At 42.1% G+C, this 123,513-nt stretch overlaps 5 protein-coding genes and 2 non-coding genes across 15 annotated transcripts; 5 read left to right on the top strand and 2 right to left on the bottom strand.

Moving 5' to 3' along the window:
* Positions 1–2,279: 2,279 nt before the first annotated feature.
* On the top strand, positions 2,280–12,279 carry PRDX3 (peroxiredoxin 3). Its single transcript, XM_030568355.1, has 7 exons — positions 2,280–2,377; positions 2,601–2,739; positions 3,879–4,020; positions 4,919–5,054; positions 7,355–7,458; positions 8,621–8,786; positions 11,284–12,279. The coding sequence occupies exons 1-7, from the start codon at positions 2,342–2,344 to the stop codon at positions 11,335–11,337; spliced, it is 777 nt and encodes a 258-aa protein (XP_030424215.1). The 5' UTR covers positions 2,280–2,341; the 3' UTR covers positions 11,338–12,279.
* A 2,402-nt stretch (positions 12,280–14,681) lies between these two features.
* Positions 14,682–32,581, top strand: SFXN4 (sideroflexin 4). Its single transcript, XM_030568353.1, has 14 exons — positions 14,682–14,971; positions 15,878–15,943; positions 19,430–19,504; positions 21,681–21,707; positions 21,800–21,854; positions 22,642–22,667; positions 23,977–24,030; positions 24,116–24,181; positions 24,288–24,368; positions 25,449–25,536; positions 27,087–27,202; positions 27,939–28,024; positions 29,924–30,041; positions 32,124–32,581. The coding sequence occupies exons 1-14, from the start codon at positions 14,933–14,935 to the stop codon at positions 32,199–32,201; spliced, it is 975 nt and encodes a 324-aa protein (XP_030424213.1). The 5' UTR covers positions 14,682–14,932; the 3' UTR covers positions 32,202–32,581.
* A 5,791-nt stretch (positions 32,582–38,372) lies between these two features.
* Positions 38,373–53,447, bottom strand: DENND10 (DENN domain containing 10). The gene is made up of 9 exons (XM_030569903.1): positions 53,308–53,447; positions 49,787–49,983; positions 47,540–47,619; positions 46,255–46,403; positions 45,891–46,002; positions 45,427–45,527; positions 42,486–42,593; positions 40,924–41,018; positions 38,373–40,172 (listed from the first exon to the last, which is right to left on the bottom strand). The coding sequence occupies exons 1-9, from the start codon at positions 53,351–53,353 to the stop codon at positions 39,996–39,998; spliced, it is 1,065 nt and encodes a 354-aa protein (XP_030425763.1). The 5' UTR covers positions 53,354–53,447; the 3' UTR covers positions 38,373–39,995.
* Positions 53,448–56,213: 2,766 nt separating this feature from the next.
* On the top strand, positions 56,214–113,354 carry EIF3A (eukaryotic translation initiation factor 3 subunit A). Of its 9 annotated transcripts, none has more exons than XM_030568193.1 (23): positions 56,214–56,372; positions 70,926–71,116; positions 71,510–71,646; positions 73,263–73,426; positions 74,862–75,061; positions 76,745–76,953; positions 78,126–78,297; positions 79,463–79,567; positions 80,385–80,483; positions 81,168–81,284; positions 83,055–83,240; positions 88,385–88,732; positions 89,256–89,360; positions 89,761–89,874; positions 90,217–90,339; positions 91,759–91,912; positions 92,996–93,180; positions 95,877–95,965; positions 100,937–101,304; positions 101,455–101,811; positions 102,584–102,758; positions 103,973–104,160; positions 112,060–113,354. In XM_030568193.1, exons 1-23 carry the CDS (start codon positions 56,324–56,326, stop codon positions 112,317–112,319), a joined length of 4,095 nt encoding a protein of 1,364 aa, XP_030424053.1. In that variant the 5' UTR covers positions 56,214–56,323; the 3' UTR covers positions 112,320–113,354. The 9 variants fall into 9 exon arrangements, with proteins under 9 accessions (XP_030424053.1, XP_030424045.1, XP_030424052.1 ...); XM_030568185.1 differs by having other exon boundaries at positions 100,937–101,464; positions 101,495–101,811; XM_030568192.1 differs by having other exon boundaries at positions 100,937–101,473; positions 101,564–101,811.
* On the top strand, positions 80,813–80,943 carry LOC115655684. Its single transcript, XR_004001470.1, has one exon. It is a non-coding gene; the product is annotated as a small nucleolar RNA SNORA19 (small nucleolar RNA).
* On the top strand, positions 83,359–83,490 carry LOC115655683. The gene has a single exon (XR_004001469.1). It is a non-coding gene; the product is annotated as a small nucleolar RNA SNORA19 (small nucleolar RNA).
* Positions 113,355–119,412: 6,058 nt separating the features above from the next.
* Positions 119,413–121,601, bottom strand: NANOS1 (nanos C2HC-type zinc finger 1). Its single transcript, XM_030570861.1, has one exon. The coding sequence runs from the start codon at positions 121,208–121,210 to the stop codon at positions 120,449–120,451; it is 762 nt and encodes a 253-aa protein (XP_030426721.1). The 5' UTR covers positions 121,211–121,601; the 3' UTR covers positions 119,413–120,448.
* Positions 121,602–123,513: the final 1,912 nt, after the last annotated feature.

The following is a 123,513-nucleotide window of genomic DNA, read 5'->3' as shown; positions in this document are numbered from 1 at the left end:
AGCAGCCAAGAGCCTGTGCCATTTAAATTGCTGCCAGGCTACAATGAAGGGTTGTCTGGGGGGGTCTGACTCCAGCCCCGCCCCCTTCTGCCCAAGGCCCCAACCCTTCTGTTTGAGCTGCTCCTCCTCACACCTTTCTCAGGACCTTGGCCGCCCTGTGTATCAGTAAGTCCCTTAAGTTACTTTCACCCCTGATTACAGGTGACTATATTGGCCACCTAACCCACCCATTATTTTATCATCTTCCTGCAGGTGCTATTTTCGCAGCTATAGCAGGTAGCAAATTGTGATGATTGTCGGCCCCTTACTAGAATTTCTTTCCCATACAACTTCCCCACATATGAAACGGAGGCTAATTAAAGAGGGTCTAATGAGCAGAACACTCACGTCACCATTTATTACTAAAAAGCCCAAGACCATATCCTTCCCCCTGAAGGTTTTTATACAGCCCTTAGTGTCAGAATGCCTCAAATATTTGTGAATACAGTGATAATAAATGTTACAAGGAACATATTTAGGAAGCCCAACTGTGACAGGCAGCCATCCCTTTGTGGCACAACCTGCCTCTGTACGTATTGTTCCTTTAGTTCCTCCTTGATTCTTACAAGAAATCATTTCAAGGCCAGAACCCTTCAACCATGATCTCCCCTTTTTGAGGTTTCTTTTATTAGATCTCTTACAACATATCAAGTTCATTTTTATTACTGTGAGTCCAAACTTTGTTCCCTCTCGATTCAGGGTTACCACAGCCCTCCTTCTTGACTTGTGCAATACTTCAGGTAGGCAGTTTTCCCTCTTTGAGCCAGGAGTCCCAGACCTTTTTCTGGAGTGTATCTGATGCTTCTCCTCAGCTCTTCCCCTTATGTGAGGTTTTCCTTCCTTGGGTCAGGAATCCCACAGTGCTCCTTCTAAGGTCTGTGTGGGATAATTCAGGCTGGCTAAAGCCCTCAATCAGCCTTTTCTGAGCTTTTCCTTCTCTTTGCCTTTGCCACCCAGCAGGCAGGCCACAAGCAAACTCCCCCTTTAGATCTCTGGAGGCATCTCTCTTATTACTAGGTCAGGCCTAATTTAGCCACATGTGGCTACAGTACTGTAATCCCTCCCCTCTCCCCAAGTAGGAGAGCTGAGTCACAGCAGCTAGTCACCACATTATATTTTTGCGTCCCTTTTGTACCCTCTTCCCACTCTCAGGTCTTTTTTCATCCCCCTTTCCTTATGATCTGAACTGCCTTCCCACCCAGGTTTGGCAAGTGTGGATTTTCCGAGGCAGGGAGCTGTGGCAGTCCAGGCTTTCCATACACCAAGGGTGGCCAACTTGAGGTGGGGTGTAGTGATTGGGTTTAGGTCTTGTCCAGGATGTGGTGTGGTTGAATCAATGCTTTCTTTGCAGCATGGGGGAGTTAGCGTGGAAGGGTCAAATTCAGGCTTTCCCCCCAGGATGGGGCATTAGATGTGGGGTAGGTTCAGGCCTTCCACAGCGTGAAGAGGAGCTGGATTCCCTGGGTGAGTTTGGGATGGGTGAAATCAGGATATAGTGGGGCTCCATCTTCCCCGGGGTGCAGTAAGGTGGCTCTCCCATGGTAGGGGTTGCATTTGGGCTTTCTCAGTGTACAGGGGAAAGGGAGATACCCTGGAGTCTGGTGCTGGTGGACCCCCCGTGAATGAGTGCTGGGCAGGTGCATCCCCCTACTAAGTTCAGACTTGGGGTGCAGGGTGGGTGGCTCCCAGCCAGGAGTGCTGCCAACTTTTTTTCTGCCCTAGGTGGCAGAAGGTCCCGCCCCAGAAATGCTGCCCCCGACAGAGGTGGCAGAAGGTCTGGCCGCCACGGTCACTGCCCCCCAAATGTTAGCGCCCTAGGCGACTGCCTCAGTTGCCTAATGGGTTGTGCTGGCCCTTCTTCCAGGTAGGGTGACCAGATGACAAGCACAAAATATGGGGACACACGGGCCAAGCCAAAAAACCCGGAGTGCAAAATATCGATCGGGATGTGGGACAAATAACTAAATACCGGGCAAGTCCCGATTTTATCGCCATGTCTGGTCACCCTACTCGCAGGCTCCGCGTATCTCAGGGTGCAGGGCGGGTGGGTGGCTCCCCAGGGGCACTGCGGGAAGCCAGGGGCCCGCCCGCTAAGCTCTGGCTCAGGGCTCCCTCTGGGATCTCCCCCGTCGCTCTCTGAGAAACCTGCCGCCCTGGGCGACCGGATTCGCACAGCCCCGCTGCGCCCGCCCGCCCCGCAGCCATAGCCGGGCCGGTTCCGCCCCCTGCCCGGCGGCCCCGCCCCGCTCCCGGCTTTGCAGCGCCGCGGGCCGGGCCAGCTTGTCACTCAGCCGCCCCGAAGATGGCTGCTGCCCTGCGAAGGTTGCTGAGGCCCTCGGTGAGTGTGTGGGCTCCGCTCCCGCGCTGCAGGGCGCTCGGGAGGCCAGTTTCTCGTGCACTGAGCCCCTTTCGTTGCAGGGCTCCGGGATGGGTAGGGCACCCCGCCCCCAATCCTGGGGGCACGGAGCTCCCCCCACCCCGTGCACGCTGCATGCTCCCGGCCGGCCCCCTGCGACCCGCCGCTCCTGCACGTGCCGAATCTCTGCCCTCTCTCCTTCCAGGTAGCGCGAGCAACTCCCTTGTCCTGGGGGGCCTGTGCGGCTGCCCTGCGGCCCCCTGTTCCTGCTGCTGCCGCCGGCGGCGGGAGGAAATGCACGGCTCAGGCAGAACTGGCCCTTCCCCGGCTCCATTTCAGCACCAGTAAGTCAGAGCCACCCCTCGCCGCCGCCCCGCCAAGAAGTGTCAGCTACCCTAGCGCGTGGCAGGCAAGCGGGTGCTTCTGCCGGGGCCCCCACGTGGGTGGGACTGAACAGCCGCAGGGGTTACAGTGTAGCTCGGAGCAGCTCCCAGGGGCTTGTGGGTCAATCAGTCACACGCCTGCAAAATCCATTCCTCTCCGGCTTCCGCCTGTCGCCAACTTCTTCACTGGTAAAGTAGCCCTTCATCCTAAACTGATGTGGGGATGCTGCTAAAAAGGTGACCTCTTGCTGGAGACTATGAGCAGGGCAGGGTTGGACTGTATATTCTTGGAATGGTAACGTCCCCTGCAGATTTGCAAAAAAAATCTGCAATTTCACAGTTGTGAAATGTTGATCTTTGTCTGGATAACATGCAGGCAAAGTGACTAAAGTTTTTCTCTTTACAGGATTGAGTTGGAAAGCATTCATGTCTAAAATGTCACATTTGTACACTGAGTATCTTTGCTTCTCAAACATGTAACCTGCCCCCTCCCATTGCTATAACATAAAAAGGCAAAAAAAATTCCTAACATAGTATGAGCACAAATAAATATATTCCTACTACAATATGGTGGATCTTGAGCTATTAAATGACAGTTGATTCAAAATTGTCAGGCATTCCTATATACTACTCTGGTTGATTAACTTATTTAATAGTTTAAAAGTATCTGTTTAATAGTTTAAAAGTACAGCAGTGGCTCTCAACCTTTCCAGACTGCTTTACCCCTTTCAAGAATCTGATTTGTCTTTTGTACTCCCAAGTTTCACCTCACTGAAAAACTTGCACAATCAGACATAAAAATACAAGTGTCACAGCACACTGTTGCTGAAAAATTGCTTACTTTCTCATTTTTACCATATAATTATAAAGTAAATCAATTGGCATATAAATATTGTATTTACATTTCAGTGTATAGTATACAAAGTAGTATAAACAAATCATTGTCTATAAAATTTTAGTTTGTACTGACTTTGCTGGTGCTTTTTATGTAGCCTGTTGTAAAACTAGGCAAATATCTAGATGAGTTGATATACCCCCAAGGAGACTCCTCTGGGTATGGTTGAGAACCACTGACATACAGTATGATTTATTCTTTCTAGGTTCTTCAAGGTTTGTTCCTGCTGTTACCCAGCATGCCCCATATTTTAAAGGAACAGCTGTTGTCAATGGAGAGTTCAAAGAATTGAGCCTAGATGACTTTAAGGGAAAATATCTGGTACTTTTCTTCTACCCCTTGGATTTGTGAGTGTAACTTTTTTTTTAAAAAAATATTATCTAGACTCCTGCTCAGTCAGACAGAAACAGCATGTTGTGGGTTTCTATCTCTACCAACATTTCATTTGACCTTGTCTTGGGTAGCCTTGTCAAGCAGAAAGCATGTCTGTTTCTAAAGTGTGAATGATAACAGTCGGGGAGGAGATGAGTTTCATACTGCAACAATAGTTCTGTTGGCTCATTTTAAGTGTAAAGCTGGGAACAAATCCTGTTGCCTCTGGAGGACCTTGAGTGCTTCAAAACAAAATTGGCTCCACTACATAGGGGGATCCTGGTTGCAGAGAACTCCTCTGCCTGTGCACCTTGGAGCTCTGAGTCACCATGAAGGGATTTACTTAGGGGTGGGCTATTGCAGAGCTGGCAGATCTGTGATTAAGCAGCTCCAGTAAACAAAAGCTGTTCAGAATGCGAGTTGTGGGTTGCCACTCACATAAAGTCCTGAGCCCACAATAGTAGCTGTGGAGTGGCTCTGCTGGTGGGGTAGCTGGGAGAGGATTCCATTTTCAATCCCTCCATCCACGTTCCTCGAATGTAGAACTTTTCTGCAAACTGTTCACCTAAGAGCTAGCAGAATGAGAACTCATGAAAATGTCTTGCTTGTTGAAAATGTAGACACACAAAATCAGTGTACTATTTAACTGCAATTGCTGTTTTTCTGAGACTTGTTGAAACTGATTCAGCTACTTGAAAACTTGAATCAGTGATGAAATAGAACTGTAAAACATGCTACATAAGTAATACAGCAGTGTGTTTTGTGCCTGGAAACCAATGTTTCCTCATTCTTTTAAAACTTTTTTGTGAAGCTTAGATCTGGAATAATTGCAACGTACTTTCTTTTATTTACTGCCCTTCTCTTCCCACCCAGCACTTTTGTATGCCCAACAGAAATTGTGGCTTTCAGTGACAAAGCTAATGAATTTCGTGATGTGAACTGTGAGGTCGTTGCTGTATCTGTGGATTCTCACTTTTGTCATCTGGCCTGGACAAAAACACCACGAAAGGTATGAGTCACATGGCTGTTTTCTCACTAACAGCACTTTAGAGAGTGCTGTTGAGAAGTTGTGTAAAATCCTGTATTTGCTCGTGCAAAGAGGCTGATTACCTTCAAAAGAGGATTCAACTCTGCAAACTCTTACTATCAAGCATAAATTTCCACTATACTTTTTGAATAATCTTTTTCTAATTGAACACAAGTGCATAGAGAGGCATTTCCTAAATATTCAACGTGCATACGTTTACAGTAGTTTATTTTAGGACAGGCCTAAAAAAAAAAAAAAAAGCAAACAAACCAAAAAAAAAAGCAAACAAGAAGAAAGAATTACCTGATTATAGCATTTGACAGCTTTTCTGTGTGTATATTTAATATGAGATCTAATTTTAAGTATTAAACTTCAAAGCACTGTCTTCCTCATCTGGTTCTTTTAAAATAAAAAATGTGGAGACAGATAATAGTTCAAAAGTATAAGGCTCAAAAACTTCTTTGCCATATTTAGCTAATAGCTAACTTCTGTGTTTGATGTAGTACCACAACCAGATACTTCGCTTTCCTGTCCAGTGTATGTCTGAGTACTCTTGAAGTTTACACAGTGTGATTAAATGTTAACTTCTGAGTAAAACCTATAATGCATATTCTATTTATGAGATCCCTTAAATAAAGGCAATTTATTACTTGTGATCTTGTACATAAAATTTAGTAGTTACTACATATCCCTGCTGTGTATGTGTAACTAGTAAGTAGTTAATCAGTAGCTAACTTTTTTCTGATCTAATTGAAACAAAGAATAATAGGCTTGTTAGATTTATAGCATCAGCTGAAAGCTACTGAAATTCCTAACAACCTCATTTAAGACACAAAAAAGCTTAAAACTTCTTGTGTAATAAAATGGTGCACCTAACTCCTTGAGAGAAGGAGGAAGTGGTAGGGAGCAGTTGTTCTTACTGTCAGGTCTCTTTACATTCAGTAATGTCAAAATGATGTTGGTCTTCTGCCAGTAACCAGACTAGAAAACCTAATGGAGCAGTTCAAAAAAGGCTCATATCTGATGTCTTCAGTTGTTGCTAATATGGTTATATGGAAATGCTTCATTGTGTTTATACTTCCTAGCAAAAATGTACCTAGGTCAGGACCAGTCTGAAGCTATGTATAATTGCAGATTCATGTGAAGGCCCACAAGCTGATGCTGCCTGCCTGCGTGTGTGTGTGTGTGTGTGTGTGTTGTTTTGTAATATGCAGACAGAAGAGAGAGCTAATTTTGTTAAAGTCTGTCATGCCTAATATACTTGGACAAAGCTTTGCCTTGGGCAAATCAGTTTGTATTCATATTAAACAAAGTTGGACCAAAACTCCAAAATGTGAATATTGGCTTTGATGTACTAATGCACATGTAAAGTTATATTTGGCACCTGTTTCATCCAGAGGTCTCAAAGCACTCTATAAAAGTGGGAAAGTATTCTTCCCATGGTGCCTTTGCAAGAAACGGAGGTTCAGAGAGACAAAGGCCTTAATTTCTTTAACGCTTATGTGAGTAAAGTTGTGCACATGTATGAGTAGTTCTGTCACGGATAGGTATGTGCAGAATCGGGGCTATGTGATTGCCTGAGGTTGCACACTGGTTCATTGACAGTGCCAGGAATAGAAAAGCTAACATTCATCAGTCTCATTTCAAGGATAGGTTATCCTTTGGCGGTCAAAATGTTGCACAATTCAGTACACTCTCTCACTCGACTGCCCAAATATAGGAAAATATGTGCTTGAAATGCTGAATGTATTTACATACAGAAAACAGAATATCTTTGACATAATATAACAGTTCAGATATAAACGTTACTAGCATGAACAAATGCAAACATTTGTACTTATATATGGATATTCAACTTGTATAATAAAGTGACATCTCTCTTAGTAGATCATGTGCAACAGATGCTCTTTTATTTAATTAAAGTGATCACCTAGTGTGTAAGGGGAAATAATTTTCCCTAAAATCTTTCCATTGCTGTTATGGGTGGTCTAGTACCAGCTGTGTCAGCAGTCTGAAAATCATCAGTGTAGAAGGGCATCGTGTTCAGGGAGGTGGTTTTTTTTAAAACCAGCAATTAAGTTTGCTGAAAGCATGTGAACTAATTATACCATGTTAAGAGCTTAGTTTAATAAAGGCTCAAGAATGAATGTTTTATCAGTGCTGTGACTCCTGAAGGGAACTCCTAGTAGGCAGTGATGCAATGAATATAAAAAGCTAAACAGACATTCAGTCTTCACTCTTATTACACTCAAACTTACCCTTTTGTTATTTATTTCTACTAGAGTGGTGGCTTGGGCCATATGAATATCCCGCTTCTGTCAGACCTGACAAAACAAATCTCCCGAGATTATGGTGTGCTATTAGAAGGACCTGGTCTAGCCCTAAGGTAGGAATTTGTTCTCTGTTAACCTCTACTGTTCCCTAGTTATGACAGTGCCAAGTTTAAAACTGCATGGGTCATATTGTATTCCCTTTCCCCTCAAAAATCTGTAAGAGTGAAACACAGCTTGTCAAACTGACTCGTTTTGCAGTTTCTGTAGAGTGTTATAGAAGGTGGGGGAAGGGTTTATAGCCTTGTGAAGAGGTCAGGGTGTGAAGCCTCTGGAACTTATCTATCCAGGAACACTTGTGAGGAAAGAATGTTCTGTTCTGTTCTTGAGACTCTCTTAACCCAATGCTTCCTCTCTTCCCTATCTCTCTGAGGGGGGAAGGGAAGGATAGGTTAGAGTAGTACTAATATTTATGCAGAGCTCCACGCAATTTTGAGGAGGTCAAGCATCACAGAGGCTCAAATCTGCCTCTTCTTGAGTGCCCATGGATTCCTAGCTGCACATATATGGCACAGCGAGATTTGCGACATGATGGCAAGGAAGAAATTATGCTTGGCTCTGCCTTGTACTTTCCCTGCTCTGCTTTCTGACCCTCTGTATTTGAGGACGCATGAGTTCTATTTCTCGTTGCTATATAGTAATAGAGAACAATAGTGATCCCAGAGCTCTCTTTAACTCTGCTTCATAACCCCTTTGTTTAGAAAAAAAAGCGCAACTTTTTGTCTAAATTATTGGCTAGGAAGAAACTTAAATATTTGTTGCCAAATCTAATTAATTCCATCACTTTAGTTTACGGGTGAAATTGAGACATTCTTTTAAATGCATAACCAGCTATCCTTGTAACTAGGAATTAGACTAAATCTTGTATTCTATATGCAGACAACGCTCAAAGTAGCACTTTAAATGGATTTGGAGGTGCCTTAAAATAACAGAAAGAAGTGCTTTCAGTACCTGGAAAGCATGGGTGGGATTAATGCTCTGATTACACTTTCGTAATCAGCATCTTTATTTCTGACTATTGTCATTACTTCTTCTTAGCTATCTTATTGTGCAAAAAGTACACCTTAGCAAGTATTGTACAAATGTTCCATACACTGTTGTATGAGTGATTTAGAATAACTTTACCTCTATGAAATAGATTTCAGCATGCACAAGATACAGAATTAATATTAAATTTTAAATATTAAAAAGGTTCAAAACATCTTTGTTCATATACAGAGGTCTCTTCATCATTGATCCTAATGGAATCATCAAGCATCTGAGTATCAATGATCTCCCTGTTGGCCGCAGTGTAGAAGAGACCCTTCGCTTGGTGAAGGCATTCCAATACGTGGACACTCATGGAGAGGTTTGCCCAGCTAACTGGACTCCAGAGTCCCCTACGGTATGTGTTGGTTAAGTATCACCATCCAAAATATGGACCCAATCCTGGAAAATGTCCTACCTTTTTGCATGGAAAGTCTGAAGACTGGGCACTATAATATGAAAGGACTCATTAACTTAAAAGTCTTTTAAGTTTTCATTGTATGAATTGAAGCCCTCAGTCTGAACCATTAAAGTACATTCACAATACACCTCTACCCCAATATAACGCAACCCAATAGAACACAGGTTCGCATACAACACGGTAAAGCTCTGACATGCTGCCGGGCCAGGCCAGGGCTGAGGGGATTGATAAGGGGCAGACGGTCTCTAGAGGGGTCAGGGGCTCCTACCCCAGGGTCTTGGGGGGCAGGAGCTGTGGGAGGGCACTTTTGGGGGCCCCGCAGTCCCAGAGTGGCCTGGGGGATTAGCGGGTGGCTGGGAGAAGCCCACTCTGCTTCCCTCGCCCCGGCTCCAGACATGTCGCTTGAGGGAGGGGTCTTGGGGGAAGGGATCCCCCCGCACTCACCAGCAGCAGTGGAAGTGGAGCAGCCCGGCCCTAGCCCACTGCACTCCACCAGCTCCCAGCCACAGCACTCCGCTTCCCACTGCAGGTGAGTATGGGGGGCGTCCTTTCCCCAAGCTCCCTGCACTCACCTATGTCGGGAAGTGGAGCGCTGCGGCTGGGAGGTGGCAGAGTGGAGCAGGCTGGGGCCACGTCACTCTCCTTCCTGCCACCGGTGAGTGTGGAGGGCTTCCTTTCCCCCACCTCCCCGTACTCACCGGCGGCGGGAAGCAGAGCAGCCCAGCCCCAGCAAGCTCCACTCCACCAGCTCTCAGCCGTGGCGCTCCACTTCCCGACGCAGGTGAGTGCAGGGCCTTTCCCCAGCTGCGCCCCAGCAACACGGCTGGGGCTAGGAAAGCGGAGCAGGCTGGGGCCACGTCACTCCACTTCCCTCTGCAGGTGAGTGCAAGGGGGCTTCCTTTCCCCAACCTCTCCGCACTCACAACAGGAAGCGGAGTGCCGTGGCTGGGAGTTGGCAGGGTGGAGTGGACTGGGGCTAGGCTGCTCTGCTTCCCACTGCTGCCGGTGAGTGCCTGTCAGGGTTGATAGGGTTCGGAGCAGTCGGGACAGGGGGGTTGGGTAGGGGGTGGGATCTTGGGGGTGATTAGGGGTGAGGGTCTCTGGAGGGGGCAGTCAGGGAACAAGGAACGGGGGGAGGGTGGGGCAAAGCAAGTTTGATATAATGCGGTCTCATCTATAACGTGGTGCGATTTTTTTTTTTTTTTTTTTGTCTTCTGAGGACCACGTTATATCAGGGTAGAGGTGTACTAGAAGTTACATGTGGAGAAAACATTCACATTTTGTATTCTTTTGAGAGTACAAAATCCCTCCCTCCACCCAACACGTCTGAGTACATGCAGTCTTCATTTGCTTCCTGTATTAACTGTCACGACAGTCTGTCTGGATTGTCTTGATTTGCCTTGTGTTTTGTATCAGTTTAAATTAGGGCTGTCAAACAATTTTTAAAAATCGCGATTAATCGTGAGATTAAAAAAGATAGCTGCGATTAATCACAGTTTTAATCGCACTGTCAAACAATAATAGAATACCAATTTACATTTATTATAAATATTTTGGATGTCTTTCTACATTTTCAAATATAGTGATTTCAATTACAACACAATAGGAAGTATACAGAGCTCACTTTATATTTTGTTACAAATATTTGCACTGTAAAAATGTGCAATCTACAAGTTGAAGAATGAAGGGCTATACAAATGTTTAGCATATCTGGCATGTAAATACCTTGCAATGCCTGCTACAACAGTGCCAATGCAAATGCTTGTTCTCATTTTCAAGTCACTTTGTAAATAAGAAGTGGGTGGCATTATCTCCTGTAAATGTAAAAAAAACTTGTTTGTCTTAGCGATTGACTGAACAAGAAGTAGGCTGAGTGGACTTTGTTTTGTTTTTGAGTGCAGTTATATGGGGAAAATACCTACATTTGTAAGTTGTACTTTCACAATAAAGAGACTGCACTACAATACTTGTATGTGGTGAATTGAAAAATACTATTTTTTGTTTCTCTTCTACGGGCAAGTATTTTAAATAAAAAATAAAAGAGTGAGCACTGTACACTTTGTTCTGTGTTGTAATTGAAATAAATATATTTGAAAATGTAAAAAAATATCAAATATTCATAATAAATTTAAACTGGTATTCTGTTGTTTAACAGTGTGATTTAAAACTGATTGATAGTCCTAGTTTATATTTTTTAAATGTCTTGCAGTTAAATATTTTTCAGTTTTCTTTTTGCAGCTGAGAAGCCTGCACTTCTCTTAAAATACCTCTGTACGTTGCTTCTCATGAGAGAGTGGATGTACAGAAGTAACTGTGTGGTTTATTAAAGCATAAACAGTATTCTTAAATGGAATCTTAAATATAAAGCCATATTTTTTATCTCGTACACTTTGTGTATATACCAACTTGTATAAAACTCTCTCTTTGTTTACAGATCAAGCCAAGTCCAGAAGCTTCTAAGGAGTACTTTGAGAAAGTGCATAAATAGATCATCAGATACAGCAAGGTGGCAATGAAAGAGTCCTTATTACTGTTACTTAGAAACCATATGCTGGATTTCCTAAGGAAGCAACCATGATTGCATATAAGTGCAAATTTTTTTAAATTTTTTTTTGGTGTTTAAGAAAAATTGTTAAATGCTGAAACATTTAAAACTTGTTGATTATGTAACTATTTAATCATATTCTTGGAGCTGTTTTTTCCCCAGAGAGAGTGCACTGCAGTCCCATATATCTCTGTATTCAGCCATTCTCTTCCTTATCTCTCCCTTGTATATGTGTCTGTGACTTTGCAGGGGAGGAGAAGTGTTGGCCTTTCCTCCTTCCTTTTAAGCAGTCTTGGAAGAGAAATGGTGCCAGGCTTTCTGTGCACACATGAAATTGGATGATAGACTCTTGTTTCTGAGAGCTGGAAATACTGAGCTGTAGAGTGGATGATACAGAGAAATATCTAGAACGTGGTTCCCTTTAATTTTCCAGTAGCTCTTTTAAGCAGGGATGGAAGAATTCCTTGTACAGATTATGCTCATGGTTTTTTTTCCAAACTTTTTCCACATGCAAACCTGATTTGGAGGTTGAAGTAACAAATATCTACAATTGTTCAGCTAAGATGTATTGGAATATAGAACATTAAATGAAGAATAACTGCATCCGGTTTAGGAACTGGTGGAGATGTGAACTTAACTCTAATTGTGGTACATTTACTGGCGCTTAATCATTACTGTTTTTGCCTTTTGAAATAGTTGGTCATACACTTAAATTTTCCGTTGCACTAAATGCAGATTTCCAAATATTGTAGTGCTTGATGTGTAATTATGTAGGAAGATTCACTAAGTCTGTTTAAGATTTAATATGGCTTCTTCCTGAGATGATTTTGAGCATATATTTTTTCTTAAACTATGAAATCATCAATAAATTAATCTTAAAGCAGACTGTCCACAGTGTTGTTCTAAATACCATCTAGGTTGGATGTTCTTTCTCCTCTGCTTACCAGAGACTGGGTGTGGTGTTGCATGAAGTTTTATTTCCCACAGCCCCACCTACTACCACTTATAAGCTGCTAGAGGCTGCAGATAACTGTGGAAGAAACTGGACCATATGTGTGGCAAAGGAATAGCTGCTGAAGAACTGGATTAGTGAAAACTCCTTAAAATCCTGTATAAACATAATGAATCTCTTCAGCAGGGGTACAGAAGAAATAATGTGGAAGAATGAAGGTGGAAGCCTGTAAGAGAGCCCAAGTTGGAGCAGTGGATAGCTGGACTAGCTAGTTCTTTGCTAAGAGAATATTGCTCTAAACTGTAATTGACTAATCTGTCAAAATGCTACAGTTAATAATGAAAAAGGCTTCTCTTGTATCATGCAAGAGCATGTGGAGTGTTCATTTAGGCACATTGACTGGAAGAGAGTGATAGTGAGTAACTGAGCTCTTAGCTCTATATACCTACCAAGAATCTTTTTGATCCTGTCAAATTTCATATTAGTTTAGGTTTTCATAAGTGTAGCATTAACCAGATATTTGTGAAAATTTAAGATCCTGCAAAGACTTGCGCATGCTTCCTCTATGCATTGTATGCAATCCCTTTGACTTCAAATCAGTGCTCCTTGTTTGATATTTAAACATTTCAAGATAGGAAAAATCTCTACTTCAGTGTATTTTCAGTTGCTAGAACTGAACAGGCATATGGTGAGTCACAGCTGGGTCTCACTGCTAGGTAAATTGGAAGTAATTATGTCTTATCTATTTCAACTGTAAACCCTTTGGTGCAAGGACTTTCTTACTATGTTTTCTACAAAACCTGCAATGGGCCCTGATAGTGTTAGGTCTTTTGGGCACTACTGTAATGCAAATACTAAATAATTCTTAGTTCTTCATTATATTTTACATATACTATATGTGTTCTCTCCCCTGCTTTTTTATGACCACCAATTTGGCTATCACTGCTTCAGGCTTATCTGCACCACAGCACGTGGTCAATTTAAGATATGCAACTTCAGCTACGTGAATAACATAGCTGAAGTCGACGTACTTAGATCTACTTACCCTGGTGTCTTCACTTTTGTAAGTTGACAGCTGACGCTCTCCTGTTGACTCCTCTTGTGCGTCTCGTTCTGGTGGAGTACCGGAGTCAACGAGAGAGCGCTCAGCTGTCGATTTATCGCGGCTATACTAGATGTGATAAATCAATCCCCTGGCTGGATCAATTGCTGTCTGCCAATCCGGCAGGTAGTGTAGACAATCCTGCAGGTTTTGTAGAAAACATAGTAAGAAAGTCCTTGCACCAAAGGGTTTACAGTTGAAATAGATAAGACATAATTACTTCCAATTTACCTAGCAGTGAGACCCAGCTGTGACTCACCATATGCCTGTTCAGTTCTAGGTATATATAGATTGATCCAGCCCCCCCAAAAATACTGTCTGCTCTAGGATAGTGGACACTTGTTTCCAGTGGTCTTGAGAGCTGTGTGAACAGATACCATAACAGGAGCAGTACCGTTGTTGTTGTTGTTTTGTTACAAACAAATGTCCTCTATGGAAGGGATTTTCTTTAAATTAGTCCATTATTCTCTCCACCACATTCTGCTGTCCCCCTAAAATCAATTAATATTAGACCACAAAATTAGTGAAGAAACTGAAAAGTAATTTCAGCAATTCCTGGGCCAATGTGGTGAACCTTTAATCCATAGCAGAAGCTAGAGGATTACAATTGCTGGCATTAAGAGTGCTGGCAGCCCCTCACATAACAGGGAGGTGCACAGCACAAAAGGACGCTTGTAATGTATTAGTTTAATCCAAAATTTAAACCTTAACTGACTAATTTAACTAAAAGGCAGCAGATGTGAACAATGCAAATAAGTTCAGTGTAAAAAACCAAGCAGACTTGAATCTGGTATTTCACTGTAAGTTTGTCAACTTTGTCTATTTAAAAATAAACTCTGGAAGGCATTTGTGTATAAATAAGATAGAGCCAGTTATCACTAGGTTCCCTAATCAGGAATCATTGTACCCAGGGGGTCAGTGCAAGGGTCATCTCCTAAGCAGTGAGGAGGGCAGTTGGTTATGTTTTGGGAGTGTTCTGTTATTTTTGTAAAAGGGGCGATGATCCTTTTTTTTTTAATTAAATGGTGCAAGAGTCAGGTTTTTTTTTCTTCTTCCCCAAATGAGTTTAGGAGACCTAAGCATCCAAATTCCTTTATAATTCAGAATAATGAGGTGCCCACCTCCCCATGTTTTTTTTAAAAAATCCCACGCTGTCTGTGTAGATTGCGGGTGGGGGGGTATCCCTAGGCACAGAGAATTAACCTAGGGCTGGGGGTGGAGGAAGGGGCTAGCTCTGGCCGCGCAGCTCCTTGAGAGGCGGCTTTCCCTCGTTTCAGCTGCTCTGGCCATTTCTGTCCGTGGTTCTGCGGTGAAAGGCAGCTCAGGAGCCGGAGCGGCGGCGACCACCCGCCAGCGGGACTAGATCTCAGCGGCCTGCGCTCGCCAGGAACGGGGAAAAGAAAGCGGCTGCCGGGAGTGTGCAGCAGCCGGAGCCTCCCCGCGGCAGGACCTTTTCCGGCGCGGCGCGGCTGCTGCTCAGCCTCATGGATGTGAACTTGCAGTTCTGGAGCACGGAGGGCAAAGTATGGAGCGGGGCCGCAGGGTTCCAGGGGGCAGCACAGCGAAGGGGCAGGAGATTGAGCGTGTCGGGTCATGCCAGAGCCTGTGGCTGGGCGCGGGGTGGGAGTGCGGGGTCAGCCATGCGCCCTGTGGCCCTGCGGGAAGGAGACTTTCCCCTGCGATTACCCCTGGTCTGCTCCCTCCTCCGCTGAAGGTCGCAGGCGCCCCAGACATACCCTCTCGCCCTAGGACAGGGGAAGGCTGGGTGCACATCCTTCCCTGCGCACCCTGATCTGCCTGTGCAACCAGCCGGTTTTACAGCTGTGCTTTAGAGTGACCAGCCCTCCCCATACATATTAGGGGCTTTGTCTTATGTATGTAACTGTTGTACCCCATTAAAAAGTGTCCCGGTTTTTCACACTTGCTATCTGGTCTCCCTAGCTTTAGATTATGAGGTTCGTGGGTGGCTTTTGTCTCCTTTTTGGTTTATACAGCTCCCCTAACCCGTGATGTCACTCCACGGCGCACAGCGGAACTGCTAGAGATGCCGTACCTACTGCTTCCCAGATGAAGTGGGAAGGAACCTAACCATTGCCAAGTTATGGTGCATTTACCCCCAGGGCCTTACCAAGCAGACTTGCTTTGTTGCAAGTTTTATGAGCTCAAAGGGAACCCCAGTTTGCTCACGATAAAAGTTTTACTCCCTATGGCTAAAAGGAAAGGTGGCGCTTAGCTTTTGAATGTCATTCTGGCTATCAGATTATAACAAAAAATAGGGGATTGCTATTGGTAGTGGAAATTAAACAGGAGTTAAGGAAACAAAGAAGTAGACAGAGATTCTTGTTTTCTTTCTGCCAGCTACAGAAAAGAGTTAATTAAGCTGAACTGCAAAATATTTGTACAGTTTTCTTAATGTATATTTTTATTAGTCTTTTTTCCAAAGATTTCTTCACTGGACAGATATTTTAGACCCTACAGTCTTACTGACATCTAAAGTAAGTACTTTACCTCTTTATAAAACTACAGCACATGATTGGAATGTGTGGGTGATGGGAAGTGACAAGTGTAAGCACAGGCTGTTCTGCACTAGACGCAAAGGATCCGCAGGAGCAAATCCCAACAGTGTTGACTCATCTCTTCCTTACTCTAACATAGATAAAATGCATTTCATAAGGTTTACTGTGATAAGCCCTTACACAGTAAGGTGTCTACGTTAGATCTTCAACGTCCCATAACAGTTATTGTAGGAAACTAGGAGTTTCTTTGCTGTCCAGCATACTTCTATCCCCTCCTTAGTGTTGCAGCTGAACTGACATTCAGGGTCTTGCATGGCAGCCATATAATCTGAAAAATTCCAATTAAAAATATACTATGTTGCTCCTTCCTATAAATTCTGCCTTTAGTATTATCTGTTAGAATCTACTTAGACTTTGGCAGTATAATATGGCAGTTCATGTTTCTGTGAAATTTACGAGGCCTGAATTTAGGGGCCACAAAAATGGAGGAATACTAGCCCTGCCCCATGCCAGGAACAGTACAAGAAGGTGCACTTTAAACTTTGGTGCATCTCTGCAATTCGTTTCCACTACAGGCCTGTTTAAGTTAGGGCAATCTCCCCTGCCTGCTCTTTGAGCTGTTTCACTGCCTGGAATCTCTGAAGTGCTGCCTGCTGCAGCCCTGCCCCTGATAGGCTTGTGAAGAGGTCTTCAGAGACCCCCCTATGGCTGTCCTACACAATGTCTGCAATGGGGGAATTCTCACCTAGTTGGTTTTTAGGGCCCAATCATTGGGGCTAGTGGATGGTCAAGGTGCTAAAGCAGCATTGGAGGAAGATAAGGCCAATGCAGAGAAACTAAGGGAATTCTTTGCATCGGTCTTCACTGCGGAGTGTGCAAGGAAAGTTCCCAAACCTGAGCCATTATTTTGAGGTGTCAAATCTCAGGAATTGTCCCAGGTTCAGGTGTTCATAAGAGGAGGTTTTGGGGGAAAAAAACCAAAACAATAATGATCTGCAGGACCAAATGGTATTCACTCAAGAATTCTGAAAGAACTCCAAATGTGAAATTGCAGAACTATTAACTGCAGTATGTAACCTATAATTTAAATCAGCTTCTGTAGTAGATGACTGGAGGATAGCTAACGTGATGCCAATTTTTAAAAAAGCCTCCAGAGGTGTAGGGCCGGCTCCAGGTTTTTTGCCACCCCAAGCAAAAAAATAAAATAAAATAAAAAATAAATTAAAAAGGGGAGCCGGAGTCCACTGCCAAAGCAAACAAACAAACAAACAAACAAACAAAAAGGCCGTAGTGCCACCCCTTGAAAAGTGCCACCCCAAGCACATGCTTGGAACACCGGTGCCTGGAGCCGGCCCAGCAGAGGTGATCCTGGCAAACACAGGCCAATAAGCCTAACTTCAGGACCAGGCAAATTGCTTGAAACTATAGTAAAGAACAGAATTATCAGATACATAGATGAACACGATTTGTTGGGGAAGAGTCAACATGGCTTTTCTAAAGGGAAATCATGCCTCTCCAATCTATTAGAATTCTTTGAGGAGATCAACAAACGTGGACAAGGGTGATTCATTGGATAGTGTACTTGGACTTTCAGAAAGCCTTTGACAAGGTCCCTCACTAACGGCTCTTTAGCAAAGTAAGCAGTCATGGGTTAAGAAGTAAAGGTTCTCACATGGATCAGTAATTGGTTAAAAGATAGGAAACAAAGGGGAGCAAAAATGGTCAGTTTTCAGAATGGAGAGAAGTAAATAGTGGTGTCCCTCAATGATCAGTACTTGAACTAATGCTGTTCAACATATTCATAAATGAGCTGGGAAAAGGGGTAAACAGTGAGGTGGCAAAATTTGCAGACAATACAAAAGTACTCAAGCTAGTTAACTCTTTGCAGTCTGCTTTCGACTTACAAAAGGATCTCACAAAACTGGGTGACTGGGCACCAAAATGGTAGATGAAATTAAATGTAGGTAAATGCAAAGTAATGCACATTAGAAAATATAATCACAACTATACATACAAAATGATGGGATCTAAATTAGCTATTACCATTCAAGAAAGAGATCTTGGAGTCATTGTGGATAGTTCTCTGAAAACATCCACTCAATGTGCAGTGGCGATCAAAAAAGCTAACAATGTTAGGAATCATTAGGAGAGCAATAGATAATAAGACAGAAATTATCATAACGCCTCTGTATAAAGCCACGATACACTCACATCTTGAATACTGCATGCAAATCTGGTTACCCCATCTCAAAAAAGATAGAATAGAATTGGAAAAGGTACAGCAAAGGACAGCCAAATTGATTAGGGGACTAGAATAGCTTCCGCATGAGGACAGATTAAAAAGACTGGGACTTTTCAGCTTAGAAAAGAGATGATTAAGAGGGAATATGATAGATGTCTATTAAATTCTTGACTGGTGTGCAGAAAATGAATAAGCAATTGTTATTTACTCCTTCACATAACAAAAGAACTAGGAGTCACCAAATGAAATTAATAGGCAAAAGGTTTAAAACAAACAAAAGGAAGTACTTCTTCACACAACGCATAGTCAACGTGTGGAATTCATTGCCAGGGGATGTGGTGATGGCCAAAACTATAACAGGGTTAAAAAAAAGAGCTAAATAAGTTCATGAAGAATAGATCCATTAATGATTTTTAGCCGTGATGGTCAGGGATGCAACCCCATGCTCTGAGTGTTCCTAGCCTGTGTTTGCTAGAAACTGGAAGTGGATGACAGGGGATAGATCGTGCGATGATTGCCTGTTCTGTTCATTCCCTTTGAAGCACTTGACATTGGCCACAGTTGGAACACAGGATACTGGGCTAGATGGACCATTGGTCTGACCTAGTATGGTCATTCTTATGTTGTTCTAATGTTAAGTTAAAAGTTCAGCTGTAAGGAAAAGCTGTAAGGTCCAATACTTCATTTTAAACTTATTAAAGTTAAGATGCTGGAGGATCTGATGATATAGTGACTTGTATTTCCTTGGCTAACTGATTTATGTTATGTTTTCATTTAAAATTAGACATTCAGCTGCTTGTGAGGGAAAACAAAACAATGTATCTGGTGTGCAAGTTACTCAAGCCAGCAAAAATGCACGTGCATAATTTTAACCAAGTAGTTCCATTGATTTCAGTGGGACTGTTCACACGCTTAAACTTAGGCACACGTGTAAGTATTTGCAGGTTTGCCACCTAAAATAACACACTGGACCTGATAACACTATAGATGGAGCGGTTGACATAAATATGTGTGTGCACGTAATCTTGAGGCCACTGGACTGGTGTAGTTCAGATCAGCGTGTATGTGTAAATGAGCGTGATGGTCTGTCTAATTTTGTATTTACCAGCACCAGGCCAGCACAGAAGGGCTGTTACAACAGAAGTTTTGAATGGAGGAGTGGGGATGGGAGGAATGTATTGGAAAAGAATGACTGATCTTTATTTCTGGTTTTGTTTTTTTAGGAAGAAATAGAAAAATCCAGATTACTCTTACAAACCAGTGCTCAATCTCTTCAAGAGCCTTTACTGGACAAAACGGTATCTAACACATATCCTCTAATAAACTGTTGTTATGTATATGTTTGTACATATCTCATTTGAAGTATTTGACTTTTCTTTTAGCAGCCTTATTTAGCTCTTGGAGCTTGAGGGTTTTGCCTGAGTGAGAGTCCTTCTTGCTGGACTTCTAAAATAACTTCTTAGGAGCAGTTTATATATAAGATTATTTTAGGAATGTTACTTTGTGTGTCACTCTGAAGCCTAAATTGCTTGAGTTGGTGTGAAGCGCTAGAAACAGCTACAAGCATGATTGAGAGCTCTTTTTGTTCGGAACAGCACCAGGTTCAATCATCGCCAGGAATTGCAAACTGTTGCACCCAATATTTAAGTTCTCAACAACTGTTGGCGTTCTTACATGCATGACTGTATGACTGATACCTGACCGCACAGATTTCAGCTACTAGTTGCTCTTACAGAAGAATCTTAGAGTTATGGATTGACTGGTCAACCACACACCTCATTTGGAACCAGAAGTACACAGTCAGGCAGCAGCAGCAGACACACCCTCCCTCCCCTCAAAAAAAGCAAATACAGTATTGTGTTAAATGTAAACTACTAAAAAAAAGGAAAGTTTAAAAAAAAAGATTTGACAAGGTAAAGAAACTGTTTCTGTGCTTGTTTCATTTAAATTAAGATGGTTAAAAGCAGCATTTTTCTTCTGCATAGTGAAGTTTCAAAGCTGTATTAAGTCAAGGTTCAGTTGTAAACTTTTGAAAGTAAAACTATAACGTTTTGTTAAGAGTCATGAATACTTCAGCGTTGCGAACAACCTCCATTCCCAAGGTGTTCATAACTCTGAGGTTCTACTGTAATTAATTTGCTGGACCCAAATGATTTGTTTAAGAGTTGTACCTGAGTGTGTGTCTGTTTGAGTACTTTATAGTATTGCTTATGGAAAATAGAGGCTACATACTTCATGAATGAAACAGCTGTCACGACTATTAGAAAAGGCAGGTGCTCAGAAAGTCTGAGATACATACGGGGCACAAAAAAAAGCTTCAAAAAATCTGTGTTACCACCAAGATTTTCAGTCTTTTATAAATTGCTAGAAGAATTCCTAGGGTGGCTGCTAACCTTAATTTTGGACTCCAGTTCCATCATCCAAGAAAGTATCATTCATTTGTGCATCTTATTGCATCAGTTCTCTTAAAAACTGCCGGAGAATCATAGGAATCAGTCCTCTTGATAACTTAACACTTTCTGCTCTCTCCCACAGCTCAGACATAGAGTCTGTAAATTCCTGTCTGATGTGAACTATGCAAAATCTTTTATTACATTTATTTTAAATCGTCAATGCTTCATCGTCACATGGGCAGCAGATGAACTGCCACTATTCCAGCTTGGTCTGTCCATCAGTTCTCATAAATTAAACAGTGGCAGGCTTGGTCAATACTTGGATGGAAAACCTCCACAGAGAATCTTTCTGCAGGAAGTACATCTCTACCTCAATATAACACGACCTGATATAACACGAATTCGGATATAGCGTGGTAAAGCAGCGCTCTGGGGGGCGGGGCTGTGCACTCTGGTGGATCAAAGCAAGTTTGATATAACGCGGTTTCACCTATAACACGGTAAAATTTTTTGGCTCCTGAGGACAGCGTTATATTGAGGTAGAGGTGTACTACTGAACTGGTGATTCATTAAGTGGGATTCTTTGGTTCATCACTGAATCACATGTCCCAGCCTGCTGTTAGATAGCGCTGTGTTGCTAGAGGTGCTGTCTTTGGGATGAGATGTAATTTGTAATTATTAAGACTTGTAATTATTAAGATTTTCCTGGCCTTTTTTTGGAAGAGCTGGTGTGTTTAGACTTCATGCCAAATTAAGAGCTGGTTGCATTCTATCCTAAAATTCTGTTGCTATTTCAGCTGTATTTTTACTCGCTTTCTGACCTGATGGTTTTGTATGTTCTAATGCTGTTAGACAACAATACGCAACAGGACAGAAAACAAATAAAATATTGTATTCAGTAGAAACTATGGGGGAATTTTAGGGAGAATATAATCAAACAGATGTGTGTGTGACATGCTATGTGTAAATGTCAGTTATCATTACAGAAAGATTATATAGAATAAACAAAGTTAAAATAAGATTTTAGCCATTAAACCTCTTCTGAAGTACCACTACTAATCTTACTTTCAAATCACGCTAGGTAAATGAAGCCTGGAAGCTAAGTCTGGTGAGTTTATAAAAGGTGTTGGAATTTGCTTCTCATATTTTTCATTTAGGTGGAGAGAGAGATGTGCTAACGTTCTTTTCTTTTTCTTTAAGTCCTCTGTGCACCCTGTCACTGGCGAGATAATTCCCCTTGTGTTTAGACCACCAGGTCAGTTGCTGTAATAGAAGCTTGCTGCACGTTTTTGACAGGTTTCCAATGACTGAAACTCTTGAGGGCCCTTCTAGTTACAGAAAAATGAGGCCACTGTTATTCATGTTGGTTATATTTACCTCAGTTGAAGACTATTCCCATAATCCTTTAAAGAAAATTCATTTGTATACACCTTTCACATAGTTCATCTGCTCTGAGCAGTGACTGCACTCTGACTCTGTAGTAGGAAATATACAGACCAGTCACTCGTGTTTGGCACCATATGAATAGTACCCGAATCTTTTAATGTATATTATAGTGCACTGGGTTTTCCCTTAATCCGCACAGCTGTGGCCTGACACAACCTGCTTTGCTCCAGACTGGTTGGAGTCCATCTTGTGGGTAGAATCTGGTTGAGGTCAGGAAATATTAAGCCAGGATTGCACAGAGTCTGAGTGAGACACAGATATACTTTCATGAAGGCCATTTATTTATTACCTAATGTAACCTCTCACTTTTCTTGTGCAAACCTTGTCACCACAGCTGGCTTTTGGGAGGGGTGAAATGAATTCCCTATGGAGCTCTGTTACGTAGCTTCCCATTAGCACTGTTGATGTGGACTGTTGCATTTTATGAGAGCAGTATCTTGGCGATGCTTCTTCCTCCTGGTTGGAGAATGAGAGACAAAGGTCAAACCCTAGTGCTTTCTTTTGGACTAGTCATACGTGTTTCCTCTCCCCTCATCCTCAAGCCAACTACCTAGACCACAAGTTGATTTACTAAAAAATGTTGTTTCTTCTTTTAGCTTTCCTGCTTTTAGCCACCCCACTGGTGAGTAATGATGGAAGATTGCAATGGGTCTATGTGTGTATTTATAATTATCTACATTTTCAGAAGTGGTGAGTCATTTTAAGCATCTCAGTTTTTGGGTGCCAGTTGTCGAGTTGGATACCCAAAAATCGAGACACACCAAACTACTGGCCGCTTTGCTTTCCAAACAATCAAGAACGTTGTTCACACGTGAAAGTCAATCATTCAAATGTCATCTGTCGAAATTCATGAGCCAGTTAGAACAAAGCCTGACTTTCCTATATTTACCCAGAATTGGATTTAGAGAGAGACAGACAGCCTCATACTCTGCTGCTTTGAACCAGAATATTATCTACTTGTAAATAAATTGCAGGGTGCCAGTGAAAATACACGAGTGGAAAATAATTCTTGTAATAATGCCCCAAAGTGTACGTACTTGGTATATATGTCACAATTTGGGGAGCTTTAGTAGATAGGGCTAGATTAAACCTGGGCATAAGCAAGTACCGCTCCTCATTGACAGAGTTGTGTATTAAATCAAGTGTGTGTTGCATATCTCTCTCCATGGATTTGGACTCCACTCATTTGATAACTGCTACATCTTGGTCAACATCATGGATTGAACTACGGATCTCCAGAATTAAAAACATGACTCCTGACTGCTTGAGCCAAAGAGTCAAGCTCTGTAGCTGAGAGCTGTGACAGTCACAGACCCGTAGCCTGTGGATCAGGGACAAGTAATGCACACTGATCCCTGTGGCTACAGTTGCGCCACTTATGCTACAGCTGAATTTGGTCCATAAATCTCAACGTGTAGCAGCTGGAAAGTAAATCCTTAAGGATCAGGCCTGGGACCAAACTAGGCTTAGCATCTGTACCCTCCAAAGAAGACTCAGTACCTGGCTCCTGTTCTTTCTTGTTTCTAATATTTCTATGATCTGACTTCATTTGTTTCTCTTTGTATCCCACAGCTGTGAAGGTGTCTGTTATTCCTGGTGTGAGAGTGTATCACCCAACTAGTCTCATACCCACTGTTTGAATGACTGTATTTCTCTTTTCTATTAAATGGGAAGTATATATGCATTGAGATATGGAAGGGATATATGGCTTGTTGGGCCACTAAGGGCAAATGAGGGGTCCACAGCAAGAAACTACTGGTGTCTTTGCACAGCAGCTCCCCTAATAAGCCCCTGTCTTTTGTGAGGCCTTTGCTGCTATTGTAAATAATAATTAATAATAAATCAGTCTCTTTCATACTTAAATCAGCCACTGCTGTCCATAGGTCCCTGGATTCATTGAGACTAACTTTCCCTTGGTGTTTTCCTTTTAGCTTTTTGCTAGTTTACTACCGCACAGAGGAGCAAAGCAAGCATTTATTTGGCAGGTAACAATCATTTTCATTCTACAGTTATAAGCCTGTTACTCAAGATCCAAAAATACACTGTTGTTTACATTCTCCTTTTCTGCAGTTCCTGTTTCATGCTTACACTGCTGGATTCACCATAGCTAATGGAAACGCTACAGCTAAAGCTGAAGTATGTGGGTTTTTTAAAATGATTATTATTTTTTAGTTGCATGATACCACTTTGAACATGAGCCAATGAAATTGAACTTACGTACTGTGTGTGTTCTAACTTTTAGGAAACTGCATTGCCACAAAAGCTACCACAAAAGGAACTCCTTGTGTGTACAGGTGCCGTCTCTTATGCAGCATTTATGGGAGTACGTATTAGCATTATCTCCATAATTACTTTCTGATACTCTGGCGTGGGGGACTGATAATGGGATTGTCATAAGGCCTAGTACCTCCAAGTCAGTTCTTCCAGTCCTGTTGGGTATAGAAGATTGCAACCTCTGTTGCTCTTGATCAGAAATGTGCTATTTACCCATCTTCCTCTGAGATTAAAATTTAGTGGCTTTTTTCCTGCCAATATTCTGTTTTTATCATTCTCTATCTCTGTTAGTCTAGAAAATAGAGAAGAAACCACAGAATGAACATTGGTTCTACAAAACACAAACTAATTTAGCAGGTCATGGTGAATTATTGCTAGTTAGGTTCTAGATCCAAGTTTTTAGCTCACACCTTCCTTTATAACTGACTAAATTTAAATGCCCCAAGCCATGATAAAGTTTTGGATTTGAAGCTATGAACTTTGAGAATGTTCAGTTTGGGAGTTTTGGCCTCAGTCTATCATCAGATTCAAGGTTTTAGATTTATGAGGATTTCAGACTCTAGTTCAATCACCACTAAATTCAAGAACACAAGAAGTATATCTAAGATTTATTGAATTACACTATAATGGGAAAAACTTCATGTTTGCATGATGATATGTATTGCTAAGAAAACTTAAATGGTTTTTAGTTCATTTTCTACACCTAGATACTCATAGTGCTTGGGTGCTTCATAAATATCTAGACAGATTGATCATGTATTTTTATTCCCACTCATAAGCTCTTTTAGTATCTGTTAATTTCACAGTTAACATTTTTATAGCACATGTGCTGATACTGAGTAGTACAGACTACTGTCCAGAATGTAATTATTAAATACCATTTTTCTTTGATAAAGGTTTCATTTTCCCTTTTTTTCTGTAAAACGTGTAATCACAAAAAAAGCCAGTTATTAGAGAAAATTTCTTCCCCTTTAAATTGTTAAACCAGATTTCTTTTTTTAACAGCCTAGTTTTATCAAAAACATTTGAAATACAAAGTCACAGGTTGTTTTCTTTTTCCAGTCTGTGGCCCAAATTTCATTATTGGTTTAATTATTAACAGAAGATGTGTTTCTTCCAAATTTTTTAGGCAGTTCCTCACTTTGTCGTGTCACAGAATAGACTGAGTGGTCCTTTGCATGTGTTCTTCAGAAAGATTTTACCCATTCCACTTCTTGGTGAGTAAAAGTAAATTGAAAACAAATAGCTGTGAATTTGTTCTTGTATCTGTTACAGCCCATGTGCTACCGTCAATCTGCCTTTAGAATGTCTATATCTTTACATAGAACCAAACCAGGATATAACCCTTAGTCTTCACCTGCTGCCTTCACTGGGTACTTTATTTTCTGCATGAAAGTTATATCTGGCTATTTTGCATTCTCTGTTTAAAGGTCAGTGCTATGAACTATCATAAAATCCTAGGGCATTCTCCTTACTTCCATATACAGGACATGCAACCATATCTCTTGAGGAAATAAATTCCTGTGCATGGATATGTCACCATTTTTCTCCAATATGCAACCTCTGTGTCAGTGAAGACATTATCTCTGTAGCCACTGTTGTGGAAAAAGTGAGACTCTTTACAGCAGGTTCTTGTCAACTTTGTAAGGCTATCAGGCTAAATTTGTCACTGGCGTAACTCCATTGAGGTCGGTGAAATTTCACCAGGGATGAACTTGGCCTGTAATTTAATGGCTGAAAGTTGCGTTCATTACTGGCATGTTGTTTCCCACCGCTATTAAAAGGAAGTGGCAACATTTTTAAACTGAAATTTATTAGGTACAATAAATGTCATCCTGTCTGTTACATGGAATGTAACAGGGCATGTGGCTTCCCGAACGTGTTCTTCGGATCTGCTTAGAAGCCCACTTTTGATGGAATAGAAATGAAAATACCGAGAGTCTGGATCTCCTGAGTTCTACGTCAAGTGCTGACATTGACTCTCCTCCCTTGGACTGGTCACTTAGACCTGTGTCTCCTCATCTGAAAACTTACTTAATGATAGGAATGTTGAAGGTAATTGGTGACTATTGATCTTAGTGTTTGAAACAAATTGTGCTGACAACTTTATTGAACAGCTCTTCAAAAAGTTAATGAAAAGATATACCTAACATTTCAAGAGGGGCTAACTCCCTAGCACTTCCCTGGTACGTTTGGCCCATGCTGCTGTTCACAGTTCTTCAGTCACCTTCAGAGTTGAGAGCTTATTTTTGGTAAGAGTTTTATTATGACAGCCGAGGCAGGAAACCCGTTGGACTCTCAACTCCTCATATTCTGTATCCCCTTGTGTCATTAGCCTAAGATCAGAAAACTTTTTTCGGTGATTGACACTACACTGGATATTTTAAGACAATGGACGGCTAAGTCCAGAAGGGAAATGAAATATTCTTGTTGTGTACCAGGTGAATGGGGTTGCTCTGAATTAAAGCATAGAGGAAGATTATTTGAGGTATGCGGCTGGGAAGCGAAGTACATAATTGAGTTCTGTGGATCTTATCACTGAGCAGTGTGCAGCTTAGTGCCAAGGGCAGCGGACTGAGACTTGGGATACCTAGGTTCAATTCCTATCAAGTATGACTTGCAGAGTTCATCCCAGAATATCACTGGAATTTTAAAATGTGCATTAATTATAAATGTCCTAATAATGAATTGGTAAAATCTAATTGGGGCAAAACAACTTTTAAAAAACAAACAAACAAACAAACCCAAAACCTTTTTACGTTTACAGTCTACCTGAGTGCATTTACTGTGATGATTGTCCGAGGAACTGAGCGTGAGAATGGAATCGAAGTTATGGACAAGAATGGCAAGGTCATAGGAGTGTCACAAAAAGCTGGGAATAAGGTAGGCCAATCAAGATATGTTCATGCTGGTTTGTTTTCCCTCCCAACAAAAAGCTGGATTTAATATTGAGAACAGAGTGAATTAACTGTACTGTAGCAGGAACTTCTGTGTTTTAATCTAAGCTTATCCACCAATTTGATCTATGGACTTGGACAAATTCCTTTAAACCAGGTTGGGCCATGGCTTTGTGCAGGTTTACAGGGGATAGAGGCCCCCCTTGATCCCAATGCATCTGGTGCAATGGCCAGCCTCAGTGGCACACAAGCACAGGCATTTCTTCCTTCCTTCTAACCCTAGTGGTGCAAACCACCACAAAAGAAGAGAGAAGGCTGCTTGTGGGTTGAGGATGCAGGGGGAAATGGGTCACTTTGAGTCGATGAGAGCAGGTGAAGCTCAATACCTTTAAAAGGCTACTTTTGTAAGGCTGAACTAGTTTAAAATAATTTCCATGTCAGATGAGCTATATAATGCATCAGTGAGACCCTCCTCTTTTTGAGATAACACAGAATCCACAACTGGTATTCTCACCACTTGAAAGAGTTTAGTTTCCGTTTTAGAAAGAAATCCTACCAAAAATTTTGAACCTTCACTTAACTGTTGCACAAAATCCTAGCGTGGTATAGCACCTAAGAAAATGGGGGGACTAGCTATGGTAATACAAATAATAAGTTACCAAGACTAAAAGCAAAGCTGTATGAGCATCAGGTAGCTCTAACTTGAATCACATTTTTCTTAGGCAGTACAAGACACAGCTTTATCAAGAGCAGCCTTGTTTGGGGCAGCAGTAATTATTCCGGATTCTCTTCTCAACTTCGTGCAACGGTAAGAGGTTCTACTACTGGGGTGTGTGGCTGTTAAGTTCTGGGGTGCAGCGCAGACCAGTGAGAGGTTGTGTCACCGCCTGCCCTGCAACCTGGGGTGCCTCACAATGCTTTGCTGCTGCAGCTCCCAACCTGGGGCACTCACATCCAGGCTACAGATCACAGAAGTCTGTCTATAGCCGTAGCGCTGGTCTAACAGTTCTGACCTCAGTAGCCTGTCAGCAACACACTATTCACGGTCTGGCTTCCACCAGCCTTGGTTACTATTTGCAGCGTGACCCCAGCAAACTCCCAGTCCCAGATTTTCCCCCAAACATGTGTTCTGTACTATCCAGCCCTTTCATGTATAGTTCAGATATTAAAGGTCAGTTGCCTCTGTAAAGGGTAAATATTCAACAGTTTGCTGCTTTAACTGGAGTCACCAAACAGATCAGTTTAAACACAACACTGGATTGGTTTAGTTTAATAATAAAATAGTTTTATTAACAAAAGGAAATAGAATTTTAAGTGATTTCAAGTATACGGTATTAAAGTCAGAAATGGTTACAAGAGAAATAAAGATAAAATGCTTTCTAGTAGCTAAAACTTGACAAGCTAGACTTGGCTCAAGGTAAAATCCTTACCACGTGTTTCCAGCAATATGGCTGACCAAATTATCAGGTCAGGCTCTCTTTTCCCCCTCCCCGTCACCAAAGTCCAAGGGATGGTTCCTTTGTCTTCTTAGGTGAAAAGAGTAGAGATCCCTTGGGGTTTTCTACCTCTTTCTTTTATAGTCCAGTTAACCTTTGAAGTGGATTCTTCTGAGGGTTGCCCTTCAAAGCAAAGTTTATTCAAAAAGTAAAGAAGCCAGCATAGAGTCTGGTGGTGAGAGAGGCTCTGTGCTCTTTCTTCTCACCTGTTGTTGCTGAAATGCAAATTTGGTTTGTCTGTTGCCATCTCCTCTCTCTCCTGTCTCAAGGACCCTGTTTACTACTTATATGTAAATTGAGGTAAACACACATTTCTTCGTCCAAGATACTTCTTCCTGAGCGGGGCTGTGTGGTTTTGACAATGTTCTAAAGACATTATACAGGGAGATCTCATAATTTTACATATAATGTTGCTACTTACATTTAACCATGATATTAATGACCAGTAAGTTGTTAGTTTTCAAATGATACCTCACAAGACACATTTTTGTACAAAGATTATTACAATAGGGTGTGAATACCTATGTGCTTTCAGTCACGGTGGAGAGGGCATTAGAATCCTTATTGACTATTCTGACTTCATTGCTTGCTTCTATTTTTCTGCTTAAGTTTTATTTGTATTGCTACAAGGTAGGCTTACAGTATAGACTATGCCAAGGAAAGAATTTAAGTGAACCGAGAAGCTATACCAGAAGGGTCCTTGGGTGGGGTTCCTACACGCTAATGTAACATAATTAATAAAAACATCCTGCTGTTTAATAACTGTGCACAATGTGAAAGTATCATGCTTCCAAGAACTGGCTAAACAGAACAGCAACAGACAAAATGATCCCCAAAAAAATTTGAATTAAAGAACTGAGGCATTTTAAATCCATAATGGTACCTTCTGTTTTCGCTTTAACTGTTGTTGCTTATGTCCCAATCCTGCATTGTCATCCATATGTGGACAATAATGCAGGATCTGGGCTCAAAATAATAGTAAAGAAGACCACGCACATGGGTAGGGAGCAAGGGAATAGCAAGAACCGAAGTTATAAAGAAAACAGCAGCAAGGAATGTAAAATTATTTCACTTATTACAGCACGATAGCTTTAATTTTCCCCTGTAAAATAGTATTTAATGTCCTTTGTTTCACTAGCAATTCCGGTTTGACAGTTAAGCATGTCAGGTCTACCTTGAACAATAACTTATCTTCCCAACTCTTTTGACAGCACAAACTTTTTACTCAGAAATCCACATGCTTTGACCCCACTGAGAGTGCTTATGACTGTTTCAACATTGGGTATGTTGCTACCGGTTTCATTCAGTGTATTCCCGCAGTTGGGAGAGGTATGTCATTTTATCCAAACTGTGTTCTTCCTGTTCTCTAGATAACTTTTTAGGATTGATTGCTATGTGGAACATCTGCCATGTGTCTACTGCCAACACTTTTAAGATGAGATAGCAATAATCAGCAGGATTAAAATTACTAAAAGTGAATCAGTGGTTTTAAATTGTGATGCTGCTTGTGAGATTCCGTGGGGCACAGACTCAGTGTACAATTAATTTGTGTTGAGAGTAGTTACCATATGTACCTCATTCAAATTAATCGTCTCAGTGCACCATGGTAAGCTAAAGCAAACAATGAAGCTGCACTCCTGGAGTTCTCTGTGATTGGGGGAAAAAAACCTAGGAGGGGAGTTTTGGTTTTTCCAGTCCTGGAGTTGGCAAGGGTCTTCTTGAGAGGTTTTACATATCATGACAGTCCTTTTTTCCTCAAACTGAACGCCGGTATATCAAACAAGCAAACCAAAGGGTGGGTTACATTCTCTTCCTTAGAACTCCCTGAGTTTCCCCTGTTCCAAACAAAGGGAGATTTTTAAATCAGTACCTCACTCTCCTCCCAGCATGCCTTCCCAGACTCTTAACTAGTCCCAGCAACCTTGGAAACTAGACGTCCAGCAGGGGGATTTCAGTCGAGTACCTTGGAACTCCAGTCTTAAGTCCTAAAGAAAGAGAGTAGTCTGGGATTCCTTCCAAGATCATTTTCTCTCCCTCCGCAACCCTATTTGAGGAACGCTTCCAGAAAACCCTAACATGGGATGATACAGATCTAGGAAGAGTCCCTTACTAACGTTAAAGGTCTAGTGTACCCTGTTACATCTTTTACAGTGACATAGATAGAGTTGATGGAATTTGTGAAGTCATGTGATGAAAGTACAAGTGGCTTGTTCCTTTTTCCTCTTTATGATTTGCTCACCACATAGAGGAAGTTTTCACTTACAGTAGTATAAAAGCCACCCAAAGTATATCAAATGGCAACTGCCTAATACTCAAAGTTGGAAATTATACTGTGGTCTAGATCAGGGGTGGGCAAACTTTTTGGCCCGAGGACCATATCTGGATGGGGAAATTGCTTGCAGGGCCATGAATGTAGGGCTGGAGCAGGGGGTTGGGGTGCAGGAGAGATTGTGGGGTGTGAGAGGGGGTGCGGTATGCAGGAAGGGGCTCAGGGCAAGGGGTTGGGGCAGAGGAGCGGGGTGCGCAAAGGGGCTCAGGGCAGGGGATTGGGGTGCATGAGGGGTGTGGGGTGTGTCAGGGAGTTGGGGTGCAGGCAGAGGGCTCAGGGCAGGGACATGGGGTTCAGGGTGTGTCGAAGTTGGGGTGCAGGCAGAGGGCTCAGGGCAGGGAGTTGGGGTGCAGGAGGAGTGCGGGGTGTGTTAGGGAGTTTGGGTGCACGCAGGGGACTCAGGGCAGGTAGCTGGGGTGCAGGAGGGGTTTGGGCTCCAGCCCGGCGCTGCTTACCTGGAGTGGCTCCAGGGTGGCAGCAGCGTGCATCAGGGCCAGGGCAAGCTCCCTGCCTGCCTGTCCTGACCCTGTCCCCATGCCGCTCCAGGAAGTGGCTGGCACTGCACCACATTCCTGCAGCCCCTAGGGGGTGGGGAGAGCAGAGAGCTTTGCGCACTGCCCTTGCCTGTGGGTACCTCCCCCGAAGCTCCCATTGGCTGCGCTTCCGTTTCCAGCCAATGGGAGCTTCGGGGGAGGTACCCACAGGCAAGGGCAGCACGCGATGCTCTCTGCCCCTGCTCCCCTACGGGTTGCAGGGTTGCTTCCTGGAGTGGCGTGGGGCACGTGGTGCCACAGGAGTGGCAATCTCGCAGGCTGGATCCAAAGCCCTGAGGGGCTGGATTCAGCCCACGGGCCATAGTTTGCCCGCCCATGGTCTAGATAATGCATTTCTTTAAATGTGGAGAAGATAACTAAAAAAAATAGCAGCCAAAAACTACACCTCATTCAGTCTTGTTTTTAATTACACTTTATTACATGTTTTAAGTTATGTAAAGTTTGGTGTAGATAAAGCTTTGACTTCTGTGTGTTAGGACCCAAAGTAACACTAGTGACATAAGTCTAATCCTTTTGTTTATATTTCAGATAAAACGAGATGACCTTGAAAAAGAGATTTTGTCATCCACAGAAGAAACTGAGCTTTTTTACAACAGGGGAGTTTAGGAAATGGCTTTAACTTTTAAGTATGCTTTTGATCAAACTGAATTTGTACGTCCATACAAGGCTTCAAACCTAAATCAGTGTGTCAATGTGTCTAGGGTATTTTTGAATAGTGAAGTCATGGGGTGGGGGGGAATGCTTTAGACTGGGCTTGGAACAGTACATTTTTAAATGGACAGACTAATCTAAACCATATGCAAGATCCCCCCATACAATCCTGTGTGTGAAAATAGCTTAATAATGCCTATACTTTACATGTGATTAACTCTAGAAAGAGAAAAATACTGTATAACTGTACCCATCAGAAACATCCAGCATTCTGTACTTTCTCCCAAGGCAATGTGGTTGATTTCCTACTTATTAAAACCTATAACTACATATTACTTAAAAGGCTTTATTTTCCCATTGTTCCCTCTTTTGAAATACAACACAGGGAAGAGACTTCAGTTGGGGGAAAGAAGGTATTTTCCCTGCTTACAAAGCCTTTAATACTGCTTCACACTTATTAGTGACTGAGGTAGTAATTATCAGAGGGATAGCCGTGTTAGTCTGGATCTGTAAAAGCAGCAAAGAGTCCTGTGGCACCTTATAGACTAACAGACGTTTTGGAGCATGAGCTTTCGTGGGTGAATACCCACTTCGTCAGATGCATGTATTCACCCACGAAAGCTCATGCTCCAAAACGTCTGTTAATCTATAAGGTGCCACAGGACTCTTTGCTGCTGAGGTAGCAATGATGTATTAATATTTTCATCTGGGGAGCTGACTTTGAGCCCAGGATATAAGGTGAGAACAAGATTATCCCCACAAAAAGTAGAAGTCAATAGACTTGATCAAGGGATAAAAAATAAGTGACGAATGGGAGTCAAGTTGCGTTTACTGGTTAATGAAATGATTTTAAAACAGCACAATACTGATGATAACACAACTTTGCTTAAACTTAATTGGGAAGATGTTCAGGTAGAGGGTGTCCAGAAACAAACTACAGAACCAACCTCAGGGACTTCCCCTGAAATTCACTCTTCAGATGAAAGTTTTGAGGCCTGATTCAAAAGCCACTGAAATCAAAGGGAGTCTTTTCCCTTGACTTCCGTGCGCTTTGGGTCAGACCTGAAGAAGACAGCAGCTGTAGTTTTCTGATCCTATGATCAGAGGGGTTAGAAATAAATCATTGTTGCTACAGAGTGACTGTATTCATCCAAATTAGCTTGCATGTGAAAACTGCTCCAGAGAAGAGAATGAAGGCACATTTCCTGCATTGTTATTGTTTCAAGCAACTTCAGCATGTGTATCTACAGTAGGGAGAAAAGGTGACAATACGAACAGCTCCTCTAAGTCTGTGGAGGAGTTTCTGTGGCCTGGTCTACACTGGGGGGTCGATGTAAGATACGCAACTTCAGCTACGTCGACTTAAGCTACATTATTCCTGTATCTTGTTTCGACTTACATCCTGTCCTCACGGCACAGGGTCGATGACTGAAGAGCGTGTTTCCCAGGCAGATATAACCTTTTTGTTAAGCTAATCTGTATAAGGCATGTTTTCTAATAATTCTCATGGCTCTTCCCTGAACCCTTTCCAGTTTATGAATATCTTTCCTAAATTGTGGGCACCAAAACTGGACACAGCATTTCAGCCACCAATGCCAAATGCAGAGGTAAAACAACCTCGCTACTCCTATTTGAGATTCCCGTTTATGCATCCCCAGGATTACACTAGCTCTTTTGGCTGCAGTGTCACACTGGAAGCTCATTTTCAGCTGATTATTCATCACATCCTCAAATCTTTTTCAGAGTCACTGAGTTCCCCACCCGGTAAGTATGATCTTCATTCTTTGTTCCTAGATGTATACATTTACATTTAGCTGTATTAAAGCATTGTTTGCTTGTGCCCAGTTTTCCCAGTGATCCAGATTGTTGTGAATCCGTGACCCGTCCTCTTCACCATTTACCACTTCCCCAATTTTTGTGTCATCTGCAAACTTTATCAGTGATGATTTTGTTTTCTTCCAGATCATTGATCAAAATGTTGAATAGCAAAGGGCCAAGAATCAATCCCTGCAGGAATCCACTGGAAACACACCCACACAAAGATGAAGACAACATATCAATTTAGTTACTCATGGCAATTCTAAAGACTAAAATCCTCTGGCATCACACATTAATATGTTACAGTCCCTAATAATTTAAGCTAAATGATACAATTGCAGCTCCATGTGTGGAAAGTTACTCTCATAATATTAGCAGAGCTGGAAGAACCATCTATTATTTAAGTTGCCCAATACATCGCAAACCCTGTTTTCAGTTGCCTATAACTGTGCCGAACTTTAATCATTTAGGCTAAAATCTTCCATGCCAGGTGTTGTATCAGACTATAGGAAAATTTTGGCCAAAACAACCAAGCCATTGCCAAGAATGAGGGAAAAATTGACTGACTTGCAATGTTAAAAAATTCTGGCAACCTTTTCTTTGAAAAGCTAACGCCCCCATGCAAGGACTAGAAATTTGGCAGGGAATGCCATTTGTGTCCAGAATGTGTCCTTTTGCCATCTCCATGACAATCTCCCTAAATTTGGCCAACTTATGTCTTTGAAAAATTGCATTTGTACACGCTCACTAGAGATTTACATTTTAGCAGCAAAAATTCCCTGAAGATTCTGTCCCTCCTGGGCATGCTTCAGGTTGGGGCTGAGCAGGACTTAGCCAACAAATGCAGCTCTGGTCTGCTATGACATGTTGGGTCTCAAGATCTCAACAACCAGGGATGCTGTCTCTACTGTGTTCTCAGTGGCCCGCTGGGGGACCCAGACAGCATGGGGGGAGAAAGGTTCCTGATTCATGTGCAGAGGGGTCAAGAGATGGACCTGCTTTTGTTGGGGGGGGGGGTTGGGAACTGGAGGTTGGTAGGGAAGAGGTAAATTGAGGCCAGGTCCACACTACAGCGTTAAATCGATTTAAACAGTGTTAAATCGATTTAACGCTGTAACCGTCCACACAAGGCACTTAAAATCGATTTTAAGGGGTCTTAAAATTGATTTCTGTACTCCAGCTAAACGAAAGGAGTAACCCTAAAATTGATATTACTATATTGATTTAGGGTTAGTGTGGACGGAAATCGAAGTTATTGGTCCCATTCTTTTACTGAGCTACCCAGAGTGCACCGCTCCGGAAATCGATGGTAGCTTGGGACCATGGACGCACACCACCGAAGTAATGTGCCCTAGTGTGGACGCATAAAATCGATTTTATAAACCGTTTTATAAAATCGATTTTACTAATATCGATTTTAAGCTGTAGTGTGGACGTACCCTGAGACCAAGAGTTGTGGTGGGAGACTGGGATTGGTAGGCAAAGTAACTGGGAGCAGGAGTGACTGTGACAAACTTGGCAAGAAGTCTAGGACTGGGAGGAGAGGGATTGTGACAAGCTGGCATTCAAAGCCAATTAATGTGTGAATAAACATGGTGGGAGAAACTGGGAGCCAGTTGGTGAGGGGAGGAGACTGAAATCAGATAATCAGTCAGGGAGACGAGACAGAGTGAGAACCACTGAGGTGATGGAAGAAGGTGATGAGGAGCTGAGGTGGAGGTGGAAAAACTGGGACTTGCTGGGTAGAGACTGGAACAAGACATGGGGCAAGGGAGAGACATATTGAGATTGGACAAAGAGCTGGGGAGGAGACTGGGAGTCAAGGGGAGCAGGCAACATGGGCAGGTCTGACTGGAGACCCCAGTGAGGGGGTGGGGGACAGGCTGGCCAATGAAACTAGTACAGGGGGGGAAGGGACTGAGAATCCAGAAGCTTGAGGCTAGAACTTACTGGGCAAGGAGACTGTGATGAGAAGCCTAAGCAGTGGAGATGGGCTGGATCGATGAGGAGAATGTGACAGGAAGGAGTTGCTGGGGTGGGGAAAAACACAGGACTGGTATGGGTGGGACAGAAGGCATTGTGCTTGAGAAGAAATGGGCAGAAGCATCTGGGTCCACTGGGACACACTTTCCTCCAGAGCCTGGATTGGAATCCAAGATTCCCGAGTCTCACGATTCATTTGCGATCAGCAAATATCTGTGAAATCCACTAGCAGAAGTGTCACATCCCCACTCTTATGCTGGTCTGAATGCATGATGACAACCTACTACTGCTATCCTTTACTTTGTTAGCTCAAAGGGCAGAGGTCTGTGTGATGAATCTAAAGGCTCTAACCCTGCTGATGAACTATATGAATGTTAATATGATGCCAGAGGATGGAAATTGTTTTTTTGGGTTGCTTTTTTTAAAAGCCTATGAAATTATACACACAAACATTTAAAGAACATTAACATTGCAAAGTCAAACACTCAAAAGTTAAACAATACCAGTATAAAGCCCCCTTGGGCATATGCATCATCAGATACTCATATTACATGATTCCAAACTATTTACCCCCTTCACACAGGATGAACCTGCTTTGGAGATGGAACACGGTTGTGTAGTGAAGGAGATTTTTGTCTGTAGGATACCAGGTTGGAAAGTATGTAGTGGATAAGGCAGAAGATGGCACGGGGTTACAGGAAGACAAAAGGATGGTTTCATGGTTAAGGCAGCTGAATGCTGCCCTGGAGAGCTAGAGTCTATCCCTGCTTCTTCCAGAGTTCCTAGGTGATGCTATTCAAGTCACTCACAAACTTTTCTCAGGTATTCACTAATTGTGCATTCTTCATTTTCTGTGTGTCCAATTTGATAGCCTAGATTCTGATTTACACTAGTGCTGAGTGTCACAGCTGCCGCTGAAGACAAAGGGAACTGTACTTTGAACCTATAAAGTGCTATTTAATATGAAGTACTCCGAAAAACCAGGCATCTCCCATTAGGCATCTAAAATTAGTGGATATTTTGACCTTACTCTTTCTGTTCCTCAGCTCCCCATCTTTAAAACGGGGAAAATTCCCCCTCTCCTGAGATGGGTGTGGTGAAAAGAAATTAATATTTGCAAAGCACTTAAATATTATATTGTTCGGCACCACAGAAAAGCCCATGAGGAAATTAATTCTTCAGAGCAGGGTTTGAATAGTGTGCAGTAAATAAGGCCTAGGGCCACAAATTGAACAATGAGGAGGAAATAAAATATTCAATAGCTGCTCCTTAAGTTCTGTGCATTGAATGAGGCAAGGGTCCTGTGGAAAAAATAGCACGTCTTGTAAAGACAGTATTATGCATACAAAGAAGGGGGCATTATGCACAGGCAACTTTAATAATGACATTTCCTAACTTTGGAGTGCTTGACTTGGCAACTTTAATAATGTTTTTAATACAGTTTTTTGTATAGGTAATTAACAAATTGGCAGGCCAAGACAATTTGTTTACCTGACGCGTCCGCAGGTTCGGCCAATCACGGCTCCCAGTGGCCGCGGTTCACTGCTCCAGGCCAATGGGAGCTGCTGGAAGTGGCGCAGGCCGAGGGACGTACTGGCCGCCACTTCCAGTAGCTCCCATTGGCCTGGAGCAGTGAACCGTGGCCACTGGGAGCCACAATCCGCCAAACCTGCGGACATGGCAGGTAAACAAACTGGCCCAGACTGCAGGCATTTTCCCTGCACAAGCAGCGGAACAAGTTTGGGAACCACTGCAGTATGGAAATCAGAACTAACCTGGAGTCTCATACTGTCACTTCTCAGCACAGAACCACACTTGGTTAACAAAGGGTTGTTGATTTTACCAGTCACACTCAAATTCTCCTTTTAACCCTTGTGAAATCTGTACATGTCAAAAAAACATTACGAAGAAAGATACTGCTCTAGCGGAACACAGTTCACTGACTTCTGGAGAGAGAAAGAATAAGTTAAATTTCAACGAGGACATTACCATCCGTCCCTTTGAAAGTAAGCAAAACAAACCGGTTATGATCTACATCGATTATGTATGGAATCAAGGTTGTGGTAATGTAGGTGATGCACTACTTCATACAAGTGCAAATGGCCCAATTTTCTCCTCACAGGATAAGTGTATCACCTGGGGGTAGGAGGGAATTTAAACCTAATTTTGCACGCCTTCCATTGAAATTCTGACAAGTTTCTGTCTCTATTACAAGAGTTTGCTTATACCACCTTGCTGTACAGTCAATATAAATAAAAAGGCAACACAATTCTTTTTAAATTAGACACTGTGGTTGAAATATTGTGTTTTAAGTTACCACGTTACTAAATATTTCTATTATTTTATTGTAATTAAAGAGCTGAAGCCTGTGACTTGATGACCATGACTATTCAAGCACAATTTACATGAAATACACAGGGCAAGGGGTTCAGGAAAAAAATATCATATTTTTTATAGGCATAACTTTGCTATGTGTATAATTCCTGAAGTGCAAAATTAAGTTTCTTTGTTTTCATACAAAAACATTAGAATGAAAGGTCTGAGACAAACAATAAGGAAATTTGCAACTAAAGAGTCTCCCAGACTGAACGTAAAAGAAAACAAATATCAAATATGTAGTTGGCAAATAAGAACTCAGTTTTTTTGTGAGTTATCCTAAACCATGCATGTTATTTCAACTACATGTTATTTTAATAAAGCTTACTTTTTTCTGAAGAATCCATGGAAAGAAATTTTCACTCTAACCCTGTAGTTATAGAGATGCTCAAGACCTGATCCAAAACATGTTGAACTCAATGGAAAGACTAACTTCAATGGACATAAGGCTCAGGTCCAAACTGTGTTTCTTTCTATATAATCTTTAAATTTATCTGGACTATTAAAAAACACTCCTTAAGTTATACAAACGGAAAAAAGTCAGAGAGTACTGATATTCAAAACACAGTCAATATGCCATTCATTTTAAAAATGTTTCTGTGTCTAAACTAATTGCAAACTTTCTGTCTCAAGTAAATATCTGAAGTAGGATTATATACCCCTGAAAATAGGGGATTGTAGCAGTTCTCTCAGACTAACTGCAATAAGTAGTTATTTTATATATAGATACCTAATTCCTTATCCATATTCTAAAATAGACTTCCTTATTTTACAATACATAAACAAAAATCTCAAATTAATATTGCTTGTACATAGTTAATTATGAGTTCTTACAGCTTCAAGATACCAAACATTCAATTTTTAATAGTATAAATATGGATTACTAAATTTTTTATCGTAAGTATAAAATCTCTATGTAAAACCACATGCTACACCCATCTGTGCAAAGGCCAGGAAAAAAAAGTTTGATTTTTCATATAACAAAAGTGCTACTGCAGAACCTTTTGACTGGTTTCATGGACATTTCTGCAGAAACATTGGATGCTTGGCTCAAAAAGTAGGTTTCCTTACAAAGAATTCAAGTTCTTCCCAGAAGATTACAAAGCAAAGTTAGTTTCAGACTGCTTACTGAAAACCTGTTACTTTATGGCTACACAACAAGACAAACAGGTATAGTTTTACTGCTCTAACCATCTTGCAGTTTTCAGTGTTACTTTCAGTGTATCTGATTTCAATTTGTTTATACCAGTATGTCCAGTTCTATAATGTTACAGAGTAAGGGGGAAGATTTCAAAGGCAAACACAAATCAGGTGCCCAACTCAGGCTGTGTTTTTGAGTATCTGCCCTTGTATGTATAAAGTCAAAGTCAAGGAAAAGTAAAAAGACTAGAAATATGTCCTAATGTGTAGCTGCATGTTCTGGGTCGTATGTCTATATTTTGCATTACATCATTAAAATGTAACATTTTCTTTGCTACCTTTAGTTTTTTATATAAGTAGCAGATAGTCATAGTTTTATGGCAAAGATAATAGTTTCATATTGGTCCACAACAGTGAAGTATATCAAGAAAGTCAGATCTTAAGCATTTGTTCAGCAGCTGCTAGATGATAAAGAAAGTTTTCTGTAGCTGGTGGATATCGCTTTTGTTTTAGGGCTTCAAAGTTAAGTGTCCGTTTCTCACCATCATCAGAAACTTCAGTAAATGATGCCAGATTAGTCAAAATTTCTTTTGTCTTCAGTGAAATATCCTTAAAATAAGAATAGATAAATAAGCAAACATGAATAGAGTACTAGGAACATTATTTAACATTATTAACACCTCTATAAGATACTAACACAAATAGTATACAGGGAAATAATTGGTCAGAACGCATCAATATACCACTTAACAAAAAAAGGAATTTTGGAATATTCCTTCTTCAGATCTGATCATGTGCGATGCTGAACATTTAATTCAGGGGTAGCTGGGAGTTCTCAGCATTTCACAGGGTGTAACACCTTTATTTCAAAATTATTACCGCAATGCAATTGTGTAATAGCTAACAGACTCTACTAGTGTGGGAATGGGAAAAAACAGCACTTTGAAGCCCAATCTTAAAATCTGAAGAAGCATATTTCAGGGTTTAAAATATTAGCTATGAATTTTTCCAAGAAGTTATAGTACAAGTGAAGCAAATAACTGATCATAAAATCTTATACCATTGTAAAATCATTTTATTTTCATATGAGTGAAATATATTCAGAGGAATGCCTGGAATTTTTTCAACAACATGAAGTGCCTACACACTGTTTTAGTTACTTTATTTACATACACTATTATAACCAGGTCATGATAGAACTATTTTAAAATTTTCAATGTATAGTGGTATGTATAAACTAGAGACTGCAACAGATCAATAGACTTTGGGGGAAGCAGGGCCTGAACTTTCATTATGGTATTTTTCTTTTTTAAAATAAAATGTTAACCAAAGGAGAAATTTAAACATAAAAGAGACTAACCTTAATTACTTGACTATCTGATTTATCTGGATCTTCTGCAGACTGAACAATGAGTTGGCCAATTTCTTTGTGCAATTTTCCCATTGTCATTGCCTCTGGGGAGTAGAAAAAAATATATCATGCATTCATACTGATCATCTAACCCAGTGTTTCTCAAAGCCAGTCTGGGCCAGTTTGTTTACCTGCTGCATCCTCAGGTTTGGCCGATCGCGGCTCCCAATGGCCACGGTTCGCTGTCCCAGGCCAGTGAGGGCTGCAGGAAGTGGCACAGGCCAAGGGATGTGCTAGTCGCACTTCCTGCGGCCCCCACTGGCCTGGAGTGGCAAACCACAGCCAGTGGGAGCCGCGATCGGCCAAACCTGCAGATGCGGCAGGAAAACAAACTGGCCCAGACCACCAGGGGCTTTCACTGAAAAAGTGGCAGCCTGACTTTGAGAAGCACTGATCTAACCCATCTAGAATATAATATTTTGCACATATAGCACCCTTCATTCAAAAACAGTAGTAGCAGGACACTAGCATTTGTAACAATGGCACCTCTCACCTTTACTCATATGCTCTTTTTAATGGAGCTTCCTGAAAATATTTATGTAGGAGGAAGAATAATAGGACTGCCTACAAGAACTTTTCACTAAAATGTACTTTGAACTTTTATCGTATTTTCATGTATTCCCATCACATCTTCTTTCTTGCTTTTGCTGGGATAAAATTAATATGCAGAGGTACAATTAGACAAAATATTGTAGATCCTACAATGGTGTTACAGATAAGTTGATTGCTAGTTTCCAGAAAGTATGCTGAAGTTTTTATATAAAGAACTAAAAAGTAAAGATAAATCAAGGTTAACCAAGATCAGGCTTTTTTCTTTATACTTTAAAAATAAGAGCTGATAAATGTTTTAAAGAATTGCTATGAATTTTTAGTAGTGAAATGTGCAAATGCATTTAAGTGACAAACTACCATGTGGTAAATTGATGGCAAGCCAAATTATGAGTTCTCCTCATGACCTTTATCTGTTGTTTGACATCCATGGACGAATTAATTTGTGCATTTTTAGTAAAACCAAGTTAAGATTTCCTTCTGCTCTAAAGGTTTTATCCTTCATGCATTGAGAGTTTTGCAAGCAGCATTTCCCCTTGATCATTGGTAGGAGATATAAAACCCGAAGTTCAGTGGGTAGGAAAACGGGAATTATCATTTATAAGGGCTTAGTTCTGGGCTGGATCCATAACCCACTCATGGTTTAGGATGTAACTTTATGAAAATATAAAATGTTTCAGTCACATGTTTTAAATTAAGACTTGTGTATTATACACCAGACCACCCTTCTCCAATTCCATTACTTAGGCATTTACACATAATGACATTATGGCCCAGATTCACCAAACATCTTCCAGGCTCCAGCTGAGAAGTACTATGAAAGCTCTAAAATAATTGCTCTCTCGTAACTAGCCTGGAAACAGGACCAATATTTTGTTGAATCTGGCTCTATGTTCAGAGTTACAAAGCAAATACCACCACCTCTTGCCAAAACAAAACAAAAACAAATGCTGCCAACCAACCTTTTGCTTGCTGGGAAATGGTAATTTCACTGTCTGCCAAATTCACACACACATCATATAGATCCAGTCTATTGCTCACTTTGGAGTCTATAAATCCAGCAATGTAACCTAGGTGGTAGAGATTTATCAAGACAAATTCTGATTAAAAACTGAAAACCAAAAGTTGTAGTGTAAACTAAAATCTGTTTTAAAATTAAGGACTTGCTCAAGCACCCACTGAAGTTAACTGACTTCTTTGGGCATTTGAATAGGCACCTAGTATATTTTTTGACTTCTGGAGTTTAAAATTAAGAACAAAACAGTATACGTAGTAAGGAAGATTATGTTTTCAGTTTCAAAGCTTTCTTGCTACTCAAAATATTCCAAAAAACAAAAAAACAAACAAAATGTGACTGTGTGTTCACTTTCCAAAGGTGAAATACATGAAGGTCTATAGCAGCAGTCACTATCCTGGAGACTCGTCAGTCAGTCATGATCTCTGGCCACTGTGGTGTAGAGGGGCTGCCACTAAGGCAGGCTCCTTGCCTGCTACAGCCCCACACTGCTCCCAGAAGCAGCCAGCATGCCACCACAGCTGGGGGAAGGGGTCTCCACATGCTGCTCGTGCCTGCAAACACTGCCCCTGTATCTCCCAATGGCTGGGAACGGGGAGCTATTGCCAATGGGAGCTGCGGGGGCAATGCCTGCAGAGAGGGGCAGTGCACGGAGTCACGTTCCCTTCCCACGGGGCCGCGGGGGCATGTTGGCCCCTTCCGGGAGTGGTGTGGCCACATGGTGCACTACTGGCTGGCAGGGTGCGGGGGGGTTGGCCCAGCTCGTGATGGGGAGGAGGTGCTGACGTGCTTGAGTGGGGCCGGGGCAGGCAGAGAGTCTGCCTTAGCCCTGCTGTGCCGCCAGCCGGGAGCAACCTGAGGTAATTGCTCCCTGGCGGGAGCCTGCAGCCCAACTCCCAGTCCTGAGCCCCCTCCCAGAGCCAGCACTCCATATCCCTTTCTTCACGTCAAGCCCCTGCCCCAGGCTCAGCCTGGAGCCCCCTCCCACACACTGAACCCCTCAGCCCAAGCCCAAAGCCCACACATCCTCCTGAACCCCAACCCCCTGCCCCAGCCCAGTGAGAGTGAGTGAGGGTGGGGGAGAGCAAGTGACGGCAGAGGAGGAGGGGAAGAGATGGAGTGAGAAGGGCAGGGCTTTGGAGAAGATCCTTGATTGAACTTAAATTATGAAAGTGATTTTGTGCCTAAAAAGGTTGGAGACCACTCGCTATACGTTAAGAGACTCCATTAAAGTGTACTTAGCGGCTATGAGAGTCAGAAATATAATGGTAATGGCAGCAGAACATGCCATCATGTTTTCTGATTTACAACATGCAGCTAGGTTTATCTCAGTATGCCTTCCCTTATAGCAGCTGTTTCCTATTGAAGTCTGGTTTGGTGATTTTGATGAGCTCAGGCATACACTAGTGGTAAAATAGTCAAACAAACATTAAAAATACTTGTTAACTATAAAACTGATTATCTGAAAGAGACAAGAGTGAGGAAATTCACGGTTAAGAATACTGCTAAATCCTTCGTTCACTCTGTTGTGTCCAGTTTGGGAGGGAAGGTAGAAGCTTATAGTCTTCTGATGTACTGTATAACATATACACTCAATAGAAATCACAAAATCAGACTCTTACAGCATGGGGAGGCCATTTGTGACTATAATAAACAGCCACCAACTGACACAGTGGAGCACATTCAGGATAGAATTCCAACCTTTAAAGTGAATTACTTCTTGTTAATTTAAGTGAAATACCTACTATTACTTTGAGTTACTTTTTTGTAGTTAAAAAATAAGAAAAATGAATCATTAACCACATACGTGCTTTGAAGATAATCTTATTTGGGTTGAAGGCATGTTATCAACCCCTCCTGTAAAACTGCATTAAGTCCTTCATTCCATCTGTCCCAAAACATCATCAAAAGGAAACAAGCTTACTTCCCTACCTCCTTCCCCCCTCCACCCCTATTTATTTAGGAAGTTAATAAGTTTACAAATCCCTGCCATGTAAATATCAGAAATAAAATAATCATTACAACAATTAGTTTTTATTTAAAGAGACATTATACGGGAATCTGGTCTATTTAGCAGGATGTTACCATATTACAGAATGAGCATCATTACAATACCTATGTCATTCCTAGCGATTTTATTTAATTGAGTGAAATCTCTATGAAGAGGTATGCTAAATGGGTGTATCAAATGCTACTATTCAGACAAAATTGAACAGGTGTGCTGAGTTTTCTGAAGAATTTAATTTGCGTACTGAATAGAAGGTAACTAACTATCTACATATCTATCTGTCCTCTGTGTATTTTGCTGGATACATAATCGGTGTATTAAAAAATTTTCTGCAACCACAACTTCCCATATTTTTTCAACCATTTCCCAATGGCTGGACTATTTTTCTTTTCCCAATAGGAGGCTACAAATAGCCGAGCAGCTTCTAGCAGATGAGAGATTAATTCTTCATTTCCTTTTGTGTGACCATTTCCACTAGGAGGCCCCAGAAAGATTACCAAAAGATTATTTGGTAATAACTATCCCACAATTTGTGATATTTGGTTCCGGATTACATTCCAATACTCTCTAATGACTGGCTCTATCTTCTTAGCAACTAAAGGAATTCATTTACAGTAGCTTGGGGGGATGGAGGAAGTACAATCCATCTTGATGGAACCACTAATAAAACTATTTATCTCATCTTTAATTTAATGTAAAACGCATGCTTTTTTTAAAAAAGAAAAAACATACAGTCTAACTTCTATGACAGATGTAAAGAATTAAAAATGAATTTATGATGGAAATAGCAACAGATTTTTCATGACATTATTGCTAGAGGATGTTGCTCCAATGCAGATGAAATTAACATTATTAACAAAGTTTGATAATTTATTACTACCTGTGCAGGTCTTTAATGCTTCCAGTTCATCATCATTTAGGTGAACATACGAGTGAAGAATTGACCAGTCCTGTCGATGCCACACTAAAGCAGGTAGAGTTCTAAGGAAGTGAAGTTAGCATTTGAAACTAAGTATATTTTTCTTGTACTAATAGGTGACTTAGCACTTCATACTGTAAAGCTTTAGAGAGAAATATAGCTTTTGTGACATTAAGAATGTCTTGTACGTGAGAGCACGCATACAGACATACACAGAGAATGGAAGGCCCTTATATTATTGGTAGTCATTCTATTTTTAAGGTCCCCGTTCAGGAAAGAACTTAAACACATACTTCGGTTCCACTGAAATCAATGGAACCGAAGAACATGTTTAACTGTAGGCATTTACTTTAGTGCTTTCCTGAACATAGATACTTTCCAGAATCAGGGCCTACTGCCTTTTTATTTACAGGTATGTGCGGTACCTGGTAAACTCCTGGACGACTTCTATTCTTGGGTGATATACAACAATTCTTTTCTTTAACATCAGTGCAGTGAATAGGATAACCGTTTCCATACCAAACTGAGATACTATATCTACGAGACAGGAAAGAAAGACATTATGGTATCACAAGCGTATGTTCTGGCAATGTTTCTTTAAAAATTATTGACAAGTCACCAGACATCACTGAACTCAGAATATATATAAACAGTTCACATTAGTTACTTATCTGAACAGAATTTGGAACTTGATATATAAATCTATTTTATATGGCTGCAGAATGGCATTGTGGATTTCATATTTAAATATGATAGAAGTAATCAGTTGACTATAGATTTATTTTTAACCTTTGATTGAACCTGCAAGGTAAGCCTTTCGGGCATCAAAATCTTTGCTGAGGAAAGATCCATTTTCTTCACTCTGGCAGATCCCCTTTGTAAAGACTGCAATGTAACTCTCCATCATTTTAACTGGACTCCCATGCTTCAGGTAGATTCTGCATTAAAAAAGTGAAAATATTTAGTTTTTGTCTATGATGGTGTGAACAGTACAGATAGGCATATGAAAAGGTTATGGTATTATCAAAACACTGATTTGGAAGAATTCTGATTTTAAGACACATGACTGGGTCAGATGAGCACAAAAACTTGTCTGGTTTTTGGATCTGTGGTCAACTCATGTGCTTATTAGGATTTCCTGTTTCACAAATGAATGGGAGCAATAGTTTCAGTATAAAAAGTAAAAAAACCAAAAAACAAAATATTTGTGGATTCATAAAAGATTTGTTTTGTGAAGGGCAAAACGCCTCATATTCTTCATCTGATTTTTAAATACCGATCATATGATCAGTTACCTCATGATTATCAAAGAAACATTAGCAAAAAAGGTACAGCTGACAGGCGACCTGCATACATGAGACAAATGCAAAGACTCAGTCTGTCACTTGTACATACAAAAAAGAAACTCTCCCCCCTCTTAATATCCATTTGTTAATCATCTCTCTTCCTCTGAGCTACTGGTAAGCTTCCTCTGGGAAAGGCAAAAGGAATTCAGATGTAGGAACACCGTACCTAAAGCTTCAAAAAAGATTATTTAAAAAATAGTGTTGTGGATGTTTCTAAGCTGCCATCTTCCATTTTAGTTTCCCTACAAAGCTACTGTCACATTTACTTTTAAATTCAACTATAATTTTCAGATCATTTAGAAAGACTATCAGTTTATAAGTAAATCTTAATAACCTCCACCTTATAAGATACACACACAAAGAAAACAAGTCACAACCAACCTAAATAGTTTATGCAACAGTGAAACAGAAAGATCAGAGGCTCTTTCAGAATTTATTACATTTTTAAAACATGTTCTTGGGGGAAAAAAGCTGTGAAAAATTAAGAATTTTATTTTTATATTAACATATGTTGAACATTTGACTATGTTCTTAATTTTAACACATGGACACAAAATAGCCAGTTGTACTTAATCACAGACCTAGATTTTACAGAGTTGGAATAACGAATTATAATACAGAATCCCAGCAAGCATTCATATTGTTAGACAACATGTATCGTTCAGCCTCCCAGTTTGGCAAGACCTAAGTATTTAAACATTTGCACTAAATACAGCTTTTATACAGACCTACACAATATCCTAGTGAAGGCAGCATATTTCTCCGGGTTAAAATCTTTGGCAGTCAGAACAATAGAAAAGTGAGTCACCTGTCCAAAACACACAAAAAAACATGCAAGTTGTTTTATATACTTCCATTTTAATTCAGGTAATGCTTACATTACTGAATTTAATGCAACACTCATACAAGACATTACGGTACCAGGAGAGTATGAGACAGCTGTAAATCTCATTTATATACAGGAAAAAGACACAGCTAATGGTTTCTGACTTGATCCACTTTCACTGATTTGGAGTTATCAATATTTGTTGGATTAAACAACAAAAAACCCCACCCCTAAACATGAGACAGTTACCTGCCCCCACCCCATTAACTTCCTACTGCAGATATGATAGATTACAATAGTGTGAGGAGGAGGACAGAACCATGGCGGGGGGTTCTATGGTGGAGGTGAGAGGGTGGGAGAAGGACAGGAGAAATCACCACATTGGAATGCTTTTTGCTTAATAAGGAATGCTACTACTCTTACAACAACTTATTAAGGGACCTTAATGTCAGAGTACAGAAGAAATGAAAGTGCATCTGCAATATTTCAATTATCAATAATAAAGATGAATACACATACAATTCAATCCTTCAGAAAAGCACAATAAATCATGTACCAAAACAGAGACTTTGGTACATTTTAAAATAGACATATATTTTAGCAGAAATGTAGAGAATGCAACAATGAAAAACCTATTTTAGCTATAAATAATGAGTGAGCTATAACAATGCTGTTCAAAGACTAATTTTACAGCCTGGGTCCCAAGCATTATGTCTGCATTTTTGTAATATCTAACAAACTGTCCAAAACCCTTTCCATTGGACATATTAGAGATAGCATAAGATGGTCAGAAAACTGGGTGTAAGTGGCATTCTGTAAATGTGCAAAATTAATCTCTTAACTTTGAGGGGAAAAGAAGGGGGTGGGGGGGGGATGTAACAGGAAAGGTGGTATTTACAGCCAAAAAACTAGACAAGTCAAGGGAAGTTCTACAAAGTCTATCCTATAGTGATGAAAACTGCTTAAAAACAAACAGAATGTAAGATAAAGCAAGGATATGTACACTGTTCCTTTCTGCCTATATCTTTTACTAATATCAGCCTATTATCCTTTCAGTCAATTCCTTTCCAAAGCTTCCTATGTAACTTCTTTCCTCTACATTGCCTGGAGCTCCATGATGCACCCAACTTTCTCCTTTTCATCATTACATGGAAATTCTCCCTCTCACCTTTTATCCTCCTCCATTTCTTTACTACTTTTCTCCCCACAATGACCCATGTCCGTTATTCTTTTGTTATTTCTTGGTTCTAACTTCAAATTGTAAGAGCAGGGAAGCTATTACTAAACATATCTAGGATTAACAATAACAATAACAATAATAATAATAATAATAATAAAGTTCTCCTTACCATTACTTTAACTTATAACCATGCCACAGAAGATATCCTTAATGCCTTAGGAGCCAAATTCACCCTTAAGTGGAAACTGATGCAATCCCATTGATTTCAAAAGGAGTTGCATTTGCTAACTCAAGGGCTGCATATATACCCCTCTCTTTACCTAGCCACACCCCTTTTTTCCTGCTCATAGAGAGGCCAAAGAGGGAGTGTCTATTACACTTCTTTTGCACACGCACAGAATACCAAACTGGTATAAAGTACATTAATCTGCTACTCACAACATTTTTGCCCAATGACTTCAGTAGAAAAGGACTACCAATAATCAAGCCCTACTGTGCCAGGAACTCTACAGATTTCTTTCAATCTCTATTGCCAAGATTTAGCATCACACTACACATGTGATTTTTAGGCAAAAATCTTCATTGTTTTCAATGAGAATTCATGCTTAAAAGCCTGTGCCAGGAAGAAGCCCTTAGCTTTTATATGAAAAACAGTGAGCTTTGTCCTTATTTTCCAGAAGCAAGTGGTTACAGTGTATTTCAACCCCAAATATAATCTGCAAAAAATAATTTTAAAACGTTCACAACTGTCGAAGACCATAAAACATACTTAGGGAATTTCAAAACTGCAAAATATGGATCCAGTCCTGTAAACGCTTACTCTTGAGCATGTGCTTGTTCCTGAGAACAACCCCATTCTTTCCATTAGAACTATTACCACTAGTAAGTACCCCAGCTAGTAGTAAAGCATTTGCAGAACTAGGCCCCAGAACACTGCTTTAGACCGCTTTATTGGTGATTCAATCCCACCTTTTTCAAGACTGAAGAATCTTGAACTTCCACTGTTGTTATATAGAACCATGATCTTCTATACTGGCCAAATACAAAGGTGTGAAGCAGTTTATTTTCATCTGTAAGGCAGCATTTTCTCAGCAATAGATCCCTCATTTCAGCTGTTGTGGAAGGATAACACCATACCCACAGAGCATCTCCATTGGTGTCTTTTTCTATGGTGGAAAGATGTTCACTGTGAGAATGCCAAACAGCAGCAAGGAAGTAAATTGATTGGTTAATCAGATCTGTTTACTGGAATCAGCTTAACATCCATCCCATTTTACACTAACTATATCAGTTCCCACTCATGCCTTGACTGTTAAAGTTGCCTGTTCACGGTTCTGTTATTAACTTTTATTTTCAGGTATTTATAACATTTTATTGTAAAAGTCTGCTCTTGGCATGCAAAGTCCCAGCTAGGTGAGGCTTTTGAGTACAGGTGAGTCTCATCTTACGCGGGGGTTACGTTCCGCTGTCAGTGCTTAAAGTGAAAATCGCGTGTAGTTAAAATTACATTGAGCGTAATGGTGGGAGGAATCACCCCCACTACAGGTACAGTATTTAAATTGTTGTTTTTCTCTTTTTTTTTGGTTTCTGCCAACTGCACGTAAGATGAGACTTGCCTGTATGTGGAAAAATAAGAACTGTAGTTTTCAAAGATGCTGTCTCCAGTTATGCAAATCCTTGCGCACTTACTTAACTTTAAGCATCTAAATAGGCCCACTGACTCCAATGGAATTATTTTGGTGCTCAAAAATAAGCATGCACTTAAGTATTTAGAGAACCTTTAATTGCATCATTTAAAATCTCCATCATTCAAACTGTTACAATGCTTTGAAGTGGTAAAGCATCATTAACTGTTTATTGTTAAACTAACAGACTTATTTGGACTATGAAATTATCCATTAGTTCTAAATGGATAAACTCTCCAGGGCCAGCTCCAGGCACCAGCCCAGCAAGCAAGTGCTTGGAGCGGCCAACGGAGAGGGGCAGCACATCAGCTTCTTTGGCGGCGGGTCCCTCGGTCCCTCTTGAAGCGAAGGACCAGCTGCCGAATTTCCGTCGAAGACTGAAGCGGCAGCAGTAGAGTTGATCACGATTGCGGCTTTTTTTTTTTTGCTTCCTGCTTGGGGCGGCGAAAACCCTGGAGCCGGCCCTGAAACTCTCTCAATTAACAATACTTTCACTTTGTATTTCAATAAGTAATAACAACTAAAATAATGGCATCTAATATTTATATGGCATCTATATGCTATAGAAAGGGTACATTATCTGTCTGAGCATTTATAGGCTTCATTCCCAAATGCTGTACCAACCACATGCCAAATGTTGCCTTCAGATACCCACACATATTTACAATGGTTTGTATCAGAGGGCAGGTTCTGGCTTTTTTGCATGCAGGAATCATTTACAATAAACTGGCATAATTAACAAAAACAAGCAACACTTGGACACTTATATGATGCTTTCCATCGCCAAACGCATTTTATACCGAGAGGCAGAGATATGTTGTTAGCCACATTTTTAGGGATGGGCAGAGGGCCACCAGTTGCTGGGCGGTTCTGCGGTTCACACCTCCATTATAGAATCACAGAAATATATGGCAGGAAGGGACCTCAAGAAGTATCAAGTCCTGCCTGCCCCCTGCGCTGTGGCAGGACCAAGTAAACCTAGACTATACCTGACAGATGTTTGTCCAACTTCTTTTTAAAAGTTTCCAAATTATGGGACTCCACAACCTCCCTTGGAAGCCTATTCCAGAGCTTAATTACTCTTATAATTAGAAAGGTTTTCTTAATATCTAACATAAAACTCCCTTGATGCAGATTAAGACCATTACTTCTTGTCATACCTTCAGTGGACATAAAAAAATTGATAACTGCGCTCTTTATAACAGCCCTATTGGAAGACCGTTATCAGATTGTGTCTCCGTCTTCTTTTCTCAAGAGTAGTTTCTCATGTCTAGTTTTTCAAACCTTTCCTCATAATTCACATTTTCTAAACCTTTCATCATCTGTGTTTAGGGCAGGGGTTCTCAGACTTTTGGACTGGTGACCCCTTTCACAGAGCAAGCCTCTGAGTGCGACCCCCCCTTCTCTACATTAAAAACACTTTTTTATATATTTAACACTATTATAAATGCTGGAGGCACAGCAGGGTTTGGGGAAGAGGCTGACAGCTCGCAATCCCCTGAGGGGTCCCGACCCCCAGTTTGAGAACCCCTGGTTTAGAGTGACCAGACGTTCTGATAAAATCCCGATAAAAGTTGTTCGTCCCGCATCCCGACAGATGTATGGTCAGGATGCCATTTGTCCCGATATTCTGGCTCAGGGTTTGGGTTTGTTTTTTTTTTTGCTTTGGAGCTGCCCCGCCCCCCATGTGTCCCGATATTTTGTTCCTGTAATCTGGTCACTCTATTTGTGTTACTCTCCTCTGAACTCTTTCTAATTTGTCCCCATCCTTCCTAAATTGTATTGTCCAGAATTGGACACAGTACTTTAGGTGTGGCTTCACCAATGTCAAGTAGTGCACGACATTTACCTCCTGTGTCTAATATACAACACTCCTCTTAATACACCCCTGAATCATCTTAGTCTTTTTTGCAATTGTATCACATTGATGACTCATTTCAGTTTGTGGTCCACTACAACCTCCAGAATCTTTCAGCAGTATTACCACCAGTTATTCCCCATTTTGCTGCTGTGCATTTGATTTTTCCTTCCTAAGTTAATTACTTTGCAGTTGTCTTTATTGAATTTAATCTTGTTGAATTCAGACCAATCCTCTGATTTTTCAAAGTCATTTTGAATGTAAAACCTGTCCTCCAAAGTGCTTACAACCCCTCCCAGCTTGGTGACATCTGCAACTTTTATAAGCATGCTCGCCACTCCATTATCCAAATCATTAATTAAAACATTGAATAGTACTGGGCCCAAGACCGACCCCTGCAGGGCCCCACTAAATACAATTTAACAGCAAACCACTGATAATTATTCTTCGAGTATAGTCCTTCAACCAGTTGAGCGCCCACCTTATAGTAATTTCATCTGGACCACATTTCCCTAATTTACTTAGGAGAACTTCATGCAGAACTGTGTCAAAAGCCATGCTAAAGGTATGTAAGCTGGACAAAAGAGGAAAAGTTTCCCCTGCCCCACCCAGGCCCCACATGTGAAGGGGAAAGTGGTGCCTCGAAGAGTGAGAACTGTTTGATGGGTGCTGTCCCCGTACCTAGGAGCGCTGAGAGCCATTGAACTCACTGTAAATCCTGTATATGATGGAAACCACTTCAAGCCAGGGGGTGCAGCAGTAACCCCAGTTCCAGCCCCTCTGCCCCCACACCACCCCCCTCTGTTGAAGGGGCAGAGGGTCCTGCCAAGGAGCTGGAGTCTGGGGCTGGGCAGGGGGCTCTGCCCTTTAGCCAGCCCGCGGATCTGCCCCTCCCCAGCACAGAGGGGTAGATACACCAGGGGCAAAGGGCCCTGGGGTGTCCTTACCAATCAGCCCCACGCCTAGCAGCTGCTGAATCTCCGGCTCTGCCATCTTCCTGCTGCCCGGGTCTGCTCGCTTCCCTGCCCGGCCGGAGCGCACCAGGCCCGGCCCAGACCCCTCGCCCTCTTCCTGGGTCCCCCGCAGCGGCTGCCGCCTGAGCGCCCAGGCCCTGCCCCGCCTCAGACCGGCCCCGCCCGCTGTCCTGGCACCACCTTCGGGCCTAGGCCCGGCCCCGCCCGCTGTCCTGGCCCCGCCTCCCAGACCCCACGCAGGGCACAGACTCTTCCTTGGCCGTTGGGGCCCCGAGAAGAAGCCCGGAGGATTAATGGGTCGGGGCGCAGCGGCTGCGCGGGCGAGGGCTGGGCTTTTCCCCCGCTCGCTTGGCCGGGGCCGTCTGAAACCGTGTGCGCTGACCGGGGCCCCTCCAGCAAGCTGGGCCTGGCCTGGCCTCCGCGGGCCCCTGCTGCAAGCCGGGCTTGGCCTGGCCTCCCGGGGCCCCTCCTCCTGGCCTTCCCTGGCCCGTCGGGACCCCTCCGACGGGTCTGGCTTCTCCCCAACCCGGGGATCCGACCTCTCCCCCAACGCGCCCCCGGAGCCCCTCCGGCGGGTCTGGCTTCTCCCCCAATCCGCCCTCTGGGGCCACGCTGAGTGGCTTGGTCTCCCCACATCTCGGTTCGCTTCCCTGGGACTCCTCCGGCCTCCCCACGTGCCCCTAGTGCTGCATCCCGGGCCCTCTCTGGGGGGACCTCCCCACCCCCTTTCTGCCTGCACCTCCGGCTCTCTCCTCTGTGTGATTTCTCCACTGTGGCTCAGTAAATAATTTTTGGGTTTGGGGGCTGAACTGAACTATCTGAATAAATAAATAAAATCGGTCAGGTTGAATGAAACTTTTCGAATGTCTTTCTGAAACAGTATTTCAAAACAAAACAGTAAGGGTTGAAGCAAAATGTTGATCTGAAGCAACATTGTGAAATGAAATGGTTCATTTAAAAATAATATCAAAATGGTTCATTTAAAAAATGTCAAAATGAACTGGTTTAACCTTTCTTAAAAAAATTCCTAATGTTTAAAACTACATTTTCCAACTAACTTACTGCATAACTGAAAAGTTTTGTCCTGCTCTATTCCACACCCTTAGGCTGCACCAATGTGAACACTTGAACTCCATGTTTATTGGTGAATTGTCAATGTATTTTGATGTTTACTTAGGGTTGGTTGCTTTGATAAATTACACTTCTGGTGTGTGTGTGAGAGCGGGGCAGCATTTCGCATTCTTAAATGTGTATCACTGATGATAATTATGCACGTGGATCTCTGTTGTTGATGTGTATTATTCCTGTATGCCTACCTGAAGAGTGTCAGTGTCTCCTCTTAAATATATGCCTGTTTGCAGGATCAGGCCATAGTCTGAAGGCATCTCTTTCTGCTTATTTAGCTTTTTGTCTGTCCCTTAAAGCCTCCTTTGCAACCATGTGCAACAGCTTTCTCCATATCACTACCTTTCCAATCTATTTTCAAATAGGAGATGAAAACTATCTTTTTTACTTTTGTTCATCACTGAATTTTTATCTTCCTTTGCTATTAATTTTCAATTTTAACTTTGTAACTATTTGTATTATTTAACTCTGAGTTATTTAATTCTGTAAATCATTGATGGGTACAGTTTACATGCAAGCTGTTGTACAAAATATAGTTGTATTGCTTAGAAGTCTTAATTTATTATCAATTGTTTTTATTACGGTTATGTCCAGAGGTTCCAAACAGAATTTGGGCCCGGGAATGTTTGGCACTATACAGATACATACAAAATACAGATCTTGCAAAGACTTATGTAAAGTTAAGCACATGCATAAATGTAGGATTGAGGCCTCCCTGTTTTCTTCTCTTTCGAGTACCTCTTCACTGGATTGTGTACCTCTCTTCCTTAACTGTTCTAGAAATGGAAAATTGTGTCTCACTATTATTCTTTGAATATGTCAATAAAATAATGGAGAAAGGAGAATTATATCAATGAACGTAACTTATTTAGACTTCCAAAAGGCCTTTAACCAGGTCCTTGACTAGAGGCTACTAAAGAAGCCAGCGGTCATGGGGTGAGAGGCAAAGTATTGTCAGAGATCAAAAACTGGCTAGGAGACAGAAAGCAAAGAATACGATCAAGTGGTCAGTGTTCATCCGGAGCCTCAAAGTTCCATATGAAGTCTTGTTTAATAATATTTATTAATGATCTAGAAAGGGGGAATGAATACTGAAGTAGCAAAATTTGCAGATGCCACAAAGTTATTCAGGTTTGTCAGGACCATGGAGGACTGTGAGGAACTTCCGAGAGACCTAAAGGAAAGTGAATGGAGGAACACAATGGCAAATTAAACCATTGATTAATGCCAAGTAATGCACACTGGAGAAGAAATATGTGGGGGCTGCGAAATGGCAATCACCCCAAAACCTGCTTGCCTCCAGCATTTATAATGGTGTTAAATATATTCAAAAGTGTGTTTATTGCGGGGGGTATACTCGAAGGTGTTCTGTGTGAAATGGGTGGCCAGTAAAAAAGTTTGAGGACCCGCAGTTATATAGGCTCCTATTATCTCCCATCCCCACACTTGCTATCTGGTCAGCCTCTGTATGCAGCTTTTAAAAAAGCTGTTATAGCCTCTGGCAGCACAGGCTCCCCATCACGCAAGGAGGCCTGTCCCTACGCGTGTCCACGCTACGAGCGCACCCATCTCATTACTTCTCGGGGAAGAGCGGATTCGAACCTATGACCCGGGCTAGCTTCCCCTACAGCGCGCTACCCTCTCCGCTAGGGGGACTTCTCGGCGGGGTAGTTGCTCCGCGCCGGACCGTACCACCCCCGCCCCCGCAGCTGCACGGCGGGAGGAGGGGTTTCCGCTTCTGGACACGTCGGTGCGTTTGGGTCACGTGGTGCGCTCCCTTTCCGGCCCAGCAGGCTGCCTGGCTGGGCGCACTGAGCGGTCCGCTGCCGCCCTGTGAGGAGAAGCTGCCGCCCCCGCCGCCATCATGCCGGTGTATTTCCAGCGGCCCGAGAATGCCCTGAAGCGGGCGAACGGTGAGTGCGGGCGGGGCTCAGGGCCTGCCTCGCTCCCCCGCCGCGGCCCAGTGTAGCTGGGTGGCGAAGGCCCCGGCCTAGGCCTGGCCCCGGCGCAGGGATCAGCATCCTGGGAGGCCAAGGCAGGACCCGTCCCGGGGGCAGGAAGCCTGGGGGTGGGGGGACACATTGACCATTTTCCCGCATTGGGCCTCTCCCCCGCCCGAGCGGCAGCAGACGGCGCCGCCGGGCTCCTCCCCCGTATGGGGAGTCGCCGCCTCAGCGGGGCCCTGCTCGGCCATGTGGCGCGGCGGGACACGTGTGACAATAAACCCTCACGGCTGCCCTGCGCTGCCAGGGTCCGATTCCGAGCGGAGGCGCCTGGGGACGGCAACTGCGCCGGTTTTGTGCCGCACCGAATACGCTGCTGGCCCTCGGCCGATCTCATGTAAACGCCGCCTCTCACGCGGCGGCGTTTCCTAGATTGTATCTCCCAGTACTGCTGCAACAGCCACTGCCTCTGATGAAACGAAGGGAAGTCGTCAGCTATTGTACAGCACACTGCGTGGCACCGGGGGAAGGAGGTCAAGGGCACACTCCACTCACTGTATCTGTTTGTATTGGAGCAGCATCTTGGCACCTCAATCCACAATCAGACCCTACGGACACTCAGTAAAAGGACAGCCCTTGACTCTAAATATGCACAGATTAGGGCGTGACAAAACGCTGCCAGATAGACGAGATAAACCAGTGGGATGAGGGAAGACAGAGTTACAGTAAAATGATCAAAGTGTTGGACATCACACAGACCTGCCTAGCCAATTGACAAACTCTTGTGTATGACACACTTCATTTACACACGCTAGTCACTGGGCAACTGCCATGGTATTTTTAATATTGATGCAGAGTGAACAGAACGTTGTTTATTAAAGATTTTATATGAGAGACCCCTGCAAAATACACTGTGTAGAACTCTGTTTCTTTCTCAGTACATTTGGCTTAATCAGTCCTGGTGGAATTTGAGATATGTATATGTGGTCAACTACTGTCCCCATATTGTTCTTTACAGGCCCACTCCTAGTTAACTGATCTTATTTTATAGACAGCAAAATATCAGTTATGAAACTCACTGTATAAACAGTAGTATGCTGGGACATATGCACACCCGGTTTTAAGGCGATCACTAAGGGCTGCTGCTGAAGTACCCCTTACCAGCTTCCAAGAACAAAGCCTGACTGGCTGTGGTTATCAACAGAGTCCTACCAAATTGAATATACAAATTTAATGCTTTTTATATTCAGTGTAACCTGTTTTAAATAGCCAGCAAAAACCATCTAGAAGAGATGGTATCTGCCTAAGGCTCTGCCAGGTGCCCCCAGCTTCAAAACAGATCTGGACCTAAAGGTAGCACAGAGTTATATTGGATGATACATGGGGTTTGACATGGCACCTTAGGAGGCGGGAGTTGTGTTTTAGAGAAACCTGCATGCTGGACCATCTTCGTCACCTTAATAATGAAGGTTGGAATTGTCAGAGGTGCCTAAAGGAGTAGGGGACCTAGCACTCTAAGATCCTTTGAAAATCCTGTCCAAAAAGACCATCTGCTCTCCAAAACAATGATTACAGTAATCTTTAAATAACATCTGTCTGAATGACAGACAAACTACCCAGGTTCCGTATTTCCTGCTTGCAAGATGCAGGTCAGTCTTCAGTCATTCATCTGATGGCAAAGTGCATAGGCACCTGCCAAGATTTTGATTAATTAAACTTCACAATTTCGTTATTTTGATTGTTATGGTACTTCACACAAATAATATTTAACATTGAGATTTAAATCAACAATTATAGAACTTCCATGGTGAAATAAGCCCCAGAAATGATCTTTGTAACTCCAGGATATAGGGGAAAGGAAGATCTAGTGTTTGTATTTTTTTATGTGATGTATTGAAAAGTGGGTGGTTGCATTTTGCATTTGCTTCAGTCTCTGAATGGGCTCTACATATAGCCATATGTAGAGCATGTTCCAGTAATCTTATCTTAAAGAAACAAAGGCGTAGATAATTGTAGCAAAGTCTATGTCAAAAAAGGGTATTTTTCCTGTCTAATAACAGATGGCGTAAAAATCGCTGTTGGTCACTGCCACTGATATGGTTTTTCCTGTCCACCCACATAGCTAAAACTCTCATTCAGGCTCTCATCGTATCGCATCTTAGTTATGGCAACATTCTTTTTTCTCGTCTTAACAAACATGGTCTTTCCCCATTCAGAATGTTGTACAAATATCATTTTCCCAGCCTGTTTCTTAGACCATATCACCCTCTCTTTGAATCCCTCTAATAGCATGCCTTTATCAAATGTAAGCTGCTTATCTTAATTTTCAAGGCCCTTCACAACCTATGCCGTGTCTCATTCACTAGCACAGGGGTGGGCAAACTTTTTGGCCTGAGGGCCGCATTGGGTTTCAGAAATTGTATGGAGGGCCGGTTAGGGGAGCCTGTGCCTCCCCAAACAGCCAGATGTTTCATGGTCCCCACCCCCTATCCCTCCCTGCTTCTCACGCCCTGAGAGCCCCCCCCAAACTACTGCCCTAGCTGACCCCCCCGTTCCCTGACAGCCCCCCCGACCCCTGCCCCATCCTGTCCCCTGACTGTCCCTGGAACCCTGCCCCTGATGGCGCCCTGACCCCCATCCAGCCCCCCCGTCCTTCCTGACTGCTCCCCCAGGACCCCTGCCCCAATTCAACCCCCCCGTTCCCCATCCCCTGACCACCTTGATCCCTATCCACACCCTGCCACCTGACCACCACCCCAAACTCCCCTGCCCTCTATCCACACACATACACACCCCTGCTCTCCGCCCCCTTACTGCGCTGGTGCACTGGTGGCTGGCGGCACTAGAGCCGCACTGCTCAGAACACCAGGACAGGCGCCTGGCTGGAGCCATCCACGCCACCATGCAGCACTAATCACGGGGTCAGGCTGGGCTCTGCAGCTGTGCAGCCCCAGGAGCTTGCAGCCCTGCCGCCCACAGCGTTGCGCCAGCGGTGGGGCGAGCTGAGGCTGTAGGGGAGGTGTAACAGCAGGGGAGAGTCTAGGGGCCAGCCTCCGCAGGGCAGGAACTCAGGGGCCATGCAGGAGGGTCCCGCTGGCCACATCTGTAGTTTGCTCACCTCTGCGCTAGCAAAATGACAACTCCCACTTCTGATTATGCCAGGCTCCATCACCCACTTGTTTAATATTCAAACAGTCACCTTTGTACTTTCTCCCATGCTGCCCCTTATGCTTTGGAACAGCTTTCTGTACACATCCTCAAAGCTATCCCATTATCCTTCTTCAGATCTCTCCTTAAAACTCTCCTCTGTCGTAGTGCATACAAAAAACTTGACCACAGTTAAGCCACTGGTGTGTCAGGACTACAACCAGTCATGCTGACTAATACTGTCTCATAGTATCCTTCTATTCCCTTGTCTGTCCACCTGTTGTCTTTTGTCTCCCATTTAGATTCTAAATTCTTTTGGGCAGGGATTGTCTTTTTGCTCTGTTTATACAGTGCCTAGCACAATGGACTCCTGGTCCATGTTTGGGAGCCCTAGTCACTATGTAATATAAATATTTAATAATAAAACCTGAGAACTGAGAAATTAGAGAATTTAATATGGTTTCTAATCAGATCTTATGTTGCAAATAGTGGACATGCTCCCTCAGGCCAAGGGTATTGCTCAGCTTTTAAGAACACAAGAATGGCCATACTGGGTTAAACCAAACCCAGTATCTTTTCTCTTCTTATAGCGGCTAACGCCAAATGCTTCAGAAGGAATGAACAAAACAGGCAGTCATCAAGTGATCCATCCTCTGTCATCCACTCCAAGCTCTGGCACTCAGAGCATGGGGTTACATCAGCATTTATAGGATCCTGCTCATCATGGCTAATAGCCATTGATGGACCTATCCCCCATAAATTTACCTGATTCTTTTTGTAACCCAATTATACTTTTAGCCTTCACAACATCCCTGGCAATGAGTTCCACAGGTTGACTGAGCGATCACCCATTTCATTGGGTGACCCCTGGTTCTTGTTTTATGTAGAAGAGTAAATAACACTCACTTTTTCCACACCATTCATGATTTTGTAGACCTCTATCATATCCCCCCTTAGTCATCTCTTTTCCAAGCTAAAAAATCCCAGTCTTTTAAATCCTTTCTACTATGCAAGCTGTTCCATACCTTTAATCATTTGTGTTATCTGTCTCTATACCTTTTCCGGTTGTAATATATCTTTTTTTGGGATTGAGTGACCAAACTGCAGAATTTAAGGTGTGAATGTGGGATGGATTTATATAGTGACATTATGATATTTTCAGTCTTATCTATTCCTTTCAAATGGTTCCTAACATTAGCTTTTTTGACTGCTGCTGCGCATTGAGTGGATGTTTTCAAAGAATTATCCACAATGACTCCAAGATCCCTTTCTTGAATGGTAAAAGCTAATTTAGACCCCGTCATTTTACATGTATAGTTGGGATTATGTTTTCCAATGTGCATTACTTTGCCTTTATCAATATTGAATTCCATCTGCCATTTTGTTTCCCAGTCACCCAATTTTCTAAGATGCCTTTGTAACTCTTTGCAGTCTACTTTGGACTTTACTACCTTGAGTAATTTTGTTTCATCTACAGATTTTGCCACCTCAGTGTTTACCTCTTTTTCCAGATCATTTATGAATATGTTGAACAGCGCTAGTCCCAGTATAGATCCCTGGGGACGCTGCTATTTACTTCTCCATTGTGAAAATAGACCATTTATTTCTACCCTTTTTTTCCTATCTTTAAATCAGTTACTGATCCATGAGAGGACCTTACCTCTTATCCTATGATTGTATACTTTGCTTAAGAGCCTTTGGTGAGGGACTTTGTCAAAGGCTTTCTGAAAGTCCAAGTACACTATATCCACTGGATTATCTTTGTCCATGTGTTTATTGACACTCTGAAAGAATTCTCATAGATTGAGTGAGACTTGATGTTCCTTTACAAAAGCTGTGTTGACAGTTCCACAACAAATCATGTTCATTTACGTGTCTGATAATTTTGTTCTTTGCTACTTTTCAACCAGTTTGCCTGGTACTGAAGTTAGGCTTACTGACCTGTGATTGCTAGGATCGCCTCTGGAGGCTTTTAAAAACATTGGTGTCACATTAGCTATCCTCCAGTCATTTGGTACAGAAGCTGATATGGCTACATACTTAAGTAGTTCTGCAACACATTTGAGTTCCTTCAGCACTCTTTGGTGAATACTAGTGACTTATTACTGTTAAATTAAACAGTTTGTTCCAAAACTTCCTCTTGACACCTCAATCTGGTACAGTTCCTCAGATTTGTCACCTAAAAGGAATGGCTTAGGTATGGGAATCTCCTTCACATCCTCTGCAGTGAAGATCGATGCAAAAAATTTGTTTAGCTTCTACACAATTATCTTATCTTCCTTAAATACTCCTTTAGCACCATGATCATGTAGTGGCCCCACTAATTGTTTGGCAGGCTTCCTTTTGCTAGTTTTCTAACATTATCTTTGTCTTGTCAGGATTGAGCCTCAACCAACTCCCAGACTTGTATAGAAACTGGATCATTTGTTCCAGTCTACCAGCTTAGTCATATCCTATGAGAGGAGATAGTTCAGGCTTTGTCTTGGACAGCTGATAGCTTCTTCATTTAGGTGATATAGATTTAAGGGCTATGGGATAAAAAACAATAACACAAAGTAGGGTGTTTTGCATAGCCATTGAAGGATGAATAATTTAAATTTGGCTACGTTTAGAATTATTAATCTTCCACATCTCCGAGATAGTGACATAGAAGGGCTGTGTTGCAATTTGGCCCTTCAGGAACTCTTTGGGTGCACCTGCTTTTGTTAAAGTTTCTTCTAAATTACCATTAATTACTTGATCTACTGCAAGTACTTGTCCTACATGAGCTTAAAAATTAAAAGCCCCAAAATTATAGGCATTAATTGTATGCTGTAGTCAGCACTGAGAATCATGACAGAACAGACTCGCATTCTCTCTGCAAGACTGAACAAATCTGTCATGTTTATTCTTATAGGTTAAAACCTCCAAAGCTGAGTGGTAATTGACTCATATGCTGTGTTCAGCAGTAAGAACAACCTAAATTATAAACTGTCTGTAGTTTTATTTAAAAACTTCATGGTGAATTTAAAATGATGCTGAATGTCATGGGATGTCCCGATTTTGTAACACTAATTTATATACTGTTTTACCTACAGAGGGAGGAGTCAGTTCCTCTTGCGCAAAATGACTGCTCACATAAACTAACCTAGCATTTAGTAGTATGGTTCCAGAACTGAAATGCCACTTTTGTTCTTCTTGATTTATATTGTGAAAACCATTAGCAGTATTATAAGTCTATTTCCATTTTTAAGTACTGATCTCTTTAAAAGATAAATGCACATCTTACGTGCATTTAACATGCGCGATTTCAGCTTTACGCGGTTGGCAAAAACAAAAAAAAAGAGAAAAATAACAATTTTAGTACTGTACCTGTAGTGCAGGTGATTTCGCCCGCCATTCAACTCAATGTAAATTTGACTACATGCGGTTTTCGCTTTAAGCGCTAACCGTGGAACGGAACCCCTGCGCAAAATGAGACTCACCTGTACTGAATACATTTGTAACTTTCCTGTATAGTTGCTTGCTCTTTCACCACTTTCTGACAACTTAGATGTTGTTTTTTGAAGGTAGCCCTGACTGTTAGACTGATACAGCAGGTGGTGTGCTGCTCTGGCAGCTAGGATTTTCTTCTGCTCTTGTGTTACCACTTTGTCATTGCTTTGTTTCTCTGATCCCCTCCTCCATTGCCTCTTTCCTCGCTTGTTTTGGAGGATACCACCAGTTTTTAAAGATTTTGGAAAATACTGGCCCCTTTACCCACCTGTTTTCCTCTACCTTTTATCTAAGCTGTATTTCTTCCTCTTTTCTGTCATAATTTTTTCTGCCCTCTTCATCCTCTCATCTTTTACCTCCCTTTTCTAATTTTTTTAATTGCTGTTGCTTAGTTTAGAAATGCCTTTTGTTAGTGGCTGTATATATCTTGGGAGTTCTGTGTGCTGCTCCAGTGTAGTTTGCTCCTGAATGGCTTGGTGTATTTCATGCTCCACTTTATACATGCTACAGGGAGGACAGAATTGAGCAATGATTACAATGTGAGGTCGTGTTAATAACTGCAACTACTCAGCCTTTGCACATGAGGGCTGGTAAAAGGATTAGCAGTCTTCCTTGATGGACTGATCCTTAAAACTGGGTGTATATATTTCCCTGTATATTATTATTAATACTGATATAGACTCTGATCCTGCAGTTATAGCCACTGAAGTAGACCTTTTCTTTGTGCTTGCATGGAAGTCTGACTTCCTTGATATCACTGTAGGATCAGAGCCATAGGGTATGTCTACACTGCAGTGTAAGCCAGGGTCTGTGAGACTCAGATCCACAGACTAGATGTTTCAAAGCCCATGCTTGACTGTCCACACTTATTAGTAACCATGGTTTAGAATTTCTAGACTTGGGTCTCACACGAGCATTCAAGTGTCCACATAGTACTGCACAGACCCGAGTCAAACCAGCCTATCCCAGGCTTCCTAGTGCCCTCCCCAGCTGTAGCCCTTGGTTCATAGTGTAGTGTGGGAAAACTTGACTCTCTATCCAGCAGCACATTACCAGAAGTTGCCTCTGCCTGCCAACACATCCAACTGAGCTGTCTTTGGGTCTGCACGGACGTCTGGAGGTACCATTTGAAGAACTTCTTCTGCTTGCACTTTCACTTCAGGAAACGGGAAGAGCATCCATGATATACTGATGGACATTTGGGCAGCATTTTCTGTCCTACCGAAGCACATCTAGGAGGAGGAGAACAATACAGACATGGCAGAGTCTAACTGGCAGGTGCTGCTTGTGGCTCTTGGTATAGCTGTTGATGCTCCTTGTCAAGACTGGTGCTTCTGAAACTGGTGGGATCTCCTCTTATGGACTTGGGATGACCAGCAGTTTGTCCAGAAGTTGTGTGTGAAGAAAGTAACATTTCTAGAGCTTTGTGAACAGTTTGTCCTCACCTTCCAGTATCAGGACACACACATGAGGGAGGCCATGCTGGTTCCCGAAGTGATTTGCTATAACCATGTGGAAGGTAGCTATTCATGATGCAGGTCTGTTGCTAACCAGTTTGGTGTTGGCAAGTTGACTGTGGTAGCAGAAGTATCTGAGGCAGTATTGCATGTGACTTATCCAAAGGTTGTGGTCATAAACAATGTCCCTGAAATAATTGCTGATTTTGAGAGAATAGCGTTTCCAAACTGCACCAGGGCCATTGATGGGCCTAATGTTCCCATAGTTCGCCCTCCTCAAGGAGCACAAGAATATGTAAATTGCAAAAGGGTATTACGCCATTGTTGTTGAGGCTCTTTTCGACCACAGAGATTGATTTGAGGAAAAGTGCATGATAATAGGGTTTGCTGCTGATTGGGAGTTTACCTTCATGGGCAGACTGGGACCTACCAAATGACATTGTCATAATGGAGTAACTCTCCTCACTGTTGTTCTAGGGGACTCGTGGGTATCCTCTTTTGCCTAGAGTTGTGAAACAGAATGCTGATCACAGAGACCCTGGCAAAAAAAGTTTAATTACACGCTCAGTAGGTGTAGAATGGTAGTTGAATGTGCATTTGGTGCTGTTTACAGAATCATTTGGAATCCTCTGCATTATTGTGGCTTGCTGTGCTCTTCACAAAGTTTGTGAAGCCATAGGCGATTCATTTCATCTGGAGTGGACGTATGATAGTGATGGATTACTGGACCATTAAACTCAAGCAGAAGGTGCACCTGTCACAACTGAAGCAGGATTCACTCATGCAACAGAAATCAGGGATGCTTTTTGCACTCACATTATGAAGTTGCATGGACCCGTGGATGAAGAAGAAGATGATGTTTCTGAATGCATCTGAACAGCAATATCAACAGTAAACTAAATACTGTCACTGGGGAAGAGGCAGTAAATATTACGAATTTTTAATTGTGGATGAAATAACTTCTTACAATGTGATAGTGGGGATGGTGATTTTTATGCATTTTTACATATGGATAAGATGAACTGTGTTTTTTACTTATGGATTCGAAAAGATATATTGAGACATTTTTGTTGTATATGACTTCCCAGTTATGCCTCATCATGTTTTTATCTTCATTCTTTTAAATATATATTTTATGCAGTTCATCTGTAGTAATAGTAATAAACTTTGTTAATGAAGCTGAAGCCTTTGTCATTCTGCAGTACAATCCTGTTAACAATAGTAAAAGCCTTATAGGCAGGCCAGCTGCCATGAAATGACCAGAAGGAGAAATTAAATAAATTAAATAAAATCAAGTGCACATACAAAGAGTGAACAGTGCAAAACCATGAAACCAGTGCACCGAAAAAAAAATGAAATTCTCACACTTATGAGTGTCCCCAGCCTCCCTGTTCTTTGCCTTTCTGGGGCATTTGGTGTGGAATAGGAGATGCTGCGTAGCGGTGTGGGACTGCACTGGGTACATTTTCCTAGTCCAGCTAGCGTTCAGTCCTAGTTGTATGGGTCACAGAACCATAGAATTGTCCAGAGAGTTCCTGGTTTGCAGGATATGGTGGCATGGAGGGGACTCGGGACATGGTGTTGGCTCAGCAGGTGTGGGTAGAGCCAGGAGCCTTACTCTCACATCTATTAGCAAGCAGCCTCTCAAACAGGTCTTTCTCTCAAGTGACATTCCTGCTCAAAGAGCTGCACTGCAAGTCTCTCCTTGCACTCTTTGCCTCTAACTTTGTCATGAATTCTTCTCCCTCTGGTACTGGTGGCTGCCCCTGTCCAGGATGTCTACCATGAGGTTGTCTAAGAGAAACATCCTCTTTACCTGCATTTTAACAGTGCGATACCCCAGCTTCCTGCTGGATTGTGTCTGGCATGCAGAAGTAGAACAGCTTGAAAACAGAAGTGAAACAGGATTGTTTCAGTATTATGGAAGTCTACATCATCGCAGAAGTGTCTTTGGAATCTCCAGGCCAAAAAATGATAAAACTCCTTCAGTGTATTTGGAGAGCTAAATTTTAGTTCCCAGATGCTCTGTGAACAATAAGAGCTAGTATATGTAAAGCCTTCACACGCAACAGAAATATCATTTGTACATTTCACCTATCTTTAAAAATTGCTGACCATTTTAGCTTGGGTTAGGGGGCAGGGGTGTAAACCATGGAAGTAAACGTGCTGTGGTTTACTACCTATAGTTTCACAATCCTTTTAGGCAATCAGTATTCTGGAGATGCCTGAATGTCAAAGGGATATTCTGTTCCAGTCTACTGGTGGGCAAGCCAGCCATTTATGCTAAAGGGGTTTTCAGTTTGCAGTGAGTGAGCAACACATCTATGAGTGGAATGGGCTGGTGAAATCCAGGCCTAGAAAAATCACCCTGTTCTGAAATGTGACTACCCTTCTGGTGTTTGTACTATGGGAAAAGTTTGCAGCTATCAGCACCCAAGATTGGATCAGAATTCATAGGGAAATGAACAGGGCTCCCACTGTTAGTTCCCCTCCTTCCCCTTAGGATATTTAGCAAAAGTTGCAGGTTCCCACGAATTTTTGTTTGCCTGTGACCTGTCTGTAACTTTTGCTAAAAATACCTGTGACAAAATATTAACCGTAGTTATAAACCAGAAATCTCTCATTTGTATTAATAACAAACATGGATGCAGAAAGTTACCAGGCCTCTGGCTACTTCTGTTTTTTCTGTTTCTGCTGCTGGTTCTGTGGTGGGCTGCTTCTCTGGGAACTCATCAAACAGCTCCTGTGAGTATGGCCCCAGGATGTGCTATAGCTGCTCTGAAGGCAAAGCGTCCTCAGGGACTGGCATGTGCACCTGAGTACTTTGTAACAGTGATCCAGTGGCTGCTGTCTTCCTTCTGGTGCTGTAGTAGATTCAGGGGTCAGAAGGTCACCATCTTGGCTGATTGGTTGTGTTAGTGCTTTGTGCAGTTCCCAGCACCTGGTCAAAGTCCTCACAAAAGAGGCAGGATGAGTTCCCAGAGGTGCAGTTCTCGTTCCTGGCTTTCTGATAGTCTGTTTGGGTCTGCTCTGCATTGATCCATCTAACCATTGAATCCCCAGTGCTCCCAGCTTCTCTGATATTTCTTGATAAACGTGGTCATTTCTAGTATTCTTACTGGAGTCAAGTATCTTGTTCACCTCACACCAGAGATGTACCAGAAACTGACTGTGGTCCTGTGACCAAGTGTGCCAGCATGTTTGGAAAGGGACTTCCTATTGCTGGCCAAAGCTAATGCAGGAAGTGTTTCAATCTGTTTTCAGTTCCCCAGTCAGAATAAAATGGAAGGATTAAACACAGAGTATACTTGAACCAGGGGGATTACTTCAATTTCCTGTGGTCAATTCGGCAGACTTGGGATAGAAAGGCGAGGAAACACTGGCCCATGGGATTGTGGGATAGCACTGGCAAACTCTCAGGACACAATCCTGAGAACCCAGTCCTGACCTGTGTCCACACTGCAAAATGATTGTTTGACTGCTTCTTGGAGCAGCTGGTATGGGAACTCACAAGGGGAGAGGCAACTCTAGATTTAGTCCTGAATGGAGCGCAGGAGCTGGTCCAAGAGGTAACTAAAGGAGGACCACTTGGAAATAGTGACCATAATATAATAACATTTAACATCCCTGTGGTGGGAAGAACATCTCAACAGCCCAACACTGTGGCATTTAATTTCAAAAAGGGGAACTATGCAGAAATGAGGGGCTTAGTTAAACAGAAATTAAAAGGTACAGTAACTAAAGTGAAATCTCTGCAAGCTGCATGGGCGCTTTTTAAAGACGCCATAATAGAGGCCCAATTTAAATGTATACCCCAAATTAAGAAACACAGTAAAAGAACTGAAAAACAGCCACCATGGCTTAAGCATGTAAAAGAAGCAGTGAGAGATAGACTTCCTTTAAAAAGTGGAAGTCAGATACTAGTGAGGCAAATAGAAAGGACCATAAACACTGCCAAATTAAGTGTAAAAATGTAATAAGAAAAGCCAAAGAGGAGTTTGAAGAACGGCTAGCCAAAAACTCAAAAGGTAATAACAAAATGTTTAAGTACATCAGAAGCAGGAAGCCTGCTAAACAACCAGTGGGGCCCCTCGATGATTGAGATACAAAAGGAGCACTTAAAGACGATAAAGCCATTGTGGAGAAACTAAATGGATTCTTTGCTTCAGTCTTCATGGCTGAGGATGTTAGTGAGATTCCCAAACCTGAGCCGGCTTTTGTAGGTGACAAATCTGAGGAACTGTCACAGATTCGAGTGTCACTAGAGGAGGTTTTGGAATTAATTGATAAAGTTAACATTAACAAGTCACCGGGACCGGATGGCATTCACCCAAGAGTTCTGAAAGAACGCTAATGTGAAGTTGCAGAACTATTATCTAAGGTTTGTAACCTGTCCTTTAAATCAGCCTCTGTACCCAGCAACTGGAAGATAGCTAATGTAAAGCCAATATTTAAAAAAGACTCTAAAGGTGATCTTGGCAATTATAAACCGGTAATTCTAACGTCGGTACCGGGCAAATTAGTCGAAACAATAGTAAAGAATAAAATCGTCAGAGACATAGAAGAACATAAATTGTTGGGCAAAAGTCAGCCTGGTTTCTATAAAGGGAAATCGTGTCTTACTAAGAAGAAGTGGGTATTCACCCACGAAAGCTCATGCTCCAAAACGTCTGTTAGTCTATAAGGTGCCACAGGATTCTTTGCTGCTTTTACAGATCCACACTAACATGGCTACCCCTCTGATACGTGTCTTACTAATGTATTAGAGTTCTTTGAAGGGGTCAACAAACTTGGACAAGGGGGATCCAGTGGACATAGGGTACTTAAATTTCCAGAAGGCCTTTGACAAGGTCCCTCACCAAAGGCTCTTACGTAAATTAAGTTGTCATGGGATAAGAGGGAAGGTCCTTTCATGGATTGAGAACTGGTTAAAAGACTGGAAACAAAGGGTAGGAATTAATGGTAAATTCTTAGAATGGAGAGGGGTAACTAGTGGTGTTCCCCAAGGGTCAGTCCTAGGACCCTCAATCCTATTCAACATATTCATAAATGATCTAGAGAAAGGGGTAAAAAGTGAGGTGACAAAGTCTGCAGATGATACTAAACTACTCAAGATAGTTAAGACCAAAGCAGACTGTGAAGAACTTCAAAAAGATCTCACAAAACTAAGTGACTGGCCAACAAAATGGCAAATGAAATTTAATGTGGATAAATGTAAAGAAATGCACATTGGAAAAAATAACCCCAGCTATACATGCAATATGATGGGGGGCTAATTTAGCTATAACAAATCAGGAAAAAGGTCTTGGAGTCATCATGGATAGTTCTCTGAAGACGTCCACTCAGTGTAGAGACGGTCAAAAAAGCAAACATGATGTTAGGAATCATTAAAAAGGGGATAGAGAATCAGAAGGTGAATATATTATTGCCCTTATATAAATCGATGGTACGCCTACATCTTGGATACTGCGTACAGATGTGGTGTCCTCATCTCAAAAAAGATATATTGGCACTAGAAAAGGTTCAGTGAAGGGCAAGTAAAATGAGTAGGGGTTTGGAACGGGTCCCATATGAGGAGAGATTAGAGGCTAGGACTTTGCAGCTTGGAAAAGAGGAGACGGGGGATATGATAGAGGTATATAAAATCATGAGTGATGTGGAGAAAGTAGATGTATTAAGGAAAAATTATTTACTTAATCCTGTAAGAACTAGGGATCACCAAATGAAATTAATAGGCAACAGGTTTAAAACAAATAAAAGGAAGTTCTTCACACAGCGCACAGTCAACTTGTGGACCTTCTTACCTGAGGAGGTTGTGAAGGCTAGGACTATAACAGCGTTTAAAAGAGAACTGGACAAATTCATGGAGGTTAAGTCCATTAATTGCTATTAGGATGGGTAAGGAATGGTGTCCCTAGCCTCTATTTGTCAGAGAGTGGAGATGGATGGCAGGAGAGAGATCACTTGATCATTACCTGTTAGCTTCACTCCCTCTGGGCACCTGGCATTGGCCACTGTCAGTAGACAGGATACTGGGCTAGATGGACCTTTGGTCTGACCCAGTATGGCCGTTCTTATGGACTTGAGTCCTAGTGGGCCTTTGGCACAGACCTCACCCCACTGCTGGGCCATAGGTCCTGAGTCCGGAAGGCATACTGACCCAAGTCAGGCAGATTGGTGTGTGGACAAAAGGCAGGCTTGGGCTTGAACCTGAGTCTAAGCCCAGGCATATGTTGTAGTGTAGACATCATTACATCAACTGATATTTTCACTTTGTTCAGTAAAATAAGATCAGCCAATTAAATGTAACCCTTGGTTTACTTTGATTGTTACAATTATTAATTAATTCTAAATTACAATGTGAAGTATAGAAAAATGTGTATCTTAAGTGGAAGAACTTTTGGTTTGCATATGTAACTGGTCTAAAAAAGAGTTTTATTTTCAGAATTTCTTGAGGTTGGCAAGAAACAACCTGCCCTCGATGTTCTTTATGATGTTATGAAAAGCAAAAAACATCGAACATGGCAGAAAATCCACGAGCCTATTATGCTGAAGTATCTGGAGCTCTGCGTGGACCTCCGCAAGAGCCACCTGGCAAAGGAAGGATTGTATCAGTACAAGAACATTTGCCAGCAGGTAGGAATTGTGAAATGTCCATTCTTGACAAACCGCAGCATGATGTACGTTAGAGTAGTTGTATATTTAAAACTTATTTTTTACTTCTAAAACATAGAATTGTTTTGTATCCAGGGCCCCAGTCCTGCAAGTTGCTGAGGTCTGCCGAACTGCTTGCAGGGGTGGAGTCTAGATAGCAGAGTACCCAATATAATAGGTCTCCAAGTTTGATCAGTATATCTGGGCACTATTATAAATTTAATCCAAGTAATAAATAATAACTTGATCTTACATTTATGGATTTACTCGATATAAGCCTGTTTTAGATTTTACCACCATAATTAGAATATATGCTTACAATATTTGCTTCCCATTGCCTGAGAAAGCCACTTCGAATGTTCTGCCTTGATCTAGGTGAACATCAAATCCTTAGAGGATGTTGTTCGAGCCTATTTGAAACTAGCTGAAGAAAAAACGGAAGCTGCCAAGGAAGAGTCCCAGCAGATGGTGCTAGATATAGAAGATTTGGATAATATTCAAACTCCAGAGAGGTAGGAAGTCTTTCTTTAAATTGTAAACCCTTCTAAGGGTTTGTCTCTTCTGTGTTTTTACAGCACCCCGGTATCTTAATCCCCTATGGAGCCTCTGGGTGCTATCATAATATAAATACTTTCTACTGCTGCTGAAGGCTATGCTTCTGCTGTCTTTTTAGATAAGACTTAATATAGCTCTTACCAGCTGTACATTTTAAAAATAGATTTTTCTATTTAATATACAGGTCCTGGTTTCGAATTTGTGATTAGGTTTGAGATAAGAGGTTTGGAGTAAAATTAAACCATCAGTATTAGAAAAAGTGGCTTTATTATATAAATGACATCTGACTTGTAGAGTAAATGTAAATTTTGCTCAATTAATATCCAGATATTCTTTATGATGTAACTTATTAAGGCAGATTATGTATTTAATAATGTAAATGGTTCTGAGAGTGTCTTGGAGTTGGTGGAACCCAGTTCAAGCTATCTAAACATTAAAGTCTTGACCATGCTGTCAAATCTTATCTTCTTGACATTTAAAATCTGTAATTAGGCAGTTCTCCAAAATCATATTTTAAGAAGGGATGTTTCTGGGGTATATTTGTGTTTGAAGTTTCAATTAATGCCTCCTTTAGGAAAACAAACTACCTGGTGATTTGAAGGGATTTGTTTGTTGGCTGGGTGGTGGAGAAGAAATGATCTTAACAGCCTGTGACAAATGTAACCTTAACAAAAATGATTATTTAATCAAGCATCATCCTGTTCAATACCATGGAATATGTAGTTGGTCAGGTATGGGCAAATCAGTAATTATTTGGTCTAGTTCGTAGGCATGTACGTTCATAAATAATTTAAAATTTGTTAGGATATTCCTGAAAGTGTAAATTTACCTTGTATTTGTAGGCGACTTGGTATCTTGCAGACTAAGAGATGGGTGGATTTAGTTAGAAGCAGAAAAACAGACATTTTAAATAAGTAGGATGTTGAGCAAATACACATGGAAGCTGTCACTATCTGCATATCTTCTAGATTTTTAGAAAATGTATCCTTTCATATTGCTTAGGCATATCGCTTTAAGGCTGGTAGTCTTTTGTGAAGGTTATAGAAATCAGTGACTGTGTGACTGTACCTGTTTTCCAAACAGTGTCCACGCATAAACTTCTGCTTTGTCACATGTCAGTAGATACAAGAAAGCACCTGAATCGGCTGCTGCTCCCTTTGGTAGCATTGCAGGACAATTGGGGAGGAAGTCTGGGCCAGTCGAGGAGTCTACTGCTCTCTTGGTGGAAGTGGGAAAGACTTCGTAGATGAAGTGTTCCCAAAACAGTCTTTTTGTCTGGTGGTGTGAGGAATACCAGAAGCAAGGAAACCTGGGCTTTTCAGGGCTGCCACTCAGTACCATCAGCTATCTACATAGGATGCAGCTTGAGCTGGAACTAGCTTTGAAATTCACTGACAAATGTATGACTTTTTTTTAAATTTTTCATAACAGCCAAAGTCTTGAACATATAAAAATATACGGTAAACTGCCATTCTAGTTTGACTGGGCTATTTTGTAGGTCTTAATAAGGAAAAGGTAAGTGAGCGATGAGGGTGAGAATCGTGGGGACTAACTGTCATTTTCTCAATTATAGTGTTCTCTTAAGTGCTGTAAGTGGGGAAGACACTCAAGATCGTACAGATCGGCTGCTTTTGACTCCCTGGGTTAAATTTCTATGGGAATCATACAGACAGTGTTTGGACCTTCTTCGAAACAATTCTCGAGTGGAACGCCTCTACCATGATATTGCACAGCAAGGTAAAATGAAAGCATGAAATGTAAATTACAGTGTGACTTAGCACATCTGTGCGTGCACACCCTCAGCTGAAAAATTATAGGTCACTTTTGCTTGAATAAAGCTATTGGTGGAAAACACATTAATCTCTCAGGCTTGTGTGCATGCACACAATATTTTAGAAACTCCTGAGGCCCTTTGACTCCAGGATGGCTGGTCTGTAATTAGTATCTTTCTTGATGCAAGTAGTTTCTTAAACAGATCTTTCAAGAGCAGTTTTATTTTTTCCAGGAGTTTCCTCTACTAAGAAAATTTAGTAGTGTTGTACCTGTATTAATCTCTAACCTGTTTTCTTAATAACAAGTAGAAGGCACATTTCCCCCTTGTTATCTATTATGGCAAATGTTGTCCTCCCAATGATGTATGACATGTAACCAATTTTAGGTGCAATAGCTGACTGTCTGAATTAGTTGTTCTTTCAATCACAAATTATTGGACTCCATGCAGGAATACCTGGGTGAACTGTTATGGGCTGTGCTGAGGAAAAGGAAAGATGAGAAAGTCAGGGTCATCCTTCTGACCTTAATATCTGAGTTTTGAAAGAAGAGAAGTGGACATATAAAGAATCTCCTTTGGGGCTTTTTTGAGTGGGATTGTGGAAGAAATAATCTAGATTTATTTTCTTCCATTTTCATAACAACATGGATATTTGTATCCTTTGTTGAAAGAAACAACTCCAAGTTACTAGATTTTTTTTCTGTGTCCCAAAATTGTGCATATTGTGAGTGGGTTCCTTTGTTCCTTGGAGGGGTCTTCCTATCATTCATCCAGTGTTGCCTGCCACACTAATTTTTTTCATCCAGGATCGGTCTCCTGTCTGTCACTGGGAGAGAAAGGGATATTTCATCAGTAGAAGTGTCCCAATGCAGGCACTCTTATTTTATTTTAAAAAGAGCCTTAAAAAGAGAGTGAAGTAGAAGACTAGAATTTACCCCCTTTTTGTGAATGTTGAAGTAACTTGCCACAGTGGACTAATCTGAATTTCAGAAGTAAGGGCTTGATGAGAATCTTTTTCTGCTTTTCACAAAATCAGAAACTTTTAGATTCTATCACCCAGACAGATTGATTCAGAATTATTTTGGACACTTTGTGACAGGCTGGTACAACATAAAAGCAAGGAACCGTGTTTCCTGTCAAACATTTTAAAAACAGTCTAATAAAGTGATCTTGTCAGGTTTTTAATTGAGTAATTCTGCAAAAACACTTAAGGTAGTATTATCCGGCATAGTCTTTGGTTTGTCTTTTGAGAGGCTTTCAGTGGACTTCTCCAAATCAAGAATCTTTAGGCAACTTGATTTTCATATCATGCAGTTTGAAGCTGTAGATAATTTTATAGTTATTTTATAGTTAACATTTAATAGTTAATATTGCTAACATGAACATCATTCAATTTCACAGCTTTTAAGTTCTGCTTGCAGTACACTCGTAAGGCTGAGTTCCGTAAACTCTGCGATAACCTGAGGATGCATTTAGGGCAGATCCAACGCCACCATAACCAGAGTACAGCAATAAACCTCAGTAATCCTGAGAGCCAGTCTATGCACTTGGAAACAAGGCTTGTACAGCTGGACAGTGCTATTAGCATGGAATTGTGGCAGGTATGTATTAAACTTATTAACAGGACCCACAGTACTTTACTGCATGCACCAAGATCCATAGACCCTCAGTCCCAAACTGGCATCAAATTTTGAATTCCGTGGTGTGTTCTCCAAGATCTAAAATACATACAGGAATGCGAAGATGTAGAGTGAAATTTTAATGTGTTGAATTTATACTGTAGTCATACGTGTATTAAGTATCAAACAGCTGGTGATCCTGGTGCTGTCTAGAAGCAGAACTTCAAGATAAGCCAATGTTTCCAATGCAAATTAATTTTTGTGGGCGTTGATATAGTTGCCGAAGACTGCTTGGAGTATAAGTGAAGGAAATCAGTTAGTTGACCCTCTTCATCTCTGAAAATTTGCTTTCTCAAGGGAGAGATCAGATTTTCTGGAGGCATTCAGCAGGGACCTGAATCTGTAATGGGGGTCCCCATTCTCTAATTCAGGGTTCGGCAACCTTTCAGAAGTGCTGTGCCGAGTCTTCATTTATTCACTCTAATTTAAGGTTTTGCGTGCCAGTAATACATTTTAACATTTTTAGAAGGTCTCTTTCTCTAAGTCTATAATATATAACTAAACTATTGTTGTATGTAAAGTAAATACGGTTTTTAAAATGTTCAAGAAGCTTCTTTTAAAAATTAAATTAAAATGCACAGCTCCCCTGACTGGTGGCCAGGACCTGGGCAGTGTGAGTGCCACTGAAAATCAGCTCACGTGCTGCCTTCTGCACGTGTGCTGCCGGTTGCCTACCCCTGCTCTAACTATTTTCAAGGTCCCAAAATTGTGGAATATGACCGTCCGTGATTTAGATACTAATTTATTTTTGTCATTTCTGCTCAGTCTTTTTCCCTTAGAGAAATGCCAAAGTCAAAATTACTTTTATTAATGCAAGTTTTGTTTAATTTGTTTTACATTAATCTTAAAAATATTTCCATTATGTTCCTTTATCAGGTGTAGATTTGTCATGCTTCTAATATAATAAATCTAAGGCAGTTCTGGTCACTATTGATTAGATGGGAGATAGAGAGACGGGCAAATATAGCTTGTTGAAAAAATTCTGAGGAGACATTTTGTCATTGGAATTCGCCAGTTTGTTGAAATCAAAATGTTTTTCAAAGATCATTCAATTTTGATGAAGTTCTGATGGAAACCAGGCAGGCTTCTGACTACCTTGTGTGCTTGGTTTCTTGTCCGCTCACCCACCTGGCTCCTTTGTATCTTGCCTGGAGGGCTGACAGAGAGAGCTGAGAGCCTCGCAGGGAGTCCAGGCTCACTGATCTTTTGTAGCCTTGGGCTTCCAGGGTCTGCTGCTCCAAAGCAGCCCACCAGGCAGACTGCCTCAGGTTGGGGGTTTATTCCCTTTTATAGGGAATTTTGAAATCTTCTAGTTTTCTGCCAAATTGGAATGAAACCAGATTTTTCCATGAAACAGAATTCCCTTCACTGCCCAGCTCTAGCAAATAGTTTTAAAGTATTTGCAATATATGTAAATCATTTCTTTGTTAGAAAGGAATATATTTATTTGTGGGTAACTGATCAAGTTGAAAATTACAGATAAAGATATATATTAAAATGATAAAGCTGTGTATGTTAAATATGCTCCTAAAAGCTTTAGCTTTTAGTTTTCTAATTTTCTTGCAAGTAATATACTGAAAATAATTATTTTGTTCATTATTTTAGGAAGCTTTCAAGGCAGTGGAGGATATTCATGGGCTATTCTCCTTGTCTAAGAAACCACCCAAACCCCAGCTGATGGCAAATTACTATCACAAAGTTTCCACTGTCTTCTGGAAATCAGGAAATGCTCTTTTCCATGCATCCACACTTCACCGACTGTACCACCTCTCAAGAGAAATGCGAAAGAATCTCACACAAGAGGAGATGCAGAGGTGGGGAGAGATGCTTTTCACCTAGCTTCTGGTTTTAATCACTTATGTACAAATGAATTCAATTTAGTGTGTAATAAGAAGCAGATGGAATGTTTATCTGAGAGGGTGGCATCAGATACTAAACAGCTTTGCTTAAAGGGATAAATAAAGAATATCCCAATAATAAGGGCAAGAAGGACATTCAACGAATCTTGTAATGAAGGTGAGCATTGGGACCTCCTGGGTATTGTTACCATATTGGCCACAGACAGAGACCCCAAGCAAGTCACCAAACCTCTGTCTTGCCTCCATTTTGTGAAATGGTGAAATACTTACTTCACCTGACTTAATTATTGTTAGTAAAGTGCTCTGAGATCTTTGAATGAAAGATACTATGTAAATATACATTATTAAGGCAGACAATAGACTCCATTCACCTCAGTGCTGAGTGTGACCTTGAAAAGGCTTTTGAGGCATGCTGGTGCACTCAGTGAGCAGCAGTTGGCTATCCATGGCTGATCTCTGGAGTTTGTAAACCGGTAACGTTCACCTGCAAACCCTTGTAAATTCAAAAATGGTGAGAAGGTACAATTTAAGGAAGATGTTTACATTCCACTTAAACTCACTTATCTGGGCATTCAGCACGTATTTCAGATTTTATTAAATGTCACCTTCTGCAGTAACATATTCAAGTTAGACTGATTTTTAATTGATTTTTTTTAAATTATCGCATCAAATTAATCAATTTTATGGAGATGTCAGTTGCTGTTATTCCACAGCTAAGGGGCCTTATGATTGTACTGAAAGCAGGACTAAGATGGCTCTGGGTACCATCTCTTTACTGGATATTCTTTAATTTTTTTTTGTATTTGGAGAGAAGGTTTTTGGTTTTTTTTTTTTCTTCCAAGGATATGAGTAATAAAGGGCTGATATCGACTAAGTTATCCCTGCTAGAAATTAAGAAGCATTCAGAATTAGTCTGAACACTGAAATACTAAGATGTCTTGTTTTCTGGTGTTGCTTGCATTTTTACATGGCATAGTTTTCGAAAGAATAAATCATTCACCCCTTAGCTCTTATTCTGATTAGATGCTTCTGTTTTGCAACTGAAATATATGTATAAAAAAACCAACAAAACACACACTCTAAGATTTCTATTTTATAATTCATCTTTTGTGATTATACTTTAACAGGATGTCAACCCGAGTCCTTTTGGCTACTCTGTCAATTCCTATAACTCCTGAGCGAACTGATATTGCTCGTCTTCTGGATATGGATGGTATCATTGTTGAAAAGCAGCGACGTCTGGCCACTCTGCTGGGCCTCCAGGCCCCACCGACACGCATCAGTCTTATTAATGACATGGTAAATAATGGTGTTTGAGTGAAAGGTTTTATATTTAATCTGTAGTTTCCTGCAAAAGCTGCTATAGTTAGATGTCGAGCTGCAATTCAAAATATTCCAGTAAATTTAAAAAGTCCATTAAAGTAAAAGAATTCAACATGATCAACTGTAAAGATGTTTATAATTTAACTGTCTAGTAATATACTTTCTTCTGATGTGCTAGAAAGTCAGGCTAAAGTTGGTCCCTCTCTTTGGTCTGTATTTCTTTCTCCATTTGAAAAACAATATGGATAGACTAATCCTAATTGTGTGTCTTTGTACCCAGTGAAATTTAATGTTCCAATATAGTGATAAATATTGTCCATTTTGTGACAAAAGCAAACCAGAAGGCTGCTGTGAATGATCCTGCAATGGCTTTGGAGGGATTGGAGACAGGAACTTTCTTTTTTTTTTTTTTGACTTACCATATTGAAATTGGAGGGTAGTTATTTAGATTAGATGTTTTAATATTATAATTTTCAATGTGTATCAAGGTAAGATTAGTACATTAAGATGAATGAAGGTTTACAAGGACCTAGGCAGTTAGGAAAACTTACCCTTGTTTGATTTGAGAGGTTAGTGAGATACATATTGTCTTCTGGTGATACCTTCCAAGTCTTCATGAAAAAAATACCTTTCCTTGAAATCAGTTACATGCATTGAAAACTGAACTCTTGTTACCTCTCACAATGTAAGCATTATTGTTTTTGTGTCAAGCAATTTTTTTTTGCCACTTTTAATTTTAGAACTTTGGGAATTTACTAATAAGCTGTAATATGTACATGTGTAGTTCAGATCCACTCTTAAATATACTCAAGCAGGGACTGTTTTCATTTGTGTCTGGGAAGTGCCTAACATGCTGTGCATGCCAGCCCAATCAAAATACTTTTCATAGACTAAATTTTTTTGTTTTTCTCTATTCTGGCATTCTGCACCTGAAAACTACATTCCACAAATTCTGTACTCTAATTTAAATAATGTATCACATGTTTGATTAATCAAAATGGTTTTAATTAAAGCATAATGAATTAAGCATTTCATTAGCTGTATGTTTAATTTCTTAGGTACAAAGTTGCTGAGTGTAATTATTACAATATTGAGTTGTTGTCCTAAGCAAATTTTTTTTCTTCCATTATGTTGACTTTAGGTGAGGTTCAATGTAGTGCAGCATGTTGTTCCAGAGGTGAAGGACCTTTACAATTGGCTTGAAGTAGATTTCCACCCACTAAAGCTATGTGATCGTGTAACCAAGGTGAGTCCTGTAGGAACATTTAGAGAAAAATGAGTCTGGGCAGATGATATTAGCAGTTAGCAAGGTTAGATTGTCAGGTCTTTGGGTCAGGGACTTCATTTGGCCCATTTTCATTATTGCTGTATGTTTACATTATACACTGCTGTGTATGCCTATGTTGCTATATAAATAGCATATAAAGTTGTTTTCAAAAGCATTTTTAACCTGCCATATCTGTTGGCACCACTTAAAGGGCTCCTACAAGGAGATGTAGTTTTGGGAGCAACCTTGAAATTCTAGCTCTCTGGGCTGGTGAAGGTGATATTGGGGAGGCAGTTGAGCTAAGCTTTTGGTAGTTGACACAGCCTCAGTCTCACACTCTTCTGGAAAGCTGCTGAAATGATTGTATGGGAGAGGGAAAAACTGAAAATGTCATCTGCATTTACCTTTAGGTGGAGTTCAAGCCACAGTGAGAGTAAAATAAGCACTGTAAATTTGGTCCACTGAATTTTTCTTAATTCCACAACTGGTGAAGCACATTATATTGTCTTTGTGTCTGTGTAAGAACAGGAATATTTCATGTGCTAAAGAAACAGTGAAGGTAAATTCACAATGTGGTTAATATGGCCAGTCCTGTCAGTCCTTCCTACAAAATCTAGATATCCATTGTGTAAAAAACAATAGTGTGTTTATCAAAAGATTTACATCAGTAATAAATTTATAATTAGACCATGCTTTGCTTCATGAATTTTGGAGAGTTTGTTTAACTTGAAATTTGAAGAGTGTTTTGGGGCTCTCAGATGCAATAGATATTGTAACTTTCTGGGCGTTGTGACAGGTTCTAAACTGGGTGAGAGATCAAGTTGAAAAGGAACCTGAATTGCAGCTGTATGTCCCACATCTGCAAAACAACACCATCCTTCGTCTTCTGCAGCAGGTATGATTATTTAAAAAAAATAAAAATAAAAATAAAAAAATATGGATGTGCACAGGGGTGTCTGAGTTTGAGAATGAGGAAGATTCTGAAGCCAAAAACGTTGCATTTTATTTTCTGTCCTAAGTAAAAATTTTTCATTGAATGTAATGCTCTTAGTATACCGCTTTGTTAAACACAACTCAGCTGCTATCTGTTTTAAACAACTGTATACACTGATGTAGACTTTTATCTAGACTTATTTGTTCCTTTATTTAACTTTCAGCCTTGTCTTATGTCTGTTCAATCCTTTGTTTCCTTGTAGTTAATTTGAAAAAGGCTTGTTTTGTCAAACGCACATTTCATTGACCTGAACCCATTGCAGTGGTGAGCAGTGTTATTTCTGATGTGCCAGACAACAGCTGAAGGTTAATTAGCAGCATTGCTGTATATAGTTACTGCTGCCAGTCTCCTTCAGACAAAGAACCTAGTCAGGAAAGTCACTTGATCCTAGATTAAGATTAAATAAAATGTTGGAAGAAAATGTTGAAATGGTGGTAAAATATGCATAATAATTAAACACATCTTGGTTAACCTGTTGCCAAACTGTCAATTAATCAGGCTAACTTTACAGCATGTGCAACAGTTTTAGCTTCTGTTAACCTGATTTTTAATGGGGAGAAAACTGAATATTCATATATTGTGCAGGTGGCGCAGATTTATCAGACTATCGACTTTTCTCGTTTAACTACCTTGGTTCCTTTTGTTGATGCTTTCCAATTAGAACGTGCTATTGTCGATGCAGCCAGACATTGTGACTTGCAAGTAAGTGCCATAAAAAGACTACTGTAAAAGTTTGTGTGTGTGTATTTTTATATTTATAGCTTCCCAATATCTGGCCAAACCCAAGGGTCAGATAAAAAGTAGCAGGTTGAAACTCAACCCAGATAATACAGAGTTGATGTTGATAAACAGGGAAGAAGCAAATTGAGGATGTGATCTTTTTGATACATTAATTTGTTAATGTTTTTATGTTCTTAAATTGTGTAGCCCTCCTGCAGTAGTGAAGAGGAGTTCAGAACGTAAATACAATAAATAAATTTCAGCGAAACTTGTTTGTGACTGCCCAAGGGATCAGCAAAAACCGATTGTCCAATACAGTATGTCCTTAATCAAAAGTCTAACAAAACAGTTCTGGAGACTTTGGGCACACTCCAAAGTAATCACTTAGGACCAGTTCCAAAAAGCTATACTTGGTGCACGCTTTGTCCAGCTGTAGGCATGATATAAAACAGCAAATATCTTGAGACATTTTAACTTCTGCTGTAGATAACAGATGTATTGCCAGTGGAAGTCAAGTATATACTTATGTATTAAACATTAACCTGAGCTGTAGCCTACACTACCATATTTTTGCATATGATCATGAAGAAACAAACTGTTCTTATTTCAGAGCACTTCACATCTGTTCATTTGATTTAGGGAAGACGTTGAGTCTAGTTAGTACCTAAAATAAAACACTTGCAATTGAAGGCCTCATTAAAGACAAAGCTTCGAGTGGCTACATTGGGATCAGGCTTTTACTCGTGGTGTCTACTGCCAAGTTTAAGTGGAATGAAGTAGGGCAAGTTATCTGTCAGTAATGAAAGGGTAGTAGCAAGAACTATTCATGTAGTTGGTTTTCACCTCATCAATGTTCCTCACATAGAATCATTGAATGACTCTGTCTTACAGCCATGCTTCTGTACTTATCTTTATTCAGACTTTGGACAGTCACTTCTTTATGGGGGGTGAGCTTTTTACAAGTCATTTTGTTCTGTTGAATATAAGCCAGATGTAGCAACAGTTTTGTTCTTTAATTGTTCAAACATCATTTCCAATATCTAGGACAGTCGTTTTTTAAAAAAGTAATTTACGCTTAGAGCTCGTCTACATGCTGAAGTTGCACATTTTTTAACTTAGCTTGGTTTAAAACAAATTTAGTTAAACTTGTGCAAACCCCTTTGTGGACAAACTTCTGTTTAAAATTGGTTACATTGTTTCACCTTGCACCTGTAAATTTAAGCCGAATTTAAACCTATTTAAGAAGGGTCACATGCATTTGCACCATATTAACTGAATAAGTTTGAAATCACACAACCAGTGAAATTGGTCCATCTTTGTGTGTTGACCTGGCCTCGGAGACACGGTCAACTTAAAATGACACTTCCGACAATGCAGTGGTTATTTATGGCAGTAGAATTGTATTTACCTGTTGTTACGAGTACTACCTAAGTTACTATAGCTGAAAGAATTATTTTTTCAGTTTGTTTTGTATATTTGATAGTACTTTGTGTGTAGTCAATTTTACTGTTTCCTGTGTGTTGTCATTTGCCCAGCTATGGGTCACTGTTACAACGATGAAGAGAGAGACATTATTTAGAAGTAATAATTAAAAAAAAAGATTTTTTTAAAACCACAATTAGGAAGCACAAATCACTACCTTTTAACTCACTTTTTGACACTGTCTATATTTCAAATTGATGTCTCATTTTAAATATTAAGTGGTACCCTAATCCTGATCTTCTGAATCATTTTTCAATGTATTTTGTAAAGGTTCGCCTTGATCATACTTCTCGAACGCTGAGTTTTGGATCAGATTTAAATTACTCAACTCGGGAAGATGCCCCGCTTGGCCCTCAGCTGCAAAGTATGCCTTCTGAGCAAATTAGAAATCAGCTGACTGCTATGTCTTCTGCTCTCGCTAAGGCTCTTGAAGTCATTAAACCGCCAAACATAGTGGTAAGTATTTTTAAGTTTTTGAAATTTTTGTTGGAGGGAAAAAAAAAAATCTCAGCATTCCATGAAGTGATTTGTGTCTCTGTTGTAGTTTCTGTTCAACCTTTTCTTGCCTAGTCAAATGCACATTTCATTGACCTGCTCTCATTGCATTGCTGAGCAGTGTTATTTCTGATGTGCTAAACAAACAGGTGAAGGTTAATTAGCAGCATGACTATATGTAGTTACTGTTGCCAGTCCCCTTCAGACAAAACAACTGATCAGGAAGGTCAGTGTGTACAAATTTAAGGTAGTAGTAAAATGATTATTAGCGGCAGATGGCTAAATGTGGCTTAGCATCCTTTTGCCCTCTCAGTTACATGAACCCCACCCTTCTAATTCCACTATCTTTTTTGGATTAGTCAGATATACTTGTTTTGAAGCTGTTGGTGTCTGTGTAAATATTAATAATTTGTTTGATTTTCTTTCCTATGGCACAGGAAAACCATTTAGAATCATAGAATATCAGGGTTGGAAGGGACCTCAGGAGGTCATCTAGTCCAACCCGCTGCTCAAAGCAGGACCAATCCCCAACTACATCATCCCAGCCAGGGCTTTGTCAAGCCTGACCTTAAAAAGCTCTAAGGAAGGGAATTCCACCACCTCCCTAGGTAACTCATTCCAGTGCTTCACCACCCTCCTAGTGAAAAAGTTTTTCCTAATATCCAACCTAAACCTCCTCCACTGCAACCTGAGACAGTTACTCCTTGTTCTGTCATCTGCTACCACTGAGAACAGACTAGGTCCGTCCTCTTTGGAACTCCCTTTCAGGTAGTTGAAAGATTTGACTGTCTATAGATAGTTAAATAAATTAATGGGCACAGCTGGGGTTTGAGTGGCCCAAAGCTTGATTGTTGCATTTTTTTGCAGTAATATGTTGCTCCATCTTTCTCTATTTTATTGATATTATTACTGTTCTACAGCATTGTGCCAGCTGTTGTTTTACAACCCTCAAGTTGTAATGATGAGCTGTATTCATGTACTTTTGAATTAAGTAAAAACATAAGCTAATAAAGTGATATTTTGTCAATGTTATGTTTTATAAATTTCAGAATTTAAGGAATAGGTGGTTTGTCAGATTGAATTAGATTATTGGTCCATCTGGTAATGTCTTCATATGGCAGTAGTAAATTATTGACACTTCTGAGGGAAGCCAAAAATTCCATGATGCATCTAACCAGTTAGTATGTGGCCATGTAATGAAAGACTGTATCACCAGGTACACATATGAGAGGGTGGAATTAGGATTGCCTGGGCAACCTTTGTTCTTTGGCATATCCTTCCTTCTGAGTGCTTGATTTTACAGCCTTAACATTCTTTTACTTTTTTTGGCATATAATTAAAGATATAGGATCCTGGCATATAATTAAAGATATCCATATATAGGATTAATTAATATATAATGGCATATAATTAAAGATATCCATATATAGGATCCTGGGGTATAATTAAAGATATAAGGACCTGGAATGTGATCTCATAGCTGAAGCTAGAAACCTGAGGTAAAGGTTTCCCTGCCTTACAACCAACTCCCCCTCAGTTGAGGCTGATAGTTTCATGTTGGATTTCAACCTCCGTTATGTCACTCATCAGGTTCTCCAGGAAACAGTGATGTTTCAGAGTCTGATCTTTCAAATACTTTTTTTGATGGAGCGAGATCTTTGAGTTAATCTTTACCTATCAAAGAAACAAAAAAGGGCGAATTTTTTTTGTTTTGCAGATGCATTTTGAGAGTGGACATTTAGAATCATAAAAATATAGGGATGGAAGGGACCTCAAGAGGTCATCTAGTCCAGCCCTCTGCACTGAGGCAGGACCAAGTATACCTAGACTAGCCCTGAAAGGTATTTGTCCAGCCTGTTCTTAAAAAGCTTCAGTGAAGAGGATTCCACATTGGAATGCTTCCATGTTCCAGTGCTTAACTATCCTTATAGTCAGAAAGTTTCTCCTAATATCTAATGTAAATCTCACTTGCTGCAGATGAAAGCTTAATCTTCAGTGGGCATGGAGAACAGTTGATCACCATCCTCTTTATAACAGTCCTAACCATCTTTTAAGACTGTTATCAGTCTCCTTTTTGTCTTCTTTACTCAAGACTAAACATACCCAATTTTTTAACCTATCTTTATACATTTAGAAAACATAACCTTTTACAATTTTTTATTTCTGTCATCTGGACTCTCTCTAATTTTTCACATCTTTCCTAAAGTGTGTTGCCCAAAGCTGGACACACTACTGTAGCTGAAGCCTCACCAGTAGGGACAGTTACCTCCTGTATCTTTCATATGATGCTTCTGTTAATACACTCCAGAATATTAGCTTTTTTTGCAACTGTATTACATTGCTGAATCATATTCAATTTGTGATCCACTATAACCCAAGATCATCTTCAGTAGTAGGACTAGTGCTTAGCCAGTTTTCCCCATTTTTAGTTGTCCATTTGATTTTTCCCTTCCCAAGTGTAGTATTTTGCATTTGTCTTTGTGGAATTTCCTCTTGTTGATTTTGGACCAATTCTCTAATTTGTGGAGGTTGTTTTGAATTCTAATCCTGTTCTTCAACGTACTTGCAGCTCCTCTCACTTTGTGCTCATAAAATCTGCAGATGACACCAAACTCTACTCTACTATTTAAATAATTAATGAAAATATTGAATAGTACTGGCCCAGGACAGACCCCTGCAGAACCTCACTAGATAATTCCCCCCTGCCCCACATTTTACTGCAAACCACTGATAACTACTCTTTGAGTACTGCCTTTCATCAAGTGTTGTACCCACCTTATTGTAATTTCATCTGGACCCTGTTTCCCAGTTGGCTTCTCAGTACGTAAAGTAACAGTATTTATTGAGTGAGCACTGTCGTCTTTAGATTTTTACATTGTGTTCAGAGTAATCATTTTGTACATGCAGTGTTTCAGTCTTGAGTTGACTGCTAGATAAATTATTTAGAGGTGACTACCTGCATGATTAAGTACTACTATTGATTGTCATAATAATGGCTGTTAGCAAAGTGTTCTTAGGGCTGGGTCCAAAGCCTACTTAAATAAATAGGGCTCTTCCCAATGATTTCAGTGGGCATTGAATTGGGCCTTCTAACTTTAAATTCTAACTGATTTATTATGCAGCAGGGGAAAAATAGAACCGTACAAGGTTAATTTCTGAAAGATATTTAACACATTTTCTGTTTCCATGTTTGTACTGTTGATGTGTTTAGACTTACTGAATGTTTACATTCAACATGTTTGACTTTACAAGTGTTTAGTGAAAATGCCAATTATTTTTTAGTGATAAGTTTGGAAATCGCACTAGATTTGAGATTGGCTTTTGCATTTTATTCTTTAAATTGTTGTTCGTTGTTAAATACAGCTTGATCAGTATGTAATGGTGTCTAGTAGATATTATGGTTGTACACAATACCTGAGGCCATGCCCATATATATTTTTATATATAATTATTCACCATGTTTGACCCAAATATAGGCACATTACACAGATAGTATTTTTAAAGAGACCCAAGTATTATGACCAACTAGCTAGACCCATATTTATATAGTGGAGCTTAAAATAACTTTTCAATTATAATAGTGTTTATGTCTACTTTTATTTTTAGCAGTCTCAAAAGGTTGGCAATCTTTATCAAATAATAAATATTTTCTCCATAGCGACAGAAGTCCTTTAACAATGTGTACAAGTTACAGTATTACTCCCTTTTTTTAGAGTAATCTTAATATTTCAACCACGATTTATCAAGAATTTCCATCATATAAGTATAAAGTAAGCAATAACTCAGTATTCCACAGTATGTGCTCATCAGTCTTAGGAGTGTATATTGTGTAATGCAAGTTACCCAGTGCTTGTGTTGGCTGAACATATCCTGAAATGTTGTGCTTAAACCATTTCTTTATAGTCCTTTAAATGTTTTCCAAATAATATAGTTTTGTTATGATGTTGGACAGCAGACTTTGGCCAGTTTCTATTAATTGGCCTAAGTTGGCCCACAGTTTAAACATCTGCTTGACTTGCAGGTGCAGTCAGCTAATTAGACATATAAATGCTTGCAGTTGTACCTGCAAAGAAATTCAGAAACTCAAGAGTTCTGATTTTAAAATCAAACCCCCTTTGTGGTTACAGTTGCAAGCTGTAAATCAAGTAGGCTCTTTTTATGTTACTTCCAGAACTTTGCTACTATATCAACACACTCTGTAACTGTGTCAAATTCACCACAGTGCATATGGGTGACATTTTTAAAGTTCTCCTTAAGCCTTTCCTCCCTCTCCACTTTCTTCCCCTTACTCCTGTTGCCTTCTCTCCTATTAGCAGTACTTATAAGTGGCTTCAAAGAAATCTGTTAGTCTTTAAAATGCCATCGGACTCCTTGTTTTCAAAGAAACGTACATGCTGCTTCTCTTTGTTCTCTTCGTAAAACTCTGCAGTGTCTGATTAGCTAAGGTGTGGTGGGGGATGGGTGGTGAGTAAAGAAGAAATGGCAGAATATACTTAAAAGTCTATGTGAAACCTAGTTATTTTTTATAAATGAATTTAAAATAGTCTCAGATACTGCATTTGCTTCTGAGTCATCCTGTCAGTTTTTGTGATCCTACAACTTTCTCTCTCCTGTTGCTATATAAAAGATCCATAGAAACATGGAAAACAGATTAAATGATTGTACAAGTGAAACTGGCTATTCATAAAGTGCTATTTAGTGTGTAAAAACAAACTGAAAAAAGTGCTTTTTCATCTCTCAGTTATAGAATCATAGCTATTATTGTTACAATGGTATGTAAAATATTTTCAGACCAAACTGATTTTTTTTTAAGGAAGTTCAAAAATTTCACAGCTAGGACACACTTCATAGAGTGTTGATTGGATACTGGAATGCTTAACATGTTTAACTTTTTTGCATTCCCTTTGAGACTTCTACTTGTATATGTTTACAGGATTGGGAACCATGAGTTCAGTTTCAATAAAGTTTTTTTTTAATGCAGTTACCAAATATAGGAAATAAGATGATTTTGAGTTGTCTGGTTTATAATGTTTCACTTTCTCATGACTTGGGAATTTTAAAGGGATACCAACCAATTTTCTGTCTTGTTCTTAATTTGCGTTCAGCAAGAGAAGGAAGAACAACATCAGTTAGCTGTCACTGCTTACTTAAAAAATTCAAGGAAAGAGCATCAGCGTATCCTTGCTCGTCGTCAAACTATAGAGGAGAGAAAGGAGCGTCTTGAAAGTCTAAACATTCAACGTGAGAAAGAAGAGTTGGAACAACGTGAAGCTGAACTTCAAAAAGTTCGTAAAGCTGAAGAAGAGAGACTGCGCCAGGAGGCAAAAGAGAGAGAGAAGGAGCGTATTCTGCAAGAACATGAGCAAATCAAAAAGAAAACTGTTCGTGAACGCTTGGAGCAGATTAAGAAGACTGAACTTGGAGCCAAGGCATTCAAAGATATTGATATTGAGGTTAGCAATTTTTTACTGGAATATTGAATTTATTCTAGATTCTTGTACTGTTGTTCAGCTGCCTAAATTTCATATTCTCCACCTGTTTTGTTTTTATGTCAGTAAGACATTCCTAAAAATATGAGACTACCAATTTGGGCAATTTAAATATTTGATCAATCATTGAGATAGGAGCTATTTACATGTAGGAAAGAAGTCCAGCCATCTGAGAGGGGACTGAAGATTTCTACCATCTAGATACCTACCTAGTAATAAAACATGAAATAGATATCCAAATTGTACCATGACAACGGGACTAAATCTTAGAATTCAGATAAAAATCTATGACATGTCTTCAAAGTAGAATGCAAGTTACACAACAGACTAACAGGAGCCTAAAAATGTTCAGAAAGTCAACTAGTTTGAAAGTTAAATGAGAAATTGCAAAAAAAAAAAAAATTAAAGTAAACATAGGAGACTGCACTCATGCCAGGAAACAACTATTTGCTTTCTGTACTGTATTAACTTTAATATCTGATTGTAGGATCTTGAAGAATTGGACCCTGACTTCATCATGGCTAAACAGGTTGAACAGCTGGAGAAAGAAAAGAAGGAACTCCAAGAACGTCTGAAGAATCAGGAAAAGAAGGTATATAAAGCAACAAGAGTATGGGCGTGGCTGTATAGAAACTTACACAGGTTTAGTTAAACCATTGTGAACTCCTGTTTGGATACACTTTTATACTGATTCTAAAACAGCATCAGTTTACCTTGCTGCTTGGAGATACAGGAGCAAGCTGAATTCATACAAGCCAGGTTTTAATTGATTTGAGTCTCTACACACAAATCTGCACCAATTTAACTAAATTGGTTTAAAATCACACCTTGGATTAAACTGGTGCAATTTTGCATGTTTCAAAGACGAATATGCTGGGAATACTGCGGCAGCAAATATATTGGGTGAAGTAGAAATATTTTTTTAGCATACCAGATTTGGTCTTTATTTTATACATTATATATATATAATACATTTGGTTTTCTATATTTAGATTGACTATTTTGAAAGAGCAAAGCGCTTGGAAGAAATTCCTCTGATAAAGACTGCTTATGAAGAACAAAGAATCCGAGATATGGACCTGTGGGAACAGCAAGAAGAAGAAAGGGTAAGGATATTTTGATTTCATACAGCAGCATCATTTGGTGCTCAATATAAAAACTAGATCTGTCCATATGTATGCTTTCCGTTGTCCAGCTCAATCCAAGAAGGGGAGCTGTGATTTAGTTCATATGGGATTATTTCTGTTTCTCATTGTTTTCTTCCCACTCATGGATAGCAATGTCTTTTGTGTCAGTCCAGCTAGAGAAAGTGGCAGCTGTCTGATAAGCTGTCTCTGGTTGTGGGCTCTGAGGGTTAAACATCCTTAGGGGATTTGTTGTGTGTTATAAAGACAAATATTATGTAATTTAAAAAAATTGTTAATATTTTTACTTTTGCATATTTGTAGATCAGCACAATGCAGCTGGAACGCGAAAAAGCCTTGGAGCATAAGAACAGGATGTCAAGGATGTTGGAGGATAAAGACTTATTTGTATCTAGGCTCAAGGCAGCACGACAGTCCATTTATCAGGTAAACATCATGTGTTTTTGTTGGAAAAGCATTTCTATAAAGTACTTCATTTGTGAGTTCAGTGTTCCACTTGAAAAATACAAATGAATTAACAAATGGAGCTAGACGAGATAATGTCTGTTTAAACTAAAAAGATGTTGCCCTGCTATTTTTCTGAAACTCTTGGGGAAAAACCCTTTCTGGCAATCTAAAAGAATTCAAATTTAGACAGTTGACCCTTTAAAAGACAAACGGTGATGGCCACAATGTGACATAGAGCCACAGAACAATTTTGTAATTCCAGAGAGGCCTCGTTCTTTCACTGAGAGTTACATTAATAAAGTGTGCATGGGAGCGGAGATGTCCACTTGATGATCTGGCAGACCCTGTCACTTCCGAGGCACTGTCATTTAAAATTGCTGTGGCATCTACCACAGTCGCTTACATGGAAAAGTAATTATTAAAACATTACTAGATGTATTTTAGCTGCCTTTCAATGTGGTTTAGCGGATGGAAATGAGGGATAGCCAGCAGCATGTGACCAGTCAGCTCTTCTAGACCACAAATAATCCACAGACCACAATTTGGAGTTGCTTGTCTGGTTAGAGTAATCACGAAAATTTTTCTTATCTAAAGAACAGACTTAATTTAACACAATTCTTGTGTTTCAGTTCTGTCTTTTTAGTTGATTCAGCAGATCACTTATGTGTTACAGAGGTATCTCTGGTATTTTAGATATGAGACTAGGTTCCTGACCTGAACAGGTCATACCTAAATTAGATAAATGAAAGGGGAGAAGAGATGCAATTGAAATTGTGTGACTTAGTTTCCTGTTCTAGCACTTTGAAAACTTCACTGAATTTCTCTGCAGTGTATTGGAGATTTAGCAGTATTCTACCCATAAATATTATAGAATTTGGAAGGGAAAATTATTATCTTAAAAATGTATCTATTGTCTTTAGGGGTTACCTCTTCAGAGTTTTTTCCTGAGATTTTTAGGGATATGAGAAACTGTCAAAATCAATATTCCGCAAAAGTAGGAATTTAAGTTATCTTGTTGTTAAAGAGGGAAGAGGTTTTAGCAGCTTTCTGGTAGCTATGTACAACTCTTTTTGGGGCACTACCTGTGATTTCTGAGAGATTGGGCATCTGTTTATCATACTTGGGTTTCTGAGGAAACAAAGCACTAGCATTGTGGATGCTGATTCCATTTCTCAGAGGTAGACCATTGCATCCCTTTATTCTTAACTTCCCAGAAGGGGGTTGGTAGGAGGAAAGTGTAAACATCACCCCGTAAAATTGCCAGTGAAGATGACTACTGCAAAATTTGTTGACATTACTATTTTGTAGTTCTTTGCGTCTTTGTTCAGTGACCTAAATAATTCTCCAGCTGTTGGATTGAGTTCTGAAGGTTTTACTTGTACTCTTGCTATTTTTCAGGAAAAACTCAAACAGTTCGAAGAAAGGTTAGCAGAAGAAAGACATAATCGTTTGGAGGAACGCAAGAGACAACGCAAAGAGGAGAGGCGTATTTCTTATTACAGAGAAAAGGAAGAGGAAGAGCAGAGATTGCGAGAAGAAAAAATGCTTAAAGGTAAAATTTAAGAGACATGCACTGAATAAACAGAGGGATATTGTATCTCATTCCTTCTTGAAGCGTCCCAGAATCTTTCAAAGTCAAGTATAGGTCACTGTGTTCCATTGGATAGTAGGAAATTTTTCCGTTCCTTTCCATTCGCAGGGAAGTTCTATATTCATTGCAACCAGACCGTGCATCTTGTGAGATGCATGCTTGTGCAGCCACTCAGCCTGCTTGCAGTCTGTCTGTGTACACACAGACACACTAAGGGCAGAGGTGTGTGGAATGAAGGAGAGTATAGAGTAAGAATGGGAGTTGGAGAGTCTCTGTTCAAAGGTTTCAAATTAGAGTTCTTGCATTCTCTCTTTCTGTACATGAGAAGAAAAAATAGAGGGAACATTTTTGCCAGACTGAGAACAGAAGAATTACCATATTGGATAATTGGAGTATTCTCTCTAGTCCAGTATCTTCTGTCTGTGGTGGCTAGTACCCAAGACTTTAGAAGATGATGCTTGGAAATCCTTAGATTGGACAAATATGAAATAACTTTCCATAGGGCAAATATTTTCCCAATCTGCTGTTAATGGATGACTGAAGCCCTGAAGTGTCTGATCTGTATTTTTTATAAAACATCGTAAAATCTTATCTTCATTTGGGATTTTTGTATCTGGCTTATAAAATAATTAGTTGCTTTTTTTGATGCATCCTTAAGAAGAACTTCTTGCCCATGCCTGAGGTACATCAAGGTTGTTTTGGTGTTAACTAGTATTTCACACTTTTAGTATTAATAAATTTGATTTGTGCATCAATAAATAGATACCTGCATGGTTTCTTTATTGAATATCCAACAGCTATTGTGCCAGATATCAAGTTGATCAATTTTTTTGTTTTTTTCTGTCACGTAGACGTTAATTACTTTCAAAAGAAGAATGCTGCTGTTCACAAATACTACAATAGTTACTTAGATGTTTGTGGGTGGGAAGAGGACTATTGTGTACCTTTTTCTTTTTTTCCTCCAGTTATAAACTGCTCTCAGAGAGGATTTGCTCTATTGGTAGTTTTTTATTTTTTTCAAAAGAATACAAATTCTTTTTGCAGAGCTCGAAGAGAAGGAACGTATTGAGCGTGAAAAACGTGAGCAGGAACAGCGTGAATACCAGGAGCGTGTCAGAAAACTAGAAGAAGTAGAGAGGAAAAAACGTCAGAGAGAGCAGGAAATTGAAGAGAGGGAGCGTCGCAGAGAAGAGGAGCGGAGAGGTCTTGATGACCCACTTTCAAGAAGGGTACTGTGATTTGTTTTTATTTTTTAATTGGCTGATTGCTCTTCCTCTCTCTCTCTCTTTTGTAAGGAGTTGAAAATGCGGTTTAGGTGGGCTAATGAAAGTCATGTAGAGGTGTACAACCCGTAAGGAAAAGTTTACTTAAATACTGTGTGCTTATTTGCTTGTCTAGTTCAGAAGTTAATATTTGGGTGCTAGCGATTGACAATTTATTCACTGGCCACAGAAAATTAGTTTTCAACAAATTGAACCAATATGTTTAAAGGGGTGGAGAATAGATTTAATTGTGGTCAGCACAGATGAATCGGGAGGGACTAATGAGGAACAAAATTGTAATGGCTTATGCTAAAGTTGTGAATCAGAATAGCCATTATAGGGAAACTCCAGTCTAAACATAAAAATAAACATACTCGCTATAATTAGGTTAGAAGAGTGAAGGACTAAAAGATATCTTTAAAAAATCAGAAGCTATCATTTTGAAAATATACTATAAAATAGGACTGAAATAATGCACTTTCCCAGTACAGTACACTAGAAATAGCAATTAAAAAAAAATTCAAGCTCATAAGTTAAATTGTGTCGTCATTTTGGGGATTGGTATAATAATAATAATGTCATTCCAAAAATGTGTGTTACATCCTGCAACTTACCTATGCAGAACTTTGAAATTTTCTAATTTTTAATACTTGCTAATGGGAAAGCTTGTTTTAGGTCCTCCTTTTGATGTGTCATTCAAGGAGATACTGAAACAAGTAGAAGTACTTGTAGAAGTACTCTTCTACAAATATATTTTTGAAAAAGTGGTTGTTTTTAGCAAACAATATCTAAAACCACCAGCTCATTTAATACCAGGTGACACTCTTGTCCATTACTAATTTGCCTGTGTGAAAAAGTTGATTTCCAGTTCCTAGGGAACAGGTATCCAAATCACCCAAAAAAATGCCTTCACAACTGGCAGACTCACTGAAAGCAAGGATTGCATGATCCTAGGTAGTTAACTGTGATCTTTTGTGCAGAGAGAACTTTATCTACAGGGCTCTCAATTTAGTCCTACTTACTAGCACTACTACATGTGCATATTCTAGTACAGGGAAAACTTTTCAGTCAGAAACTGAATGTTTAATAGCTTTTGTGTAAAATGGTGTGTCTGTGAATCACAAAAAAAAACTGTGTTAAGTGCTTTACAAACACAGAACAAAAAGATGGTCCCTGCCTCCAGAGGGCTTATAATCATAATTATAAAATGAGAGAGACAACAGATTGATATTGATAGGGGAATATAAGGAAACATTAAGGCAGTATTAGTCAGCATGATCAACAGTATCAGAGCCCCAGCTGCTTAACCGTTGTCAAATCTTTTTGTAGGCATCACAACAACGGAGAGTTTGAAGGAGGATAATAAGGTAGCTTTGCAGATGATTATGGGGAGCTCCTCCCAAGGATAATGCATAGCAGAAGAGAAAGCACAAAGGTGCTTGTTTGAAAATTGAGCATGTGGGTAGTGGACGCTGGCATCAGTGGCCAATTGAAGGCAAGAGTCAACATTTTCAGTAGCAAATAGGAGGTGAAAGGCTGTAGAGGGCTTTTCTTTTAAAGTGAAGACAAGCAGGTTATATTTGCGATAGAGGAGCGGTTGCCACGGGAGGGATTCAAAGATTAAGGTCTTCAGTAACTCAGATATAGGTTAGCGGTTTGTTACAGGAGTGGATGGGTGAGATTCTGTGGCCTGCATTGTGCAGGAGGTCAGACTAGATGATCATAATGGTCCCTTCTGACCTTAAAGTCTATGAGTCTATGGGTAGGTGACATGATGAAAGCGATGGACTAGAAGAATGATCTTTGCATCAGTATTCTGAATGGATATGAATGGGGCACAACTGCATTTGTCAAGGCTAGAGAAAAAGAGGTTGTATTTGAGATATGAGATGAGGTTGGATGAGAGTTTTAGTGGTATGGATGGATGAGAGAAAATTTGCAAGAGTTAGACATAGCCTGAATGTAGGGATCTAGAGAGAGATCCAAGTCAAAGATGATGCACAGATTACAGGTCTGAGTGACAGGCAGGATGGTGGCGATGTTCACAGCGGTTGAAAAAAGAAGTGATTTGGGAAGATTAGCAGCTCTGGTTTAGCCATCTTGAGTTTGTGGTTGATGTCTAGACATCTAGATAGACTTCCTAGACACATAAATGTGTAAAGGTACTCTGTATCCATAGTACCTGTAAACACTTATAACCAAGGAAAACCTTATAACAGCAGTGGGTCATATCATGTAATGAATGAAGAACACTTTTTAAAAAGTTGGATTGAAGTGACTGGACATCTGCTGCTGTTTATGGTAGTGCATTCATTTAAAATGTCTGAGTTGAGTTCTAATATTTCTTAGCTAAAAAAGCTAGCTGCTGCTTACAGTCACACTACAATATTACTCATGTACTTAATTAGCTCTAGTAAACTTTTTGTTGTATTAATCTAGAATTTAAACCTAAAGAAATATTACTTGTATCATAGTATCTGATAGGTCTGTTCCTTAGTTCAGCCAATTTACAGTTATTCAAGCGTTACATTGTAGAGAACATCAGCTTAATTGGTGCCAGAGCATGATGTTAAGTGATTGCAACTATTAGATTGCAACTATTAGAAGTTCTGTATTTTTGTGCTACCAAAGCTGATGCTATCGTTTACCTGTGGTGAATATAGGAATCTCGTTGGGGTGATAGAGATGCTGACAACACCTGGAGACGAACAGCTGAGCCAGAATCAGAATGGAGACGAGCACCACCAGAGAGGTAAGTAGAGGGAAATCCAGCATCATGGTTGTTGGGCCCAAATTTGTAGGCACTCTTCCTGTTTTCAGTCTGAATAGCCTTTGCCTCTATTATGGCCAGCATTTGCATCTTTGAAAGTTATCCTCAAGAATTTTTTTAAACTCCTTTGTAAGGATTCCAAAGTAAGACAGAAGGAGTATAGCTATTTAAAAATGCAAACAGGGAAGAGGGGACTTGTGATAAGATATGATAAACATCCATCCAAACTCTATTGTGCTTTTATCCAAGCATCCTTTTATCTAGAACACTGAATACAATTAAACTTCCTGGTTTATTTAAACCTTTACATTAAATCCAGTGGATGCCACCAAACCTCTAATAAACCAGCAGCTGCTTATATGATTTTTCCTTTGCTAAATCTGCAGCCTAATCAACCATCATCTTTACTTAAATGATTTGCTGCAGAGCTCAAAATAAGGGAAAGAGTGACTAGGTATAGACTTTGTGATGGCCTGTCATATTAGGAATTTTGCATTAAGGAATTGAGAGAGATACTGAAGAACTTTGTAACAAAAATTCAAAGCCTTGCAAGAAATTAAAAATCCAGGATAACTAAGGGCTGGTCTACACTAGGGGGGGATCGATCTAAGATATGCAACTAGCGTAGCTGAAGTCAAAGTATCTTAGTTCGACTTACTTGACCGTCCTCACGGCGGCAAGTTGACCTCCACGGCTCCCCCGTCAACTCCGCTTACTCCTCTCACCAAGGTGGAGTACGGGCATCAATTCGGGGATCAATTTATCATGTCTAGACGAGACACGATAAATTGATCCCAGATAGACCAATTACTACCTGCCAATCCAGTGGGTAGTGTAGACGTGGCCTTACAGAAGTTGAAAATATATGCTGCAAGCTGAGACTAAGAGCTAAAGAAATGTCATGAATTGAGAAAGGAAGCAAACTGAAAAGGGAGCGTTTAAGGACTCAGTATTTTGAGGCTGTTCTTTTGCTAAAATGCTTGTCCTGGGTTGGGATATCTGGGTACGTTCACTGATAACTGAGAGGATTTTGAGAGTGACTGCACAGGGGAAATATAGGCCTTTGGGGACTCACTGCATTGGTTAGGACTTTTTTCTTTCTCTTCCATGCGGTTCCAATGTTGAGAGGGGAATCAAAATCAGTCCAGGCTAATATGCATATGCAAGGCTATTGAACATTGTCTTGACCAATTCTTTTAATTTGTCCCAAGAGAGTAATTAAAGTCAAATCCAGCCATAATACTTTCTGACGTTGCTTAAGATGAAGGCTAGGGGTCCTGTATTATTTGTGCACCCAAAGGTCTCATTGGTTTTAGTGGTAGTCTTGGTGTACAAGGAATGTGTTAATTTATATAGGACTCTAGTGTAGTAATGTAGATTTGACTGCAACTGAATAAAATGTTCAGAAATCTATTTCTGAATTAAGGCAGAGGCAGTGATATAGAGGGCAGAACACAGAGCAGCAGCAGGAACACATATTTAGTTTGTCTACAGCTCCTAGCACAAATGGTGTCATGTTGGAATCATCCCATGGACACTAGTAAAGGTAAGGAAATTCAGAGATTGTCTTGCAAACGTAGATTTTTCACTTGAAACCATTTAATTCATCATTCAAATGCCAAGAGCCGTATGACAGTCCATAATCGTGGAACTACTTGTAGAGTGCAGGCAGGCCTCACACTGATTACCCAGGACTTCAGGGTGGTCATCTTAGCTGTCATTTTGTCCCAGTTGTCCTCAACCTTTTCTGGACCATGACCCTGTGTTACAACAGGAAAAAACTGCAGATTCCCCCTCCCTAGCCATAAGGAGAGGGTAGTCCTGACACATGCTGGATGTGTTTGCAAACCCCAGGTTGAGAACCTGTGTCTAGTCAATGGAGAGTTAACCTTCACCATACAAGGAAGATAGTCAACTTAAGAAACAAAAGAAAGCATAAATCTCTTAGAATCCGGCAACAAAATTAGTAATCTTCCAGATAATATCTGCAATTTGCCAAAACAGCTGAGGAAACTAAGTTTATAACTGAATAGAGGCTGTGCAGTGTGCCTCAGAATGAGGAACTTATCACCCCTAAAAACATTATATAAAATTATTACCTCTCCATCAAAAAAGTAGATTGGTCTTAGAAGGATGGCAATTGCTCTAGAATGCACCGTCAACAGGAGTGTCTGTTTCCAGCTCACCCATTTTAGGGAAAATAGAGATTGCTCACAACAAGCACTTCTAATTCCTGAGAGGGACCAGAAGACAACCCTGGAATTCATCAGAGGGGATGATATTATTTCAGCTATCATAGAAATGTTGGGCTGGACAGGACCTCAGTAGGTCCTGTAGAGTATTCCCTCTGTGCTAAAGCAGGAATAAGTATATCTAGACTGTCCTTGATAGATGTTTGTCTAACTTGTTCTTAAAAAAAAAATCAGTGATGGTGATCCATTGCTTTTGCATGTCTCAAATTGCTCCCCAGAGGAGCCCCAAATAGTTTATGTGCTTCTGATAATGGAAAAAAGGCCTGACGTGTGTTTTATGTGTGTATCTTATGTACTTTTTGAGTTTTGAGTGAGCATAAGAATTCTTAAACTACTATCATCCACCAAGATTGGGGAAAAGTTAGAGATCCTAGTACCAGATCCCCCCTCCATTTCATTAGCATGAAACTTGGTAGAAAAATTCTACCTGAATTGCAAAGGCATCCTGCTTTAAGCCTCATAAACCTTATATTGGAAATTGGGTTGCAGTCATGAGTGTGGAGTGGCTGCTGCCATTCTGTAATGAACTGAATAATAATCTTGTCTGATCATTAGTTTTTTGTTGCAAAAAGATATCCTCCTATAGAACATTCTGTATGATAGCCTCCCACAAGTGTGCACATCATTCCCTATAAATTAGTATGTTTGACTGAGATTACAATTTGCTTTCTAACGTCAATAAACATATTTAATTTCTAAAGGGAATTTACGTAGAGAGCCATATTCACTGTGGAAAGAGCTCCTAGTTGCCCCTAATCAGTACCTATCTCCTGACTTTTCTTTCCATCTGAAGAATTATTTCACAATCATGAAGGTAAAAAGATTAGCAGAAGTAATTGGCACAGTATTTTACAATTACCTTCTTAAGATCCTGAGGAATCTGAGTTGTGATATCTATAACCATAGCAAAAGAAAGTCTACAACATCTGTCAGCTTAGAGCACCCATACAGCTAATTTTGTTAAGTGTTCCTAAATAGTCACCTTTCACCAGAGACTGAGTAGGAAAAACTTTAGCTTGAAAGAGAATTCTCCAGATTGAGTGCAAATAGGAGTCTAGAATAGAATTGCTGTCTCATTGTTAAAGGTAATTATACTCTCCCTCAGTCTGGAAGCAGAAACAGGAAGCTGTAGCTCAGATTTCTCAAGATTGTTGAGGTATGGGTTATGTCAGATTAACAGCGGCATATTCTTCCCCTCTTGTTGGAATCCCACATTATTATTTTTTTAACCAAATCTTTGTGGTTTACCTCTAAGATGTCCAATAATGTGCATTTCTACTGTTTCATATCTTTTCAAATTCATCAGACATTCAAATCCAGGTTAACACTTTGATTTGTAGTTCCTAAAAGACACACACCACTCTCCATCTTCATAGTAAACTGCCCCTCATTCCCCACAAATAGTTTAATTTCCTAAAATTGAGAGGAAACCTTCACCTCTTGACAGAACCATGGCTTATGACCTGTATAAATATGTAAAATAGATGCCATCCTTACTGTATTCAGTACTGTTGTGAATGAAGAGGTGTAGTACACAGGCCAAATGTATATAGAGCACTTGGTGAAGCATTAAAATAAACAATATATCCTGAGTAATGACAAGGAAGAAAGCTCACACTCATATCCAGTGGTATCCAATCTTTTCAGCTTTGAGGACGAAACATATTTCAAAAGATCAGGGAGCCACAATCAGTTTTATGGCGCAGATTCTGCCTTTGCTGTGCTCCCTTTCCATCACTTCAGAAGGGGGTAGTCCCCAGAAGGCATAGTCAGTCTGTCAATATCCTGTACCTCCCTACTTGCAGCCACCTAGCACAGAGGGTGAGGAAGATGAGAGGCCAGGAGCGCATTGTCTTCTGACCTTTCCAAGTTGGATTATGATCCTTACGGGACTGTTGCCAGTTAAAGCATTCCAAGGCTGCTGTGATGGACCTGTATGTGATTGTTGGTCACCAACTTCTGGACTGCACTGTGTGGCTGTGTGAGGAAGAGATGGGAACCATCCATCTCTTAGACCAGTGGTACCCCCTCCCATTCCTGTCCGCGCCCCCCAGAGCTGGGGTCTGGAGTGGGGCTGCGGCTCTGAGAGTGGGGGATGCGGACGAGGTAAGGGCCCCCCCCAACTCCTGTACTCCACCGGGCCAAGAGGCACAGGCGGAGTCCATGGGGAAGCGTCAGCAGTCGACTCACTGCAGTGAAGACACCGTGGTGAGTAGATCTAAGTACGTTAACTTCAGCTACGTTATTCACATAGCTGAAGTTGCGTAACTTAGATCAATTTCCCCCTTCCCCCCCAGTGTAGGCCAGGGCTTAGACTCTGGCAGCGCCCCTCTAATGCCTTTCCTACTCTTCTTGGACTCCCACAAATCAGTAAGGAAGAGTCAGTGGAGCAGCCAGACTTATTCTCTTTGCAGTTCAGCAGGTGGCCAGCAGGGGAGCAGCTGTAACCCAGAAGGGACAACAGCTGCTCAGAGCAGTTTCTGGGGCAACGGGGGAGGTGATGCCTTCTACCTCCTTTTGACAGTGATGAGGCTGAGTCAGACACTTCCAGTTAGAAATAGCAAGGGAACTGGTTGGGGAACAGATTTTCAACTTGCAGTCAATTACACACTCTCTTCATAATGTGCACCATCAAGGGTCACAGGTTGGACCCACTGCTCTAATACGTAAACTTTTCTTCACTTTTCACGTGGTTTAATAGGGAATGGCGCCGTGGAGAAGGGCGTGATGATGAAAGACTTTTCCGAAGAGGAGATGATCTGCTTAGACGTGGTGGTGCTGAAGAGAAAGAGCCTTCTTCCCGGGAAGCAAACGAAGACCGAGCCCCCAAGCGGGATGTGGACCAAGACAGGGAACCCAGGCGGGGTGTGGATGAGGATGGGGAACCCAAGCGGGACGAGGATGGGGAACCCAAGCGGGATGAGGACAGGGGACCCAGGCGGGGTGTGGATGAGGATGGGGGACCTAGGCGGGGTGTAGATCAGGACAGAGGGAGTTGGCGCACTTCAGATGACGACAGAGGGCCCAGGCGAGGCCTGGATGACGACAGAGGGCCCAGGCGAGGCCTGGATGACGACAGGGGGAGTTGGCGTACTGCAGATGAGGATAGGGGTCCCAGGCGCAGGCTGGATGAGGATAGGGGTCCCCGGCGCGGGCTGGATGAGGATAGGGGTCCCCGGCGCGGGCTGGATGAGGATAGGGGGAGTTGGCGCACTGCAGATGACGACAGGGGGCCCAGGCGTGGCCTGGATGACGACAGGGGGCCCAGGCGTGGCCTGGATGACGACAGGGGGCCCAGGCGTGGCCTGGATGACGACAGGGGGCCCAGGCGGGGCCTGGATGACGACAGGGGGAGTTGGCGCACTGCAGATGATGACAGGGGACCTAGGCGGGGCCTGGATGATGACAGAATTTCCAGACGAGATGAGGACAGAGGCCCCTGGCGTAGTGCAGATGAGGATCGACTCTCAAGACGTGATGACGACAGGGGTCCATGGCGTGGTGGGGATGATGACAGAGGGCCCAGGCGTGGCGATGATTCAAGACCTGGTCCTTGGAGACCATTTGGTAAACCAGGTAAAATAATTTTGTAATTAAACTATGGATTTTTTCATAATTCTATCCCTCTTCCAAAAATGAAATGTTCTGAGTTTATTAAGATGTATATTAAGTACTAGATACTTGAGATAGCAGAAATAACTGGAGCTAGCTCTGTGTGTTATTTTTAAACCAAGATTAGGTGTGTTTCTGAAATATATGCTCTAATTCAAACTAGGAATCACTATGAGTCTATTAATTTTCTGTTGCAAATGGCTGGATCAATCTGGCTAATTTGGATGTCCCTCTCATTTTGAATGATCCTTTTCATTTTACTGTGGGGTTTTTTTTTTAAATCAATATTTATTACTTCTGTAGCAAATATTTAAAGATCAAATATTAATGCTGGAAATTCACTTGTGTTGTGAACTGCAAAGTGCCACTGTAGACAGTGCACCAGCACTGAGAGTTATTCCCTTCGTGGAGGTGGTTTTTTACACAGCCATGTTAAAACGCTGCTGTAGCAGCACTTTTAATGTTTCTAGTGAAGACATGTCTTAAAAAATACAGATTTTATTCAGCTCTTTGCTGAACTACTATGGGGAGTATGGATTTCTTCACGTGAATGAGGCACCTGACCTACATTAAACATAGGTTCTTCGTCAAGTCTTTGTGGACCCTACTCAAGGTGGGAGCCGAATGGACAAAAACTTGAAGCAGAATCACAGTTGCTGTGAAGGAAAGTAAAACCTTCTCTCTTGACTACTCCAGGTTAGTCAGAAAAAAATTTGATTCCTTTTGTTCCTAACAGGCGGATGGAGAGAACGAGAGAAAGCTCGCGAAGACAGCTGGGGCCCCCCGCGAGACTCCAGACCTTCGGAAGACCGTGAGTTGGATAGAGATAAAGATATTGATGAAAATGAAAAGGATCGTGAGTTTGACAAAGATCGTGACCTTGATCGGGATGATCGCTTCAGACGTCCAAGGTGTGATTTTTCTATTGTTAACAATATTGATAGGAGTTTTTTAAAAGCCTTCAGCTTTTTTCCTCTTTCGTGAAATTAGTCACATCTTTAAAGCAATAAACAAATTATATTGATTATTCATATTGTGAAGAAAATCCTAATTGTTCCCAAAAGCAGTCACAAAATGTTTTACTGCTCACTTTTAAATACACCTCTACCCCAATATAACACGGGTTCGCATATAACGCGGTAAAGCAGCGCTCCTGCGGATCAGTGCGTCAGCTCCCAGATGAGGTGCTCCGCTTTCCACCGCCGGTGAGTGCAGGGAGGTTGGGGAAAGGACGCCCCGCTGCCGGTGAGTACGGGGGAAGTGGAGTGCCATGGCTGGGAGCTGGCAAAGGGAGTGGGCTAGGGCCGGGTTGCTCTGCTTCCGGTGAGTGTGTGGAGGTTGGGGAAAGGATGCCCCCTGTACTCAGCTGTGGCGGGAAGTGGAGCACTGTGGCTGGGAGCTGGTAGAGTGGAGCGGACTGGGGCTGGGCTGCTCCGCTTCCTACTGCTGGTGAGTGTGGGACCTTCCCTACCCCACAGCGAGGGCCGCATCACTCTGCTTCCCGCTGCAGTTGAGTGTGGGGGGGCTGGGGGAGGGGGCGTCCTTTCCCCAATCTCCCCACACTCACCGGCAGTGCCAGAAGCAGAGCACCACAGCTGGGGGCTAGTGGAGTGTAGCAGGCTGGGGCCGAACTGCTCCCCGCCACTGCCAGTGAGTGCCTGTCGGGAGGCTGCGGGTGTGGTTAGGGCAGTCAGGGAATAGCGAGCAGGGGGGGTGGGTAGGGGGTGGAGTCCTGGGGATGATTAGGGACAGGAGTCTCTGGAGGGGGTGCTCAGGGGACAAGGAGCAAGGGGGCCAAAGCAAGTTTGATGATATGTGGTCTTGCTATAGCGCGGTAAGATTTTTTTAAGCTCTGGAGGACTGCATTATATCGGGGTAGAGGTGTATGATTGCAGTCCTTTTCTTAGTCAGAATTGAGCGTTGACCCTAGGTTTCACTAAAATGAAAACTTAACTTTAAACACTCCAATAATTTTTTCTCATAAATTGTGCCCTGTGCGCCTGGTACAGCATCTGGTTGACACTGTTTCAGATAACTTGTCGTTTTAACACTGCTGTGTTCACTGCAGCAGAAGCCAGAGTATAAAGGGTTAGTCTTACTTTTATTTATTTTTAAATGGCAAAAGGGATGAGGCTGGCTGGAGAAGAGGACCAGCTGAGGAAGTTTCCAGCTGGAGAGATTCAAGTCGTCGAGACGAATGGGATAGAGGTGGTCGTGACACGAGAGATGACCGGGGTGGTCGTGACCTGAGAGATCGGCGTGGTGATGAGAGAGATAGAAGAGGACCTCTAATCAGAACAGACCGTGAAGAAAGTATGTTTGTTTCCCCATACCAGTTGAAATATTTGTCACTGGGGATCATTTAGGGTATGTCTACACTACCCGCCGGATTGATGGACAGCGATCGATCCAGCGGGGATTGATTTATTGTGTCTAGTCTAGATGCAATAAATTGACCCCCGAGCCCTCTCCTGTTGACTCCTGTACTCCAGCGCCGTGAGAGGTGCAGGCAGAGACGACTGGGGAGCGGCAGCAGTCGATTCACCGTGGTGAAGAAACCACAGTAAGTCAACCTAAGTACATCAACTTCAGCTACATTATTCACGTAGCTGAAGTTGTGTAACTTAGATCGATTCCTCCCCCCAGTATAGACCAGGGCTTACATTAATGGCCCCTTTACATCGCTCTGGTAATGTAAAAGGACCTTAAAGTGGAGTCAATTACATATATACCCATTTAAAGTCTCTTTTACCGTCAGTCCCTACTGTCGGAATGGTATAAAGGGAAGGGGCCCTGGTGTAAGTGCGAATCTGGCTCTGAATTTTTTTTTTTTATAATTTTTATCCCAGTAGATTTTTGTCATTTGGGATACAGATCAGAAATGAAAGAATGAGACTATTAAAAATATCACTAGGAGAGCTGGATGAAATGTTTTGGGGCAAATAGTTTATTCACCAAAACATGCACTATTGGCTGGTCTGAGGCTATTCATGAATTTGACCCGCTCATGTTGGGCAGGGAAAAGTTTTCAGGCCAGCAAACTGTCTGTCAGTCCATCCCACTTTACAATCTTTAGCCCTGTGGTTAGGGCATTTGCCTGGGATGCAGGAGACCCAGGTTTAAATCCCCATTCTGGAGCAGAGACTTGTCTCCACCACTGCACCCATAGGAGCACCCTAATCATGTTACAAACTGGGTGGGTTGCTCTTCATCTTTCCTATTGAAGCAATTCCATTTTGTAGAAAATCTGAAATATTAATTGAGCCAAAGAGAGAGTTGGAGATGTGGATTCAAATCATCTCTCTGCCTGATTTAGAGGAGGGATTTGCATCCACATCTGACTCACCACGTTAGTACATGCCCTCATTATACCCAGTGTGCATGTGCTTAAGTCCCATTTGCTTCAATCCAGAATAGGGATGCTGCCCTGAAACTGGTCCTCACTGATAAAAATGGTGCAGAAAATGCAGCACAAGACATCTTGACAAGTGAAAGGAGGAGGAACTGGTTTTCAGCGCTGAGATTCTTTTTTTTTTACTATGTTAAGTTTGGTATTTGAAAGTGTTTTCCATTTAGCTTCCACATTATTGTAAAACTGATTATGTCCTCAACTTCTTATCTCTACTGTGAAATAAGTAGTTGTTCTTCGAGTGATTGCTCATATCCATTCCAGTTAGGTGTGCGTGCTCGTCGGAAGATTTTTACCCTAGCAACTCCGGTGGGTCGGCAGGTTGCTCGCTGGATATATACCCCTGCCGACCCGACTGCTCCTCAGTTCCTTCTTACTGCCCGTGTTGGTCGTTGGAACAGTGGAGCGCAGCTTAGCTGTCCTTCACTTCCCTAGCTTCTCTTTGTTCATTTGATCTCTTGTTGTATATAGTTGACTTAGTCTATAGTGTAATTAGTTTTATAGTTATTAGTTAGTTGTTGTATATAGTTTAGCGGGGCTTGGGCTTTAGCTCTTCCCGGTGCCCGGGTCCATGCCCTGTTCACCAGGGTTTAAACCGTGCTCGGCCTGTAAAAAGCTGATGCCCACGAGCGATCCCCACGACTCTTGCCTAAAGTTCCTCGGAGAATCGCACATTTCCGACAAGTGTCGCATTTGCAAGGCCTTTAAGCCACAGACTAAAAAGGAGAGGGACTTTCGCTTGAAGACTCTCCTTATGGAGGCAGCCCTTAACCCTCTGTCCTCGGCACCGAGCGCTGACAGCGCTCCTCCGGCACCGGACCGCGCCGGTTCTGCCAAGACACCTCGGCACAGGGACCTGACCGAAGGCCCTCGGCTTCCTCCACACCTTCAACGCAGGCTCGTTCGGATCGCCCGGCACCTACTCCTGCTGCGGGACCGACGACAGTGATACCTTCGAGTCCGGTCCTGGAGAGCTCCCTGTTGAGACCCGTGGTCGAGCTGATGGTCCCCTCCACGCCGGAGACATTCTCCTCGGCCAGGGACCTTATTGCAATGACTGAGTCTGCCCTGCCTCAACCGCCAGTGCGGGTTCTGCATTCTAGAGGCAAGCCTGCCGCTATGAGGCCTCCTTCGCTGGAATTGACAAGCCGGCACCGATCTTGATCCAGGTCCCGGCACCGCTCAAGGTCTCATGGACGGTCCCGGTCTCGATGACGCCCGCAGTCCCGGCACCGCTCACCGAGGCAGTACCGGTCATACTCGCGGCACAGATCCACCTCCCGTTCCACCCGGTACTCTCAGTACCGCTCCGGCTCTAGGCACCGCTCCCGGCACCGAGACTCTCGCAGCCGGTCCCGCCGCAGGCGTTCGAGATCCAGGTCGACCTCCTGGCACCGCGCTGGTTGCAGGTCCCAGTCTCGGTGCCGATATGATCCCTGGCACCGAGGAGATCTCCAACGACGGCAGCGAGGGACTCATACCAGCCTCGTTCGGCTCCTCCATAGCCGTCCTGACACCCGTCCGTGTCTTCTCAAGCGGATAGTGCATATGCCCCAGACACCGACGTGCCTGCTGCCCTGTTCCATGAGCCCCAGCTTCAAGATCATGGACCGCAGCAGTGGGGATTCTGGATGCCTTGGGTGTACCATCAGGCCCAAGGCCCTCACCCAGGTCCATCGCGGTCAACCACCTCAGAACACAGGGTGCCAAAGGCCACGATTACCCGTTCTCCTCCTCCTCCTCCTATGGAGGAAAGGTTGACCCAGCCTCAGGACTCAGAGCTCCCCAAGGAGACAGACACGATCCACCAGGCGGAGCCCTCATCCATCAGACCCGCTCGTTCCAGGTCTCTCCTCTTCATCCTCCCCTGACGAGGCTGTAGCTGGGACCTCATCTGCCAGCCCTCCAATTGACCTCAGGGCCCACCAGGACCTCCTCAGGGCCCACCAGGACCTCCTCAGGCATGTTGCACAGAATATGAACTTGCAGGCCGAGGAGGTCCCGGAGGTACAAGACCCAGTGGTGGACATATTGTCATCAGATGCCCCCACTAGAGTGGCCCTCCCATTCATTAAGACCATACAAGCCAATGCCCCTACGATCTGGTAGTCTCCGGCCTCTGTTCTGCCCGCTGTGCGAGGAGTAGAGCGCAAATACATGGTGCCCTCCAAGGGTTATGAATATCTGTATGTCCACCCTCCTCCTTGCTCCCTCGTCATCCAGTCAATTAACGAGAGGGAGTGCCATGGCCAGCAGGCCCCAGCCCCTAAATCAAAGGACGCGAGGCGCATGGACTTGCTTGGGCGAAAAGTCTACTCTGCGGGGGCCCTCCAACCCCGCATGTCCAATCAGCAAGCCCTCCTTAACCGCTATAGCTACAACACCTGGGCGGCAGCGGACAAATTTAAGGAGTTGCTTCCACAGGACGCACAACAGGAGTTCTCAGCGATCCTCGATGAAGGGAAAAAGGTCGCAAGAACTTCCCTCCAGGCTTCCCTTGATGCCTCGGACTCAGCCGCCAGGACTCTGGCCTCTGGCGTGACTATGCGCCGTATCTCGTGGCTGCAGGTCTCCGGCCTCCCCCCGGAGCTCCAACACACTATTCAGGACCTTCCATTTGAGGGCCAAGGGCTGTTTTTGGATAAAACTGACCCTAGGCTGAAGAGCCTAAAAGACAACAGGGTCATTATGCGCTCATTAGGGATGCACACGCCGGTAACTCAGCACAGGCCCTTCCAACCCCAACAGCACCGCCCTTACCCTCAACCCCGGCAGAGACAAGACTTCGCCAGACGGCAAGGCAGAAACGGTCGCTGAAGGCAGTCGGGCAACCAAGGGGGCCAGAACCCGAGCTCTTCCAAGCCTTCCTCTGGGCCAAAACCTTCCTTTTGAAGGTGCACCCGAGGGCGTTGTACCAATTTCTTTAAAGGATCCGTCCCCTCCTTTTTCCAACCGTCTTTCCTTTTTCCTCCCTGCGTGGTCCCAGCTAACATCAGACCGTTGGGTCTTACGCACGTTGGAACTTGGATACCACCTCCAATTGATTTCAAACCCCCCCCCATGCCCCTCCCTCATCCCTCTTCAGGGACCCCTCTCACGAGCAACTCCTCCTACAGGAGGTGCAAATGCTCCTCGCCAAAGGAGCCATAGAGGAGGTACCGGAGCACGAGCGGGGCAATGGGTTTTAGTCCCACTACTTCCTAATCCCCAAGGCAAAGGGAGGTCTCAGACCTATCTTTGATCTGCGGGAACTCAACAGATACATGATAAAGTTGAAGTTCCGTATGGTATCCCTGGGGACCATTATCCCATCCCTGGAGACTGGTATGCTGCCCTTGACATGCAAGATACCTACTTCCACATAGCCATCTTCCCACCTCACAGAAGGTTCCTCCGGTTCATGGTCAACTGACAACATTTCCAGTTCGTGGTCCTCCCGTTCGGCCTCTCTACAGCCCCAAGAGTATTCACCAAATGTGTGGCTGTAGTCGCCACCCACCTTCGCCGCAGTCGGATACACGTGTTTCCGTATCTAGACAACTGGCTTATCTGCGGGACCTCCGAGACGCGAGTCCTCAGTAACATCCGCATTGTCAAGAACCTTTTCCTACATCTAGGTTTAATGATCAGTGTGGAAAAATCGACTCTAATCCCCACTCAGAGGATAGAGTTTATTGGTGCGACCCTGGACTCCATTCTTGCCAAAGCCTGTCTACCTCTGTCACAGTTCCAGACTATGGCGGCCATCATCCGGAGGCTGCAAGCGGCGCCGTTAACTTCGGTATGTACTTGCCTCGCTCTCTTGGGCCACATGGCAGCCTGCACGTTCCTAATGAACTACACAAGACTGCGCCTACGGCCCCTCCAGTCCTGGCTCAACTCACAATACCGTCCAGCCAGGGATCCTATGGACATGGTCGTCACCATTCCCCCGACGGTCCTAGACTCCTTCAAGTGGTGGCTGGATCCCTCCGTGGTGTGTGCGGGGCTCCTGTTCCATCCGCCCCAACCCTTGGCGTCCCTAACAACGGACGCATCATCCCTGGGTTGGGGGGCTCACCTCGGGCACCTACGCACCCAAGGCCTTTGGTCGTCTCACAAGCTGGCCCTCCACATCAACGTCCAGGAGCTGAGAGCAGTCCACCTCGCTTATCAGACATTCCGACAACACCTACAGTGCCGTTGTGTGTCAGTATTCACCGACAACACAATGGCCATGCATTATATAAACAAGCAGGGCGGCACCAGATCTTCACCTGTATCAAGAGACCTTACAACTCTGGGGCTTCTGCATGGCCCATTCTATACACCTCATCGCATCCTTTCTCCCGGGAGTTCGGAACACGCTGGCGGATCGCCTCAGCAGATCCTTCCTTTCCCACGAATGGTCCCTTCGCCCGGACGTTGCTCTTTCGCTCTTCTGGAAGTGGGAGTTTCCCCAGATGGAGCTCTTTGCATCTCGCGGGAACAGGAAATGCCAGACGTTCTGCTCCTTTCAAGGCCCCGCACCAGGTTCAGTGGCGGACACCTTCCTTGTACCGTGGACAACGCACCTGCTTTATGCCTTTCCACCATTTCCGCTCGTCCACAAGGTTCTACTGAAAGTACGCAGGGACAAGGCCCACTTGATCATGATAGCTCCAGCGTGGCCTCAGCAGCACTGGGTACACCACGTTGCTAGACCCATCCATAGCCGACCCTGTCCCCCTGCCTCTTCACTTGGACCTGATCACCCAGGACCATGGCAAGCTCCGTCACCCGGACCTTCAGTCGCTCCACCTCACGGCATGGCTCCTGCGTGGCTGACCCAGTCTGAGCTGCGTTTCTCTACCCCAGTGCAACAGGTGCTCCTGGGTAGCAGGAAGCCTTCCACTAGAGCGACATATTTGGCCAAGTGGAAGCGTTTCGCGTGCTGGTGCGTGAAGCGGGACTTCCTTCCCACTGAGGTCTCCATTTCCAACATTTTGGATTACCTCTGGTTCCTCAAACAACAGGGCCTGGCGGTATCATCTCTTAGGGTCCATTTGGCGGCCATCTCTACCTTCCACCCAGGGGAGGATGGCCGCTCGGTGTTCTCTCACCCGATGGTGTCTAGGTTCCTTAAGGGCCTGGAGCGCCTCTACCCCTAAGTACGCCGCCCTGCCCCTACATGGGACCTTAACCTGGTTCTTGCCAGACTCATGTCCCCTCCATTCGAACCGTTAGCAACTTGCTCCCTCCTCTACCTCTCCTGGAAAACCGCTTTCCTGGTGGCCATCACATCCGCGAGATGGGTCTCGGAGCTTCGGGCCCTCACGGTAGATCCCTCATATACTGTGTTCCACAGGGACAAAGGTGCAGTTGCGACTGCATCCAGCCTTTCTCCCCAAAGTGGTATCAGCCTTCTATGTTAACCAGGAGATCTTCCTACCTGTCTTCTTCCCAAAACCACATTCGTCTCGCAGGGAGCAGCAGCTACGCTCCCTAGACGTCCGTAGAGCGCTCACTTTTTATATCGAGCGAACTAAACCATTCTGCAGAACCCCCCAACTCTTTGTTGCAGTGGCTGAGCCTATCAAGGGGCTACTCGTCTCCTCGCAGCGGATTTTCTCCTGGGTAACGTCGTGCATCCGCACCTGTTACGACTTGGCTCACGTCCCCTCGGGCCACGTGACCGCGCACTCCACCAGGGCTTCAGGCCTCATCGGCTGCTTTCCTCACTCACGTGCCCATTCATGAAATCTGTCGTGCAGCGACCTGGTCCTTGGTCCACACCCTTGCCTCCCACTATGCCCTGGTTCAGCAGTCCAGGGATGATGCAGCCTTCGGCTCCGCCATGTTGCACTCTGCGACATCTCACTCTGACCCCACCGCCTAGGTAAGGCTTGGGAATCACCTAACGAGTGGATATGAGCAATCACTCGAAGAAGAAAAGACGGTTACTCACCTTTGTAACTGTTGTTCTTCGAGATGTGTTGCTCATATCCATTCTACACCCGCCCTCCTTCCCCATTGTTGGAGTAGCCGGCAAGAAGGAACTGAGGAGCGGTTGTGTCGGCAGGGGTATATATCCAGCACCATGGCGGCGCCACTCCAGGGGGCGACCTGCCGACCCACCGGAGTTGCTAGGGTAAAAAATCTTCCGACGAGCATGCACGCACGGCACGCACACCTAACTGGAATGGATATGAGCAACACATCTCGAAGAACAACAGTTACAAAGGTGAGTAACCATCTTTTTCCTATACCGTTTTGCTTTCCAGAGCACTCTTATGTGCAGGATGAGTTGTTAATAACCCAGTGAAACTTCTGTTGCTTTTAACTTTGCCAACAAGCTGATAGAATTTGCAGGGGTTTTTGAGGCAGGGCAAACCTAAAATTTCTCTCCATTTACATACAATTTGGGGGGTTTTAGGATTCATTTTGTTATGAAACTCAACTGTTTTCTAGCTAGATATTTTAAGTTCTCAGTGTTTGATACTTATGGGCTAATAATTTGTGTATTAGCTACATAAACAGTGAATTTATTATAATGTACATTAGACAGAGCTCTAGCCAGATAAAGGCTAGTTCTGAGCAACTAAGAAATAATGGGTTACTATTGGCAGGCTTTCATTACAGTACTGTAAAATAAAACCATGGGCTCTGAACATGGGTGTCACCACCATCTTGCTGTATTGTTACATGGGAGCAGTAGTTCCAGTATGGCAAACTTTGAGAACCACTGAATTAAACTATCAGTGCTGGGCTGGTTGATTTAAACTCTTGTAAGGGACTGTAATAAAACAAAAAAAGTGGTTTCTAATGATCTTGCATGTTTCTAGCGAGTTCATGGCGGCGTGGTGACGACAGAAAAGAAGAACGTGGGGAAGAACGTGAAACTATCCGGCGAGCGGCTCCGGCTCCGGCTCCTACTCCTGTTCCTGTTGCTGCTCCCGCTGCCCCTGCTCCTCCTATTTCAAAAGACAGGGAGAGGGAGGCAGAGAGCGAGAAGGGCTCCTGGAGAACAGAAAAAGAACGAGAATCTCTTCGTCGCACTAAACATGAAACAGATGAAGATGGATGGACCACTGTACGACGTTAATTCAGAAACTAAACAGTTTAAACAAGTGTTTTAGGGTTGATTTGATCAAATCCACAGATTATTATATTTGTGCTTTATAAACATTCGGAATTGGTATTCTTTGACAAATGTTTTGAGAACATGAAAGCATGAGCCTGTATTACTTACTCATATATAGATTGATCATGCACAAAACTAGCAGCAGAAGGTTGGAAATTGCCTGTTTCTGAAATGACAAATGTTGCATATTTCACAGATCACTTGTTGCTGAAATAAAAATGAACTCTGTAGCTATCTTGAGCAACACATTTCAAACTAAAACAAACTGACCTTTTTAAAAAATATATAATTCTTAATTTGGAATGGGGTATGATTTATTTCACAGAACATGTAGTTGAAAACAAATCTCACAGAAAATGGTCACATTATTGAAAAGATGGAGCTGGATTAATTTCCATAATTGGCCGAGATGAACTATAAAACCCCTTCCCCTGCTGAGGTATTTTTGAGGGCAAGAGGTTTTTGTGAGGTATTTTATCATCTGAATTCAGTAAGTTGTTTAAATTTAAATAAATTACAATAAACATCCAGAACATTAGCTACACTGGGATATTTTCTATGATTTTACTTGAATGCATATGAAACCATTTTGCAATCATTCTAATAAGGAATATTGCTGCAGTGTGAAACAACAAAACATCGTTAAGACTTTAGACCTCAAGCATTATGGTCCACATACTGCTGAGTATTTTGTTTTGCCACAGCATAACTGCTTTTTCCATTACTGGATAATTCATGCCTTTCAAGCATTTATAAATATTGTCATTTAAAATGTGTGGTTTTGAAGGAATTGTTCAGATTTTTTCCCCCAACTTTGTCTTCAGGGTAAATGGTTTCCTTTTCAACAAGTGCTTTGTAGTAATGGCTGTGTTGACTGACTTCAATTTTGGGATGTAGTAACAATGTTAATCATTAACTATCTGGTCTTATTGAAGCCAACACAGAACATGCTGCTGTGTTTCTCTTCAATGGTAAATAAACAACTTATAGAATTAGCTTCTACTGTGTATTGACTTTTTAATTAACATTACTGATGTATTTTTATACAAAAAAGGCAAGCTGCATAACTTACTCCTTTCCACCATACCTACCCTTTTCTGTCCCAAATGAAAGAGAAAGTAACTTTCCTCTTGTATGGTGTTCTGACTAGGAAATGTGATGATTCATTTATGACAAACATGAACTTAAGTTGTTATGCTCCTTCTGTTGTTGCTTCACCTCCACAGAGATCTTCCTTTGAGGGTTGGATGGATGTGTCTTTGGAGGAGTCAGCTCTTCTCCTTGCTTGGCATAGCAATTGTTGCAAAGCAATACCCTGGACTACCTCTGTATCCTCTGTGAGAGATGGAACTAGACAATAGGACCCAAGTCTCTCAGTGATAACATAGTACACTACCCACCAGTACTCATTGGACAGTCTTTTGATACTTGCATTTGTCCCTAAAGTGGACTCAGTCTGAAAAATGACTATACAAACCAATTATTTTTCCCTTTTTTTTTTCCTGAGTAGAACTATACTTATTTGGGGTACGTGATGTGTATAGTCATGATTCTCTTTTCTAAGATTCTGCCACTATGGAATCCTTCCCTTGCAGCAGACATCAATTCCAGAATCTGAAGTTTACATTTAAAAAAAAACAAACAATTTGACCCTTGTGACAACTTTCAGAACATGAATAAAGTACACACAGACATGTCTTCAGGTCTGCACACAACCTAAAGGAGTCAGAGATGTGATCTGCTCCCATTCATCTTAGTGGCCTGTTAACTCTGAAACTTAGATGGCAACTTAAATTATAATGTTTACTGATCATTTTAGTAGAAATATCCTCTGATGTGCCTGCTATGCCTCCCCAGGTGCCAAAAGCCACAAATGACCAGCTCCAGTTGCTGAAACCTCCTCCCCAACAGCTGATGATGCAACTATGCATTAATATATAATTGAATATTTAAAAAAACCTCTGATCAAGTTGTTTAATGCCAATTAAAAGCTACTGTACTGATTGACTTTAATAACCCTCCTTTTTGTAAATTATCCATCAGTTGGAACTGCTAGAGTGTAGGTTCAGCTTGCTCATTTTTAGGGGTGTACAATATTTGTTCTATAGTTGCAGTTCACTGTTAAATTACTCCCTTTGCATCTTAATTTGTGTAATGAGAGGGTAGAGAGGAGAAGCTATCAATTATTTTTTTAATTCTGATTATTTCCCATGTCTGTTGCCTATTAATATCAATACATGAACTGCTAGCTATGTGTTCTTCTTCGAGTGATTGCTCATCCATTCCAGTTAGGTGTGCGCGCTGCGCGTGCACGTTCGTCGGAAACTTTTTACCCTAGCAACTCCAGTGGGCCGGCAGGTCGCCCCCTGGAGTGGCGCCGCCATGGCGCCCAATATATATCCCTGCCGGCCCGCCCGCTCCTCAGTTCCTTCTTACCGCCGTGTCGGTCGTTGGAACTGTGGAGCGCGGCATAGCTGTCCTCCACGTCCCTAGCTCTCCTAGTTATCTATCGTTATCTATCGTTATCTCTAGTTTCATTATAGTTGTTAATTAGTTTAAGTTGATAGTTAAGTTAATTAGTTGTAAAGTACTTCTTCGCCGGGGGCTTAGCCCTTCCCGGCAGCCGGCACCGGGCTCATGCCTGGTTCGCCGGGCTTCAAGCAGTGTGCGGCCTGCAAGAAGCCCATGCCTACCAGCGATCCCCACGAAGCGTGCCTGAAGTGCCTCGGGGAATCGCACAGATCCGACAAGTGCCGCATCTGTAAAGCCTTTAAGCCGAGGACAAAGAAGGAGAGGGATCAAAGGCTCCGAACTCTCCTAATGGAGGCGGCACTTGACCCGACGGCTTCGCAGGCCGTGGTATCGGCACCGGCACCGGATCGCTCCGGCACCGAGAAGACTCCTCGGCACCGACCCTCTCCGGCACTGGAGCCAGAGCCAAGGCCGTCGAAGTCTAATACTCCGGCCAGGCAGACCCGGCTAGAGCGCCCGGCCTCGACATCGGCCGCGGCGCCGCCGGCACCGTCAGCACCGTTGACTCCGGGCCCGGCGGGTCCGTTGAGTCCGGTGCCGCCGAGCTCCCCCATGAGATCTGGGGTTGAGATAGTGGTCCCGTCCACACCGGAGACCTTCGCCTCGGCTCGGGACCTTATTGCCCTGACTGATCCTACTCGGCTGCCACCCCCGGTACCTCCGGTGCGGGTCGTGTCCAGAGGCAAGCCCATGATGTCGGCACCGCCCAGAGACAGTCGTTCCCGATCCAGGTCCCGACGTCTTGGGCGCTCCAGATCCCGACGCCGCTCGCAGTCTTAATTTGTGTAATGAGAGGGTAGAGAGGAGAAGCTATCAATTATTTTTTTAATTCTGATTATTTCCCATGTCTGTTGCCTATTAATATCAATACATGAACTGCTAGCTATGTGTTCATTAAGTCCTGCTGTAGTTTGAATCATCTTGGATTTGCAAGTTAGTTACATAGATTTAATGTCACCAAAGAAGGTATCAACTAGAGGAACATTGTGAAGTAATAATAAATTGGAGATATACTTATCTCCTAGAACTGGAAAGGACCTTGGAAGGTCATTGAGTCCAGCCCCCTGCCTTCACTAGCAGGACCAAGTACTGATTTTTGCTGCAGATCCCCAAAGTTGCCCCCTAAAGGATTGAACTTGCAACCCTGAACTCACAGCAGGCCAATGCTCAAACCGCTGAGCTATCCCTTCTCCCCTGTGCTGCATATACATATTTTCTGATGAGTCTGTGGTGGACCATCTAGCCTGCAGGGAGAAGGCTATCACTTTGTTTACTCTGCTTTTCACTTCAATTGGAAACTAGGCTACCTTTGTAGTAATGGAATGCTTGGGTTGTAGATACTGTAAAACATTCCCCTACATCTAGACAAGATTTACCATTGCATTAAAAAGTATGGCTAAATTATGTGAACTTTTAAAACAAAAAGCTCAAATTTAAGCTTAATTTGAATTACACTTAAGTAATGCACTGCTACTACACAGCTGAGTCATCCTGTTGTAATACACTTCATATACTTGGCTGTACAAGCATCCCTGTAAAATGTTACTGTGGTGTTATGGCTGTCAGGCTAGCTCACTATTCACCTTATATGAATCCCTCTGTGACATGAGTCATCTTGAGATTTAAATGAAGTTCCATTTACTAGGTTGTGTGCCAAAATTGCTTCTGTACCCCCCACCCCACATTACTTCTAGAAGTTAAAGGAAGCAATTCTTAAAAGACAAGCTCTTTGCTTGACCCTCCTGTGATTCCTAGAGTTTAATTACTATTTATTCAGGTAATTTAAGAAACCTAAATAAAACCACTTGCTGAAGGAAATACTGATAAATTACAACAACATTCATTGGGCATAAGTGTTGTAAGAACAATAAGGAGACACCCTGTTTTCAAACATGAGAATTCATTCTTCCTGTAGAATAAAGCCTGCATCTTAAATTCTAGGTTTGGATGAAGACAATCTGGTGGAATAAACTTTTGCACTAGAGAATTTTTTTTTTTTTAATTAAAGTTTCCCAGCCTCATTAGTGACCAGAGGATGGTGCTTGGAAATACTATAAGTGATCAAGGTGAGAAAAATACCTTTTTGGAACACAAGTGAGATTTTAGAAGTTTAGTCTTAAAGTGAACTACAGCTTTTTTTAAATATAAAAGTTTTAAAGGGAGTCATTCTACAGCAGATGAAGTAATATTAGTGCTCATAAGAGAAAATATCCTAGTTGTTAGGGTCAAAGGTTTACATGTCTTAACTGATCTTTCCAGAGTTGGTTTGTTGGAGCTCAGCTCTTCTGGGTCAATTTATTAAACCACAGTTTAATCTCACCTGGCAGCTCCCTAATTACTATGGCAAGCTAGTACATGTGGGTTCTTCAAGCAACTCTGGCCCCTTAAACTGCCAGGCTTGTGTGTTGCAGGATGAGTAAAGTGTCAAGAACTGGTATGTAGGTGTAACAGTGGTTAGATCACAGTCAACTGATTTTTCTCTTAGAGCAGGAGGAATTTGTGAAGCAACGGCTCCACGAAGAGGGAGGTTATTTTGATCCCTTGAAAGATTCCAGTCATGCTAACAATTGTTGGCATAAAGCAGCATGTTCTACATACCCCACCATATCATGCTAGCACCCTGCAGGCACCTCTGCCTACACATTTGACAGCACTGTCCTAAATTCTCTTTATGGGGGAATGTGTAAAACCAAAAACACTTTGCATGTGGTCTTTTTGCTCCCTTTAATGTTTACAGCAGGGCAATGGGTAACTTGCACTAAACTTGATAGATAAAACATTGCTGAAGGAAATACTGTTAAATTACAACAACATTCATTGGGCATGTAGATAGTAAGGACACATCCAGTTCTCAGACATGAGACTTCATTCTTCCTATAGCATGAAGACAGCAGCTTAAATTCTAGCATTTGATGCAGTATATCTAGACTTACTGTACATTAAGTGTACTGACACTTTCCACATGAAATGTTAATACCTAAATTTAAATAGACATTGAAAAGCTGGGTACTCCAGATATTCCAGTAAAACTGCCACGGACAAGTTTGTACACGGGCCTATCAATTTAGACTAGCACGTAGCCCATTAGAGAGGGCATTGTCCTGGTCATGTTCGCTATTGTAATGCAAAAACTTGATTTTCAACTCAGTTTGCTAAATTCTCACATATGAATGCAAATATTCAGACCAATGAGAGTTCTACTGGGGAGGTTCTCTTACAAAGATCACCTGTGAAATCCCACAGAAAACAAGCAGTTTGGAGGGTCTAAGTATAGCTCAGAGATAGGTAAATAGGGATGTAACTATGAGCCAAAACACAGTACATAATGAATAGCCAGAGCAAGAAAAGTATGAACAGCATATTGTTAAGTTGTATTGATTTTAAATTGTATACTTAGAGAGTCTCCCTTTAACAAACCCAACACTAGGTTTGGGGTTAAGCGAAGAATTAGCAGACTACACTACTCTCCCCTTAGAGACAAGTAGTAGCTTGATCACTGCTGAGTTTCCTAGCTTTTAGGAATTTTAGAAAGTTGTTCATATGTACTGAGTACTTCAGACCATAAATATTTTTACATAACTGTTCCGATAGCATTTGGTCATACAAGATGGTATGCAGCCTTAAAATAATCCTATATGCAATCCAGCTGCAACTGTTAAATTAGCCACATACACATGTAATTTGAATGCAGTTATGCTCTGCAATACTCTAGAGTATCATCAACTGTCTACCTATATAAGAGAAATGAAGTGTGCACAGTATATTACTAAAAGAAGAGAGGGATTCACTGCATGGAACATGAGTAAGTCTTTCCCCTATTCTTTTAGACTGTAAGTAGTGAAGGGGAAAAATGCTTTGCTTGGTGGAATCTAAATTTGCTATGCTGAGAAAATCTACTCATGATGGAAGTTTAAACTCGAACCTTTTGGATCATGTTGTCCAAACCTGTTACATAATGTGACTAAGAATACAGTACATGAGTCAGAATATAGTTTGGCCTTGCTCTGTAGAGAAGAACTATTTTCTAGCTGAGGCCTCCATTGTAAAAAACAGTACCTCAGCACAGCCTGAGGTAGTTTCAAAGAAGTCTTGCACAGAGAAAGCAGCAGGGGGCATATTCTCATTTGTTTTATACATGATTTCTTGCAAGAGCCCTCAAGCAGCTTTTGCATTAGAAAACCAAACTAGGGCTCTTTCCTCCATCCACATTAAAAGGCGCTTTGTTTTCTTCGCAGTAGAAGAGCATGGTAGGTAGCAATTAGAATCCACATTATAAGTCAGAGGAAGGCAACAAGAACTTCCCACTAATTATGCATTAGACAGGGATGCAATGCATTGCAGCTGCTATAAAATGGCCCAACAAACCCAAGACTGTTGAGTGATAATCTATAAATAGCTACAGAGTAGCAAAACAACCTGGAAAACAGGGTTGTCCATTGTTTAAAATACCTTGTTGTACATTACCACCTTGTAGTAGGTCTAGGGGCACATATGGGGGGAAAGAAGAGAGAACAGGCTTAAGTCAAATTTGTGATGCCTTTACTTCACTCTATAAAACAAAAATTCAAACTTAAACAGCACCATTGCCACCTGTTGTCAGTATGGGGCTTTACAATCTCGACAGCGTTTATTTTGGGTTAGGGGGTGGGAGGGAGGGAAAGGGAATTTCGAGGAATAAAAAAGTTAATTTCTAGACTAATGGAAGGGGAAAAAAAACAAAGTAAAACAAGAACCCTAGATCAATACAAAAGAACTTGTGAACACAAAGGGGCATTCCCCCAACACTAAAAAGTGTCATATGATCATTCCTGATCTCAAAATCCCCACAGACATCAGTAACTAACAATTCATACTACCTACTGACAACCAACGTTGTTTTGTTAGACAGTGCAAACACACAATCACAGAGCAGCCAAATACAGCATAATTCCCCTCCCTACCCTGTCGAGCTCACCCTTAAAACATAAAATTTAAAAACATCAATTCTTCATTTGGCTAGGATACTGCAAAAACAGAAATTCATTTGCTTAGCAGTACAGAGGCCTTTCCTTCAGAGATCCTGTAAAATATTTTTTTTTAAAATGCATTCTCTCCAATAAACCAACATAAGCATCCCCATGGGAGCTCCCTGCCATTCAATTTCATCCTCTCCCCCTTTTAAAAATTATATATATATATATTCTACAATAAACAAATACAGTGCATCTAAACTGCATATTTATAATTATATAGTTAACTTCAAAGCCCAGCTTCCCTGGATACTAAGTATACAAACTAGAAACTATCATTATAGTACAGAAGCCAAGGAGCTTTTTACATTCTAGTCTCCCACGTTGAATATATTAATGTGTTAAAGAGAACAAAACGCAATCCGCTTTAAGACACTCTTAAAAAAACTGGGAAGGTTGTTTTTTTTTGTGGGCCACACAAAAAAATTGCAGTCGGGTCACTTGCTACCGAAGCGGCCTTAGTCAAAAGGGAAAAAAACAAACCCAAACAACCCAAGAAATCCATCGCCAACCAAACAAGCGGTCCCGAGGCGGGGAGGCTGCAGCCCCCTAGCGGAGTTTCTTGCCCAAGGCGGTCCTGGCGTTCCGGAGCTGCTGCTTGGCGGCCCCGGCCTGCATTTTGGAGAGGGGGCAGTACTTGATGGTGTGGGCATTGTCCCCACTGGCCCCGCACAGGGGGCACGTGTATCTCCGCAGCACGGGGCACAAGACCCGGCCGTCGGGTCCCTTGAGGATGTGAGTGGTGTAGAGGGCGACGGCTTCTTTGTTATTCCTGCAGAAGACGCAGACCTGCAGCTCCGGCTTGAGCAGCCGGGAGCCGGGCTTCGGGGGCGCGGGGAGCCGCCCGCCGCCCCACGCGTGAGGGGAGCGGTCCCGCGGCAGGTGAGCCGGGGAGCAGTCGAAGACCAGCGCGGCGGGGCTGGCGCGGCCGGAGAAGGGGCTGAAGTCGGCGAACCGCTCCTCCAGGAAGCTCTCGCCGTGGTGGTGGTGGCCGCACAGGTCGAAGTCGTGCAAGTGCAACGCGCCTTCGAAATAGGGGGTCCCCGCGTCTTCCTCCTCCTCGTCCTCCTCCTCCTCGTCCTCCTCCGGGGCCGGCTGCACGGCGGCGGCCACCACCACGGAGGGGGGCTCGGTCCCGAAGCCCTTCTCCTCGCCCACGGCCTTGGTGATCAGCGTGGCCAGCCCCAGATAGTCATTCCACGAGTTAAACGCGTTCCCGTAGGCGGGGTGGCTCTTGGCCCCGTAGCGGGCGCCCTGCAGGAACTCCACGGGCTGGTGCGGCTCCAGCTTGCCGGGGGGGAACGTCTCCATCGGAGGCTCCACGCCACGGGGCCGCGGGGGGGGGGGGGGACCCGAGTCCCAGCCGCCGCCTCCTGCGCGCTGCAGCCGCGACTCCGGGGCTCGCCCCGCACGCACCCAGCCGAACCCGCCCGCAATCAACGCAGCTCTGCGCGGCGGCGGCAGCTTCGCTCGCTGGCCGCGGCTGCTCTAGCTACATCGGGGGAGGGGAGAGAGGAGGAGACTCAGCCCAGGGGCCGCGGCAATTGGCCAGCAGCCAAAGCTCCCCGCCCGGCTCCGCCGCTCGGGCCGCCGATTGGTTGATGAATTAAGCTGCGTTGTGTCTCCTGCAGCTGTGTGTGCACGGGCGGGGCCGCCTCTCGCCTTTGATTCGGAGCAGGTGAGAGGCCTTCAGCCGCCTGCTACGGTGTCTTGGGGAATGCGCGCACACAGACGCTGCGTCACACGGGGTAGCTGGGGATGGGCGCAGCCTTTCTCCACCAGCGGCAGCTGGGCATTACGATGTGCAAAAAGCAGCATGTTGGTCCCACGTTGTGGCTGGAGCTCAGAGCTAGGACGTTGCACTAGGTATCGCCCTTCCTACATAAAGGTAGCTGGGGTGTTTTTCTGTAGTTCACTGCCTCTGCATTGCATGTAAGATGGATGCAGTGATACTGGCCTACTTCAAAGGGGTGAGACTCAATGAAGCCCTGAGCCTGCAGAACTGTCCTGCCTGGGGGGATTCTTATACCCACGCTGAGCCCTCTTGATGTCAGTGAGGTTCTAAGCAGGTATCAGGGTCCTCTTGCATGGAAAAGTTTGCAGGAGCAGGGCCGTAATTAACATTTCCAAAACACTTGCTGGTTTTCAGATATAAAAAGCCTGTAGTGAAATGCTAAGTAGCACTATATACAAACCCAGGGGCGGCTCCAGGCACCAGCATGCCAAGCACGTGCCTGGGGCAGAAAGCCATGGGGGGGGGTGCTTTGCCAGTCACCGCGAGGGCAGCAGGCAGGTTGCCTTCGGTGGCATGCCTGCAGAGGGTCTGCTGGTCCCGCAGCTTTGGTGGACCTCCCACAGGCATGTCGCTGAATCCACAGGACCGGGGACCTCCCGCAGGCAAGCCGCCGAAGGCAGCCTGCCTGCTGTGCTTTAGGCGGCAAAATACCTAGAGCCACCCCTGTACAAACCTTCCCAAAAAATCATCCCAAAAGCCATCTCACAAGGACCCCCAAACAGAATTGTCCTAGCCCATATACTACTGCGAGCAGCAATACCACAACATCAACCTCAGGCAGACTACTAAGTACTTGGCAGGGCAAGCTGAGCTTTCCAAAGGTAGAAAAATATGGGGCCTGATTCTATCACAAACTGAGATATTACCCCAGAAAAGAAGTGCTAGAGACTCCATGAAATCTGCTGGGGACTCCACTATTGTTACTAATTTTACATGGAAGACATTCAAATACAGCTTGGGGATTGGTCCTGCTTTGAGCAGGGGGTTGGACTAGATGACCTCCTGAGGTCTCTTCCAACCCTGATATTCCATAATTCTATGGTGATGGATGGCAGTATAAAACTAGCTATTTTCTGACTTACACTTGTGCAAACTAGGATCAGTTCTCCTGAACTCAACAGTATCACACTGATTTTAATTCAAGATCACTGTTTATTTCCCCCCTTTTGTGGGCCCACTGTCTCTGAGCAGCTGAAAGGTACATTCCCGTTTTTTAAACAAAACCTATAAACAGTGCTAGAGCCTGTGTCTGTGTAATATAAACTATAAGGCAGACAGGCAAAGGCAAAAAGAAGTTTGTAGAACTGAGAAACTCATCCTCCCAGATTATGCAGCGTAGCTTTCTGCAAATTCAGAATGGTCAGGAGTCCATCTGACCATAAAGAAACTGAAATGCTTTTGAAAATAAAGTTTTTAATCACAAATGGCCTTTTCCTGGCTGCCTGCTGCTGATAGCCATCTTGCAGAAGAGACATCGCTTCCAACACTGAATGCTAGTTAGTTTCCAACCTTTCTTAATATTAGCATAACAAAGGAAAAAGCTCATGTTAAAAATAACATTTGGTTAAAATATAGAACAATGAAATTCTTTGTAAGCAGCTTGGGACTTTTATCTATCTATCTGTGTACTTTGAGCTTAATTTGTGCCAGCCTGGACCCTGGCAGAATATGCTGAAGCAGAAGAAAGTCTGCAGAGGGAAGAGATTATGGGATCTGCAGAAAATAGTTGTGAGTTTCCTAACCTCAAGAAACCTAAAATCAATGCAGCTCTGAAAGTGTATGGGACTTCCTGGTCTGGAAAAAAGGTGTCACCTGGGTA

This window comes from Gopherus evgoodei, chromosome 7, assembly GCF_007399415.2.
Source record: "Gopherus evgoodei ecotype Sinaloan lineage chromosome 7, rGopEvg1_v1.p, whole genome shotgun sequence".
NCBI classification, from domain to species: domain Eukaryota; kingdom Metazoa; phylum Chordata; order Testudines; family Testudinidae; genus Gopherus; species Gopherus evgoodei.
The sequence above is the reverse complement of the archived record's forward strand: the minus strand, read 5'-3'. Positions and strand labels throughout refer to the sequence as shown.

Bases quoted from the DNA above. Each gene is read 5' to 3' on its own strand.
- PRDX3 (XM_030568355.1), top strand. From the start codon at position 2,342: ATGGCTGCTGCCCTGCGAAGGTTGCTGAGGCCCTCG. The intron at 4,021-4,918 runs GTGAGTGTAACT...CTTCCCACCCAG, and splicing joins TTCTTCTACCCCTTGGATTT to CACTTTTGTATGCCCAACAG. The intron at 7,459-8,620 runs GTAGGAATTTGT...GTTCATATACAG, and splicing joins GGACCTGGTCTAGCCCTAAG to AGGTCTCTTCATCATTGATC.
- SFXN4 (XM_030568353.1), top strand. From the start codon at position 14,933: ATGGATGTGAACTTGCAGTTCTGGAGCACGGAGGGCAAA. The intron at 15,944-19,429 runs GTAAGTACTTTA...TTGTTTTTTTAG, and splicing joins CAGTCTTACTGACATCTAAA to GAAGAAATAGAAAAATCCAG. The intron at 24,182-24,287 runs GTATGTGGGTTT...TCTAACTTTTAG, and splicing joins ACGCTACAGCTAAAGCTGAA to GAAACTGCATTGCCACAAAA.
- DENND10 (XM_030569903.1), bottom strand. From the start codon at position 53,353: ATGGCAGAGCCGGAGATTCAGCAGCTGCTAGGCGTGGGGCTGATTG. The intron at 46,404-47,539 runs GTCTGTATAAAA...TTTTTAATGCAG, and splicing joins TTCACTAGGATATTGTGTAG to AATCTACCTGAAGCATGGGA. The intron at 42,594-45,426 runs GTAGTAATAAAT...TCTACCACCTAG, and splicing joins AGCATTAAAGACCTGCACAG to GTTACATTGCTGGATTTATA.
- EIF3A (XM_030568184.1), top strand. From the start codon at position 56,324: ATGCCGGTGTATTTCCAGCGGCCCGAGAATGCCCTGAAGCGGGCGAAC. The intron at 56,373-70,925 runs GTGAGTGCGGGC...TTTTATTTTCAG, and splicing joins TGCCCTGAAGCGGGCGAACG to AATTTCTTGAGGTTGGCAAG. The intron at 78,298-79,462 runs GTAAATAATGGT...TGTTGACTTTAG, and splicing joins TCAGTCTTATTAATGACATG to GTGAGGTTCAATGTAGTGCA.
- NANOS1 (XM_030570861.1), bottom strand. From the start codon at position 121,210: ATGGAGACGTTCCCCCCCGGCAAGCTGGAGCCGCACCAGCCCGTGGAG.